The 132,828-nt window shown below is 36.8% G+C and overlaps 2 protein-coding genes across 5 annotated transcripts in view; one reads left to right on the forward strand and one right to left on the reverse strand.

Annotated features, from left to right (window-relative positions):
- The first annotated feature begins 52,400 nt into the window (after positions 1-52,400).
- Positions 52,401-121,649, forward strand: LOC149086593 (solute carrier organic anion transporter family member 74D-like). Of its 4 annotated transcripts, none has more exons than XM_089230967.1 (12): positions 52,401-52,644; positions 80,415-80,509; positions 101,520-102,487; positions 105,267-105,527; positions 106,184-106,270; positions 106,997-107,404; positions 107,662-107,826; positions 113,230-113,419; positions 115,689-115,845; positions 117,985-118,145; positions 118,421-118,485; positions 119,991-121,649. In XM_089230967.1, exons 3-12 carry the CDS (start codon positions 101,557-101,559, stop codon positions 120,311-120,313), a joined length of 2,748 nt encoding a protein of 915 aa, XP_089087093.1. In that variant the 5' UTR covers positions 52,401-52,644; positions 80,415-80,509; positions 101,520-101,556; the 3' UTR covers positions 120,314-121,649. The 4 variants fall into 4 exon arrangements, with proteins under 4 accessions (XP_089087093.1, XP_089087092.1, XP_089087095.1 ...); XM_089230966.1 differs by lacking the exon at positions 52,401-52,644 and adding an exon at positions 56,054-56,364; XM_089230968.1 differs by lacking the exon at positions 52,401-52,644 and adding an exon at positions 79,536-79,578 and having other exon boundaries at positions 119,991-120,435.
- Positions 121,650-124,745: 3,096 nt separating this feature from the next.
- The window catches only part of LOC149086594 (solute carrier organic anion transporter family member 74D-like), a 20,200-nt gene continuing 12,117 nt past the window's right edge, over positions 124,746-132,828 (reverse strand). The window contains exons 7-9 of the mRNA XM_089230971.1: positions 132,598-132,776; positions 130,101-130,165; positions 124,746-126,300 (exon numbers count right to left, since the gene is read on the reverse strand). Of these exons, the coding sequence (XP_089087097.1) occupies positions 126,023-126,300; positions 130,101-130,165; positions 132,598-132,776 (522 nt within the window). The 3' untranslated portion in view covers positions 124,746-126,022. The remainder of the gene's footprint in view (positions 126,301-130,100; positions 130,166-132,597; positions 132,777-132,828) is intronic.

The following is a 132,828-nucleotide window of genomic DNA, read 5'->3' on the forward strand; positions in this document are numbered from 1 at the left end:
TCAACAATGCTTTTGTCAGATTTAGTTTCAGAATCTAGAAGAGCTCGGTAACCTAGGTCGTAAAGTAGAATGTTTAGAGTTGTTGCGAGTTTTGGATACCCGGTTCGTCTTTGTCAGAGACTTTCCTGACACAGGGGTACAACAGAAACGGCGACATGACCGCAGGAAAATATTGCTACCGCAGGGAGTTTCACATCGAGGGGTTAGCGAACCAACCTCTCGGTGAGTATAAAAAAAGGCCGCCGTTTGGAATCAGCAATGAATTGCAGGTCCCGGTCTAATTATCCCTCGTGTGTAAAAAATGCCTGTGGTGCGACAAAAATGACCAATAGGATCTAGCCACAGATTTAATCTTTCATTGCTTTGTCTTTAAATATTCGAATCATCAATCGCAGTTCCCGTGTGTTATCGATATTCTAATAATTTTTTCCCCTATCAATTAAAAATAAAATCTGGATTTTCGACAGTAAAAAACACACACACAATTTTTACAATTTGTTAATTTGTAAATCTGGATACGGTAATGTGAGCATAAACTTGTTTAATATACCGTTTTCATCGCGCACGCTGGGCCTTCACTTCTTTCAGAAAGGTGGTATGGTGGTGTCAACAACTTCTGTTGAATTAGAGGAGAAAGGTGCAAGAAATCTCTTTCACGGAAACTTTGAGTTGTTAACCTACAAGAAATAGATTAAATCAGGAAAAAAAAGTATTTTTCTAGCACTGCATATTCAATTTTTTTTTTAAAATTCTTTCACAGTAAAAATCCAATCCTATTTATAACTATTCCCTTTATAAAAATAATTGCTATTATTTCATCTATAACTAACGATAACTCATTTTTTTTACGATACGTTCCTCCGGTCTTTTAAGTATCGTTATACTGTATAGATGTCACATGGTACTGCATTTACGTTCACCTTTAAGAGGGTAAGGTTGCTATAGGTGTGCTGCATTCCTTTCTTGCGTTCGCCACTGTCAGTTTTTTAATATTCTGGATTACTTAGGTGATCCGCGAGGTTTCTATTTAATCTGTGAAGAACATTTAGTTCATTCATTATAATAAGTGTACTGACATAAATACATTTTTTTATTGAAACATCATTTTGAGAACGAATATGTGAATTTACTTCATATATTTTCCCAGAAAAAGTTTTTTATGTTGTCGTTTTAAAAGTTTAAAAGTTGTAGTGTTTTTCGAAGTTTTCTGAAAGAGATTATACATCTGAAATAAACTTTGAATCGATTTCTTCTTTTCTCCAAAGGTTTCTTCGAATTCCCTTTCAGTTTTCATTTACTCTTCTGATTGCGAAAGACTTGAATAGCAAGTTAATTAGAACACTACGTATGGTCTGACGTGTTGATGTAACGCCTTTTTGTGTAAAAAGCGTACTTACTGTCTAGAAATATTCTAAAAGGATGAGCTCATTCAATTTTCACCTGTTTCCATATCTCGAAGCCTGACTTGGTTATCACGTACTTGCGCGAAGAAGAAACCTTCCATTAGGAAAAGACGTCTTATCGACTTGTGAGGTTTCATCTCGACTGTCTATAGCGGTGGTCTATATATATACGCATACGCAGCCGAACAAGACGTTTCTTCTTTCTTTTATCGGGATTCTCTTGTTTTACAACACGTGTATGACCCTTTCCTCCGAAGCACTTTAATTACAATAAATGGCAACGCTCTCGTGAAAATCAATCTGCAGAAAGCGGTGAAACTAAGTCCCCCCCCCCACCCTCCCCGATTACTTATCAATCACACGTGCGTTGGCTAACAATAGACATAATGTAAAATGTGCTTCTCTGCGCATTAGCCGGCATACCGGGAAGCAATGAGGGAAACCAACATACCGGGAAACCTCTATTTTCCGGCATGCCGGGAAGTTCGAGTCGCGGAGATTCCTTTTTGTATAACGGGCATTGTTCTTTTGAAAGGGGTAGAACCCGCGAGATTGATGCAGAGATCAATGGGTGTAAATCGTCAGAAAGTGCTCGTAAATTTCACCTATTTACGTGCATCAAGAGTCCTATTAAATTCCCCTCAAACCAGTTATCAGCAGTGTAGTTAGTATTATGTAATTCGGGACAATAGGGTATTCCGCATCAGTTTTTCCTGGCTTTTCACTTTAATAATAGTAGCACAGAAAAGTAGCAGTATGGATTACAATATAACCGATTCCATCCTTCTTTTCCGAACCTCAAATTTCGTACGAATATAATGCACGCAAATAATTATGATTGTTTATTTTCCAGAACCTTCGTCAACATTTTGTAAATGAAAATACAAGTAGCTGCAATGGTTTTTTTGTTTTTGTTTTTGTTTCTTTCTGCAAGTCATTCGATTTCTCTGAGGTTTTGCAATTGTTTTTCCTCCATTTTTTTTTCGCTATTACTCACCAATAAGCATGTTTTTAGCAACTACCGTGATATGAGTTTTTATTTAGCTCGATAAAACTCATATTTTTTCCTCCCAAGGTTGAATCATCATTTATCACTTCTAAGTCATCCTGTTGCATTCCATAAAAACCATTATTTCTCCCCTTATGATTTATAATATGCACATTTATAAGGAGGCGTGAATTCTGGAAGAATTAATTTTCTAGAATTCTCTGGTGAAAAAAATCGTTGAATTTTCTCAATGAATCGAATCGTATTCGGAAAAACCGTATAATTTTATCACGGCTGGATATGTCACTGAAAATAAAAAGCGATATTTTGCCGTCTTCTTACAGACCAAAAGAACAATAACAATTTTGGTGATTCAAACATTTGTATGATGAGAGGCTTTATTGTATGTACTACATGTATTTTTTACCTAATAATCGAGAACTAAACATTGTAATTGTACCGTTGAGTTTTTTTGAAGGGACCAGTGTTATGAATCATTTAAAAAAACACTTGTTTAGCAAAACTTAGTTGTTTTTCAATTAAATCTAATTTTCTTTTCATATGCTTGCTTTTAAAAACACCAATGACTATATTCCCGTGCGAAGGGAAGAAAAACGGAATTTTAATATTGATCACAAAAAAAAATTTTGGCTAGTTAAATCAATATTTTGGTCATTTTTTAAATGAAAAAATAGTTTCCAAATTCTAGTTGCTTAATTTTTCTACTGTTGACAACACTTTTTTCTGGTCTAGAATCTCTACCTCGTATATCCGATATTAGTTTTACTTCCACAAAAAAAAACAGCTTTTATTCGAGAGTTTTTTTTCGAAGAAAGGAGAGTGTTTCATTTTTCTCTTTCACTCGACTTCGAAGGATAGAAGAGAAGTGATTTCATGCAATATGGTTACTATAAAGGCCCGGATGTTATGGAGCTAAATATCCTAAAACTTGAACATAAAAAAATGCCCTAAAAACTTGGCCAAAAACTAAAAAACGAAAAGTTATTAAAATAACACAAATTTCTCTCTCTTTAAAATCCCATTATATTCCAAAGTGAAAGAAGATTTTTTTTATACAGTATTGGAAATAACATGTGAAATCATTCTCATTATTATATTCCACCAAAAACTGCTAAAGCAATTGTTCAAATAAAGAATTTATAAATTAATTTAGGAAATCTGAAAAAGACAAAACTATTGGGGGAAAAACTGATCTAAAATTTGTGCTCTAAAACTGTGCTACGTGTCACTCAAGGTATCTCTAAATGTGCCACGGATCGTTTAAATGTTCTCGAACAGTGTCGCGGGTTACTCAAGTGATCTTTGAATGTGAAAGTGATCTTTGAGGAGTACTTGAGTGATCTGAAAATGTGCCACGGGCCACTTAAATGCTCTGCACTTGCGCCACAGATCATTTAAGCGATTTGTAAATGTGCCGCTTAGTTCATTTTTACAAAATTAGGCTTGAGGGGGCAAGCCACGTCAGATAACCTTCAGGGCCACATTTGGTCTGCGGGTCAATGGTTTACCATACATGGATTAAAGGGTGGGGCGCAATGAATTTCTAAAGAGAAATTTTGAGTTCTTACCCTTCAAATAGCATTGAAATTAACAGAAGTTGATTATAAAAACATGTAAAAATATTTACTTTCGAAATTTTAATTTTTTTTTAAATTTTTGCACTAAGAAAATATTTTTTTTCGTCTGGCGGAGGGAGCCGCACGAGCCCCTATGCCCCCTCCCGCGTAAGTTTCTGATCCCACCAACATGCGTTAGGAGGTGGGGACAGTGCTGACGAAATTTTTCTGACAGGGGGGTCAGAGTTTTGCTGACTTTTGCTCACAAGGGTCAAAAATGACTAAACATTTGGTGACGTAATACTTTAACGGCCCGTAAGGACTGAATGGTAGAAACCAAAATGATGCACATTCCGTCTGCCCTTCAGTATTCTCCTGGCCAAACAAACCTTGCGAACGCAACATCATACTGATCAAAATCATTTAATATGAATTTCAAGAATTCAAAACTTTCCGCGTTGTACATGCAAGTGTTTTAAATGTTCCCAATCAACACTTTTAAATAGCGAAGAAAAGTTTTCTCGATCAATAGGAATTCCTTGAATTCCTTGCATTTAATGTGAAGTAGCCAACTCTTGAAACTTTTACTAGATTAACTTTGAATTATTACTAAACTTTTCTTGTTATCTATAGAGAAAAATACAAATGAAAAGTGGTGACAGCAATAAGAATCTTTAAAAAATTATAACATAAATAGCTTACTTTTCGTAATTATGTAATGCTTAATATTTATACCTTTCTATCTTTTTTTTATTCTGAAAAACATTTAAAAAGGGGAAAAATATTTCGAAATGCCCTGAAACTTCGAAAAAATGCCTTCAGAGTGATAAAGTGCAAAAAGAAATATATATATATATATATATGTCAGCAACACGGGCCCTGGTTATCACTTAATTTTAGATCTCCAAGGAGTCTCTATTGCTTTGCATCTGTGACATACAGTTGTTTCATGGGAGGTATTGGACATCCGGAAAAATTAATATCCATGCAATAGTTTGAAGGAAAAACAACAGTTGTAAATGACTTTCAAGTGAGTATAGATTAAGTAAAAAAAGAAACACTAAGAACTTTGAATTTCCACTCGTTCGTACAATCTTTTAAAATTTTCATTCGGTAATTTCGATCATATTCAATTAATGCGTTCCAATAGAGCTTGGGCCTTGTTCGGAGAAGGAAAAAGTCAATGCGTTTCAGTCTTTTACATTCATTTTAGCGCAAAGAAATATTTCAGTGATTACTTTTTCAACAGCAATAAGCGTAAAGATATAAAATATAAAAAAGAAAAAGATGGAAATAATTTTCTTCTGTACATTTGTGCCCTGAAATAAGTTGTTTTTTTTCAATGCACCTCTATTAAAGAGCCACCACTCTCTGAGGGGCCGGTTTTCTTCTGTCAGAGAATTTTCACTGTAGTTTATTGAACATGTTTTAGAAAAAAGAGAAAATGCTTGCGATCGATCAAGTACGCATGCAATGAGATAGTTTTCATTGTGTGATAACGACGCTGGCAATCGAGAGTTGAATCATCATCTACACATACAAAGAACAACAACAACTAAGAAACAAAGAAAGTAATAAAAGAAGAGAAGTTGGAGGTGAACAGAAAGAGACGATTGTGTAAGAAGAGTTTCAAGATCGTCGTCATTATTATTATAGTAGTACTACTTGCATACCAAAGAAGAAGGAGCGGTCCCTGAACAGCGGGGGTTCTTTGACCTCCTCTCTCTCGTAACGTCAGAAGAAAAAAAAAGTCCTTCCTCCACAAAGTGAAACGGTTAATGCCAGGTTATATAAGCATCGTGAGATGATGTCGGTATGCAAAGTGGACAATTACTCCACACATTTCACACGAACAATGACTGATGCGTTCGTTCACAGACAGGTTCCTCGTGTACTACCACCGCGTATATGTATACAACGTTGCTGAATTTATTTATGTCAGAAAAAGAGAGGTGATGCCTCTGATGAAAGTTTTCTTCTCCTTTATATTTTTCTTTCTTTATACCATAACGACTTCCTTTAGCGTCTTCGAAAATTGGTTATCCGTTTTGTCAACAAAGTCATTTAGCAACACTTTTTTATTTATTTATTGCAAATTACCATTTCGGAGGAGCCATTCATATTTTAAATGAATAGGCGCAATCAAATTTCGTGACAATCAAATCCAAAAGTTGATCGGATTTAGTTAATTACCTACAACTGATCAATGAATAATTGAGTTTGTTTTCATGATTCATCAAAGCTCTCTTTGCCGAGTCATCATCAACTGGCAGTTATAGGTATCCTGAAAGAGTATAAAGCAGGGCTCTCTCTCTCTCTCTGTACAACATTTTCAGTCTGCGGACCAGATACGTGGTATTTCGGACTATCGCGGTCCAGAAAAAACCCTGCATGTATATATATGTACTTCACCACACACCAACTTTCGTCATATCGCCTTACGGCAATTTACTAACGATGAACTTGGGTTGGAAATGAAAGCGCATCAATAAGTGGTAGCCTTAGGTTCGTTGCGGAAAAAGAACCTGTTATCTATGTGTTTTTCCACGGACCTTGACGACAAACTTCGTGGGAGAAGACGGACATCTTACTAGCCCGCCACTCTGGCCCGGTATACATAGGTGTGACCACAGGACCTGTATTTTGCAGGACATTCCCGTAGTTTTGTGCGATTCAAACCTTTTTATATAATGTTATATAATGTCCCGTTTCTTGCTTGAATTTTCGTTCTTTACTAAAGTCAAGAACTAAAACTATTCTAATGACTTATAGATTAAAGCCTGATAATACAGAGTGGGCACAAAATCCGTAGAATTTAAAAATTCATAAAAACCGGAAAAATAACCGAAATAAAAAGTGGTTTGCAGGGTTAGCATAGCTAAGTCACGGGCAATTTTTTTAAAACAGGGACCGTTCAAGTATTACGTCAGCAAATTTTTAGCTATTTTCGACCCCCCTCCCCCCTTGTCAGCAAAATTTCGTCAGCGCTGTCCCCCCCCCCTCCTAACGCATATTGGTGGGATCAGAAGCGTACGCGGGAGGGGGGGGGAAACGAATGGTGCTCGTGTGCCTCCCTCTCAGACGAACAAATTTTTTTTTAATGTAAAAAACATTTTTAAAAATATCAAAATTCCGAAAGAAAATACCTTTATATGTTATTGTAAATCGTGAGCCACCCTTGAAGCCATATATGGTAAACCCTTGATGCGCGGACCAAATGTGGCCCTCAAGGTTATCTGATATGGCTTTGCCCTCAAACCCAATTTTGTAAAAATGAACTAAGAGGCACATTTACAGATCGTTTAAATGACCCATGGCATGATTCCAGAGCATTTAAGTGGCCCGTGGCACATTTTCAGATCACTGAAGTATGCCCGTAGCACATTCAAAGATCGCTGAAGTAACCCGCGATACAGTTCCAGAACAATTAAACGATCCGTGGCACATTTAGAGATACCCTGAGTGACACGTAGCACAGTTTTAGAGCACTTTAGCGGCCCCCAGTGTGGTTCTACATCACTCAAGTTACCCGCGGAACATTCCCAGATAACTTAAGTGATCCGTGACATAATTACGGATCACTTGAGTGATGCGTTGCACGTTTCCATAGCACTTAAGCAGCCCGGGCACATTTCCTGAGCACTTGAAGGGTCCGTGAAACATCTAGAGATCGCTGAAGTGGCTCTGTAGGGGATTTATCATTAGGGAGAATGCTAGTTTAGGTGCCCACAAACTAGCGAAAGGTTTTTCCGTTAATGACGCCACGGGTAAAACAATAACTCAAAAACAGCCAATAGGTGACACTGACGTACACAATCAAAGAAAAGATACGCGAATAACGAACAGAATGCCTCCAAATCGTTTATTACAGCAGTATGTGTTGCACATGGATGGAACACCTTGGTGGGCCGGGCTCGCCGATCGTAGGTTGTGCACCCCCTTGTATGAAACATATACCTTCATGATGGAATACACAATTTGGATACGTTTCCACGGTGGTGGTTTCTTTTTTGTAAACGGAAACGTGTTACCAAAAAATGGAGTATTTGGCGAATTTTATGCCATTACAATTAAGAAGATGCTTCATGGAACGAAATCTGCACAAATTTTTTCATTGCTGGTACGACAAGACAAACTGAAGGTGCACAAGTTGGAAAAATGATAGCATCAGATCGATTTGCGTTTGTGCAATATTTCACGTTTTCTTCGTTTTGCATGAACGTTTTAAGGAATTCAAGTGAACCACCGCTATATATGGTGTTATAATGTTACTTTGAACTTATAGCTATAAATTATTTTATACGTGATTTTGTTTTATTCTTTTTGGATAAAAGAAAACCCTCAAACTGTTAGGTGCACGCACACTTCTGGTACAACCCAATCGGTAGTAAATTGCCCATGCGATGGACCGGAGTCGTGCTCAGTTTGAAAGAAAGTATACCTCGTTAGAGGGTCACCCGGATAACTTCGCTAACTGGGGTCACTTTTTGAAAAGCCCGATCGTCCGTCTGATTGAACGCCTGATAATGCGTCTTAAACTTCGCTTAAGGGGCTATAGTGAAAAAAAAATTTCAACTAAATCGAAAATTCTTCATACGATTAGTTCAACGGTCACTCATTGGTGAATTTCCCACCATTCTCCAGAACATTGCTCCAGTATGGGTAAAGCTGGTGGGCTTGTAAAGATCAGTTGGTGATGGAGTGCTCGGCCAAGAGGCATGGCTACACGGTTGAAGGGCTCGTGACAAAGATTTCCAATTTCTATCTAATCTTGATGAAAGGTTTGCTTCTTCAACTCAGCATGTTGTTGTTTTTTTTTCCTGCGAATAAAAAATGAAATTGTTAGAACTCTGGTAACGAGGGTTTAAAACTGGTTTTTGTTTCTGGTCTCAAAAAAACCTTAACTATCATACAAGACAAAGATTAAATAATTAAAATTAAATTAACAATAATTTTTTTTTACACAGAAACGTACAAAAAATTTTCCGAAGTAATGATATTTTTGTGTCATTGAAATGCGTATTTGCTCAAGGTTTAGAAAAAGAGTTCCGAAACGTCGAGAGGCCAAATAGAAAAATTTTGAATAATTACAACGAGATTTTCAATTCTCACATTTTTCATAATTTCGAAAATTCTACTTTAAGTTTCCGAAAATGGTGAATTGCGCATTCGCGAAAATGATTGAATAATGATGAAAATGTATGTGTTCACTGTAGTTCACTGTATATTTTTCACCATTTATCGACATTAGTCCGGTAGGTATTGGGGTTTTTACACGTGGTTATCGTTTGATAATTCTTGTCACACCACGGTCATTTTCTGCACACGAGGATACATTATACCGGGACTTTCAATTTGCTTTCAATTCCAAATGACACCGTTCGTCATTTTGCCTTTTGTTATTCTCACTGACAGGTTGGTACTCTAACCTCTTAGTGTGGAACTCCCTGCGGTAGCGGTCTTTTTGTGTGGGCATGTTGTTACCGTTTATGTTGTACCTCTGCGTCAAGAAATTTTCTAACAAGGGAAAAACGGGTATCGAACACGTGAGACGTCTAGACATCCTTTGGTGCATTAAGTGATTATCATACACCTGGGCTACTGGGCCGTAGATATATTGTTGTCTTTAACGCTTCCATCATTTAAAAACGAATAAAAAAAGTGCATTGATCCGAACTCTTTCAAAAATGAGCTCAAATAACTTTCATAAGCGCCCCCCCCCCCTCCCAGTTTTCATTATTTTGATTACTATAAGTTTAATTTTTTTTTTTTTCCCCCCCGTGTGTGATGTGTTGTTATTGTTTTTTTAAATTAAAGTTTGGGGTCAGATGAACTTATTTTTAGATTTTATCCCGTTTCTAGCTTCACGATTTCCGATGGCAGGGAAAAATTAAGATTGATAATGTAAATTATCTTGAATTAATCAATTATCAAGATTGCACTCATGTTAAAAGAGACGATTTTTTCTGTGATCGAATACATCAATAGAGGAATGGGGCAGTGCGGGAGTAGCGAGATGATGGCTTACTCCGTTTAGCGGGTCACTCCGCTTAAGTGGCCATATTTTTGTTCTTCCAAGAGTGATACGTTAACGACGTTTACCTATATATTGACACACGCTTATCTATTGCATAATTTATTGTCAATAATATTGAATTTGAAGACGTTCTATGGTACATTTATTGATGCTCGTTTAATTTATTACATAATAATAATAATAATAATACGAGAGGGGGTTGCCAGAGACGGTGTCGTAGAACATGTCCTCGGGACGGAGACTGACGGTAAATAATGGTTTATGGTAATCGAAGGACAGAAAACGTATAGATATAGTGCGAGTTGCGATAATTCAGTCGGGCAAAGGATGAGAGAGACAACATCTTAATTGGATTATGTTAGAGGTTGCAGCTCGAGGCGGTTGTGATATCGTTTCCGGATTTCGATGATATTGTCGTCGCTTATATTCATAACGAAGATGTGAGCGAATCATCGTCTTCTCCGAGGCATATTTTCTTATCAGGCTTAAAGAACAGGTATTCATTTTCTCCTCGTGCCATTGAACCATCGTTGTGAGCAGTGGTTTTTCAAGTAGCAAATGACTCCTCGCACACACTCAACTCTCGCTCAAGAGAGAGTTGAGAAGAGAAAGCTTTTGTAAGCGAAACCCATCTGCATCTCGCTCGCGTAGGATCATTGCACGTTGGTTCACTGACACCAAACACAAGAACCAGAAAATTTCCGCAACCAGATTTCTCTTCTTTTTGTTTCGCGGGGTCCATCACTAATACCGTAACCGCACAGCGCCCTTATGGCTCTCTTCAATGAATAACGAGTGTGTGTTTTGAGGGAGAAACAAAAATATCCTCATCACCATAATAATAATAAAAGAGAAGAACCAACAACGTGGTTATTGGAGAGCTATAACTTGACGACGAAGTGTTTTGGAATTCCGTTTTGTAGTCTTTCTTGTGACACCTGTTGGTCGACTAGGAAGTCTTTCTTCGCCGAGTCTTTTTCTCCAACGCCCTTGGACATATTTTGCGGTCTGCATCCCATAACAACAACAAGAAACAAACTTTGGTTTTTATTATCTCGAACCGTTGCTGCGTCGTCGTTTTCTTTTTAATGTCTTTTCGGTGATTCCCGTTGATAGATACCGGCAGCGAGTGCAATAACGTTTTCACGAGTAGGAAAAACAATTTACATCCGGAAAGGAATGATATTTCGCTCGTGGTATTCAATGTCATCCAGAGAAGTGATACAAAAGGGTAAGTGCTGGGTACATAATATCGCGTGCATAATAACGGTGCAAACAAATTCTTTTCAATTTTATATATTGCAGTCTACGCTCGAGTTTACGAACCTCCAATTTACGAATTGGCTCGTTTTAACGAATTAGTCCTTTGGACCCGAACCCAAACAAAATGTCATTTCTTTGAACGTCTAATTTTACGAACTAGTTGTTCAAGTCCGTACGAGTTTGCAAAAACGAGCGTCGACTGTATAACGGTCTCTATTTAATCAGATAAATGGTACTGTTGACTATAGAAAACAAAAATACCCAACTATTTTCTGTTCCCCCCATAATGCGTTTATAATGTTATATGTTAATTTTCTCCCTATAAAAATTTGATTAACAACTGAAACTAATGATAACAATGCTTTCAAAATGCCATTGATGACTACTCAAGAAGCGCATCTGTGATTGAGTAAAACAATATTATACCATAGCACTGAATATAATCCACCATCGATTTTTATATTATTTCAATATCTAAAAAGAGATGGTCAATTGTGTGAAAAATTAACGTAACAGGTTGTATATATAGTGCATGTATATAATATATCAAAAAAGTATACATATATTATGGTAAATGTAATAAATCCAGCTATTATGCATAATCTCCGGTGTCACGACAGTTCAGCACGAGACAATTCAGCACCTTCAGACTTAAGACTTCAGACGCAAGAATAATTCCTTTTCCACTTTTTCCAGACTTAAGACTGACAGGAGATGCACTGTTCTAAGTTCATTTCTGTTAGTTCCTCCTCTTTCTGTAAAGCCGTTATGAATTTCTAAATATTGGGATTGATGGACTTTGCTACTGAACGAACTATGCCAGTCTTCAATATTATTATTGGCTTTTGCAAAGCCTCCAATAGTGGCGTCGGACTGATTCCATAGTTCTATAGCAAATTTTGGACCTCTCCTACATTTCCTCATGTTGGTTTTCCAGTCCAGGTGTCTTCGAAATAATTTACAATATCATGCAAATCTTCTTCATTGTCTCTATAATAGGTACTCTATGGTATCCTTCGGGAACGCTCCAATATCTTCGATACATTTTTTATGACGACGACGACATATTTACATCAGAAAACTGTAACCACACCTTATTTTCTAAATCATTTCAAAGCATTTTGAAAGTACGTATACCAGTCCTAAGTCTGGAAGAAGTAGAAAGGGAATTTTTATTTACAAAACACAAATAACTTCGCTGAATCGTCGGCGCTGAATTGTCTTAGATTTATAATTCCCTATTATTATGCATAATCAACGACCATTTCGGTAACTTTGATCAATTTTGTTCATATATTACGAATTTATCTCATTTTCCGGTGATTATGATTAACATCCCAATATCCCAGCTCGTATTGGTAAATATTATAAACAGCCAATTAAAATCACTGGAATTTATCGGGCATTTTGCAATGCAAATGACTTGGCAATTTTTTTTTCCGAATTTAAAAAATGTTCGTGTGATCACATAAACATCTAAAGTTAAGACATTTTCTATTCAGAGTCTAAATGGGATCGGAAATTATGCGAAAAAAAAATAAAATTATGTATTTTTTTAATCACAAATATCCCATTTCAATATGTTGTCTGAGACATATGAACTTTTTTACTCTTTTTTTTCCCCATTAGATGTAAAACTTTATTTTCTGTCAGCCCTGGTACAAATGTTACGATAAATGTGACAAATACGGTTTTTTTCACAATCGCTCACCGTTATGGTAATTTTGATAAATTTCCTTAAATATATTACATTTTTGCCGGCGATTATACATAATATCCAAGCGTCGTTGGGAAATTCAATAAATACTAAAAAAAATCACTTACCGGTGATTACGCATAATACCCAATCGTCGTTGGTACTAATTATAAATCGTATTAAGTTAATCACATTTGTCTGTTATTATGCATAATCATTTTGTATAGGTAAATATGATAGAATGGTCCCATTGCCGTGATAAGATATGCTATTATATTAAACTGATCGTACTTGTGAACCAGAGTCTGAACCGGGTACAATTAAATCCGAAATTACTCCTATAATTAACTCCTATTTCACGAATTCTGGAATATGACTTCCATATAACGAAGTCCTAAATTTTACGATCGTTCCCCGATATTACGAACTCAAATTTAACAAATTTTAGGGTCACACCTCGATATAATCGATGTAATGGTCTCTTGTTTAACAAATTTTACTATCGCGCTCCACATATAACGAATTCTCATTTAACAAATTATTTCATTGAACGAATTCGCATCGAACGAATTTTGGTCGTATGCAATCACACCCCCAATGTAACAAACTTATATCTGACCAACTCCTAACATCGTACTCCTATTTATTAAACTTTACGATTGTATCGCAATATAATGTGCTCTCATTTAATAACCTTCACTATTTAATAACCTATAACTACAACCGACGACGCTCGGGTATTATGTATAATTACCGGTAAAATGATAATTTTTAGCATTAATCAAATTTACCTACGATACTTCGTTATTATGCGTAATCCACGGTAAATGTGATGATTTTTTTCGGTATTAATCAAATCCACAAACGACGCTTGGGTAATATGAGTAATCACTGGTAAAAGTGATAAATTTATCAAACTTACCGAGAACATTGAATATTATGTATAATAACCTATTTATTTATCGCATTTACCGTAAAGTATACGAAGAACCTTTTCATTAGTTTTGTTTTTACCGATTTCATTTCTCTTCGAACTATTCAATAGTTTTTCACTATTGTTATCAATGTTACTGGAAAAAATTTGATCGGAGGGTCGTAATTTTGCGATGCGGCGAACCCTTAAAAAATAAAAGAAACTTGCAAGAAAGGAAAAAAAAAACGTCCACACACAAAAAAAGGGGAAGCACAAATTGATCTCGCAAGGCCGTTTTAAAAAGAGGGTTTTTAGTTCAGTGGACTCATTGGAAATAAAAAAAATGTAAAATAGGAGGATGGAGGAAGTAAAAAAAGGGGAAAAACATCGTAAACCCTTTTTTTTTCTGAATACACGACGTTGGGGTCCAACGGGAATCAACCGAATAATAACATGTAGTATTATAGTACACTGGAAAGAGCCCGCCACCTGCCCGCGTCGGAGAAACAGAAACCTGTAGCACAATTTTTTTTCCCCATCGTTGTTCTCCCACTTACGTTTTACTTCCTCATCGGCAGATGGCGTTAAACGACGAGATAAACTCTTTTATGCGCGGTGAAGGTTTCTTTTCTTCGAAAGAAATGTTGGCGATCCATCATCGGGATCGAAATTATTTGCATCAAGTTGAACTGACCAAACAGGAATGAAAGAAAGTGAATTTAGTTCAATCTCATTCAACGTCTGTTTCATTGCTGAAAACGATCAAGATCAACGGAGAAGCGAAGAAATTTATTGTAAACAGAATCCATTCTCAAATTCCTCACCATGAAAAGTTAATTCTTCTGCCGCACGGTTACTGTAAAAGACAAAAATTCCAAATGTCTCTATGGCGATAGATCGGGGTAAAATAAGACGCACACAAAAATGACTCCGTATTAAGATAACTATGTTTCAAATGACGGGTCGCAAACTGGTGGATCAGATATTCAGCAGGGCAGCCTGCGACGGTATTTGATAGAAGAGAAAACAGCAAACACGGTTATAAATATGAAATTTAACAAGTACTTTTAAGTGTTTACTCGAAAGGTTCAGCAATAAAACGGTCTTTGATGATATTGCCATCTCTTATATTCATAACGAAGATTTGAGCGAATCATCGTCTTTTCCGAGGCGTATTTTCTTATCTGGCAGAAAACTTTTTTTTCCAGCTTATGTGCATCGGGTTCTCACGTTGCGGCCCGCGTGTGATATCGGGGAGACATACTTTGGCACATTAGTTATTTTCAAACTATTTCTCAGTTAATTTTTACCTTAAAAGTGTCACTAAATTCAGTTTCATTAGCTGTATACTGTATGACACATCACATAAATTTTTAAAACCTTTTTTTTTTCTTGCTGTAATCATGAAATATGGATTTTTGAAAAGGCAAAAATGTTCCATGGTACAACAAGTGTTTTTTTACCTTAAAACAGGGTAAAATTACAAAGACAAAAAAATACAAAAGTTACAGGAAAAATAATTTTAAATATAAGTCATATATTGGAATATAAAATACAAAATAATGACACAATAAGCTTATTAATATATATATAAACAAAAGTAACAATAATGAAGGTAGGAACGTATTTATATAGGGGTACAATGCATAATTATTCTTCATTATACGTGTAAAAAGGAAAATCTTTAGTTCTGTCAGTTTCTTTGATGCTTGGTAACTGCATTAGAGATACAACGTCCGTCATGTCAACATTTGCACTGATGAACAATAAAATATTTTCTCAACTATCCTAAGGAAATTTATTTTGTAAAAGTTTTTGTTGGACGCATCTCCCACTGTAAACTGTTTTTTTTTCAACAAATTTGCCTAGGAAATAAGCGAAAATAAGAAATCGATATAGCCGAAGTTGTTATAGGAAAAAATTATAGAACTAACATATTTAAAACATAAATTGCATTTATAAACAAAAAAAATTATTAAATAGAGTATAAATTGAGTATTCTCTAAGGTAAACTAGCAAAATTACATGTTTTATACTGTTTCAAGTTACACGATGCTCTTGTTTCTGAAAGATGTTGATAACTTTTTTCATGATGTTTGGTTTGGTATGATTGAACACTAGGTACGATGTATAACGGGAATGTATACAGTATAACTAAATTTATATTAATTACGTAATTAATTAATTTATATTAATTCACTAAACTTGAAACGTTGAGAGGAAACACAGGAAAAACAAGAATACAATTTGTTTTTTACTTTATGTGCCTACTTGCAGATTTTCTGTCAATGCCATTGACAAGGCGTTCTCGAACTGTGTGTCGCGGTGCCCTGGTGCGCCTCAAACCGAAATCTTTCGAAAATATTCTTTGTTAAACAGCTCTGGGGAGCCGGAGCAGCTCGCGGATAAGCATTGAATAGGGGAAAAGGAGCACCGCTGGGGTGGAGAAAGTCTGAGAGCCCCTTCCATAGACAAAGAGCTGAAATCACGTTCAGCTGTAAGGTTATACATATCTAATCTCTTGCGCTGAAAAAAAACATCATCTAGAAAGCAATAATGTCAAAACTATTTCTAGTGTTTCAAGGTTCACTATGGTCAAGATACAATAGCTTCACCGACATCTACTTACCTTGCTTTTTTGTTGCTTAAGAGGTTGAGGCTCCTGTTTTAAATCTTCAAATGAATAAATATGGTGAATTTAAAAGCATTCAAACTACATTAAAATAATATTTCCGTTTGTTTCGAGATTCATATTCGCATTTTCTGGTGTTCAAGAACTTCTTGATACAAAATGCATCTGGATACGAGAGTACAATCATAAGTATATGGTACAATGCATATATAATTAATGCCACATGGCGGATAGTGTGTGTGACAGGGTTTTTCAAAAGAATACTCTCGATTTTCAGGGTCAGAATACTCTCGATGCAGAGAAATTTCAAAGGAATGGTCAAGTTCTATTCGCTCCGCTAATTTGAAAAAACACAGAAATCAACTTCAGTTAACCAGCACTCACAGACATGAACTTGTATTGGGCCCATGGAGTTAAAGCCTCCACCCCTATACTCACAAAAATCTTCCTTATATTTATATTAAACCCATTTATGATTGATCTTGCAATTCGTAATCAAATTGCACGAGAATTGCACTTATTTAAATATTCCATTTGAATAAGTGCAATTGCTAAATATTAACTTAATAACAATAATTAATAAATGATTTTTGTAACATAATTCAGAAGTATAAAAAATTACACATTAATTGACAAGGTTTTCTTGGTAATTAAAGTAACTTTTCAATCAATTGGTTTTTAATTATTTGAATTAGTTAACTTTAAGTAAAATAATTAGTAATTATGATTTCGGAAAATCACCACGGGAAAAAAATTAGGGGGAATTTTTTTTTAATTATTTCTGTTCATGGTCATCATAAAATTTCTGAAAATTTCATTATTGAAAAAATCGTAAAAAAATCAAATTTCATTGTAAACTAATAACAAAAAAAACTACTCTGACACTCATTAGATTTGATTCCCAAAAAATGTTCAAATGCTCGTTTCATATGTCGTATTATATTTTTTAGAATAATTTCCATATTTCCATACAAATGACAATTACTTTAAAAAAATGAAAGCGTTGCGCAATATCGGACCCGAGCCATCTCGATATTTTCGGAAACCTAACGCTTATGCCACCACTGTACTGCCTGCGTGAATCTCTGTGAATATGTTTTATAATAAGTTACCTAAAGTGGGCCTGACACTTGTGTTATGAGCCGCAATATAAATTTCATTCGAAAATTATTTTCTCTTCGTTTTGATTTAAATTGTCTGTTCAATTGATTAATTAATTTTTTTCACGGCTCTAATCTCAGTTAAATGGTTATTTAAAAGGTTTTGTTTAATTATGTTTGATTAATCATTTAAATTATTTGATTGGCAAGTAATTGATTGATTAAAAAAATTTATATTTAAAAATAAAATTCACATTAATCCAACATCATTAAATACAGCATTTAAAACAGTCGTTCAACTGCTATTTGAGTCGTGATAAAATTATATCAATTAAGTAAGCAATTTAAATCAAGACGAACAGAAAATATATGAAACACTAAACTCAATTTCACTCAAAACATTGCCACATAATACCCACTTCTTGTCTAAGACCTCTGTGGTGGGATATATAGTGATCTCTATCTCTCACTTATACACCCCGGCACATACACGTTTCTCTCGGTTATAGGACAATTTTCTGTATTCCCGGTAAAAGATATAGCATAATAATGATAATAATGCTATTCACTTACACGCCTGTCTCGCTTGTGCGTCCTTTTTCCTTGTTCCCTTGCACCGACGCCGACGCCTAAGCGAGAGATCGCCGTATTTTTAGGTACTCTCAACCTTTTGCAGTTAATTTTCTAAATCAAAGAAAGACCGAACTTTAATAGGCTACTGCCTGACTGATAATAGCACATGAAAAGCACACCGCAGAGCGACATTTTCTAAGAACCCCATATAAAGATATTCTCTATTCGGAGATGCCTATTGACTAAAGGTAATCACAATGTGGTTCTTTTCGGAATTCGACCAGGCGTCAGAGAGAGAACAATTTGTTGTAGCTGCAGTGAAACACAAGAAAATAAAATACTTTGATGTAGAGCATTTCAAAAAAGGCTTTCGTCGAAGATAAAAGTCAAGACAAGCTGGGGATCGGCTAAAGACAGCAAAAACAGAAGAAGTGTTTAATTCTACGATTCATTAAAAGAAATTAATTCCTTAAAGATCACGAACGAGATATCTCGTTTTGGCGCAGATGGAAAAAATTCATCCCAGCTATCCTTGGGTTTTTTTACCTTTTTCTCAGCATCGTTTAACCGTATGAACGGAATTTGTTTTTTGTCTTCTTCCCCTTTCTTTCTATTCTTTTTTTTAGCGATTTCTTCACTCTCCATGTATAATGTATTTTTCTACCATATACATAGTATAATAATAATAATAATAATAATAATATTTATTTGCATATAGGCCATTGGCCCGTTACAAAGACCGGCAACATCATAATTACACACAAAAATACATTTACAAAAATACATCATAATTCAAAAAATAGTAATAAAATGAAACGAGGGTCGGGGGTTAATTAATTTTTACATATCAACTTCAGATAGAAGTAAACAGACATTGTTAAAAAAATTGTGTATATCTAATATAAAATTTCTATTCGATGAGTTAATATTTAATAATTGCAGAAATCCATTTTCATTATAATTAATAAATTCACAGTGCGGCAAAATATATCTGTTACGGTAAACATGAAAAAGGGAACAATGAAATAGGATATGTACGACACTACCATTGAGTCCAGAACTACAAAACGCACAGATGTCTTCGTAGTTATAACAAAATGTAATTTCACCATTGTCACTCAGAAAGGATAAACTAGATCTCAGTCGGAAAAAAGTACGAATGACTCTGAACGGTAAATTAAAATTAAAATATGGCTCGCGTAAAAATGAAAAAATTAAATGTTTATAATGTGGGAAATATGTTGAGTTTAAAATATGATTATAATCTTTATGATAATCGCAAGTTACAATATGATTTAAAATGAAAGGTATAGTACGTTTAATTTCGGGAATAGACAGTGACCATACATAAGCATAGCCATATTCGGATAAAATATGTTCAACTTGAGAAACCCAGTTAAAAGTTGTATTGTTATTTTTCCGATTTTTAAGGGCAATAAAACATTTTTTTGTTAGCCTGTTATTGCCAAGATTCAGAATGCGTACCCATAAATTCAGAATTAATTTTATTACCGATCGTTTTAGAGTTGCTCGTCCAGTTTCGTATCGTATTATATAGCCAGGTGTGTTGAATCTCAATCGGAAAACTCTTTTTAAAAAAGTTAAATGGATTTTTTCAATTTCGTCAAGGTACCCGTGACTCCAAACACCAGAACCGTACAATAACACCGAGGAAACAAGTGAGTTAAACAATTTCAAATGAGTACCAAGGTTATTGCATTTAGTTTTAATTAACAAAGGTATTAAAGAGTTAACAGCAACTTTTGCTTTATTAATAAAAAAAGAAGCAGCTATGGAGAAAGAACCAGAAGAAGAAAAAGGCACACCCAGATAAGTATATTGTTTGGACACTTCTATTTCTTGATTTTTCCAGAACCATTTATCTGATTTGGCAATTTTGCCCCCTTTTCTAAAAATAACAACATTTGTTTTATTCAAATTAACTTCCAATTCGATACTCTCAAAGAAATTAAAAACTAAATTGATTTTTCGCTGTAAATTTTGCTTCGTATCAGCAACCAGGACCATATCATCTGCATAAAGCAGGATATGTACTTCAGTATTAGAGTCAACACATATGCCAGGAATACCCGAATTTTCCAATAACGGAACTATATCATTGATATATAGGGAGAAAAGGTTAGGGCTTAAGATCTCTCCCTGCAATACACCAGATTTTATAGGGAAACTTGATGAAATCTCCTCGTTAAAACGTACATATGCTTTTGCTTTATCATAGAAATTTTTTATAGTTAAGATGAACCCGTGACTAATTCCATAACGAGATAACTTTTCCCATAAAATGCTATAATTTACAGAATCGAACATACATAGTATAGTATATGTATAAGAAACAGAACGACCCACTTACTCTTTCTTTCCCCTTCTATTTCTAACATGCGAACAAGGAAACATTTTTTTAGAACTATTTCCGATATTGCAAATAGAGATCATAAAAAATTTGTTGCCATAATCCTGTACGTGAAGGTGTTGGAAGTTCTTATGAGGGAAATGCTCTCACTACACGTACACAAGCCTCTATCCATAATCATCATTCTGTACGCTGCAACAAGTGTTTTATTCGCACAAATGAGTACAGATGCAGAAACCATTTGTACTCATTAAGTCTCCCAAATGCTGGAGAATACTAATTACAAGTTATGAATCAAGACGAATCTTTTCTGTACAGAAACGGACTAAATTGAGGAACTTATTTTAAAAAAGGAACTTTTGCGCACACACAGTTACTATAAGTCCACAGTAGAAGTTAAAAAAAAAAGTTTTTTCTTTGGAATGGGCTATTCTGCAAAAGTGGGAAATAGCCCAACAGGTAACATATGGGAATGGTGGTGAAAAGAGTTATCTATGCATACTTAAATTTCGGAGATGTTCCGTTTTGAAAGAAAATTATAATGAAAATGTTGCTTTTTGATTGAGATTGGAACTGGTCGAGTTGGAAAAATTGGAAATTTCTATGCCTCTCCTGTTGATTTCATAAGGTTTCACCTAGCCAAGGAAGGTACCCTTAATACTTACCCCTGATTAGCATAAGAAACACCGCCATTCTACCGTGGACACTCCCATAACGGAGACTTCCGGCAGCGGACACCTCCACTAACGGACACTTGTTTGAATTACTTCGACTGGATTCTATGTATTCTTCTATCAATTAACGGATACTCTCCGTTCGAAGACAAAATTTTCGGTCCCCATTGATATCTGTTATCGAGAGGTACTGTAGAATGCGAAATCAAAAGCGCTTCTAAAAAATGTTCTGTTTTGAAAAGAAATCTCCTTACCACCAATAAGACAGCCATTTTGTTACGTTCCTTTTTGAATGATAATTTTTTGTCGCACCACAGTCATTTTCTGCGCACGAGGGCTAATTAGACCGGGACCTAAAATTTATTGCCGATTCCAAACAGCATCTTTTTTATATATATGTATATATATAAAAAAAAAGCTGCTGTTTGGAATACGCATCGAGAGGTTGGTGCGCTAACCCCTCGGTGTGGGACTCCCTGCGGTAGCATACTTTTTCTCCTCTGGTCATGTCGTCGTTTCTGTTTTATCTGTGCGTCAGGAAAGTTTCTGACAAGGACGCGAACCGGGTATCAAACTCGCGACGCCTCTAAACATCCTTTGGTACTTCAGGCGAGTATCTTATCGACATGGGCTACCGCGCCCTCCTTTTTGAATGAAAAACACCGAAGTGAATGAACAAGATGAATATGTTCGATTTTAGTAAGAACGACTAACTTTGCATTGTAATTTCGACCAAAAATATTCCCGTTTGAATAAATCCCGTAGGGTAATCGACAGATCTCATCCTAAAGACTCAGAAACCGTTAATTAAAAAATGCAAATAAAGCGAAAGTTAGTGATAATAAAGATAAGTGAAAAAAATATGAAATAAATTAAAGAGATAAGAAGTGAAAATAGTCTTCAATTAAACAGTTGTGTTTGAAACAAAAAAAAAAAAAACCTGCTAGTGACTTGCAACATGTGTAACGATGGGAGAAAAACCCAAATATTTAATGATAGTATTATGCAGAGGAAATTTATGAATATGTACGCAGTTAATCGGTTCTGTTTCCACGTAGACAACTATTTTTGAAAATTTTCACAGCCCAGCCGAGTTGGCAATCGATATGAGGAGAAAGAGAAGCACAGAAAACGGCTGAATACGATTCGGGAGAAACTTGTGTCGGTAGAAACACTAATTGGCGTGCCCTTGACGATTCTCAAAGTATATTTAGGGTTACTTGGAAGCAAAAAAAATCTAGGGATCCCTTTCTTCGACAGAAAACCGTTACAGTTTTTTGTGTGTTGATGGCGCAATAGCGATTCATAGGAAAAACTCCTCCCGCGTTGTGTATGTGTATACTGTTTTGCCCATGATCACTTACTTGTCCCTTTCGCCAATCCGTTTCTATGTCTAGTTTCTTAAACCTCCCCCCCCCCCCCCCGCCCCGAACCTTTCAAAAGCAAGGTCACAATGTCAAGGTTTTCCTTTCTCGTTTTTATGTAACCATACGAAATTCGGCCCCGAAAAAATTTTAAATTATAACTTCCTGCCCATCGCAAAAAAATAAAATAAATAAATAAATAAGAAAAATAGGAGCTTCTCTCTCTTCGCCGCCGGAGGTTGCGGTTGCGGTGCCAAAAAGAACAAGAAAAGAACTTCTTTTCCTATAAAGACGAAAAATAAATTCACCATCCATTCAAAATGTTCTTTACGTTCGAGAAACAATGGAATGCGTTCGCGTGGGGGATGATAAATCTTATTTTTTTTAAACATGGTTCAGAATAAGGAAAAAATACGTTTCCGAGGTAGTCATAGAATCAAATCAAAATCTCTTCTCAATGTTACAGAATCAATGGGTCATCGTGAATATATCCCTTCCATCTGAAATTTCGACTCTCGTGATTATAAGATCCGACTGCGTTTGAAACGTCATTTTGGACTTTTACTTTTTATGAAAGAGCCCATTTCTCGTGATTCCGAAACGGGCCTTGTTTTGTTTACATGACGCTTCGAACAGAAGTTACTGTTGTGTTGCATTTTTAGATACAAGTAATCCGAGAAAAAAGAAGCTTTTAAATACTTTAAAATACTACTCAAAAACTTTAAATTAAAATGCGTTATACGAAGAATGCTATTTTTTACATTTTACTTGAGGTTGAAACGTCATTAAAAAACGAAATTAATTTAATTTAACTCAGCGTATAAGTTTGTCTCTGTTTGAATTTTTTGTATTTTCTCATTTCAACTCCGCGCGTGGGAAGTATGTAAGTGTCCCCTTATGTTTCCATTCGCGACGTTATTTTCTCCCTAATCGGAATTAGATACCACTAATGGTCAATTTTTCTCTCTTGAAAATTATCCGTTTTCTTCCCGTTAATGGAATCAGTCATAATAACTATTGATGAAACAGTTTTTATTAAAATACATGCGCAAAGATAACGTGCATTTACACTATGAGAAGTTCGAAATTTATCGTATGGGGTGTCCTGCAGTTCTTCCCTGGGTTGTCTAATACAGGGGCTCTTAACATTTTGTATTCCACTAACACTTCGTGCCAAAAAAGAGCAAGTCCGAGAACCCACCGTGCCAATAACATTAAGAACACTGACCCCTTTGCAAAGGTATATGCAGTGCAGCACAGGGTGTCCCATAAATTCGTAAACAGTAAATTTTCGTTGATAGAGGGCGTTGCTCGAAGTCAAATCACGAAATCAAATCAGGTTCCTATAATATGCAGGGTGTGCGATTAACAGCTCAATTTTAAATTTTTCTGTTACTGGCGCTCTTATAATTTTTTATTGTCATGTTGACATTTGCTTTCGTGCAGTGTCTTCTATCGACAAAATATTGAACTGAATTTTCTTTCTGAAAAAAAAGCAAAAATCCCCCTTCGTGAGAATAATTTTTTCGCAAAGCGCACACCAAAATTACTTCTTTTTTTTAATTTTTAAATGATTTACGACTTTATTATTCCCTGTTGCAGTCCGATAATAATAACTTTCAGAGAAAAAATAAGTTTGGATAAACCTTAACTTCAGAATGCATAAAAAGAAGTCCCGATAACAAAACGAGTTTTTTCCCATGTTATGATATTCATCCAGTTCGTTCTTCGCAAAAATGATAAGAATACCCAAATGATAACATTATACGAGATTTTAATAAGCAGTGTCGACTGTATAGAATTTCTTTGTCAGGGAGCCCCTCCCTTTTTTTTATTCATGAAATTCACTGATTTATCAGTAATGATTTCTGAAATTATGTACACATTCTGTACTTTGATATAATTACTATCATTTTTATTATTTTTTATTGTACTTGCGCATGTATTTGTGTCGAAAATTTTCAGTTCTCTTGAAAATATTTGCACTGACTTTGAAGTGCAATTATGTTCTTGCTATTTACTTATTAATTGATAGGCACGATGTGCAAATCAATCGTTTCAGTATTTACTGATATATTTTATTTTCCTCGAGCGGCCACAGAGCTTCTGGAAAGCGCATACGAAGCACCGGTTGCGGCGGTAAGACATCCCTGGTCGTAACTTCTGTGAATGTGATCAAGTGTCAGTCAAAACTGAAATTCGCCCTGTAGTGTTAAAATGTAAGATTACTCCTTATATAAACAGATTACACTAATATATAATTTCCCTTTCAAACAATTTTTTTCAGAGTTATTATTATTGTATAGGAGATAAAAATGTATAAATTCTTTTTAAATTTTCCCCGAAGCGACGATTTGCTTCATCTTCCGACGATGATGATGATGATGGTTCTTTCGCTTTCGAAAGATCATTTTCTTTATTTGTTTCGCTTCACTTTTCTTAATTTGATGAATATCACCAGTGTCAATGACACGTGATGTTGTTGACCTTACAATCCGATCAATTTCAGAAGGTCGCAATCTCTGCGGCCGCCGTCGATTGCATAAAAAGAAAGAGGAGGCGGTGTAACGTTCCCTTGCTGTTGGCTTCTTGGCAATAACATTGAGCTCGGTAATGAACAAACATTCAGGCGTTTCTCTTTCTCTCGCGACATCGGTATTCACTTTTGGCTTTTCTTCATTTCTTCTCGATTCTAATGCGATTTGGCTGGTTTAATTAATATGTTCACCTTTAAGAACTCTTGCAAAATAATCTAGTTTTTGAAATTCGGTGAAAATTTAAATGTTGACTTAACGAACGATGTAATTAATGAGTGACAATCAGAACCATTTATATCATTATTAACTCTCGATGGTTCACCTTCATAAAAACGTATTGATTTTTTTTTTTACGAAAATGGGTGTGACTTGGTGCGCTATTAGCATATTTTCAATTAATTGAAGTGATATCTCATCTCGGCAATTTAATTAAAGAGAGTGGAGTTTTTAATTAGCTAAAATGGTTAATTAAGGGTAAAATATACAGTTTAGCATAATTATAATGTTATCTATAAACAGATAAAATCTTGTTTAGCAAAGTTAAATAGTTTTTACCTTAAATAAAATTTGGAAATTCCTCAATTTGGTGTGATTTTATAAATCTTTGAACACAAAATTTTAGCAGCTTCAAAAATAAAATGTCATCGAATCTTTCTAGATAAAAAAGTATTGTACTTATGTAGCCGTATTTGTACGCACTAAAAATTTACTTTCTAAAATACCAGAAAAGGTTGGAAAAGAAATTGTTGTAATCGGTTTATTGACCATATATTTGCTATGTATGTTCAAATATACACAGGACCACATATAGCAATCCCTCCAGTCCCCACGTTCATTTTTGTGCACAGCAAAAACAAATATTTATAGAAAGTTGAAACAAAGATGTTTTTTGATAGTGAATTTATCAATGCGTCCTTCCCAAAAACTTAGGTAACAGATTTTAACCGCAATATTTAGAGGTTAATTTAGCTTTTAATTGAATCCACTTGCGGCAAAAAAAATCAGCGTTTCTAAAAGTGTCCGTCGCGGCATCTAGGGGCTTGTCCAACCTTTGTCGGGGGCTTCGGGGAAAGCTGGAGATATTAATTTGTGTGTCTATTCGTGCTTTGAAGTGGTTCTTTTATATGGAGAAAATATCAACTTAACTATTCAGGGGAACCGCTGACGAACCATGGATTGTGCAAGGGAGCCGTGTGTGAAGAAAGTTTATGAACCCCTGACCTAAGGGAAGAAATGCCATCTTTATTGTTTTGTCAAGAGGGGATTTCATTTTCAACTGCAACCTTCACTACCCTAGTCATCAAATTCAACCTATTAGGTTTGCTGGGTCCCACTAAGAGAAGAAAATCTGTTTTGAAACGCATTCACATTACATTGTAGATAACATTAAATATATTCTTGCCATTCTATGTAGAGGCTTAGCTCAATTTTCCAAATACTTCGACGGCAAGATATTTGAAATCTTGCTGAAATATTATTAAAATATTTATATTCATGCAAATGTAGAATGGTTTATTGAGTTCCAGTAATAAGGTATTTCTTTTTGTCACTGGGGAGGAGAGTTTGGAATGTTCGGTTTTAGAAATATTGCTACGCTATCGTCAAGGGGAAATACACTCTTCAAATATGCGTCAAACATATCGTTCACCGCATCAATAACATACAGATTACTTTCAATTAGCGTCAAATGCTGATGTGACGTGAGATTAGTGAGTGATGACGGCTCGTGATTTGCGACAAACTGTGACATTGATTTTGACCTACAGACGCTGACGTCCTAATTTACCGAGAAAACAACAAGGAGCGTCTTTATTTCATCATCCTTTTTCTTGCGGTAGGAAATAAGAAAAGAGGAAAAGTGCAGTTTTTTTTTGTTTACTGCAGACGTCCCCGTGTTTAGTTTTGCGGAATCTTCTTGTTGTTCTTCAAACGAAACCGCTTGTTTCAGTTTTCTTTTTGTGTATGTGTTATATTTAAGGGTTTCTTCTTGTTGTTCCGTCTCGCATATGAACCGCCTTTTTCGCATTACATTTTAGAGACATCGTCTACCACCTGGTTAGATATTCCGAGGACGCGACGGAAACATCTCAGACAACCTTGATCCATCAACCGACGACTGCTATTGCATTGCGAGAGACGTATAAAAAGACAACGAAGTGTAATTATAACAGATTGCTCGGCACCAAAACCTCTGCCCGACGCCTCGGAAATCACCCTCTATCTTTATAACGACGCTCTTCGGTTTGTCATGAAAACCATAAGGTCGCGCGTCTCTCTTTCGGGAGAGTATTGATACTTCCGCGAATTTTCTTCTTATCTCTAAAACATCCCTAATAGTTTGATCCATTGAACATCCCCGAGTGCTTTCTGTTTATTGCAGATGCAATCACAACGCCAGTTCGTATGACTGATTTTTCAGTTCTGGATGATGAGGTTCTCGGTGGTTTTCAAAGTGTGTGTCGCCAAATTTTGTCAAGGGCATCCTTTCAGCCGATGATATTCATGCGTCCCTGTACACTGTGGTTAGCAAATTGGACATTGCACCGAGTTTCTTTAACTTTTTGTACCATCAACCCCACCCTCCTCAAACCAAGGAACTAGATGGGGGGGGGGGGGGGGTTAGGTGCGAACAAAGAACACCGTTGTAAAATTATCGAAATTTAAAGTTGTGGGGGCGGCAAAACAATTTTTGCCCCGGGAGGCAAAAATCCTAGTTCCAGCCCTGCCTCAAACCAACCCACGGAATACCTACAGTCGCTCCCATCATCGTTCCCACTTAGGACTTATTTTCATGGTTCCCAACACTTATACTACCCATCGAAATTTCCCGTTTGAAGCGTTTTCCCGCTTACAACGTATTTTCATGAAAGTGTTTTGAAAAATTTTCTAAGCGGGATCCACTATATCTATAACTTCTACCAATCCCTTAGACCAGAGGTTTTCAAAGTATGAGTCGTGGTTGCTAGGGGCTTCGCCAACCTTTTTCAGGGGCATTGCAATTTGCGATGACGTTGTGTATTGGTGTGTGCTCGCTCAGGGCTTTGAAGGGATTCTTTTCTAGAATATTCTAAGAAGTCACAGATAAAACGATTTCAAGACCAAAGGGAGCCACGGGACGGGGGGGGGGGGTGAAGTTTGAGACCGGACCACTCCATTGCCCACTTGGCGAAACACTGTTTTACATGAAAGCTGGTAAGGATAACTCTCACTGCCATGAAAGCGCCGACCGATATATTACCGCAAGGGCAAGGAAGCTAGCTGCTGGTGTTTCATCACTATGACAGGTTTGCCGGGTATATGATCGCTACGCTAGGGGGAAACCAAATTTATGTGATCTCTAGGACAAGGTAATCGTGTTTGAAAAGTCAGTGCGAACCACTGATCTAATACGAGAATGCCTAGTCACATCAATTCTAGTAACTGGGCTACGATACTCCCTCTTCTTCTCAAGGTTCCATCCTCGTACAAGGTGGAAAAGTGAGCCCAGAAATTACTCGGAGTTAACGAGAATGTAAAATAACAACAACAACAACAATTATATTACGGCATTTCCGTTTTCGGAATTCGCCAAAATATTAACATGACGTGTCTAGTGTAATTTTTACGCCTGTTTCCGCGTTGGGTATTAAAGTAAAAAAAAAAAGTATTCGCTTTGCGGTTGGGGGAAAAAACAAAACGAAAGAGTCGAATGAATCGTGTTGTGTGACATGACCTTCACGTGGGTTCGGCCAAGTGAAGCCGAAATCCATCTTAACTGTGAGTGTTGTGTGTATGCATGTTTCCCGGAACATCTTAAGCGAACCGTAATTAGTGGTCGTTATGACACACAAAAGAACCCTCCTAGTCTACGAAAAGAAATTAATGCGTAGTTTTGGTGTGCATGTATGTACATGAGATCGCATGTAAAATTGTTTGTATATTTCCGTTATTGCTCCTGCTACGCCATATAAAGTCATATTTGGTGGTTGGCTTATTTATGCGATTCGAATATGATTAAAACCTGTTCTGACTACGACCCTTGGTCGTTATAATAGTGAGGGGTTTAGGGGCGGGAAAAGAAAATGGCCGGCCTAATTTTTTTAGCACCCGTGTCAAATGATCAGAATCGTATTTTTTTCCTCGAAACTGTTGCCTCAACTATGTCATCGGAAAGATGTAATATGATTCAGCGCCGGATCACATCATTCCCAATATACCATACAATAAACGTGGGGAGTCTATTTCGTCGAATTTCTTGCTTTGCGTGATTTAGATTATACCACAGTTGCTCGAATTTTCACCCTTAACTGGTAACTTTGGTAGCATTGATTGACATACCAATTACTTCAATTGGTATGCACTGAAATCCATAGGGGAAAATTTTTCAGGGAGGGTGGTTAAAGTGAATGAGGTTCCCTGAATGCTATTACATGGCAAAAAAAAAATTATTGTCAATATTTAAAAACTATGGGATAATGCACTTCAGGGAACACGCTGTATTTTTTCATGATTTACATAGATTTGAATGGTATAGAAATGTCATTTATTGTTTGCCAACTTACTTTTCTATCATGGTTGAAGAATACACAGCAATATCTCTCCTCCACACATGGTATTGCCGTCCAAAAATGATTCTTGTTTGGCTTGTCAAGAAATGGGAGACGTGTGTACCTTTGAGAAATTGCAATTATAAGAACTTCATGAACAGTTCACGAGTAAAAATCGAATGTATTGGAGTTGTGTAGAAGCATCAATGCCGAAACGAGCTCAAAATATACAATGCTTCTAAAACAATAGACGGGGTCGATCCTGCCTGCGGCCTCTGTCGTGGACTTAATCTTATGGGCCCAAAGGTATATGAAACGCAAATGGTTAAGAACCCCTTTGCTAACACATTATGCTTTAAACATTCCTTCGAAACGCGTGCTTTCCAGGTTGTTCAAGGATAGTTGTAGCCCAGCTTGTCCTTCACGAGAATCATTACTCTAGTATTATATAGCTCCCTTTTTATGTCATTATTTAGAACAGGGTTCTTAACTTTTCTTCAGCCTCTACCCAAAATCAACACCAATATCAGCTTCGCGACCCATGGGACTGTTTGTGTTTCGAGATCAGTGAAACCTGTGACGTAATGGACTGACATTTACAACAGGACTGAAAGTGAATTTCTACGACCCATCTAGCTAGTCCCTGCGAATCAAGTTAGGGTCATGACCCATATCTCAAGAATCCCTGGCTGTAAGCAGCCGGGGACCGCCACGTCCGTTTTAACGCATGGGCCCAGGGACCTCAAGAGAAGGGGAGTATCTCACAGAAATTAGAATCAGTTGAAATTTTGGAGAATTTACCACGTAATGACCTCAGAAAAATCACTTGGCCAGTGGGACTCATGATATTCGTAAGACGGCTCTGGCTGTAAATGAATTTGTACTTTGTACTATCCATCTCGCAAGCCCTTGAAAATCTGAAATAATCTTTGAAAAGTCTCACCACAGAGAGCAATAGGCCTACAATGGTACAAATATTCAATCATTACACTTCACTTCTCAAATGTAGATGGCAGCAATAAAAAATCAGACACATCACTATACACACTTCCGGCACAACTCACACAGTAGTAAATTGCCCATGGCGATAGACCGGAGTTGTGCTCGGTTTCAAAAAAGAAGGAAAAAACTCCCCTCCCCCTGCAAATCAAGTTAGGGTTGGAACCCATAACTCAAAGAACCCCGACTGTAAGTGGATTTACGAGTACGATACACCCCGGAAGCCCATATGAATCAAGTTTGGGTCGTGAGCCGTAGTTCAAAAGCCCTTGTAAGTGGATTTGTACGATCCATCTCGGAATGGGTAAAGAATACTATTATTAATGCATATATTGTATTGCATTTGTATTATTCTAATATTATGTTGCTCTATTTTGAATGCCATTACTTAGAACATTACGAATGCCGCTCAACTTCCTCACGAGCAAAGCATTCTACAGCGCTTACACAAAACTCTACGAACTCTGAAAAAACTCTAAATCATCTTAATGAGAAAAAAGAAAAATCAAACCCACACAAAAGAGAGCCACGATATAATATAAAGAAGATTCACTGCCAAGTTAACCTTAAACCATTTTTAATTCGTTCAATGTCAAGTGTTTATACATAAAAAAAAGTAAAACACTCTCGTCTGTTCCAAAGTGTGGTAGCCAAAGTAAACGGGAGCCCACTTATCTCGCGAGCTATACATAGACAGCACCAACACGCGCCGGCACTAAATAAAAATTAAACGAAATTAAAAAAAAAACAACCGTTAAAATAACTTTTATTTATTTTTTTTCGTCGGGGATTTTGTCTGGAAACAAACTCGTGATGTTCGTTAGACACAACGAGAAGGGTTTACACGTGCCACCTCATCTTGTCAAAGCAGGCACATCGCCAAAACTGCCATTTAAGAAAGGAAAAAAAAAACGCCATTGGTTCTCGCTCCACGCATTTTCATTCATTCATTACAAAAGCCACTCCTCTAGAAAGGAAATATAATTTACGCGAATAACGTATGTGTATTCTTTTTTTAAAGAAAGGATCGTTCTTTTTAAGAAATCCGTGCCCTTGAGTAAAATTTGCTCTTCTCCGAATGACAACGCGCTCCCTCCCCTCTTATTGCAACGACTACAAACTAATTACCTCCCGAACGATGAAATAACAACTCAATTATTCTTTAGAGATTTCGTCCAAAATTAAGTATTCGATCAGCATTTCCGTCAGCACAACTGCAACCTTCTATGTATGCTATGGGAGAAATTTTGTTGCCGGATGATTTCATCAGTTTAAGTAGGGTATCTCCGTTTATCCGTCATCCGATTAAGCGGGGCGAACAGTATTTCAACGCATTTTCTAAGTAAGGTGAGCTTACTTTTTTTTTAATTTATTGCAATGTAGGTGCCTCTTGATTTATAAAAAAGTATTTTTAGAATGAGTTTATTATGTATGAGTAAGTGTTAGTGTAGTGTTAGTAGTAAGTTAGTAGTGTGTTTCATGGGCGGAGATACGGTGGAGGGGGGATGGGCATTGGCTCCTCTCCAGCGTCAAAGGTGGAGTCGACTGATCTAATGTATATATGTATATATGAATTGACATCATCATCATCGTGCCCCCCAGCAATAATGACTGTGCCCGAGATTTCCAAGTCTACCTCCACCTATGAAGTGTTTATAAAAGTTTTTATGAGAGTAAGCCAATACACTGGTATTCGATTAACGGGAGTTCCCGATTATGAGCACCTTTACGGAACGAATTATGCTCGCAAACCAAAGTTTTACCATATCTATTTTTTGCGGCTTTAACCTAGTCTTCTATACCTTGTGCTCGAGAACACCACGGTGCTCATTCGGTAGTGCTCGATACTTGTACCAGACTTTGTGCTCGTCACCTCAGATATGTTTTTGCCTACGGACGTAAAACGTACTCTTAGTAATAAAGATATTGAGGCGAGTTTTGATGCAGTCTTTTAGAGAGGCAGGGATATAGTCGGAGAAAGCAAAACGATCAAACAGACGGAGGTCATCGCGCCGATGTATGTATAAGATGGCCACACGCTTGAATAAGCCGTTCTCATACGAAGAGATAACATGACGTGATCTCATGTAAATTGGCCGATTCCAAAGAAAAGAGAGACCTCGTTTCCTTCCTCCGTAGATACGAAATGTATATCTGTCATTCATAAATATATAATGATCGATGGCGATGCGTATCCAAGAAGTAAAAACGTAACATGGGAAATGAATCGCCTATTCATTTATTCATGACCAAGTTTCGAATGTTTAGAAAATGACTATTTGTACAGAAATAGTCTTATCCCTCCGTCGGTTTCGAATCGGCAGTTTGTTTGTGCCATCCATCTATAGTCTTGCATGTTTTTTTTCTTGTGTAGGCCGGTCAAAGAAATTCCAGGGTAAAAAGTCTGGAAAGTTCGATGGTATCCGCGGTTAAATAGAGCATATCGATCGAGTTTGTAAATTACAAAGAGCTATGGTATTATGTACGATAACCGTGCTGTAACGGAGACTGTGACCAAACTAACTTTTAGCATCTTCCCTCCAACCCGTATACGTACATCGCTATTGTTATCGTTATTATTATTGTTAACTTATCTGGTGTATAACACGATACGCTAAATAAGGGGAAAAAGTTATTTCGGGATCATAAAAAGAAAGGGAAATTCGTGCGAAATGTTAAACGAATCTTTCAGCCATGACAAAGCTATTCGCGGGTTGTCCTTCTTTGATGATGATGCCCGTAACCTCGTGCTCCATCAAATCACTCTCTTTACACCGCCAATCTACAACACATAACGGCGGTCCGACGGACGGTTTTGATTTACGGTCAGTTGGACACGACCGTGAAAATTTACAGACTCCTCGCCACATGTACATGCTTATTTTAAGTCGTTTTACGTAGTAAATATGTATAAAATCTCCCTCATTCGTCTCGCGATATCCAAAGAAATTGTTCGTGGCGCAATTATTGTCTGTTAAGACACACGCTTCGTTTGCATAATTGCTACAGAATAAATATGTTACGCGTACAAGTGAAAGTTGTATGATATTCTCTCTTGGGGGTTGAAGTATTAAAATATTTCTACTGGGAACCTATTCTATTTGCACGTTGCGTCATTGTCATGATCCGCAAATGTTTCAAATACACTAATGGAAATTCACCAGGATCTTTATCAGGCGCGAATTCGAGCCGTTCTCACATTTCCAAAAGTCTCTCTCCGCACAGAGCACACAGCTTTACCTTAACAGAACATAATGACATTAAAACTCTTGCATTTACCATCTTCACTTCAAAATACGGAAGGTAGATGGCAACAGAATACGAAACAAGAATAACTTCAACAACATAAATACGTTAGGGCTACACATACACTCAGAACACACATTCTGGCATACATCGATTGGTTAGATATTCCGTAGGGAAATTTATACTAGGTGCATGTACGGTTAAGTAGTAGTAGTAATTAGCTCCTTATCAGGTTCATCACCAGTTTTCTCGGTAAAGTAGTGAATAAGTTGCGTCAAGGTAGCTGAACCTTTGGGAGAGTGCAGGTCACTTCATTGGTTTGAAAATGGGTCGTGGGTGACTTTACTGAGTGACCTGGGACAGATTATAATAATCTGTCCCAGGCACTTAAATAATCTGTAAATGTGCTTGGGCATCTAAGTGCTCTAGAACTGTGTTGCGGGTCAGTGAAGCGATCTGTAAATATGCCGTGGGTCACTCAAATCTTCTGTAAATATAGTAAAATCCCTCTTAATAGACACCCCTCTTTTACGGACAAATTTTTTTTTGTCCCACCGATGTCCGCTAAAAAGAGGTTTTACTGCCTCGGGTCACTTAAGTGATTTGAAAATTTGCCGCGGACCGCTTGACGGATATGGAACAGAACCGCACAGGTCACTTAATCTAAAAATGTGCCACGGGCTCCTTAAATGATGTGGAACTGCACTGCGGTTCATTTGAGTGATGTGGAAATGCATGTGGGTCACTGAAGAGATCTGTTCATGTGCGGACTAGTTCACAAAATTAGGTAAACATTAGGCTAATTTTTTACAAAATTAAGTCACGGGCCATATTAGATGCCTTCGGGAGCCACATTTGGCCCACGAGTCATACGTTGAGCATATATATGTTGCGTGATTAGTTTTAAAAATTGTCAATTAATGTACGACTATTTCAAAAGTTGCTATTTGAAAGTGATAAATCGGGTGGTTATGCCGAATCTCAGCACTGGCAAGTGTTGAGCCAAGATTATAGTTCATTTTTTCTTTGTTCAGTAAAAAAACGAACTCACCCCCCCCCCCTGAAAGAAGAAAAAAGGTGATGAGCCCCCCCCCCCTTTCCCGGTAAAAAAATCCCTCGAACAACTAGTTGATCTCCTGTTATTATGTATAGCCACCGACTATTTTGTTAATTATAGTTCCAGTAAATGTATTATTTTTTCTACCAGCGATTATGCATGTTACATACTACGGAAGAGTATTCAAATACCATGCTATAAATGTGCCAGGTGGATTCTTCATGTAAACTATTGTTGCATTTGAAGGTCAAATTCGTCCCGTTCACGAAACACGGGCTGAGCGAGTGATTCAGAACTACTTATTCTATATGATTTTCAATCCGTGTTGGATTGACCGAAAACACAGAATGTTAAGACCCTTGGGGACACTTCATCTTTTACGTTGTTTGGTCAGTCTCGGCTCAGGTGGTTCTTTTTATTTATTGGTATTTTTTTTCCTACCAACGCTCAAATATTGCGTCTGGAAAATTTCTCTTCAAATTCTGGAATTCCGTGTGATGTCGAGTTTTATGTCGTGCAGCTGTCGCTCAATGGTACGAGGAATGTCGTAAATTCATGATTTTATTTTTAGCCAATTAAATCTTTCATCGGCGAATGAAAAATACTCAAAGAGTGCGATTCGAATCGCCTTACCCTCGAGAATTATAGGTGTTTTTTTCAAAAAAGGCCCGACAATTTTATACTCTCCCTTTAACGACGCACGTGGGATTTTCAGCTGCACAGAATTCATTTTTATGTGCATATTATATACCCCCCCCCCCCCCCCCAGTGTTTTTCGATTTTTTGAAACTTGCGGACGAGCGTCAATGGGAGAAATGATTTGTGAACTGTTGGGGAAAAATAGGAGGAAAATTTCCCAACTTCTGACTTCTTATTCATCGTATTTTATTATACATTCCAGAAACTGATTCAAGCTGGGATAGTTGCTGGCCAGGGCCGTCTTAACAGCATCATGGGCTCCCGGGCCAAATGGTTTTTCCGGAGTCTTTGCCTGGTAAATTCTAGAAAATATCAGCCCGATCTCACTTCTGTGAGGCCCTTCTTCACCCTCCCAGGGCCGTTCCCGGGTGGGTTTATGCGCTAACACTGGCACCTATGGAATAAAAATAAAAATTATGCATTATAATTCTAAGTAAAATCGGTTGTTGGTTTAAAACTGGTATGGAACATCAAAATTGACATTATATGCTACGATGGCATATACTTTTTATTTTTACCCTGCATATCGATGTAAATTTTGTACGCTGTAAATACCGGTTCACATGCTTTTTAGTTTATCGTAGAATTTCAGCTACATATTATTGTTATATACTGTTATAAAGGTTGCATAGGTAACATAGCGTGTCACATTTTAGTGACGAACAGTTGATCCTAGAGGCATACTTACAATTAGTGTCCAAATAACGAGCAGTACTCAGCAGATATGTCATTCAAGGGGGTTGTTAAATTATTAAAATGAGGAAAAAAATAACTTTTTATACAGTCCCCGTGTGCTCAAAAATTCAATTAAAAAAGTTGCTTTCCTGCCTCTGCTGATGCCCACTAAAAAAATTCCATTTTGCTAAGAACAATATTCACAGAGATATACAAATTCGAAAAACGAAATCTTTAAATGCGGAAAACCCGTTTTACCCGCGTTTAACGCTGTTCTTTCCTTAACTTTTTCCCCGTTTTTCGAATATCTCTCTGTGAATATTGTTCTTAGAAACATGAGTTTTTTTGTTGGCATCAGCAGAGGCAGGAAAGCAACCTTTTAATTGGATTTATGGGCACACGGGGACTGTATAAAAAGTTATTTTATTTTATTTTAATAACTATACAACCCCTTGCGACATGAACGACACATCTGAATACTACACGTTATTTAGACACTTTTTGTAGCTGGAAGTATGCCTCTAAGACCAACGGTTTACCAGTAAAATGTGATACGCTATGTTACCTATGCACCCTATATACGTATACATGTATTCTTGAACAAAAAATAGTTCTTGCATTCTTACTAAGTCGAAAAAAAATATTCATGAAACTATGGAACAAAATGATATTTACGATATATATTTTTTTATTCCTTGTAGATGGCAGTAGTGGTTCCATCGTAACAATAATATGATCTTTTCTTTCGCGATAGAAAAAACACCGGACCTCTGCTGCCTCCTGTCAAAAAACCAACTCTCTCTCTCAAAATTCTGGGAAGTAAAATTGGTTGTTCGTTTAAAGCCGGCGTGCATTACTGTAATGGTCTGCTGTGGTGGTCGAGTTGTCATAGTGACGGACTACCGTCGCGAGGTCCCGAGTGCGAACCCCACAGTGGTGGTCGGCTGAAGTTGGTTTTCTGTGATTCCCATTTTGAAGGCGCGAATGCGAGCCGGTCTCACCACAGAGAGCAACAGACCTACAAACAGTACAAATGTAGTTCAATCGTAATACACCACTCACTTCTGAAACATAGATGGCAGCACTGTGAAAATCAGACACAACATACGCACTCAGACTGTTAAGTACGCACACAGTTACACTTCCGGCACAACTCACTAGGTAGTAAAGAAAGAAAGAAAATATCATAATGAGATGCACTCATATTTAGAAAAATTGATGGTAGGTGGAAGCACTACACATAACAAGCGTAATACATATTTCCTATAAATTTTCAAACTCTACTATTACACTTACCAAAAACAGCGTTAGGCCGGAACCCTGTGCTGCCATCTTTCCAATTAAAAGAAAACTGTTTGTCATATTTTTCCAAGTAAAAGAGATTTTACTTTTAAACTAGTGTGCAGCATAAAAATGAAAACATATGGTTACATGTGCGATATAATGAATTTTTTTATTTTATTTTGAGCGCCACTGAGTATATTTTATGCATCATATAATAGCGGTTACTATGTTTTTATATTTCCTGCAGAATTTCACCAATTAATTTTAATGTGCTGAATTACAATTTTCCTTATACGCCGTAGCAAAAAATTAGGGATCGTATAAGAAAACACCCCCCACCACCAATTTATTAGTTATTAGTTTAATACAGGGCATGGTCTAACATGAAACGCCAACGCGATAGCACCTTTCGAAACGGTCGCGCCGCAAACGTTAAAACGGCATTCCTGTTGAAATTTATCGGGAGGAAAAGAACACCGTGCATGCAAATGTAACCTGCGGAAGAAGAAACCGTATGCAAATCTGCGTCACAGTGCATCAGACCGGGAAGCAAGAAAGGATCCCGTTTTACACAGGTTGCCGATGCGAGCGCGCAAATGTTTTCGGATTGGGCCACCACCTGTGGAGGAAAACACTCACCGTACATTCGCGCTGTCTCTTTGGTACTTCCGTTTGCATCTCCGTAAATGAAATGCATGTCTGCTTTTTCAGTATTACTAGAGTGCGCCGTACGTTTCAAATGTTAGAACGGTTGCACGCTGGAAGAACTTCGCCGGGCTGGCGTCCGCACCTTTTATTCACTGTGATCCAGATATGCATACGGTTTCTTCTTCCCCAGGTTACATTTGCATGCACGGTGTTCTTTTTCTCCCGATAAATTTCAACAGGAATGCCGTTTTAACGTTTGCGGCGCGACCGTTTCGAAAGGCGCTATCGCGTTGGCGTTTCATGTTAGACCATGCATTCTTTGATGACAATTGTTTGTATTGGTGTGTACTATCACCTCTTAAAGTTTTTTCCATGATTTCTGAATCATTCTGTATATTTCTCCTATATATATATGTGTGTGTGTGTGTGTGTGTGTGTGTGTGTGTGTGCGTGTCTATAATTATTCATGTGCCCCCTCCGAGCTCTGCTTGTGACGTGCGTATGCACCAGTCCATGTAACCTCTATTTTGTATCTTCTTGCCCGCTTGTGGTCTTTTGGTGCTTAGTGCTCCAGACGTGGCATCGCACTTCCACCATGGCCTAAAACCTCTGGGTGACCAGCTTATATCCCCTTAACATAAAAATGTCTCGCCTATCCCATTTAAAGTAGTTTCAACTTTCCTAAAAAAGCTTATATCCCCTATGAGGACAGAGCTGGGAAGGGGGGTCACGGTTGGTTTCGGGTCCTCGCGATGCGAGCCAGTCTCGACCACCACAGCGGCCGTTTCACTGATTGAAATTCAGCCAGCTAAGGCACGTATTGAATCACTATGGACTCCACAATGTAAAACCTAACGTTGTGGCGTCCACGCGCTTACTGACAGTCAGTGCTACTGATACGAAAAACGTTTCAAAACAGTTGTCGACAGTGCGCACGCGCAACTTCGATAGAACATTTGCGTAGTGATCCCTTACTCTGTCGGTGCTGCATATTTATAAATAAGCACATGTCTGGTTACACTCATTCTCTCAGTATAAGCCATTTTCCAACTTCGAGGCGGGAATGCGATCCCCGATCTTCCATTAGAAAAAATCACTCCGCAGAGACTAGGCAGACCTTCAACATGATACACAACACGGAAAATCATGCATTTACCATCTTCACTTCAAACATGAAAGACTGATATGGATGATGGCAGCACCAGCAAGAATACGAAACAAGTGCGGCACTGACAACTCAAATACGTTAAATGCCACACATATACTCATAACACATATTCTCTCCGGCATGTATTGAAAATTGAGTAGAAATTAAATGTTCAATATACGGTTAAGTGGTAGTGGTATAATCTATTAGTTTTGGTTGATTTTAGCCCAGACTTTCTGTATATGCGTATCGACATCAAAAAATTATACTGTTTGCATACGCATATGTGAACACGAAAACCGTAATCAATGCAAGAACATTAGCATTGACAAGGTCAAAAAAAAAAGGGAAGAAAGGCACTGTTTTTTCTCGAACATTTATCTCTGCAAAGATATTCATTGTCTTTCTACCCTAGATCCACGCAACGTACGAATAACCGCAGATATTCATAAGTGATGAGCAGATTCGCTGCTGGAAAAGAAAGAATGAAAGAGACCGAAATGAGACCGGCAAAATAAGACACGTGAACAAGGGATTGACAAAGAGATAAATAGTTATCGACGGATGATGATGATGATAATAAGAGAAAAATAGAGAAAGCTCTTCTGATCAGAAAGTGAAAGCAGGTCCGTAACTGAAACCTCAAGGTCATCAAGGTACGAACAAGGGTCGGTCTTTCTCCCTTGAAAGTTATATTCTAGGCATGAGAAGGTCGATTCTTCTTCTTTTGACCGTCGATCTCCTTCACGCACAAAAAAAGGCACCCGATTTTCCCCAACGTTCCCATCCATATAAACCAACATGCGTTCCTTTTTTCTCCCATTTCTTCTAATGCTAGGCAACGAGAAACCTGCCTGATGTTACCTGAGCGAATATGTTATGTTGTTTGTTGTCTTCCTCCTATGCCCGGGATGGGGATCTTATTTATCTCGAAGAAGAATCTGTTGTATAACGACCATAAAAGAAAGGGAGACAAAGTTATATATGTACGTACGACCGAGATTATGTTTGTGTGATTGTGTTGACGCAAAGACGAAAAAAAAAAAAAAAAGACGCAGTCTCAAGGTCGCTGTTGGTGGTGTTTTTCGTAAAAAAAAGCGCCTCAGTTTTTAATGTGCGGAAGTTTTTTCTTTTCGAGATTGTAAATTGCATTTTATGGTTTTTCTCGAATTTGTGCGGTTTTTCTATATTTTATTCATGCACGTGCTCTCTTTGAACGAGATTCTTTTTAGCTTGAGAATTTCCGGTGTTACAAATACGTATTTGTTTGTCCAGGTGTCGGTGAGATGTTGCGAAGTCACGCGCGATTCGAAAATCATCGCATTTTTACGTCCGATAACGTCTTTACACACAATGTAGAATACTATTGCGAGAGCTATAACGTCTTGTTTCAATATTTTTTTTTCGCGAAATATACCTTGATGCTTTGGACTTTGCCTACAGAAATTTCTCAAAATCATAGAATACTATTTTAGTACCTGCATATTTTCACTAACTAAAATGTTTGTTATTCGCTCTGATAGAATACTTTGAATTTCTCGAATCGCGATTGCAGAGACACACACTGTTGTCTAAGAATCTCATTATTTAAAATATTTTCCCCCATATTCTGAAAATGCAGAAGGAAGTTGAGCACATGGGTCCAATACAAGTGTACAGTGGCGTTGGAGCCGCGGGCACTGTGAGTGCTTGAATACCCACAGTATTTTGTAGAATAAGTGTGAGCACTCTAAGAATTCCTCAATAAGAATTTCCTGCATGAAGATCAAGCTGATCACCGCAAGTCTAAAACACTTCCGATGCTTATGCAAGTATACGTCTAGGAAACTTTGCGCATTCTTTTTGCAGTGCATGTATGAGATGATCTCGTTGATGTTGAAGGGGGGGGGGGGAATTTCAACCACCAATGCATCTCCGGAAAGTGCCCCAAATATTTTCCATGGGGTAAAAGTTACACCACTTCTGCTTATTCCTATGCGGAATTTCTAACGAATCGGTACATGCCCGAATGTGTGTGGCCTCTAACGTATTTGTGTTGTGAGAGTTGTGTTTGCTTCGTGTTCTTGTTGCTGATGCTATCTGTCTTCCTCATTTTGAAATGATCCTGGCGAATGCTTGAATTTTTCACGTTATATAAGTATCATGTTGATGGTCTTCTTGCTCTCTGTGGGTGAGACTTTTCCAATGGGAGACCGGTCTCGTAGTTTGAAAATCAGAGGAAACCGACTTCAGCTAACCACCAGCTTGTTTCCAACGGGGTTCGAACCTGGTCCCTTGCTCTGAGAGTCCAGCACGATGCTCACACGACCGCACAGCGATGGATCAGTTTCCAGAAAAGTGGTAGTCTGTTGAAGCGATGAATATTGGCACTGTCAAGAAGTTTTCGCAGAGCTTCGGTGTGGTGACACCGGATCGGCTCGCACCCTCGAGCACCCTTCGAATCACTTACGTTTCTTCTACGGGACACCAAATTGAAGGAAGCTAAAATTTGCCATCGTACCTTCATTCTACTGCAACCACGCGATCAAGTTCATTCACACTAGGCTCCCTGGTGTGATTTTGTTGTTTTAATTGTTCCAAATAACTTCCGTGCTATGGTTTTTTTGGAGGCCAGTGTGTTTCAACAAATTACCAAATCTGTTCAAATGGAATAGCTTGTCTTCTCGTGTGTAAGTACTTGCGTCACTTGGTTTTTTAAGCGGTCAACGAACTGCAGATTTTCGAATCGGAAACGTGTGGGTGGTTGTTGAAGTATAACATAATAATGAGTTGAAAAATGAATTCACTTTGTGAGAAACATTGAAGAAGAGCAATGAGTTTCGTAACACATTCTTTTTTTTCTCTGCTTCAAGTGCATCTTTGGTGGCAGGTTATTTTTTATCCGAAGAGGGAGAAATCGGGATATTCGAGCTCAAGTGCAAGAATTTGAGGCCCAGAGAAGGAGTTGAAAAATAACCCGCCGGCCAGGATTACCCAACTAGGTTGGTGGGTTCGCAACTACACACAGAAAGAAGGCTTTTACCGGGTTACTTCGTCACTGTGTAATTTGGAGGCTCTACCTTATGTTTGTACTTTACCTAGAGGGATACGATCAAGAGACTCGCTCTCTTTCTGTGGCGAAAGTGATGTTTCTCGTTATTATTTCCACACTCGGTATCGCAATGTCGAAACTCTGACCACAGTAGGTAAAGCCTACAAAGCCTCCCTTAAATTCCAGAGAGAGAAAAAAAATCGCACGATTGGATACCACTTACAAAATTTTATTATCCACATTCTTAAGGAATGGCTCTTGTGGTGTTTACGGAATGCATCTCAAACACACAACCAGAAAATTCGCGCGAATAATTTTCATAAACCTACTGCAGAAAAAGAGTGGATGGAACGTTTCATTTCATTCAGGAAGAAGGATAATTCTGATACTCTTACTTTAGGATCCAGATGCAGGGCATTGCTTAGTCATTTCACTACTCGGCGGAAATATCGATTTTGTGGCCTCCTTCACAACATCTATATGTGTGTGTTTGCCAATAAGATGTAATACATACTTTCCATAAGATATAATGAATTGATATAGCTAGAGTTTTGTCAAACAAATAAAGTACAGTTATGTATTCAATGAACTTTTCATCTCGATCTACGGTCCTGAAAATTTTACGGTACCGTCTTGTACCCTTTCTTGTGACACGTATTTTGATGAAATGTAGCGTATCATCCTCTCAAATCACGTGGCTTGAAAACACCTAGCACTTTCACTGCAAGATATTTTGGTTTCGATATCACCCTAAACTGCAATTTTAATCAAAAGTCCATAAGAAACGATTTCTCTGAATTTCAAGGAATAGGAGAGGAGGGAAGGACAATTATTTCGATTACATCGTAGGTCTTACGGTCTCATATGAAAGAAAACTATTTTTTTTTCATGAATTTTTAGCCTCTCATCGTAATCTTCAAATTGATTTTCAGTCTAAAGAGATGCATTATGTCGATGTGACCCTTTGGGAAAAAAAGTTATTTGTCTCATCCGGGACACTCTCCGCGAATATTGTTGTATGGAGATTCTTATTATTAAATTTTTGGATGTTCTCATCTTTCGCAAACGTTTCGATTTTATCCCTGAGATGCGAATTGAGTTTGTCCGGTCCTTTATGTTCATGTCTCCTCCGGGAATCGAGCCCGGGTCATCATGCTTACCGTCTCCTCCTCCTCCTAAGCAGAACTTGGCCAACCGCTCTGTCGCAAAGAAGAGATATAAGCAGGTGGTCAAAGACCTGGGCCTTGCTAGAAAAGCTCTATACCCGCAGAGACACAGTAGACCTTCTCTTTATAACACACATTAATAGCGACTGTATTGAGTCATAGCCCACTAAACAATTAGTCTTAGAATGTCTAGTCGGCCGTGATTGAGTAGAGATATTGCAGTCTCCCTTCACTACTGCAAAGGCCGACCCCAGATGGAGAAGAAAGACTTGCCCGATTTGCAAGTGGACCCTGGTTTGATTCCCAGAGGAGGCAGCTAACTTTTCGTTTCAAATCGTTTACCTTCATCACTCAGTGATTTTCAATCTATTTTTCAGAATATTTATCGCGCTTCATTCTACGGGCCGCTAGACAGACACGAATGTCTACGTGTATTAGCATACACTACGAATAATAATATAGGTTGTTGATGCTCCATAAGGGTAATGAAATGTTTGTGTTCGGTCAGTATTGATATAAAATATAACTTCACGAAAAAAAAGTTAGAATATCATAATCACTCGCACACTCGAATCACTCACCATTCTTTTCAACGAAGCTTGAAGAAAGCCTTTTATATTAACACCATTTTATTGAATGTACTCTTATAGATTATTTGACACAAGACTTTCAACGCGCGATTTTCGATCACGAAACTCGAATCATTGCTCACGTTCGTGTTCTTCATATTTCCAGTTGGTGCTTATGCATAGGCAAAAACCCCTTGTTAAGATGAAGAAGGGGGAGGTTGATGTACTCTGTTCAGGAGGTTAATTTTATCTCCTCCTCCTCCTCCCCCGTGTTTTTTTTTACCCTGTCGATCGGCAGATGCTGCGAGAAAAATCGGAGCACCTGAAGTGAAGCAAAGCAAGCAGTAAAAGTCCGACCCACATCTAAATCTCCCGACCCAGCCAGCAGCAAACTCCTCACGCAGGCAAGTCACACAAAAAAAGAAAGAAATTGCGGAGAAACAGACCAAAAGAAAAAAAACCGCGAAAATTTTGAAAGTTAAGAAAACATCAGAATAGTATCAAAAGTTGGGGGAGTGTTTAGAGATTACGGCTAATACAGAGGAGAAAAATGGCTCGCGCGGCGCACGTTCAAGGCAGCTTCGACGACGACGACGACGATGATATAATAAGGCCATGACCCGGAAATAACCTTTTCGAGTCGCGACACGCTTCCGGTGACCTGGAAAAGACCGACAGGGTGCATCATCATACGCACGAGCGCAAGAAAAAAAGATGGCTGATATAAAAGTGAATAAAGTACTCTTAGGTGTTTATCCCTCCACAAGCAGGGAGGTTAGAAAAAAAAATCGATTTTGATAAGGGTTAAATGCTTGAAAAAACATCAAAGTTCAAGGCTGACGAAGTCCTTGAAAGGATGCAGGAGCTCTAGCGGTGACTTCTGTGAATAGAAAGAGATATTTTTTCATTCAGATTCCGTTCGAATATGAAAAGAATCGCGATATCATTGCTCGTGTGTGATCAAAACATTATCGATATGCATAAAGGAAAGATGTCTTCTCTACTTGTTTATACAAGATATACTGGCTATGTGTGTAAAATGCTGATTTTTGGAAAGGAAAAATCGTCTCTGCCTCTACAGTATATGTAGGTATTACCCCATGGCCCGCGGGAAAACTGCGGTTGTCTGATGTGGTCCGCGACCTGAAACCCAATTTTGTAAAGATGAACTAATCGGCATATTTCCAGATCACTTTAGTGACCCGTGGTGCAGTTCCACATCGCGGCACATTTTTAGATCAATTAAATGACTCGCAGCATATTTCCTAGATCACTTACGTGAATCGAGGCACATTTCCATATCGCTTAAGGGAACCGCAGCACATTTACAGATCACTTAAGTGACCTGCGGCCCTTCCAGATCAATCAAGTGATACGCGGCAGTTTTAGTGACTCGCGACTGAGTTTCAGTTGGCTTAAGTGGTGCGTGACACGTTTCCAAACTAATGAATGGCCGGCACACTCCAAAAGGTGGAGAAAACTTGCCCTAAGGGAACTTGAACCGATATGAGAGGGTGTGGGTTCGAGTCCCCTGTAGAGGCAGAGATGAATTTTTCTGTCTAAAAATTCTGTATATCTACATATAGCCAATCTTCTGTATATCATGTTACCGATGTGCTCAAAATTGTGAAACTCGAACCTTCTCTGCCGAATGTTTCATCATTCATTAAGAAAACTTACATCAAAAGAAGGTAAAGTATCACGCGTTCCCGCTCGTTTCTGCTCTCAGCTAAGGATGAGATTATATTTTGTTCCGTTACTCCATGAGGGTATCTTTAAAATGAAGTTTGTTTTGCACTTCTTTTGCACTATAGCCTGTGCTTAGATGTGTGCCTCCCTTGAATGTTGTCTATTAGAACGGGGGAGCGTTAATAACAATATTGGTGGGCTTAGGTTAGCGTGGGTCGGGGCGCGGAACATTAGCGTTCAGTAACCTAAACCTCTGTTTGTTGGCCGTACAAGAAGAGGAGAGAGAGAGAGAGAGAACCACCTTCGAACGGCACATGTGGGACGCGTGTGCTTGATTGAAGTGGAGCGGATGAACGTCCCCGTTATTCTTATTAGGTGCATATGTTGTTGCTTAGGAGGAGGAACCGCGTTTTGCAACATGTAACACATGGCAGAAGAAGTACGCGAATAATAATGATGAACTGCGGTGGGAAAATAACAGCAGATTACAAATTGCTTCTATTGGTTCCTTCGATCTATCCCTGCTGTAGCATAAACAGTCCCGCAATTATGCATCTGAGACAAGAGAAGAGTCTGCTCTGTCTTTCTCTACTTCTTTTGCAAGTGGTAATTGATCACAACGTTATGTGATATAACTAGGGCTGATCGAATGAATAGCTGAAGAGAACCCCTAACGATGAACTATTTGTTCTCGTTAAAATTAACTGCTTTGGGAATGAAGGCAGGGATCCCATTGTTTGCTGGCCGCCATATGCCATTCTCGATCTTTAAGGCTCTCTAAACTTTAAGGCTGCGAGCGAAACTGCAGTAATCCTTGCAATTCACTAAACTTCATAGTCCGATACTAACCTCCGTTCTGGGAGGAGTAATCGAGAGAAAATCATACGGTGACGGGCCATCTAAGTGACACAGTGTTAAGATGCTCGTCTACCACCATGAAAGCTGTCATCAGGTCTGCAGGTTCCATCCTCGGAGAGGACATAGATAATAAGTTATTTCCCTTCCGAACCTGAGGCGACCACCGATAGCTGGCACCTTAATTTCCGACCCAGCTCGACCGGTAGTAAATTGCTGTATAGCGAAACAACCGGAATCGGTGGGCGGTAAAGTAGTAGTGCTTCTATAGCGAAAAGTTGCGCAGAGATTGGTTGTTTACAAGGATCAGAGTTCTCAGAGTTTGACGAAAAAAAAGTCTGTTCGTATTCAACCTGACGCTGTGAAAGATAGATGTGCACCCCTAAAATATTTGACCTCTTCCTGTCTATAAGGAAGAAAAGAAAAAGTGATTGTGTTTGTGGACACATGTGAGCAGGGAATTTTCAATACTTTCATGCATTTCGTTTGTTCTTTGCAGAGCTACGGTTGCGTTGTTCTTCAGTACGCTACACAGTTGGCGGTGGCTTCATGTTCAAGAAACTCAGCCAACATCGATCCCTGGTTCTACAATCTCAATCAGCAGCGGTCCTGCTGAATGAATTTCTGGATCATCGATGATGACCCTGCCGGAAACTTTGAGAATGAGCTGGACGGCTTGTCTACTTATTTAAGTTCTTTTACAATGAACTCCCTTTTTCTTTCATAGTCATAGCAGGCAGAAATCACTAAGCCCCCTTTAAAATGTCACATCTTCTTTAATGATGAAGATTCTATCTTCCCATTTTCAACAGCCGCAAAATAAAAGGGACGAGAAAATGTGCTCCATTGAAAAATCACATTTACAAAATATCTGGGCTTGTCATTGATAAAACAAAAAGGTTTTTCTTGATCGGATATATGCGGCTTTGTGTATTGAAGGGTTAACGCGTAACATCATGCCGATGTAGTGTGTGCGCAACATCATCCGCATTGCATTTTGCAAACACCAAATTCGGCTTCTGAGAGATGTGCTGTGAATTTTTTCCGTAATCCTGGTTACCTTTTCATCTGATCGCTCCATGTATCAAGAAACAAAGTTATACAGTTCATTAACAGTCATTATTCTTTTTTCTCGTGAATACGTCTTTTATATCATCTGACGGTACTGGGAGCATTCACAAAAAGTTGCGTGACCAAATTCTGTAAACGCTCATATCCCCGGAAGCACCGAACGCAAGTCAAAAGCAACGGCATCGTCAGATGCACATTGCAAAGGTGCATTCAATGACATCACTCCGGTTTCGATATCGCTTCCCGTCAGGGCTTCCCTGATTCGTAACAAATGGTCTTCCGCTATATCTCGAGCAGTTTGCAACAAAAATAAATGACGACGGTATCGTTTGTTAGCTATTCCAATGACAAACCCGATAATAATGTCATAATTTCATCATGTGAGACACTGCCTACCGCATTCTTTCCAACCGTGCACAGCTCCGGTCTATCGCCGTGGGTAATTAACTACTGAGTGAGTTGTGCCGGAAGTGCGCATGTGTACAGAATAGCCTGAGTGGGTATCCAATGTCCTAAAATATATAAATTCTTGTTTTCCAAAAATTATAGAAAAAAGAATGAACCAGTTCTGTGTAAAAGTTAAGAAAATCCAGCAGCTAATTGGAACGCATCTTTCATTATGGCCAAAATATCACGGGTTTTCATTGTAAAAAACTGTTTGAAGAATGAAATTTTATGAAAAGTTGAAAAAAAAACAACTTGTGTTCATGATTTAATGAATTACCCATCGAAGTAAATCTGGATCACATAATGCTGAAGTACGAACTACGGAAAAGAAAAGAGAAGAAAAAAATGCCATTTTTAGCCGGAAATTCAACCCAGAAATTGAGTGCCCTACCTATTTTCGTCTACCTTGAACCCAACCCGAGGTCGATTATTTGGCTATGAATGCGGAACTTGAGGTAAAAACTTCCTTTTTTTTCTTAAAGATTTTTTTAAGCTATTTTATATGTTCTTCAGATGCCACCATTTTTTTTTTGTGTTACTTTACGTTATCGGTTTTTTTTTTCGGAACTTCTTCCGGTGACGAGTCGAACTGTTCATTGTCATCATGTCCTGTGAGCAGCAGCAGCAGCAACAACAATCTCAAGACCGATAGCTATTCTTAGATAGCGCCAACACCGGCAGTTTTTAGGTCCTATTACGAAAATACTATTTTGAGCGCGGCAGATTTTTTTCTTTCTTTTGTTGCAAATATGGGAAATGGGAAAGAATGGGGGAGTATGTGCCCTCGAACCTAAATAGTGTTCTATGCTCAAAAGTATTTGGTATTATATTCCTTACTATGTTTGCTAAGATGCAGACTAAAGCTGAGGTCTCAATGTTTGAGTTCGCGTGAAATCCTTGGTACTTACGGAACCCAATACAGACATGAATACACGTACCCCCCTAATAAATATATTTTTATTGCAACAACAATTAAAAATTTTTGATGTCAATTGAAAATTATGCAAAGCCCTAGGAAGCTCTCTCAAAAACCTAAGGTGCCATTTTAACGTATGGGCCCGACCGGGCACGGTCCGGGGGCCCTAAAATTCAGAGGGGCACCATGCAAACGAGATCCGATAAAAGATTTCGAGAGTAGACATGCAAATCGGCAGATAGGCATTTCTAGTCGGGTGGGGGTGGGGGGGGGGCGTGCTAAGAAAAAACATTTCGTCTGGAGCCCCATGATGACGGCCTGCCTAAGGATCATTAGTTGGAGACCGAAGGTCTATAAACTACCGTTACCGTGAAAGAGATGATGATGATGTCACTTTCTGGTATTGATAGATTTTGATATGATGGGGGGGGGGGGGGTGTTGTTCGATTTCCCGCAGAGGCCAATTGTCTTTCCAAGATTTCATATGTAGTTTGTTTCGTAATTTTTTTGTACTTTTACTGCGACCGAACAATATTGTGCCAACTATACACTATTTCAAAGATGTGTGTATTATTTCATAACGAGGGTGATAAACTTTTTGGACAGTGCGTTCCATATCATTGGTTTGGAAACGTGTCGTGGACCACTCGAGTAATCTGGAAATGTGCCGCGGGCAGATTAAGTGATCCTTAGGATGGGTCGCGGGCCGCTTAAGTGATCTGTAAATATACCACGAGCCACTTAAGTGAACTGAAAAGTTATTTGAAAATGTACTTGGGGTCGCCGAAAAATTAAATTAATTAATTATTGTCGTTGTAAAATTAAATTATCTGAAAATGCGCCTCGAGCCACTGAAGTAATCCAGAAATGTGCCACGAGCCACTTGAGTGATATGAAAATGCTCCACGGGCCACATCAGATGAATCCAAGGGACACATTTGGCCCTCCAGTCATGGGTTTAGCACGTATGATGTAAAAAAATCAAAGGAAGTGAAATACAATTTTTCACGTGTTTCATTCTAATAAATTTAAATAAAAATACGTTTGGCACTTTTTCTCGAATTCACATACCATACATCCTAGTGTTAAAATTTTAGGGGAGTAATTTAACAGATAAAAAAAAGAAACGATAAGCATAATATAGCTACTCTGGTGGGTACGTACATATTAGTTCAAGAGCTCTCACAGGACGGAATCACTGGAATAGGTTCAGGGACAAAATAGTTTCTCTATGTTTACGACCCACTAACCTTGAGCAGCAGATGTGATCATCAATGAAAAGTTCTTCACCCCCGAAAAAAATTCTTTTTCTTCGCTCACTCCCAAGGCTGATGGCTTTTTTTTCCATATACATATTATATTCTTCCTGCACGGCCACCCTCGTTCTTTTTTTTTTTTTTTTTGGCCCGATGTTATCCAGGTAAGACGAATCCTCAGCAATTCCTCCTACCGACCGGAAGTTCATGGGTACGAGTACGTTAAACCTACGGGGAATTCGGTTCCCCGACCTTTTGCCGTGTCGTATCTCATACCGAGCAAGACTACTGCTTGAAATTTTTCTGAATACCGATATCGGCTCTCGATTCCGGCACGAAAATAGACACTCGCTCGTTTAATTATAGCAATAGAAAAATGTCGATTTCATGTCGGAAGAATAAAAATTAACGAAATGAAAATCGACGTTATTTTCCCACGTATCAACGATTTCCCACAAGAGATATGTTTATGTCCCGAGCCGTGTTTAATGATCTGCGAATTGGATCTTGTAAATGAGTTACAATGACTTCTCTATCTTTCTCGTACTTGTTCTCATCATTTTCGATTCATCGGTACGATGAATTTCGTGCTATCACTTTCTGTAACTTGTGGAACAGGGGTTCTTAACCTATGGAGGTCGCGCGACCCAAACATAGGTTGCAGGGGCTTCCGACACGGGTTGTTCAAATCCACTAACAGCCAAGAGATCTTTAGCTATGAAGCCAACCCCTTTTAACTCGCGGGGGCTTTTCAGGAGTGACGTACGAATCTACTTATACAGCCAGAGATTCTTGAACTATCGGCCGCCACCAAAGCGGGGTGTGTACAGTCCTTCAATGTTCAATGACTTTGGGTCACAAAGCTGATCTTTATATTGATTTTTTGTTACCAATATATTGGACACGTCGGATCGCGTCATTGAGAACAAAAGTTTTAAGATGTTTATTTTGGGTATTGTGGTCTTGCACGATAATGCCCCCCCCCCCCCACCACGAAATGTATCCCAGTAAACACGCTTGCAGTCCGAACCCCTGTCACCCTGTGACTTTCACTTGCGTGTTTGTGCTCCTTCCTCAAAAAGCATCTAAAAAAATCTGATTTGATGGGAGCGTTGCTCGCATATCCCAAGGCTGTCCTTGAAAAGAACATACACGGCTGGTTAAATAATGTGATGTTTATATTCATTTCCAAGGCGATTACTTCTGTCTTAACCTTTTGATTGATGCTAGCTAATGCAAATGAAAATTGTATCTGTTTTCTCTTGTATTTAAGAATCTAACAAGAAATAAATATTTGCAGCAAATTTTTATGTGGATCTGGAGTATGAAATAAAATGTCAGAGTAATTCATTTGTATTTTACTTGTAGTACAACGCTTTCTTATTGTTTCGCTCCTATTGAAACTGCAAGTGGATTTTAAAGAGAACTTGTTGAATTCATGTCCATCGATACCACAAAAAAGCGATTCAAACGGAAGTATCAAAATGCACACATAAATACCGTTTGCCCAATCTATATTGGTATGCTTTCATATATACTTATAGTACTATCATAGTTCAGTGATCCAAGAATGAATGGATGAAAGGTGTTCGTGTCGTGAATAAGTGTTTCTTTTGGTCGGTGTCGCTTCACTTAGTGCAAGATTCATGTATGTCGTGGGGGGGGGGGGGGGGAGTCAGGTCTAGGAGATCGCTATGGCTTTGAAATTATCAGATGCCCCGTGACCTCTTTCGATGTGATGATGATGGAGTTTCCACCATCTGGACACATCTGGGGTCCCTCACTACGTGCCTCAGTCTGGTCCTGCACGTAAAACTAACGGTTTCTGCACCTGCGTTTTTTCTCTCCTGCCATTCTCTTTTAATACAGTACTTATATTATTCTTTGGTACGCGCATGCTCCTTAGGTTCTGGTAGGTGGTGGAGGAGGAACAAGGCTCCTCCTCTTCCCTCTCCTCGTCTTTCTTTCCTCTGGAGGACGTGCGAGTTGGTGTTGCGTGCGTGGCTCCTACCATAGGAGGATGATCATCTGTCATTAGATGCTCCTGCAGCTTGAACGGGCACTTTTTCCTTCTTCCGAGCCGAACCATTGATTCCTCTCGAACGCTCTCAGGAATTAGTACATTACGTCGTGCTCTATACTCTAGGAGAAAGAAAGATAGAGTGAACTTGTCATCATCTAGTGTTTTGCAACTGTTTATTACTCCACTTTCCTCATTCGGAATCCAACAGTATCGTAAGTATAGTGGTCGTTGATAATCTCCGTCTATGTCACGAGGTATAAAAACTGCAGGCACGTAGCATGTGGTGTCTGCATTATTTAATAAGCCACTTGAATTTCATAACGGAACTTGATGAATTCTATAAAAATTCTAATCATTATAATTATCAATAAGTTATCAAAATCCTAGCCACTACATGGGAGAGACTGACAGCGTTCCATCGTGGCACCAGATTGAATCTTATTTACTTTCGTGTTCATTTTATTCTATAAATTTACAATAGAAGGGTCCACGAAAGGTCTCGTCTGAGATTCAATCAATGCTTCTTGCTTCAAAATGGAGAAGGCGGAACGGCGCTGACTTGAAATCAAGAAAAAATTTCGTTTTCTTTCTTTTGCGATGAAATATTTCACGAGTTTTCTTTTTAACGAATAGCGCGTTTCGATTAACGAACTTCCTTAAAAAGGTTGAACACATCAACAAGGTGGCTGGAAACAAAATTTGTTTATTGTCCAGAGATTTGTTTATCTAATTTTTTTTCCCAGTTAATTTTTGTTTAAAAATTTTCTTAAATCACAATAGCTGAATTTGCACTCCCATGTACTCAGGGCTCGACATCGAATCGAGGGGTTGTTGCGCAAAGCAGGACTGAATCGAAGGTGTTTGTCAGTTGACGAATATATATTGTTTAAATCCCACCCACAAAAAATTTACTAAAGATTCATAAAAGTTTCTTTTTTCTAAAATGTAGATATTCGGCAATTGTCATACAAATGTTACGGTAAATGTGATAAATCCGATGAATAATCACCAGTTATTTTCATAATCATTGACCATTCTGATAAGTTTGATAAATTTTGCGAATTTATCACATTTACCTGTGATTATCTCCAGCTCGTATTGGTAAATACGAGAAATCGTTAATGAATTACTTAAATTTACCGAAGATAATGCTCAAACTTCCATCTAGTACGGTAAATTTTATCGGTAATGTTGGATTTGTTTGCACATGCTTATACATGTGAAGAAAGCCAACTTTACAAGACCGACAAATTTTTTTATTTTTCTAACTTCTTTACACTTATTTGAATTTAATATAATTTTTATTTCAAACCACGTGTAGTTCCCCCATCACGCGTCGGGGAAACTGATAAATGGTTGAATTTAAAGAGATATTTCCGCATGCTTTTCGCATTTTTATCGAACTTAACAACTTCGTTTGAGAACTATTAATAATCGCCGGTAAAAGTGATAAATGTAGTGAAATTTATAAAACTATACCGAGACAATCGGGGATTATGATTATAACCGGCGATTACACAAAATCACCTATTTATCACATTTACCGTAACATTTACAAAGTACACACTCTGGTATTTTAAAACGTTAGACGAGTATTCGGACTATTTTATTATATACTTAAGGCATAGGCTCAAACAAAAATGTTCTGGTTCTAACTAGAATTTCTTTGTGAATTAAAAAATATTGTCCGTCAAACATTTATTGAAATTGTAATTTTCTGACCAGGAATGTCTAGAAAAATTATCGATGAAAGGATTATTTAATGCAGCGTTTCTCGGTCTTCTTTTAGACCAAGGACCAGTAAAACATCTGAAATAATTCGACGAGTCACTAAATTATGTGAGTCCAATCTTTCATTCAAACTTATGTGCGTATGAAATTTTATTTGTTGAATAATTTTAATTCAATAAGAATCAAATTTTTGTCAGTCTGTCGAGCACCTCTTCATCTTCGTGAGAAACGCTGGTTTTTTCTAGCGTTTGGAAAAAAAAAGCGACATGAGTTTTATTATTGGTTGAATCCGTTTTATATGTATTTACTGAAAGATAATTTTTTTTTAAGGAACTTATTTTTAAAAGGGAACAGTTCCATTTTTTTTTAAAATGCACTTTTCAACGGTTTCCCAATCTTTGGGATGAGCTCTGTCGGATTATGTAACAGGGTTTATTCAAACGGGAATATTATTTTATTTTATTTTTTGTGTTATGAGTGATCTTATCTTCAAAGTGTTGTCGACATGGGGTGGACTTTGACCTTCCATGCTTATAGGCTAGTCGTCATTAGCCTGCCCATATTAGACTTTTGGCCAAATTGTCACGAGTGCACCCCCCAACACTCACCCTCCCTCTCTCCTTCCTACAGAGAAACCACGAACCACACATCAATACATTGGAAGCAACACGTGTATTGATCTTTCATTCGCCAGGGAATTCTACGACGCACTTGAGTACTAATATGTACTTACACAACACAATCTTCTCTCGTCACCTGAGACAGCCATTGTGCTTCTGAGCTAATGAAAACCCCTTACAGATATCAGGCAATTGCTTTCGACCAATAGCAGGAGTCTTCACCAATTGTCGTTTCATCCGCGACAAAATCCTTCTGGGCACCGGGAATTGGACGGAATTGTGATTTTGGTCGAAATTGCAATGTAAAGTGCTTTGTTTCTACCAAAAGGAAATCCACCTTGTTCATTTACTTCGGTATTTTTCATTCAAAACAGAACATAACAAAGCGTTTATGGGATTTTTTTCAAAACGGCACATTTTTTAGATGCGCTCCCAAAGTCGCATTCTACAGTAGAACCTCTCAATAACGGACACCCATGGACCGAAAATTTTGTCCACTGACGAGGAGTGCCCGTTAAAGCATAGTAAAATAGATTGTAACCCGTCGACGTAATTCAAAAAGTGTCCGTTGGTGGAGGTTCCACTGTAGAATGATCGGGTATTTTTATGCGTTTCACGAGAGAGTAGAATGGGTACCTCTCTTAGCTAGGTGAAACCTTCTGGAATCAACGGGTGGCGTATAAATTTCTAATTTTTCAGACTAAGCCAGCTCCAACTTTTATAAAATGGTAATATTTCCAGTATAATTTTCTTTCAAAAAACGGAACATTTCCAAAATTTGAATGTAGGTAACTCCTTTTAATCTTGATCAAGAAACATGATATTTAAATATTCTTATTCCACTCCCTTATGCTGCTATTTGTTGGGCTATTTTCTACTTTTGTAAAGTAGTCCATTCCGGAAGAAAAAAAAAATTCTACTTCTACAGTAAATTTAGCAAAAGTAGAAATGTTCCCTTTTGAAGAATAAGCTCCTTATTTTGAAAGAAATACTCATTGCTTTAAAAAAGATCTTGAATTAAATACGCATGTGCCTGCCTTCGTTGATTATTTTCCGGGGAAGAAAACAATATCTCCCGCTACACACAGCGATACATACTGTTGCTTGTGTTCTGTTCTGCTATCAGCGCTTGCCGCACCTTTTTTCTATATGGGCCGCCGAACTTTGGCGTCGTGGGTGTTTTATCTCCCGCCATATTTGGCTTCTTTCCTCGAATCGAGCCAGTTTTGGCATTTGTAGAGGATATAGATGAGATCGTGTTGATGAAGCCATTCATAAAAAGAAAGTAGATGGTTTGGCGCTGAATTGAATTCTCGTTCGAATGAGAAAAGGAGAAAGTTTTTCTCGGTGTTCCTTTTTTGATGGTTTGATCCATCCTTGTTCCTTCATCATGGAACTTGTTCCGTAGTTGAGAAGAACATCTTACTACGATTAGTCTTGGGTTGGTTCGAGTGTAACCTCAGGGTCAACAAATGTACTTCCGGGGTGTCTTCTTGCACTTTGTCTCTTCACACTTCTGAAAAAATCAAAACAAAAGACGCTCTTCTTTCTACAAGATGTAAAGACATTATAATCAAAAAGGTAAATAAAACATTTGGCATTCCTTTAATATCTCGCGCATTTCTTAAATATATTTTCATTTCATCTTGGTTGAACTCTATAACTTGTTTCCATGACCGGGTTTCCACATTCATCTCTTTGTACTTTAAAATTACTTACAGCAAAACTGTCAAACTGATGCGTGATTGATATAATTAATTATAAATGATTTAATGAATAAGTCTGTCGTTTTTTACGTGTCTTTGCGATGAAATAATATTTATCAACGCAGATAATCATTGACTGAGATTAGACCAGGGGTGCACGAAAAGGAATTTCTTGCAGATGCGGGATGGATTTTTTTTATTACACAGTCGAATCCCGTTATAACGAACTCCAAGAGACCGGAGAAATCACTTCGTTATAACGAAATTTCGCTATAAATCAATTCCAGATTTTTACATTGTTGCTATGTGAACTTATCTGGGGGATTAGAAAAGTTTCGTTGAAACGGGATTTTCGCTATAACGCTATTCGTTGAAACGGGATTTTCGCTATAATGCTATTCGTTGAAACGGGATTTTCGCTATAACGCTATTCGTTGAAACGGGAATCGATTGTATGACTTATTGATTCCACGTACAATTATATCATTCATGTGGGGTAAGATAATGCAGTTCAAATATCTCTGAGAATGTAGGAATGCGAATCGAGATTTACAGTTGCGGGACCTAGTATAAAGACTTCATAACCTCTGGATTAGACAGTGCGGATATGTCGAGTTCATTTGATATTTATGTTCATGTGAGATCGTAAACATCGTTACAGGCAGAGTCAAATTCATGTAGGTACGACGGGTGCAGCTGCACCTGATCACAAAATATTAGGGGAAGTACAACTGGATCAACGATTGGGGGGGGGGGGGGTAGTGTGAGAGGGGGATCCTGCACAAATTTTATAGTAAATTTTTATAAGTGCAAAACTAAAAATTCGTATTTCGACAACCGGTCTCTAGGCTAAAGTCCTCCCTCAGCTGAGAGAGGGCAGAGCGAAATATTGTTGAGGGCTACTAAATGATTATGCCGGAACTGGTCACAAGTCGAATCCTTTAAATTAAAAAAAAAATTAATAATGACTACTTATATAGAAATTTAGGGAAAATATTTAAATATGGGTTTGTACATTACTAGTCCTTATTATACAGTAATCTTCAAAGTTCAAAGATTCTAAACATGATTATGAGCATAGATATACGGAAATTAGCTCATTTCTTGTAATTCTTACCCATGAAAAATTTCTTTTTTTTACCCTCTATGGTACCGGGTATATTTGAATACACATGGCAAATACATAGTTTTTCTTTTGACCGCGTATTTGCCATGTATTTGAATATGCATGGCCAATGCATAGTCGAAAGAAAAACTATTACATCAATTTCTTTTCTCTCAATTTTTTTGGTATTTTAGAAAGTACATTTTCTTTTATCATTTCAGTACAGAATACGGGTATTGAAATACAATACTTTTTTCACCTAGAAAGAGTTGATTCCCTGTTGGTGTAATTTTTTTGAGAGCTGGTGAAATTTTACTTGTTTAGAGATTTATAAAACTTCACGGATAAAAGAAATTGGAAATAACTTCGAGGCAAAAACTACTCACCTTTGCCCAGATAGGTTTTTATCTGTTTATAGATCCATTAAAATCAAGGTTAACTGTATAATTTTCCATAATTAACCATTTTAGTTAATGAAAAATACATTCTAGTTAATTAAGTTTCTGTTCTGATGTATTGTTTCAATTAAAAATATGCTACCAATATCAATTTCCCCTGTAATTGTATAAAAAATTGTCAATACGTTTTATGATGTGAACCATAGAGACAAATTTTTTCGCATACAATAATTATAATACGTTCAATACATTCCATACCTCCCCAAAAAAATTATATTGTATAATTGTAAAAAATCAAACAGCATGCATTCTAAGGTGGATAGAGGTGTTCTTGTTCATTAGATAAATACGGTACAGAGCATGGTCGGACAACGCAATCTTCTTCAATTGATTCAAAAACCATGAGATATGGTGTGTTGAGCTGGAAAGTCGAATGTATTTGTCCGCAAGTTGACGCATTTTCAGTGCAAAGATGAAAATAGGATGCGAAGAAATCGAAGCTCATCGATAAATTAAATAACCTAAAACATTGGGCAAAACATTTTCTGCTATTGAAAGTGATTAAACAAACAGTCTTCTCAGGAAACTTGATAATGAATAATCAACTTATTTCGTAGTTTCATCAAAACATATTCGAAATTGTGGGAGAAAAAGTGAATCAAACTCGTTCATTGAACTTAATTGATTTAACAAACGTCAAATTTAATTACACCGATGCGTATCCTTAAAGTTTTACTTAAAACAAGAAATTTTACAGCAGATAAAATAATTATTTGTTCTCCTGAAAGAAGTTATGGTTTTCTTCTTTATTGGCGGAAGATTGTCTCGAAGAAGGACAAACACTTTACCGATGTTGACAATTTGCGGAGGAGTTTTTTTTTTTTTTTTTTTTGTTTGCTTCTGCGTTTGAATAAACAGTATGTGTGTGAATAAGAAGTCATTAGAGGGAAGAGATGAAATAATTATAACATAACATGTTTTATAACAATGGTGACGCAATGTTTTTTCTTCAAATGATGGATTCGCATGTTGATGTATTGATTCAATATGAAAACACATTTACACGTATATATATATACATATATGTATGCATGTAAGATGAAGGTGTAAGAAAAAAGTGACATTGAGGAAAGGTCATTAAAAACTGGTGGTTATCAATCGATAACCTTTTACGCAGAGACAGGAAAAAAAAAAAAAATTATCTCAAATTAGGCACGTGTTGCGATTACTTCTTCTTAAATGACTCGAAATAAAAAAAAAAGTTTTTGAAGATCGGGTTCTGCACTTGAGCTGAAGTTTCAATTCTGACGTCATATTTCAGACCTTGGTATTTCAAGGTTCGGGCGAAACAAAAAAAAAAGAAATCAGAAAATAATTATGTTCCATTCTCGTTCGGGTGCTCGGGTAACTCTATAACAATATGATCATATATTGAATATGGATATCGCCCTCTCAGCAATTTTATAATATATTTTCATTGCCCAGAAAGAATGTAACGCTGAATAATCCGATAAAAGTATGAATTAGTAATGCATTGAAACTTGGATATAACGATACTCTGAGGACCAAGAAAAAATATCTTTGTAGAGAGGCTATCGTTATATCGAGAGATAGCATTAACATCGGACTTGGTCAAATTTATGCTATCGTTGGCATCTCTTCTGAATTAGCGTTGTTAGCATCACCATAAAATGCATTTGTGAGTGCGTATTCAGAGCAAAATAATTTTAATTGGTAAATTGATGAACAAAATTAGGTTTGTTGTTTCACCTCGTAAAGTAGTTTACCGCACAACCCTTTTGTGTACTATACAAAAAGCAGTTTCCTGGCACAACTTCGGTAATACTTTCAAAGGGTTAGATAGTGCAAAATATCGATGCCATGAGACTCTCGAAAAAACAAAAATTAGTGAGGAAATTAAAAAATATTGAAGGTAGGTGATTTTGAGGAAAGTACTGCATTCCATCGTATTATCTGGTATGCCGAGAAACAGCAAGGGAGACCAGCATGACGGGAAATTCGAATCACCGATTCTGGGAAATTCTTAAATATCTTTTTTAAAAATCCATTGAATTGATATATTGCATATTGTGACCTTAATTTGCAAACCTCGCTTTTACCGACATGCTAGGAACGGACCAGGCTCCAACATTTAAAAATACGTTTGGCGGAATGCTGGCTAATGCGAGGAATATGGTATAAATAATATCGTTGTAGCAGTTTCGAACCCTTCTCAAAAAAATATCGTTACAGAGGGGTTAATCGTAGTAAAGGATATTGTTGAATCGAGAGGACTTTAACATTAGACTATAGATAATTCCAAATACGATTTGAAAAATATATACATATCGTTGTAGAGGGATTTATTGTTATATCGAGTATCGTTGTAGCGAGGTTTATATGTTCAAGTATTTTCTCAATTTTAAACCAAATCATTTGACGTTTGAGAGAAAGAGAAAAAAAGACACGGCGACACGTGTGTATGCGTGTATACACAACTGCTATGAAATTAAAAGTAGTCATGTCTGTCGAGAAACAAAAAAAAAATACACGTATCCTCTTCAGATTCTTCTCTCTCTGTCTTTGAGGGAGAAATAACGTGGGTAGAAAGTTGTGAATATCGTATTTGTTTATCCGAAGGTGTTACGCGACCTTTTTCTTTATTTTCTGCTATTTGACTAAATTGAGGCCGAGAAACCTCAAGGCTAGAGAAAAAATAATAATAACAAGCAAGAGAGTTACGGCCATGGAGTAGCTGTTACGTCGCGTCGGAAATGAGGTTGGAGTCTATTAAGCAATGGAGCGAACTCTTCCGGAGAAAATGGGTCGCAAATTCAGATCTAAATCAACCGGTGTCGCAAAAGAAAAATGAAACCTCAAGAAGTGCAAGTGTTCTCTAATGTCTCTGGCATCTTCGTGGATTATTGCATTTTGTATCCTTCTCAAGTTCAATGAATCGGTCGTGTGCAGAAATTTGAGGTCCATATATCACCGTCACCCCTTCTTATGAAGTGCGGTGAATCAACGATAGACCCAATGAGAATTTTCATGCTTAAAAGTAGGCCTACTCTTCTGAAGCATACGTACATCTTCAAGACGAAAATTTAAATTTAGTTGAAAGACTATGTCTAAACTTAGATTACGAAATTATCTCATGATGAGAGATCGGTTCCATTACATGATGGCTGAATCAATTAGACGAAGAATGGGGTGCTCTTTCTTTAATCTCTTTTTGGATTTCACCATGATATGTGAAAGTCACAAATCAGAATAAAATATTGCAAACATTAACTTATCTAATTTACAAAACAGAAACGAATAGCAACAATAGCACATCTTATATATAAATGTGAAAGTATGTATGTATGTATGTATGTATGTATGCTCTTTATACAAATCTACAGTTTTAGACCGATCGTCGCCAGATTTTGCATATATACCAAACAGGACCGGGATTGAACCGTAGGCTACTTTAAAAGTTCGTCAGAGCTGGGCAAATGCCCGAAATGGGCGAAAAACTGTCGGGCAACAATGGTTTTGGGGCCTCAACAATTACTTTCGGAACGTTTACTTTGGTTACCGTGGTTTCCAACAATGCGTTTCAGACGTGTATATATGCCTTTACAATGGTTTGTCACACCTTTAATTCTGTCATTGTAACAGTTTATTCTTTTATAACGGTTTGTCACTTTTCCAATTTAATTGCAGAAAACTCGGGAAGCGCCGGATATTTCTGCTAGCCTATATACAGGTTGTCCTGTAGTCCTGTAAGTGATAATGCGGCCTTTATCTCATCAACCGCCCATCGTATAGGTATAGTTTCAATTTAAAAAATGCGTAAAAGGCGTTTGAATAATATTCGCTGCACAAGCTGGACGTATGATGTCGCTAACAACAGAGAACAACAACTACGACGACAAAACTCAGAATAAAAATGTTCAACGCCAGCTGATGAACTCAATTCTTGCCTCAAATCATCAACACTCTGGCACGAAGTTAAAAAATTATCATTATCCACTAACATGCGAGTTCAACTGCAAAATGACTCAGCACTGCTATCATTTTCACATCAGTTGACCAACCAGTAGACCCAAGCACTGGACCGATTACGTTCCCAAATGGATTCTGCCAGTTGTTAAACTCAGTTCAAGAACTTGCAGACAAAGTCTTCCCAAAAATTCAAAAAAATGACCAAAACCATGAGTGGCTTTCTGAGAGCGATTCTGGCACCGAAAAATGATAGTGTGAACAAGACCAACGAAAAAATCCTAAAAATTATTCTAGGAGACTCCACATCTTACAAATCGGTTGACACTGCCACAGACACAGCGCAGACATTTAGTTCTGTATCCTGCAGAATTTCTGAACTCCTTTGGATATTCCGGGTGTGCCACCACACAATTTGACCCTCAAAGTCGGAGCACCTGTAATGCTTTTAAGAAATTTGGACACACCGAGACTCTGCAATGGCACCAGACTCTGCGTGAAGAAATTGCACAATTGCATCATTGAAGCGACGATTCTAACTGGATGTGCCAAAGGAGAGAAGACGTCTTCATTCCACGTATCCCAATTATCACTGAAGAAATGCCATTCACTTTCAAGCGCTCACAGTTCCCGATTCATTTAGCTTTTGCCATGACAATCAACAAAGCGCAAGGCCAGTCGTTAGCAGTGGCAGGTATCAACTTACTTGAGCCCTCTTTTTCATACGGACACCTTTTCGTCACCTGTTCACGTGTTGGTAATAGCAAAAATTTATACATCTACACACCAGATGGACAAACAAAAATATTGTGTATCCACAAGCGATTGCCTGAAGATTTTAATTAGGTTTTTGAGTAAGAAATAATTAATAAGCTATACATATATAAATTTTTTACGGGGCGGGCAACGTCGCCGGGTATCAGCTAGTATTATATATGGATGGGACGCGATGAAATGATGTTCAAATTAACAAGGCATGCATGATTGTATGAGGGAAAATGCTGTGAAAATTACTACTCATTTCAGTATCAGAGTCATTTCGCATCAAATGTGTGAGGCACTCACTCATGTGCTGTTTCACGAACAGTGTTCTGAAGTTACAAAAATTCCACGATTGATAATAAAAATTAAAGTAAAATAATTTATCCCACGACAGTTTCACTTCCATAAAATTGTAACTTTGAGCAACGCGAAAATCAAAACTAGTATATGACTTCCAATGAAAAATGCCAATAAGTACGCCTTTCTCTATCAGAGGGACCATTCAAGTATTACGTAAGCAGATTTTCAGCCATTTATGACCCCCCTTCCCCCCCCCTGTCAGCAAAAGTCAGCAAAACACTGACTCCCCCCCCCCCGATGCAGACTTTAATACTTGAATGATCCCATACCAAAAGAATTTAAATAGAAATATAAATATAGAAACAAATTTATATGTATAAGAATATAAAAAATAAAAATTTATATTCAAATCATCCGGTAATACTTCAAGAAAAATTCGCCGAGATATTGATAATAATTTTATTTTTTTGACGATTGTCTCTGCATCATTTTTTGAGGCATGGGGACACATTTAAGTACAAGTGAAAAGTGCTAATAAATCGTATCATTTTACGTGAGTGAAACTCCCGTAGCTCAATGTTCCCCAATATTTTTTTCATTATTTTACTTTCGTTTTAAAATCAACCATAGATTCGTTTTCTTTACGATCTTTATTCGTAAACGTTGTCCTTTCCAGTTAAATGTTATGCTAACGTGTCACATGTCTCACGTATTACTAACAAGTAATGCAAACTGAAGGTGATACAGTAGAGCCTCTTAACGATCACCCCTCTTTTACGGCAAAATAATAATTTCCTTTGTATAATAAAAGTATGCGTTTCAAACCCCTGATTAACGGACTCCGTTTGCGGAACAATTTTTTCGTCCCGCCGATATCCGCAAGCGAGATGTTTTACTGTATAATAATACCTTAGCGGAATTGGCAGATAAAGTCATGCACAGCACGTGACCCGCACTGTGCCAGTCGTGTCACATAATTACATCAATCCATTACACTAGTTAAGAGTTGAGTTACATACTCTACTAGGCACCGTAATATTATATTTATATTCCGTTTAACTACTTGGAACTCTATTTAGAAACCCCTACTTCGTTCGTGTGTTTTCACATACTTAAATTAACTCGAGTTAATTAGAAGTTCCTTGAAGGAAAATGTGTGCTTTTCCATGTATGGCACCCTAAGTTAAGAGTAGAAACACGAAAAAACCTCGGAGACATTAGTTGGAGAGAGAATACTACTTTAAACAGAGAAAACATCGCGATTCGGGGAGGGGAAGTCGGTTACCAGAAGAAACAAAACAAATTCTTCGCATCATCCCTGCGATAGTATTTTTGACTTTTCCGCTTTCAAGGCCAAGGAGCTAGGCTCCATGGCGAGAAATCACGACAACTCACATAATACACATGCAACGTATGATGTAGGGAAGCTACGAAAAAGAAAAACATCCTCGGGTATATTTTGTCACCTAATTTATCATCGAGTAACGAGCGAGAGAAAACAAGAAATTAACAATAGCCGCCCAGTTACTGAGGGGGTAACGTTGGGTACGACACATGCACCAAGTTCAGTTTGAAAAATAACTATAAATGCATTGCGAGACTTCCTATGTAATAGGAGTTGGTATATTTATTCGCGAGGGATCACTAATCATATCCCCGAAGCTCCCTCCTAAAAAGTGCTCCTTGTTTTAGAAAAGAGAGAGATTAGAATGCGTGTTATTTCCAATCGTTTCCATTTTGTTTTTCCAGTTGTGACAAATACTTTCTGACAAAAGTAACGAATTTTACCAAAAAAACCCATTTTTTTTATCCTCTACTCTCATTATCTCCTCGTGAGTATGTTTCTAACTATTTATGGAACAAACTGATTTACGAGGTATGGAATTGCTATCTTGCTCAGCGGAGAGAGATTGCCTAGTTGTATAACAATGTATTCTTGTTCTAGCTCTTGTTAAATACGGTTGTGCCCGGGTAAAACGAAGTCGCACGAGAACGTGAACAACATTCGAAATATCCGATATTCGTTATAATCGATGCATGATAAATACTCGAGTTGAATGAGAGGAATCCACTTGACGCAGCGTTTGTCAACCTATGGTCCGTGAACTAGAGGTAGTCTTCAGATAGACTTGACAATTTAATTATAATTAAGATGAAAATCATTCATGGATGTTACTAATAATGACGGAATTCCCACAGCCTTGAATGAAATATTAGACCCGTACACTATAAATCCGAAGTTCTCAAAGTGGGCATCGCCAACCACAGGGAAGCTGTCTCCTGTTCAGTGAACTAATAAATTTGCGACGCATTTTCTCCGGAAGAGTTCGGAGAAAGCTAATATGCAAATTTTATCCTTAGAATTTCAAATATTAAAAGAAACGGAGTTTCATTGAGAAAGTGATTTTTTAATCTTTGCACGACGAAGAGATAAATTTACTTGTTCAATCTCCTGACGCTGAATTATAAAAACTTGGGATACAAATAAAATATTTTCGGAAGCATAAAGTGAATCGGCAGTGTTCTAACATTTTACTGCTGGGTTAAATACTTGCTTCCTTTCCCTCTGAATCATGTACATAAAGTGATGCAACTGGTTTTGAATAATAACATGGTAAAATTTTCGATCCGCGTCATTTGGATTTGGTGTGTTTTTTTCATGATATTAAAGGGATAGATATATATTACTCTCTCTGAATGTAAAGGAATCGACATGTTTTTGCTGATCAGTCTTTTTCTTGTCAATAAGGATCGATGACAAAGGCATTCGAACCGCTGGTAGAATAAGACTTTTGAAAAATATTAGGTAATTAGAAGTTATAAGTTGTTTTTAGAGAAAAAACAAAAGCTAAGAGAACACATAAGTGAAGGATGTGATCTTTAAAAAAATCATGGAATTTTAAGAGAGCGAAAGAATAGGGGAGGTGTTTTCGGTGTGTTGTTTTTCCGGCTGGAGACACGATGTACGTACAGTAAAATGAAACTTCTGCGTGCGTTCGATCAAAATGACAAGCTACAGGCGGTTCGACTTTTCCTCGCACTGCCTCTTACTTCTGATTATAATGCGAGTTGTTGGTATGTGTTGTTGTTATATTATTGTTCATTTATTTTTCTTTCTGTTTCTTTCGTTTTTGTTTTTTGAAACGAGCGGATGGGATGTTACGCGCGTTGCGTACGCTGTAATAAGCTCGTTTCGGATCTTTAGCGTGTCGGAGGAGCCTGGGTGGCGTTGAACTGGCTAAACACACGTCTAGAAGGAAAAAGTCTTTTTCTTAACGCCCGCAACATTTCTTAAATTAGACTCATTTTGTGAAGCTTCCACTGTTTTTTTTTTGCATAATTTCTTTTAGCGCACGCGCGTTACGGCTTTGTATTTTATAATCCCTTCGTATTCGAAATATCACCTTCATTTCGATTGCCAGTTCATCATTCGCGAGGAAACAAGTTTGAACATGAATTGCAACCTTCTCTAAGTATGTATATGCTACTTAAATACTGACGTTTGTTTTCCCCCCTTCAGTAAACATTTCTTTTATGCTACTCCTAGCTTCCGGGCCACTTTTTTTCTGATTCAGAATTCCTCCCCCCTTAGATTTAATGCAAGTTTCATTCACTTCATCGAAGGGCACTTCAATCCAACTCCCTCAGTTTATCGGGCCACTTTCTAGTGAGAGGTGATTCGTTATTTTCATGCTGAATTGATTGTGTAATTTAAAAAAGAGTTGATTCATTGCTTATAATGTAAAATGTAGTTGTTTCATCGCAGGTAAGGAGTACTCATAATATATCTATGTACAGTCAGCTCCACTTAATCGAATAACTGATAAACTGATACCCCGCTTATTCGGAAACGAAAATCTCTCCCGTAGAAACAGTGTTAATCTTCCCAGCTTAATCGAATAAATTGGGCAACTTTCCCCCGCTTAATGGAATATTATAATTCACACATCAACCACTTTATGTGTAATATTTTTCTTCGGTAAAATACCTTGGAATTAACGGCAAATATGTCATCAAGTTAAGACTTGGGAAGAAAAAACTTAGAACTAAATTGGTACTAGCCTCAAAGTATCTAAGTTGTCACATTAGTACGTACATTTAACTATTTCATCTCTGTTTTCTGTTGATCCCATAGATAGCGCTAACTATATGGAATAAAAGTAGTAATTGAAAGTAAAAGAGTCTTAGGTATTGTGATCGTTGTAATTCAATGGAATTTTATTTTGATGTCTGATTCATTCCAGAAGTTTAATTAATTTCATCCTACATCAGTTTTCAATACAAAACTATATTAACGGCGTCACACAGTGACTAATTTGTCCCCCCATAATCGAATACCCCCGCTTAATCGGATATTGTGTACCGGAACCGTTGATATTCGTAAGTGGCGCAGACTGTACTTGACGCCTACAATTAGTAAAATATGGATAGAATAGTTTGGAAACAAAACAGTTGTGAATGATTTTTTACATGAGCATAAATTAAACGGTAACAAAAATAAAGACTGAATATCAATACTTAAAACTTTCTAGCATTCTAGAATATTACAATATTATTTAACAACTTATGAAATTTTTATTTGATCTTCAGAGTTCACCAATAAAATGGCACCCATTTCTGAAATTTCTAAATTCATTTATTGCACCTCTACATGTTAAAAAGATGCTAACAAATATATGAGAGGTGGCAGCGGGTCTTACACAAGTTATGTCTATGTGGTCGTGATGGACTTCCTATTAACGAAATCTATGACACTTTGAAAATTCGTTTATCTCACTCCAAAGACACTAGCATCATGCTTATCATTCATCAGTATTTTCGAATACATAATTAATTAACGGAAATTACTTCACGTTAAAAAACACATGAGTAAAGGACGAAGTGACTAGAAATCGTACAATACGAATACAATAATTTCTAATATTTTTGAGGCCTGTTAAAAATTGCAATTTTCGTCTTCCATGAATATGGTCCGTCGTTATTTTATTTATTTATTTATTTTTGTTATCATCATGAAAAAAGTTATTCACTAGGTCACGTACCATATCGCGTCTCTTCCTTCCCCTATAATAACACTCATTCCACTAACACAGTTATTAGCGGAAGGGAAAGAAATGATAAATAATAATACGCGCTAATAAAAAAAAAAGAAGGCGCTGCTCACACACAAACAATACATTGAATAAAGAAGAAAAAGAAGGGCCTATAAAACCATCACATTCTCTGCTCTTCTCTCTCTCTCTCTCTGCTCCTGTTCTAGTTTTTTTTTTTTTTTTTCGCAGAGAAAGGAAAAGAAAAAAACCGATAAAACTGCTACTGAAATGTATATTTTATGTGATCCCCTATGCATATGTATATGATTACATTCATTGCTTTCCTGTTCCGTCTTGCATCGAATGTGACGTCAAAAGTCAGCTGTTTTGTGGTTTTATTCGGAATCCCGACCCAAGAAAATGAGCGGCAAACGCTTCTCATGAATAAGGTCACTCATTATTTGACGGTTTTTTTTTCTACGGAGAGTCTCATTTTTTTCTTCTTGGCGATCTATTGGTATTTGCTGTTGTAAAATCGATGAGGGGGGAAAAAAAAGATAAATTGGGAGATCAAAGAGCAATATTATTTTTCTTCACTCCCTCATAAGTTATTCCTACTCCGAACCTATTGTACACGCACCATTCTGGTGCACGCGAAAAATTAACAGCAACGGCAGAAGGTGAAATAAAACGCGCCAAAACCTTAATTGTGATGCAATCATGCATTTCTAAGTGCGCGTAGCACTCATTTCTACCGATACATGTCTCCTACGCATTTAACAAAGTAAGCAAACTTCCTACGCATTTCTAGAGATGCGTCAATCTGCTAATCATCAAAAGGAGGTATATGAAGCATAGAAGGTTGGGAACTATGGCACTAGTTCTTAGCCACTGTTTTGATCAAAGCTCTAATACGGGGTCTCCCATAAATTCGTAGGTAGTTTAAAAATTCATAAAAATTGAAGAAATTGGTGTATTTGAATGCTGTTTGTGAAAACATTATTCTTAAGAAGGTATTTTTTTTAGGAAAAGGTAAAAAGGTTAGTCCAATTTTTTATCGATTAAGGCTGCTGCACGAAAGCCAAATCACTGGAAATAAATATACAAATCAGAGTTCTACAAAATACAGGTTGTACGATTCACAGCTGTTACTGGCGCTTGCATAAGGTTTTCACTGTGGTGTTGACATTGGTGGATAAAGCACTATGTTGGTGACGTTGTTCCCCCCCCCCCCAGCCACGACTGAAGCTTTCCGAACGTTTTGGACACAATAGATTGTGAAGGTACTGAAAAAGAATTCTGTGATTTAATTTCGTGTGAGTGCTCTCTATCGCCAAAAAATTTGAACTAATTTTTTTTCCTGTTCTAAAAATAGCCCTTTCGTAAGAATGACTTTTTCACGAGAATCGCATTCAAACATAGGCTAATAATTTCTTCAAATTTTATGAATATTTAAATAATTTACGAATTTATGGGATGCCCTGTAAATTCTGCGTAAAAGATGAGTTTTTATTGGCAATTTCGCAAAATTGGTTAGTTGAGATGCCATAAATTTCAATCAAGAAGCTGGTTTAACTTCATCTCAACTTACTTGAGATCAGTATTAAGTTTTCTATACTTGAATTGTTCACTTAGAAAAAGAATAAATAACGCTTCTTGAAAAAATGAGACGGAAATTTCTTTTCCATTGCGTACCCGGGATGTGTAAGAGAGCAACGAGATTTTTGTTCGCGAATATATAATAAAACTGTTTACCGTAATTTACAATAATAACAACAATACATAAACAACAAAACTGCTGGAAAGATTTTTCTTCCCCAATTAACTGAGCTCATATTTCAAACAATTTATTTACGTATTGCAAGTTATTCTTTTCTGATCTCGTTACAGAAACAAACGCAAATTTCTCTGCCGATATTCCTCACGCAAGTTCTTACATGATTATCAAGCAGAGTCGTTTATTTTGCGTGGGCGAACTACGCTCCTATTAATCATCATTTATCGATCGCGAAACGAACCATATCTTATAACCATCACGATTATGCGCGGTAATCATGACTGCGTCGGAAATTTATGAACGTCTTTGGGAAAAATCAGATCGGTCGCTATGGAATAGTTATCAGGTCAAAACGATTTCTTTTTTAATTCCATTTAGTGAATGACGTCTCTTTTGCATTCACTGAAGTTTGTTGTGAAAAAATATTCATGAATCAATTCATCTTTCGGAATGCAAAAAAAACTGACATTCTAACCTTCATCTACCATATTATGAAAAGTAGAATAATAAAATGCGATAATGAATGAAAATATTAATAATAATGAGATAGTAATAAGTAGTTATCGTATAAATTAATTGGTAGGTTATTTTATACAAGTACGAAAGACTGGACATCAGACAGAGATGTAATTCGAAAAGAAAATTTATATGCCTCTGCGGGGATCGAACTACCCACCCCTCGCAGGTCCGGGCGAGTGCTATACCGTTAAACTGCAAAGGACTGAAAATTTTCTTTCTCGATATGTCGCTATCTGGGGGCTATTGTCATTAAAAACTATTATCTGAGTTAGGAGGCTGCTTATGCGTACACCTATTCAGCGCACATATACGCTCCAAAGAATGCAACATACTAGTAGCTTAATTGTACAGCACTCTCTGGGACTGCCAGGGATTGGTGGTTCAATTCCCCTTGCCGCTGTGGTGGTCGGCTGAAGTTGGTCTCACTACAGTGAACAACAGGCCTACAAAGATGCCATTGTTCAATCATTACACTTCACTCATGGTTGAAAAATCGATGGCAGATGGAAACACCACTCACAACAAGCATCACACAGAAACAAACTTCACGTCAGGTTCGTTCCAACATACACGCATATTCCAACATATTTATCAATTCGTTAGAAGTTCCGCAGAGGAATATGAACGAGGTGCTTGTGTGATTCAGTAGTGGTTCGATTCCGCACATAGCCATGTGGATTTTCTGACGAACTTCATTTCCACTTCGTGTCAAGTCTTTCGTACTTTTCATGAACAGCGGAGAGTGGCATTGTGTGTGTGTTTCTCTATAGGTAATTTTAGTTCTAATTAAAGGGAAAAAAATAACTTTTTTTCAAACAATTATAGTTGGTACACACCAAATTACTTGACTTGGCACTTCAAAGTTCCGTAGGTAGACAAAGGTTTATGAATATACCTGCATGAATGCACCTCCTATATGCAGTGTCGTCCTGAAATAGTGTGCCAAAGAGGCCAAGGGTTTCGAATCAAACATAAAGCTTTATATCATCCTTATATTATTGAAGAAGTTCAATCTTCTGAGAGAGACTTTTCATCGTTATATTTTTTGTGTGCACATATTTCTGTGTATTTTTTACATATTCTCTCTTTCAGTACATATCAAAAGAAATCGGATGAAGGCTTCCTCCCTCCGAAAAAAAAAATGCCTAATGAGACCCAAAAAAATAATCGGGACCCGGAGCGCCGAAATTCATTGAGCCTATGATATTTCTCCCCGTTTCTTCTCACTCCTTAAAATTTGCTATTTATACATTTTTTTTTATCGTGACTATACTTTTACGACTACTTCATCACAATGAAGAAAAATTCTTGAAAGAAGCACGTGCGAGCGTGTATTGGGAGAATCTCCGGAGACTTGATAGCGGAATCTGCTTCGGAATGTCGGGATCAAGCCCACATGCCGGTGAAGAAAATATAACGGGATCAAAGAAGAAAAAAAAAGCGGATGAGGGTTTTTAAGAAAAGAACGGGCACTCAACTATTGATGGATGTTCTATTAATAGATACAATATTTCCAAGCGAGGAACGAAATTCGCTCATGATTTTTTTCCACCTCTACGTACTTCCGAATTCGGATTTTTCCACGTAGTTCCTGTTTATTGGTAAAGAATATATGAACGCACCTTGTGACCTTGGGTCGATTATTCTTTGAATTCGAGGTTATTTTTAGATTTCATCAAGAGAGCGAGGAAAAAAAAGAATACAGTATTTGGGTCTATATATAAAGACCGATTCACAAGGAGAATAGTGCGAACGGTTCGACATATTATGATTGATTGGTCATAATAGTCTATATATTTGATTTGATTCGGCTCCTTTTGTAATTCAAGACCGAATCACATGACGCCCGGGTTTCTTATATCTGGTTTGGGAATGTGAAAAGTCTTATTTACATACTGAAAAAGTGTCACAAAATATCGTTACTTTCTGCGCATTTCGAAAAGAACTTCGAGCTTGTTTATTTGAGAATGATATTGTTGTTATTGGAACTCTCTTACTGGCATTGATGAGATACAGTCAGTCAGTCCCGCTAAAACGGATAAATTCCTCCGGCACCGAAATTTCTCCGAATAAAGTAAATGTTCCCCTCTTAATACAATAACTTCAACGACTTTTCCCTGCTTAATCGAATGTTACACTTCACACGTCAACTGTTAACACACATCAACCACTATTGAATGAAACATTGGGAATTAATGGAACATATGTTACTAGATTAAGATAAACACACTTGAGAGTAGGTACTGTCAGACCAGACACGACCCGGGCTCTGTTCCTTCCGGGATGTAAGCCCTTTACCCGTGTGGGTTGGGTCTTGCTGGGGAAGAGAGTATGTACTGGCCTCCAAGTATATATATTCGTCAATTGAATTTATTTGTCTTGAAAACGTGGCAATTTTTGTATAAATTAAAACCAGGCAAAGTTTCTCATTTTTGTGATAATATTCAAGTTGTCTTCGCAATATGTATATTAAATTATTTCGGTTTTCTCTCTCTCTCTCTCTCTCTCTCTGTTGAGCCAATAGAGGGAGCTAACTTTTCTGATGAAAAGTAAAAAATCTTTGGTATTGTGATCATTGTAATTAAATATAATTTTAATTTTTGTTGTCTGTGATTCTCTCATTCGAGAAGCTTTATTGCTATTGATCGTTCATCAGTTTTCAATATACAAATTGTACTAACGTTGTAAAATGGACATTGAATTGTTCCCCGTATAATCGGATATCCCGCTTAATCAGATATTGCGTGCTAGAATCTTTGATATCCGACTAAGCGGAGCCGACTGTAACAGGCCTTCGTAAAAGCTGTTTATTTGCGCAGTGACAAGCCCAGATATTTTGTAAAGTTGATTTTTCTCAATGGAACACATTTTTCTATCCTCCTTATTTTGTTCGTGCTGAAGAAAGCCTACTCCATAAAAAAGATATGGAATTTACGAGGGATTTAGTAATTTCTACTAGGATTAGTGAGTGGTTTCTTAACGTGCGCACCCTTTGATTATTGAAGACTTTTTTATTAGTGTATAAAAACCATAGATAAAATTGGTCTCAATGGGTCCTCCAAAAAATGAAACTGTTCGAAACGACCCTTGTTATTTGATTATGAATGATTAGTGGTTGTTAAGGCCGTTTTAACAGTACTATGGGGCTCCTGACCCAAGTGATGTTTTGGGGCCCTTTACCTGGCTATAAGTACCTTCCTACAAATTGACATTCTCATTGAAGAAAATGATAGCGCCGCATCATATTATCATTGGACCCCGGGCCGTGCGTGGGTGGGCTTATAGTTAAAACAGGCCTACCGGTGGTGGATCAAAATTTTTTAAGTTTAATGTCTTAAAGATTTTTTTTTCTCAGAGAACAGCTTCAGAAATTCCTTCATTAATTCAGTTTTGTTCGAGCTTACATAAGTTAATGAGATTTTTTTTTTTTTTTTTTTTTGCTCTTCCGTCCACTCGCACAGAATTACAGCCTGGGGGCCCGAAGATCAATTTTAATGGAAATTTTTTATCAATTTTTCACACTATGAATTTATTGAAAAATCAATATGAGGCTCCCTTGAGAGAGCTTCTAGTTTCGGGGCCCCGCTCCAAGATATGGGGCTCCATCTGATCTTAGCATCCACTTTTCCCCATTGAATCATTTTAGTACAGTGATTTTTCCCCTTCCAAAACAAATACAAATCGCAGGATCTTGGGTAGCTTTGTTTCGTGTTCTTCTTTCATCGGTCTCGTTCTATTTGCGTGTGTGTGTGCGTGCAGGTATGGCATCATAGTAACAATTATGACATGGGTAAGTTTATTTCGTTCAAGCAACGTATTGCGATCAATCTTCGGGCAGTTCATGTTCTTCGCAACCTTGTAGAAGGTCAGTTGGGCGCTTTTTTCTCCCCTCTTCCTTTCGTTGTGATATTTTTTTTTCTTATTGTTGTTGTTGCTTCTGCGTCTTTACCTTCCTAAAAAAAAGCTCACAGCCAGTTTTTCGCTTGTTCCCATCGTCTTCCTGTCTCGTCCACTTCCCGAAATAGTACCATTTCCCTCCTCGCATATCCACAAACAAAAGGCGAGAAGACCACAGAGCGATGGACCACCCGACCGGATGTCCGGCGATGGATGTGAGAAGCCCCTTTTAAAGTAGGGAGAAAGCCATCCACATTATGCGTACAAAATACTCCCATAATAAAAAAAAATATATAATATATAAGAATTCGTGAATGATGGTGTTTGTGGTGTATAGCTCTATTTTCGTCTCTTTAAATCACTTGAGCCTGAGTACCTCCCGCGCTCTTTCCCCCTATCCGAAACGATCTGTTACACCTGTTCCGGAAGAAAAGGTGTCTACTGGATTGAGGCCTCTACTTGTGTTTGATTCCCTTCTACTGGAAGAAACGCCTGCTGGCGTATTCAGACATCGAGAATTCTGAAACAAATATATCTTCTGAATGGTGACATCTCTCTCAAGGGAACAATTTATTTTTCCTTTTAATATTGCGCTTGTTTACTATAGTTGCGTGACTTTCAAACATTTTTCCGGTGCCAATTAAGACAAACGGAACGTTTGTGCTGTGATGACCATTGGCACAGTAGCTCATGGCCAAATACTGAGAAATTGAATGCCATTATTACCGAATTTGACTGTAGACCTACATAAGCTCTGAAGATGATGATTCTCTTTCATATCCTCCGCAGACTATAAAGTCTCTCCACAGAGAGCAGAGAGATAGATCTTCAACACGATACTTACATAACATGATAATTCTGAAATTTGCCATTTTAATTTCAAAAATGTGGAAGACAGATGGCAGCACCAGTACAACATGAGACAATCATAACTCTGACAACATAAATACGCTAGGACCATACATATGCGCACGCGCAACACGTTTTTGCACGCACCAATTCGTTAGAAATTCCCCGTCCAGAGGAATATTTACGAGGTGCGTATATGCTAAGTAGTTATAGAAGTATGCTGAACATAATTTACCCTATTGCAACATTTGCCAAATTCAGATAAATTCCAAAATAATTTAAGTTTTTCTGAAAAAGAAAAACTCTAAATCTCTTCCTAAACACAGAATTGAACTGAAAAATTCGCTGCCGAATCGCGTGGAAATTTCAAAGAGGTGCCATGCTTATGTTTTCTGAAAAAACGCGCATATGTTATTGAAAAAGGATTCTTTACCGACGAAAATAAATCACGGCGCATGAATAGGAAAACCTGCAGCCAAATATGAATTTCATTTTTGACTGAAAACCTCTTCTTTGAGCGTAGAGAGTGTCATTACTCTGGTTGAGGGGAAAGAAATACTAAAAGGGGATTTGGAAGGTCACTTTCACACAGAGTGACCTATCGAGGTCGTGAGGTTAGATTTTCCCGGTCAGCAGGTGGCAAAGGGCTCAGTTGACCAGAGAAAAATTCGAAGGCAGACGTAAACACTTTTCTCCTTCAACACCTGGAGCAGAAAGAAGGGGTAAGAAAGTCAACAGCTGGTCACTTTGGAGCGGGAGGATACGAAAATAAAGTGTGGCCGAGAGACCGTGGGAAAAGATCATAAATATCCATGACTTCGTGATCACTGTATTCGACAACGATGAAATCGGGCATTGGAATGTTACTTTCAGGCTGCAGTTTTTATGTTGATTACAATTATTAGAAAACGAAATACATCTATGAGGGAAAAAATATATAATTCAAATATTGACATAATCCGGCGATTGGCAAGAACTAGTATCAAAGTAGGAAATTTCTCTCTTTATATATATATATATTTTTTTTTTTCACTGTTTTTCTCAACCGTAATTCGTTCTATGTTCAAAATGAATGTTGCTTGTCTCTTGTTTGTTAATAAAATAATACTAAATTCCATTCATATTAGATTCTTTTTTTACATGTTAAATGAAATGAGTTGCACTTTTGTGTATTTTTATTATTCCATTCACACAAGACCAAAAAAGTCCATTTCCTGTTAGTTTCCCATTATAGCCTACTATGTGGTAACTCAAGGTAAGTTCTAAGTGAGTCGACAGTGCTCCAAAACATCGTAAAAAATAACCAATATACAGTATAAGGTGTGCGAAGTAGACTTATAGGGTTTTTTCTCACCAATTTTAAAAAAATTCGTAAATATTTTAAAAAAAGTTGCGATTTTTTTTTTTTGGCAAGAGACTTGTTCTTTTTATGTATCTTAGAATATATAAACGTAATTATAAAAAATGATTTTACATATTGGCTATGCCTAGCATGAATTTTTCCTAATGCACCGTAGCCAACTTTGCACGGAGCTACTTTGCACCGTCAAAGACGGTGCGAAGTAGCTCCGTGATAGAGTACCTATTTTTTCCTTAGCACATAACAGGGAATGGAAGATCCTTTGCGATATATCATATCCACACTTCACATTTTCATTCTGTTTATCAGCTCTAAATACATAATCATATCGTATCCTCATTTTTCAGCTTGTGCTATCGTTCGACGTAATTCCCGACACCTATCAGAATTGATACGGCTTTATCCGTAGAGTAGACGAAAATTTAACAAAAGTTTCTATCATATTTCATCCAAGTTCACAAACATTGAGAACACGAGTTGTGTTCGACAAAGACTGTAAGACTGTTCAATATGTATAAAGGATAATCAAAAAAGCTCAAATATGTAAAACTGAAGAGAATAATTTCCGTAAGATTCCTTCTTTTTGACAGTAAATTAGGAGGAGGGAAAAACAATTAACGTAAACTAACGTGCACGTCTTTATTCTCTGGAACACTTTAATAATTGTTGTTGCAAAGAAAGAGAAACTAAAAAGGTAAAGGGAGTCAAGGGAGAAAAAAATGTAGAAGAGAATTTTCAAGACGAACGTCAAAACAGATATTTGGACGTTGAATGTTACAAACTACTTTCTCTGGTAATAAGTGTATTTGTTATTGAAGATGTCCAGACGAAACAGTGAATCTCCTCCTCCTTGTTCGATTGAAGGTCAAGGCGTGAATTAAATACATCTCTTACATACATAACACACACACTAAGAGAAATCTAACATCATTTTGCTTACAGCAAGTCAGCTATGCGCGACCGATTGATTTTTATTATTTTCATTTTTCGAGGTCGACTTTTTTTTTTTTTCCTCCGCAACTTTCTCTTAACTCCTTTCATGGATTGACGCCATTTTCTTGGAACAGAAATGGATAGAAGTGCAACATCTTTCTAAACAATCCGAAGAGAGGAAAAAAAAGAAAATATTAAACAACAAAAAACAAAAAAATTTCTGGCTGGAAATTTCAACGCGTTACAATTTTTGTCAATTTAAAAACAATGAAACTCGTTTACATTTGCTGACTTGATTGTTTCGACATTAATGGCGTGTTGTTGGAATGGTTCGTTGTATAACAATAGTCTGCTAACAATATTTTAAAATCACTCTCCCCGATACATCTATGAACTGTTTCTCTTCTTCATTGGTTCCCAAACTGTGGTATGTATCTCTCGGGGTAGGTGACGGGTCATTCGGGGTAATGTGAAAATAATCGGCAACGACTAAAAATACCTTATATAGAGGATATCTATAATGTTTTCCCTTGTGAACCTCTTCTGAGAGAAATACTACAAAACGTAAAAAACGTTTACAGTCGGCCCGCTTGATAGGATGACGGATACCCAGCTTAAACGGTTCAAATCCTCTGGCACCAAAATGTTTTTCATTGAGAAAATGTTCAAGTTTCAATTCCCCATTCAATCGAATATTATGATTCACACGACAACCGTTAATATAGTACATCAACCACTATGCATATGATATTTTTCGTTGGCATTAATTGGAAATACGTTGTCAAGTCGAGACTTGAGAGAGGGTACGGTCCTCGAAGAGTATCATCTAAGTATCATAAGAGTATTACCAGTTCCTAATAAGTTGTCTTCAGCACGTGCATTTAACTATTTTATTTCAGTTCCTCGTTGAGCCCATAGACGACGCTAACTTTCGCAATTTAAACTAAAATTCTTAAGTATTGTGATCGTTGTAATTCAATATAATTTTCTTTTAATTTTCATGTCTGATTTATTTCTGAAGCTTTATTAATTTGATCGATCTTTCATCAGAGTTTTCAATATGCAAACTATACTGACGGTATCAAAGAGCAATTTATTTGTTTCCCCCCATAACAGAATACCCCCGCTTAATCGGATATTTTGTTTTGAGACCGTTGATACGTCAGCGGGACCGACTGTATTTGTATGTTGTTTTAATAATTTTTTTTTTCGCTCGTTTTAATAAGTTCATTTAAATGTTTTCTGAAGATTAGTCACTCGCAAATTCTCCAGGTGAGATTCCTTTTGCCTACTCAACTTTAATCTCTAATCCACATGTGTGCTTCCACCCCAAATTCAAATCCTGCATAAGCCCCTGATACCTTTATCAGTATAGATTTGAATTTTAATTATTTGAGGCTATACCAGGTTGTTGTTTTTTTTCACTATATTCTAACTGGAAATATTATCCAGGTTTCACGTAATGATCGCTCATTATTTTACGCATTTTTTCCACCAGCCGTTGTCACACTAAAATGAAACTGATCCTAGGAGGATCGATTGGAAAACAAAACCGAGGTTGTCATTCCATAAAAGTAGGCTACTCAGTTGAAGTTGAGGCCTTCGCTCTGTTCGGTGAATGCCGCGAAAGTGGCAAAAGAGCAATAATAAAATAAAATGAAATGAAAACGAGGTCGCCTCATGCTAATTGAAAGCGTATTACGCATGCACAAAACTTCCTTCTTCATATTTCGGTTTGAAAATATCCCTCTCTTCTCTGTACTTCGGACATAACAGGCAACTAGTACACACATGCTCTCGAGTGTTAACATTCAAGCTGATACAGCCTTTCGAGGATAAGAAGAAAAAAGTCAAGATTATTAGGTCGTCCTTCTACTTATAAAAGTGTTTGTTTGTGTGCTTGTGCGCGCATTTTTTCTTTTTTGCAACTAGCAGCAGGTTCAAAACTTTCACTCTTGTTTTATTTATTAACCTCGAATTCACATTGGGAAATAAATACAAAGGTCGCCATTTCCCAGGCTGCAAAGATTACGTACTCGGAGGACAAGGTCCTGGACACGTTTCGTATATCATTATTATTGATCTCGGTGCTGTTCAAGTTGGGTACGACAACATTTTCTGGGACGGAGAGAACGAATAAAAGTCAATGTGAGTGATGCGTGAATCCAGGTACGAAAAGTCATCAGCGAGATGACAACATTGTTAGTATGTAATTTCGCTACTTCAATACCCATTTTTTTTTAATTCTCCGTTATTTTGACGTTGAGAGAAAACGAGGAAGAAAATAATCCTCTCTCACACACAGAGGAGGAGAATTTCACAAAAGAAAGTCTCCCTCTCTCTGTTTGTTTATTTTTATTTATTTTTCCATAAACTAGATTCACCATACGCAGTTTGAGAGAGAGAGAACGAGGAAATGGTCACGATGGTGATTGTATTCTTCTTCCATATTTTGCCTTGCTTCACGCTTCATCGATCCTGAAATGCTCTTATTACCAATCTGTAACTTTGTTTTCGAGTGCATCGACCCTCTTCCTAAATGAGAAATTCTAATGCCGTCTCGATTATTCGCGACACCTGTTGCAACTACTATTTTCGACGCCTTTTGAGTGTGTTGTTGTTCTCATATCGAATAGTATTTAAGTTGTTCATACACATAAGAATAAAAAAGAATGTGAGTACAGTGTATTTAAGCAACTTTACTCACACATTCATAGCATACAGTCCACTCCGCTTATAATTTTTCCACTGAGAACTTTTTCTCGCTTAGCACCACTCATTTTCATGGTCCCAAATCTAACTAATTCTGATTAAGTGTCCCGTTTGAAACTTTTTTCCACTTACAACGTTTTTCCTATTAACAGTTTCTTCAAAAACATTGTAAGCGAAATCCACTGTATGTATGTTTTATAATCGAGGTCAAATGTTTCGATGTACTGTATTGACAATTATTGATGTTTTGTACGTGATAATTTATAGTTTTTTTATTTTTTCCATCTTTCCAGGAAATATATTTGTATATATGGAATCATTTTACGACGTCTGTGACTGCACGTGTTGAAATAGATTTGAATATTCTTGATCTCTATATATAGGGAATGTAAGTTCTCATTCACTTTTTTTTTTCTTTCTTTTAATTCCAATTTCCTACTCCTTCAGCTGGTGTTACGTGAATGTATTCAGAAGTGTCCTTTCAATCTGAACAATCAAAGACAGAAATAGACCTCTCAAGTGCTTCGCAAAAAAGTGTCTGAGGATACAGACAAGGAAAACTTATTTTAATTCTCATAGGTATGAATGGCGCTAAATCTGATGTGAAGCTGCAATTCAAACACTATAAACTAATTCACCCTTTTTTAAAATAAATTTTTCACACGTGGGACGAAATAAAATCCACTATAAAATAATAAAGCCGTACATGTATAATAAATAAATACTTCAATTAGAAGATATCGCTCTCAATGCACTCGTATCTCATTTCTATTGAATTTTTTTCTGTGTTTTTTCACATCAAAAATGCTGATTTAAATTTTTTGCAAGTGGGAAATTCCGGGTTTTTCCGGTTATATAATGCATCCGAGTGATGCGAAAGCATTTTGTGATTTCAGGATGTCCATTGTTTTCTCTCGGTTGATTCAAGAGAACACACGGTTTCATCAGAATTTTCTGGTATTATATAGTTTATAAAGGTATTTACTTACCGAGCCGAATACGAGCTGATCTCGAGCCCCATTTAACACAGAGAGTAATCAGGCCTACGACATTAAAAAAAAAAATCACGCATAAAACTATAGACGAAATATCTTGCCGAATTGCTTGCTCTCGAATTCAAAACACAGATGGCAGCTCTTCTTAAACACGTAACAAGCAATTCGCAGAAACAAATTTCACGTTAGGTGCGCAAGACGTACACGGCACATTTTGACACGTACCAGTTGATTGGAGGTTTCTAAGAGAAATATATGTATTTACGAGGTATATGTGCGGTGCAGACTCGCTATCAAGGAGCTGAACGGTTGAAGTTTGTGATGGGTTGTCTGAACCGAGAAAACGAAATTAATTTGTTTGTAGTCGGGAAAATTAATTCAAAATGTAAAATCCTAGAATGTAATTTCTAAATTAAGAAGAAGAAAAAAAGAGGCATTGAGTTTTTGCTGTGAAACATATTGATTAAAATTTCATTCGAGTGTATCCCTAGATTGATATCGCGTAAGCTCTTATAACAAATATTAAAAATAGAGATGCAGATAAAATAATCCATTGCGTGAACCTTTGCGCAATGCAAGAGCATTAAGTAGCGCCTAAAACGCGGAAGACCTTGAAACGCGGCGGCGGCCGATCTCTTGAGAAACTAATGGATAGAATTTCAATAGACGCGTCAAAAACCAAATTTCCAGACTGAGTTTCCAGACATAGTCTGGATAGAGTATTCGACGGGGCTTCACGGCTGAGACAAAAATCGATCTCTCCAGTTTCCTGCTTTTCTCTTAACCCTCTCTCTCTCTCACACACATACTAATGGGACCAGGATAAAAAACGGAAAACCGACATATTCCAACTGCAAAAGGAAAAAAAAAAAGAGAAGAGACACACAAGGTTAAAAGATGTCTGAGACCTGTCTCGTTGTCTTGAAGTCAGTCGTAGGAGGAAAGTAATCAATCAAGATATATATGGATTCTCCTCCTCCCCCACTTTTGTTTTCACTAATGAAAAAAATGAACCTTCAATGATCCGATACGCTGATAATGCTAAATTTAGCAAATTAGAATTCAATACAGTTTTATAATGCAATCAATATATATGTTATTCTGTTTTGGTTAGACATATTTCTCATAAGTACAGTCGGCTCCGCTTAAACAAAATCATCGGTTCTAGCACATAATATACGATTGAGCGGGGTATTCTGTTATGCAGAAAACAATTCAATTGTTGCCGTTTACATCGTTAGTATATGGATTGCAATGTCTTGAACATGAATTTGTTCCTTCGCTATCTGTGTAACCCTTCTTTTTCAGAAATATTTTGAGTTTGCAAAATCTTTGGTGATTTCCTCTGTATTTTGTCATATCTTGGTACCGGCGCTGTTGATTGAACGCATTTTCGGCTTTTTCATCATGGAACTATTGCTATACCAATGTAGTTAACACCGTAGAAATTATATTTTCCTCTTCTGATCACACAAGCTTCCGTTCTCGAATTTCCTCAGAATTTTTCTTAATGCTTGACACTTGAGCTTGAAAAATTCTACTCTTTGGCAATTTTTTTCATTTTTTCCAAATTTCAAGACACTGCATGAAACGACATGGCTTTTGAGTACATTTTTACTTTCAAGGAAAGGTTACCATTCTGTATTGGCAAAGAACATGAGTAATGCCGGCATCACAGTATAAAAGTTTGATAGATAATCTTTTGCAGAACTTGGAAAAAAAAAAACAACTACCAATAAGCGTATTAGTCACATTCGCTCTAATTGGTTGCTCATTGGTTGCATTTTTCAAGTTTTATAAAAGATCTTTTCTGGAACTTTTATAGTATATATTTTATTTAATTAAATATTCTGGACACAACTACAACACACTTCAAGCACCGAAGTCTTTAGGTTTTTCTTAAGTGGCAGTATATTTACCATAATTTTCAAATGCTTTATGTAAAAAAGAAATATTATGAATATATAGTGGTTAACATATAGGGTGCATACCTCTCGAAACGAAAATTATTGGTGAACCGTTGATACTAGAGGCATATGTATATCCGGTTAGAACGTTACCCAAATAACGTGTAGAACTCAGATACGTGATTCATCTTGCAAGAAGGTTATTTTTGTGTGGTTAACAAAATATAAAAATTAATTTTTCATACGGGCACACTGTTGTCCTCAAAACCCCGATTAGAAAGTTGTTATCCTGTCTCTCCTGAGGCTGATCAAAAAATTATACGTTTCTAATTGTAATATTTGCTGAAAAATTTGAATGCAAATATCTCAGTGAATTCCTAATAAATGGGAGGGGGTGTTTTAAGTTAGTTTTTGCTGGTTTTTTTTTTCAACTCTCCTCCGTTCTTTGAATTAAAATATCTTACGAATATTGCAATCAGAAAGTTGGAATTTATTTTGTTAGCATCATGAGAGACAGGGCAACAATTTTCTAATTGGGTTTCTGAGCATAGGGTGTTCGCATAAAAAATTAGTTTTGTTATTTTAATAACTATATAATGCCTTGTAATATTTACGACGTATATCTGAGTTCTACACTTTGTTTGGATAGTTTTTCTTATTGGAAGCATGCCTCTAGTATCAACAGTTCACCAGTAATTTGCGTTTCGGAGTTAGCTATGCATCCTGTATATTTACAGTTGTCGTGTGAATCGTAATTGATTAACCGGAGCAAAGTTCGTGACATTATCAAGGGCGATCTATGACAGGGATTTTATGGGAGAAATTTTGTTTCCAGGGGCTTTTATCCGGGGTATTCGTGTATCCGTTACCCGATTAAGCGGTGCCGACTGTATATGAATTTACAATCGTATAAAGTCATTTGATATTCGAAAGTTATTCTGTTCTTACTTCAGTTTGCTTTTTGAAAGAGCGTTAAGATTAAATCGTGAATTTTCAAATGCTTATCGCATCTTTTTCGGTGTTGAAATTCTTGCTTTTTTTTTTAAATTCAAATTTTATCTGCCAAAAAGAAAAAAAAAAGGTGGTGATGATGTATTTATGTGTTTACGGTATATCCGCTATCATACAAGTCAAGGTCATTCGTAATCGTTGCTTTCTGCATTCGACTGGAAAGCGTCTGTGACTCAAATTTTGGTTATTTACTCAGAATTTATTTTTATTTTTTTTAAAAAAAATGTGATTTCATCGACAAAGAAGAAGAAACGATTGAGTAAGCAGTGATAAAAGTGGGGAAGGAGAGGGGGAGGGGGTAAAGATAAGCAACCCTCTCTCTCCTTTTATGCTTTTTTTTCCCATCATAGGTTTTCCTTTCATATTGACGTGACCTCTATTAGATATCGGTTTTCATTTTCGTTTCTTTTTTCCATTGCACTCTACGACCACGACTGAGATGAGTGGACAGTTTCTTCACTTAAAGCTGTTTCTCCTCGCGAATATTAATCAGACGTATTCGCTTGCAAAAGTGACGAGATTGACGAAGCGATATTAAGAAATTTTTCGAGAATATTAATCTGTGATATTTTCATTATCATACGCTTCGTGAATTTTTTTTTCTTAGCTTATGACACATCTATTTTACTCCAATTTCCATTTTATATGTATCTGATAGTCTGCAAGTGTTTCATCGCTGTTTCTCAATCATTTTCCACAAAAAATACCGCAATGTCAGAAATAATTCCATGGAACACAGTGAAATATTCAATCCTGATTGGTCTGGTTGACATTTAATACCCTAGAGCCGTTGTGCGGTCTGTGGTCATAGTGACGGACTCGCATCACGAGAGCAATATGTATACAAAGGTACAAATCTTCAATCATTATACTTCACTCATAGTTCGAAGAATAGGTGGCAAATGACAGCACTATAACAAGCATTACACAGAATGGAGATTTGCGTTAGGCTCACAACACGTACACACACATTCCAACATGTACAATGTACCAATTCGTTAGAAGTTTCGCAAACGAATGTGGCCAAGGTGCATGTTTTAGCAGAGGCAGTAGAAGTGCATTTTGTTATATAGATGTAATATAGTTTCCTAATTTTAAGACTCAAATTTAGACGCCTCTTCTCTTTATAAATGTCTCGCCACAGTGAGCAGCTCATTCCCCACATTTAATTACGTGCAGAAGAATATTCAGTCAAGTTATCAGTTTTCACTTCCGGTTTCGGAGGTAGATTCCTGAACACATACATACAGGACTTTGACTTTCTTTCTTTCTTTTAAATGGAGCACAACTCTGGTTTACTGCCCTAGGCAATTGACTAACGAATGAGTTATACCGGAAAAAAAATGCATGTGTATGGTGGAGCTAGTGTTGTGCGGGAATGTTCAGTGCTGCCATCTAGTTTTCAAACTACGAGTAAAGTGTAATGATTGAATATTTGTACCGTTGTAGTTTTGCTCTTCTTGGTGGATAGGCTTTTTAACGATTCACGCCTCGAAGTTGAGAGCAACAGAAAACCAACTTCAGTCGACCATCAGTGTGGTCACGGTGTGGTTCGAATCTGAGTACTTGCGATGCGAGTCCGTCACTATGACCACACGATAACACAGCGGCGAACATTTAGGGCTCGTAAGTTGCACGAATACTACACAAACCCGATACAACCGCATCTTCGGAAAAAATACCGATTCGCTCTTGAATATTGTATTCATTGAGGGGCCCATGTATAGCTTTTCCTCCTTGGAAAGATTCTGGGGAGTAAGTGAGCTTGTACGAGAAAACATTCAACTCATAATTTTTATGTTATTGTTCTGATTCATATAATTGATATAAGGAGCCTGGGAGCACAAAGGGTTGAGATCCTTATTGGTTTCTTCCAGTGTTTCCCAAAGTGCGCAATACCACCCCCTGGGAGTTGGAGGGCGTAGGAGGGGTGACAGAAGCTATAAGTATAATGGGGATCCTATGGGTTGGTGATTCGTTCATGACGAAACCGAAGAGAACAAAACTCATTCAGTGAGGTTAGAGAATTAATCTTTCAGGGAAGAGTTTACTATGCCATTTTCATATTGTGCAGGTCTTCTACAATGTACTAAGGAGCAACGTAAGTTTTTTGCTTTCTTAAGAACTGTTCCCCTGTAAACAGTCAATCTCGACGGGATTCGCTCGGATCAACAAAAAAAAAGTTATTTCATTATTTAATGGCGAGTCTTTTAACTAACGTATTCGGTCGGTTTGGAGGTTGCCATAGCGGCAGACAGTGGAGTAGTTCGTCGTCATCGTTGTCGTGCTCTCGGCGTCACTTGACTAAATAATAATAATAAATAAATAAAACAAACGGGGCTCCTGAAATGGCGGCAGCTCTGCTACTGATCCGTCTTCGATCAACTGGAGTGTTATTAATGCTCGATTGACAGACAGTTATTTTAGCGAGTGAACGTTTACTTCTCTATTTATTCTCCCACTGCGCGCACACAATTGCAATCGATGTTTCAGATATTCGAGCCTAAACAGTTCGATTTCCGTCGAATGTCACGGATTTGCGCTGTTTTTCATTTGATGCAAGTAAATTAGTTGATATTGCCCATTTAATAAAGATTATGACAAAATTATACTCGAAAAATAATTCTTTTCATGCGAGTAGCAAAGAAAAGGTAAATACGCGTATGTCTTGCAAATACGTGAGGACCACGCAAAAAAAATATATAAATAAATATGTATATATTTTATATTTTTAATATATATATATATATATATATATATATCTCCCCCCCCCCCACCTTTCATTCCCTATGCGTTGACAATAGTGCCAGTTTATTTTTGAGATTTATCTCCGCTAATTCATCTGCACATCGTCTAAATTTGTTGCCAAAAGCCGGTACATCAATGGGTTGAATCAAAAATAAAGCTACGAGAAATGAAAGCGGTAACCTTATGAAAAAATGAGTAACAAGTTTTCTAAAAAAATTTCGAATTCGTATTCTTTGCTGCCTTGTCGAGTAATCCTTACGCAGGACGGGCGGCAAAGAGTACGCACCCAAAGATTTAACCCTTGAATTCGAAGTTCCGCATACGGTGCAAAGGGTTCTTTAAACGTTCATTACTGCACCCGGAGTTTGAAGATAAAAATTCAGAATCGCCTTCGCACACATAAGGTTAGATTGTTTTCATTCATTTTCATTTTATATTTTGAATTTTTTGGTAGATGTCTCTATTAACGACAAATCGTTATTTGTTCCAGAGCAGCTATGGCTGTAATTTCGCTAATTTGTTAAAATGATTTGTTTGCATTTATTTTATTTTTCACTTTGAATTCGCATTCCGAATTTTTTTTCTTACTATAGTTTGAATCATAAAGAAGTAAGTTATATATACAATATATTTGGAAAGTAATATTACTTCAATACATTTATTTTATTTGAGATATTTGAGACTTTTGCTTGTCTCCAATAAGGCCCTCTGATAAACAGTGCTATTCAAAATAGATTTTTTAAATGTTTTTTTTTTTGGTTTTCAATACGTTTCATCATCTATGGAAAAAAACTATCAGCTCGAAAAATAAAAATAAATTGAGCATTTCAGGGTAGTCGCAAACGAATGTCCTCCTAAATTCGCAATTAGAGCCATCACTCCTTACATATTCCACAATTGTGACGACATTGTGTCGAATCTTCATCGTTGCATGGTTAAACTTCGTGAGAAAATCACTTTTTCGATTAAGTTTCGAATTATTTTTTCTTTATTTTCAGCTTTTTCTCTCAACGCAATCTTCCTTTTTACGATCTGGACCTGTTTTTCTTCACTTCACGATTTCGCTTCATTTTAATACAGAAACTCGCGTCACAGTTATGTACGTACTCTTGGCCGCCTGTATATATATTGCTTTTCTAAATTGCTCACAGATAACACCACCATGCGATACAGTTAAATTTCAAAAATATGGATAATATTGTTTGCAGATGTGCAGTTATGTATTTGCCGCCTGTGGGCTACACGAACTTGCCGGTTTTCTCCCATTCTCTCTCAAGTCTAATTTTCTTCACTTCTCTTTCTTCCGATTCGCTATAACCCGCTTGGCATCCTCACTCCTGCAAGTACACTTGTATCTCTAAGTTACGCTTTTGCTTACTCCCATGCTCATTCACTCTCTAAGTCACTCTTATTCATTCACACGATTGCACACTGTTTCGATCACTCACATCCTTGCACACTGTTTCGGTCACTCACATCCTTGCACACTGTTTCGGTCACTCACATCCTTGCACATTTTTTCGGTCACTCATATGCGTGCACACTGTTTTGTTTCCTTGCTTTACAGGTCACTTTTTGATCGTTTGTACATGCTCTATGTCATTCTTTTCGTCATTCACAAGCTTGAACATGCTCTAGATCACTATTTTGGTTATTATTGCACAAGATCCAGGTCACTCACTGACCTGGTTCCTTTTAATTTTTTTGGTCATTCACACACTTCCTCACAATATCAGTCGATCTTTTGCTCACCCATGCGCTAGCAAACGCACTGGGTCACTCTTTTGGTCACTCGCTGACCCACCCCCTTGCTGTCTGGACAAAGGCGGCCTTATTGAAGTTTATGTTCATTCTCCCGCTCTATACTACATTTCTTGGCCACTCATTCCTCAAATTTGCCGCCCCTCTGAACTTGCCAATCTGGGCTAGGGCCCCCCTTCCCCGCTAAGCCAGCCTGTAAATATGCTACTGATTGTTTGGTAAAGAATGTTCTTCCAAATAATTTGAAATTCAAAAGCTTTCATCATTATCCTATCTACAGAAAAATTAAGTTTCCTTCCACAGAAAAATAAATTTGCATAGCAACATACCATAATTGCAGTTTCTTGAAACACTTCAATACACACGTTATCTTGGTTATAGTAGTTTTTATTTGACCTGCTGCCGAGAGCAAAAAAATTGCATTGCACATTCATACTTTTACTTACCTTTCTCATATAAATGATTACGATCGAACTTGAAAGGAGGCATTTTAAGTTGCATTCAATGATTTCTCTTCCGAATATATTTTAAATAATTTGTTTGCTTTTTCCCCCCGCACTGCCTTATCTCCTTTATCCCTTGGCGTTATAGGAACCGGTTCGAAAAAAGAAAACAAAAATGTTTCGCACGTAAAATAAATTGAAAGTGGTTGCTCAATATGCAAAACGATGTTGCACTTTTTTTTCCATGTGTACATGTGTATTTTATGCACTTCATTTGTTTCCGAAATGATTCGGTGAAAATGTTATCAAAGAGAGAGAGAGAGAGAGAGAGTCACAGATGCTTTTTAAATGCACATGTTCGATAAGGTAGCCTTGGATTTTTTTTTTTTTTTTTTGTGATGTTGTCGGGAAGGGATTACCTTCGACTTTCCAGAAGTCGGTCACGTGGTCAAGGTGACTTATTGAGAAATTCCATTTGCGGGAAATATTCATTAAAAAAAGTATGATAATGTACCGTTAACGACGATTGGGGAGTAATTGTACATCTCTTGAATCCAGAATGAGATGTATATTTTCATCACTTTGGTGACGACATTGAACCAAATTTGAGGCTACACCGATAGATAGATAGATTGCATACATACAAGAAAGCACCTATTTCTCAGCCGTATTGAGTCTATCGTAGGAGAAAAATAATTTATGGGACAGAATTTTACCGGAATCCGGAAAATTCCCCATTTCTTCATCAGGACGTTTTGCACCTGACACTTTTAACCCTAGGGCGTTTCACCCCGACCGAATGAGTAAGCGATTGAGTGAGTGACTCAATAAATGTTATGACCAAAATGAGTGGGTGAGTGACAGCGTGAGTTACTTGCGCCCGTGTAGTGCAGCGGCAAGGTTCTCGTCTACCACAATGAGACAATCGTCAGATTTGCGGGTTTAATCCCAGGAAAAAACATACATAACAAGTTTAACTAACTAGCTTTGTTAAACTAAGTTAAGTTTAATAAACTATAGATAACAAGTTTTTTTTACAACGAACGTGAGGGGACCAACGATAGACGAATCCTTCATATCCGACCCAACTCGATCAGCAGTCAATTGATGCAAAGTAAAATGATCTGAGTGGGTTGTACGGCAAAATTTATCATTTTTATTTTTATTTCTTTAACATGGGCATTTAATACAGTCGAACACCATTATAACGAACTTCCATAGAGAGAAGAAATCACTTCGTTATAACGAAATTTTCTTATAAAGGTATTTTCGATTTTACGAATTTTCACATTTACTAAAAAAATTTCGTTGCAGCGGAATTTTATTGTAAGGAAAAAAATTACTTATTTACGATAAAAAATTATTCATTACGATCTAGATGACGAAAACAAATGAAGTTAAATTTAAAAAATAACACAAAAGTAACTGAAATTCAATTAGGCATTACTATTTTTTTTGTTGCAAAAGCTTTACTAAACATTTTTGAGGCAAATCATCCGTAATTATTGTTACTATTTTGAACAAGAGAATTTGTTTAAAGCAGTGGTTTCGGAAGTCTGCTTTTTTTCGAGTGGATGGACTGGTCATGCACACTACTAATTAGAAATGAATGAAGAAAAATGAAACGGTGAATCACTCACGGCCCGGCGGTTAAGAAATACTGCTCTAAAATATACGCGTGCTGAAACCAGGGGCGAACGCAGGATCAACTTCTGGAGGGGGTACAAAAATTTTCTTCCCGAGGAACTTTTGGTTAACCCCCCCCCCCCCCCAAAAGCATCTAAATTACCCGAAATTCGATAATACATGGTGATTCAGAAAAGATGGGAAAACTTTAAAAAGCGGATAGTACACACCAATACAAACAATTGTCATCGAAGAATGGATGGTTTAACATGAAACACAAACGCACTAGCGCGTTTCGAAACGGCCGCTCTGCAAACGTTCAAACGGCATTCCTGTTGAAATTTATCGGGACCATGCATGCAAATGTTACCTGAGGAAATACGCTAACTATTTTCATACTGAAATGCATATCAGCTTTTCCAGTATTACTAAAGTGTACCATTATCCCGTACGTTACAACTGTTGGAGCGGTTGCACGCTGGAATAACTTCACAGGGTTGACAGGGCTTTTGTTCACTGTGACGCAGATTTGCATACAGTTAGACCATGTGTTTTTCATGCAAATTGTTTGTATTGGTGTGTACTATCACCTCTTAAAGATTTTCCCATCTTTTCTGAATCACTCTGTATAGCATATAAAGGGTATTTTATTTTTTCCCCGCACTCCCCACAAGCCATAGAGGAACAACCAACAGTTTTGATCGAATGATGTTTATAGGTGTTCCAATGAGATTCAGTGATTTTTCCTGAACCTGTTTAAATTTATTAAATTCCGAAATACTGGATCATTCTAGTAAATTGCAAGTAGACTTTACATGACCTTGAAATCGTCAGTCACGCACAATCAACGCATTCGTTAATTAGAGCTGATACTAATGGAAAGAGGGAGAGAGAGTTTCTATTCTTAAGTTTTGATTTTCGTCGTCTTCAATAATCTATCCCGATCCCGCAATGCTCCGAAAAGTCACGAAACGAAATTTTCTTACCCAGGTAGCAGCTTCCTGTAGCTGCTAATCAATTGCAGGGAACCGGCGTCGATTGAAAATTCGAGACACACCCAGAAAACTTTTTTGTTCAAGCGGAAGAAAGAAGAATTGGAAGCACGGTGGAAAGACAAGGAAGATAAAAGACCCCTCTGATCAATAACCTGTGCATCCTGCTACTGTCACACCTGTTCTCTGTGTTGACATGCGATCAGTAACCACCCACGGCGAATGAAGGAAAAAGAACTCGTACACAGAGACTTTTCTTCTAGGTTATTTTCTCACACACACAAAAAAGCAGCGAACAACAGGATAAAAAGTTGAAAAATTAACGTGCATATTTCCATTTTGACAGGCTATAATAATTACATATTACTATAATTATAACGCATGGTTTTTTCATTCACGTACGTAGATATGCTGCAGCATCTGCCGCGTCACAATGACCTCCACCAATAAGTGAGAGAGAATTCGTGAATTGTTTTACTGAGAAAACAAATGGAGGGCACATAAGGAAAATTTTTTTTTAATTTTCTCGTCACGCCCCAGCAACGTTATCCAAAGACAGTGCGCGTGTGATTGTTGGTAAACAAGTTTCACGATTCACACAACTACTGTTTCTTGTTAAGAAAATGCAAATTACGATCATTTGAAATTTTTCTAAAAAAATGTTCTTTCCTTTGCTGAATGAATCTCCGCACTTTTTACATCTCATATATATCTTTGAAGACATTTGCAAATTTTTCAACACAAAATTTCCCAAGGTTTGAGGGACGTTATAATTGGAGACAATTTGATATCTTTTTATGTCAGTGTAATTGTGGATTACAATATCAGTATTATAAATAACCTCTTCACGTACAGGCTCTTTGGCAATGAATTTGGATAATCTGTATTTGAAGAATCGGCATTGGAATTCTTGCCGAACTCAGATGTAAGATTGCTGTGCTATTCAATTGGCTGACTGGTGAACACTCCATAACTTCAGTCAACCTAAAAAACGTGGAATAGAATCAAGTGCTATTTTGACTTATGAAGTGACTCTACATCAAGAGAGACGCCTTGGCGATTAAACATTCTGAATTTGGAATGTGGTATCGTACGTATTTTGAGCTCTTCAAAAAAAATTGTTCAGTTCTGAAGCCCGTATTTGTAGAGATATCGTGTTCGGAAAAGATGTATAAGAAGAGCGTTAAATGGATTTAGAGGGAATTGAAATGAAACAAAAGACTTATTTTAAAACCCATCCTCCGCAGAAATAAAGATAAATGGGGAGGGGGTGATACTGCTGAAGTCTTCAAGATGTTTCACCGCTCGAATCATGACGTTTTGAAGCGCAAAACATTGAATTTTTGAAAAAAAAGGACACTTATAACGATTTATCATGATTAAAATGCCGAATGAAATTTTTTTCAAATAGCATAAATATGGGCATCACATGTTCTGCATCAATCGTTAACTCAAGCTTCATTGTCACACTGTATAAACACTTACTGTTTAAATTGAAAACAGTAAGATCTCACTACAACGATACTCGATAAAACGAAGAAGCCTTCTACAACGGTTTTAATACTCAACTAATGAACTAGAATTTTTTGTTGCGAATAAGTACTTATAAATACATTTTATGATATAACAACAATGCCTATTCAGAAGAGATGTCGATAACAGTATAAATTTTCTGGCGACTGATGATAAAGCTGTAAAAAACTAATACTGCCTCTCGATAAAACGATACTGTATACCCTCTACAACGATATTATAGTTAGAGTATCGTTATATCGAGGTTTTACTGACTGTACACTTTGTAGGTTTTCTACAGTGTATTGGTGGTGGTGGGGGGGAAGAGGGGGAGGGTGTTTCCATTTGTGACATTATAGCTAGGCTCTTCCCTCTTGTCGACCACATCTACATACATATTATTATTTTATAAATGCAAACATATAATACACAAATGTAATATAAGACAAATACTAATTTATAATGGACAAATACATGCGCACATAATAAAAACAAACAGTTTGTAGCCTCAAGGAACCGAAAGGTCCTTGAAGGCCTAAAAGAATTAAGTTAGTTATTAATGTATTATTGTATTGTTTTATTAGTCTGTGGCTATTTTTTTCAAGTGGAGTGAAACTATTAAAAAAATAAATATAAATTGAATTTTCAAGAACCAGAGAGAGAGGAAAAAGATAGAAGTGAAGCCGCACAATATATCGAATATATATCGAAGTTTCATGGTTTTATGGATTCGGGAGCTTTGTTTTTCCGCTTAGGTACTCACGACAATCGTAATACCTCTGGAAATTTCTAAGAGAACGAGTCTTCAAACAAGGATAACTCTCGTGACCTTGGCCCACTTATCAAATGATCGGTCTGAATGTCATATTTTTATCTATCAAAATAAACAATGATGGTTGAGGAATCATTCGGTTCTTGAGAAAAAAACATGATAAAAGCACCGATGCTTGTAATTTTTTATTTACTTATAATCATAAGAAGCAATACCAGCGAGGTCTCTCAAATTTCTGGGGAAAAGCTCATCTGACCGTTTCGAAATGGAATGGATCACGTGATTGATCACGACGAATATTTTTTCGCCGGGTCCTGGAAAAAAAGACCATAGTAACACAAATATTCCATTTGTAGATATAATTAGGGAAATTCTAGCCGTGAGGTGTCACTCCTTACCCAAAGCAGATGATTTTTAAGACGGTTCTTCTCAGCCCAATTTGCCAATGAAACAGACTTTTTCCGGAATATCAAGCCGAGGTATACCTGAAAAGAAAAGTCGTCTAGTGTTTGCCGGGAATCGAACACAGGTCTTCATGCAAACGGGGAAAGTGCGATACAATGTTACTCTATACACCACCGGAGACACGACTCTGCTTTTCTTATTTTACTCACTACGACGTAAGGCGGTGAAGTAGAGAGGCCTCCCTTGACTTCAGCGAATGGTGTGCCATGATTTTTTTCTCAGCCCAATACGTTGTATATGATGGCGCACTTGCCTGGTTTGAAAGAGGATCTCGGTTCAATTCCCAGTGGAGACCAGATAACTTTTATTTCCGAGTTTACCTCGGCATAATTTCTAAAAAAAAAAAGTCTATTTCCTAGATGATTTTTACTTGAAAATCTCTTTTCATATGTCATCTAACTAGCTATAACTCAATAATTATCCAATACCTTTAAAGACAGTAATTCCGTTCAGCAAAATTTCCGGGGAGAATATGTACTTCGCTATTTTTAACATTAGACTCGATCCAAATACGATCCTCACATCGGTGAAAATAATATGATTTATTTTCATAAAATAACCCGCAGCCCCCGATTATTTCTATGATTATCTCGTACAAGGCAAGGTCTATATCGTGAGCCAAATAAACACGTAGAAGAAAAAAAAATCCTATAATAATAATAAACTGCTTATAAGAGTATGATATTATTTTTGACAGTAATATGCAATTGCAAGAACTTGCACATAATATCGTCGGGATTAGTTTGATTGAGGGCGATTCGACTTATTCTATCGGAGGAAGGGAACGAATAATACAGTAATTTACGTTTCTGTTTTCCTAATAACAACGATGAACAAAATTGTAGTATTATTTCGATGATGCGAGACGACAACGACGACGACGATGATTATAGTGCCAGTCCTTTATTATGGCGCTTTCTTCTCTTTTCATTTAGTCGGTCTGCATCAGCTTCCGACTTGCTTCACTCAATCGCTGGCTATTTCTTATTTCCGAACGTCCGCTCACCAAGTTATAAGGTTGAAATCGCAGTCGGGGAGGCAGTAGGTAGGAAAATCAGGCAACCCGCCATTAGTCACATAAATAAAGACGGGGAGGGGGGCATAAAGAAACATTGTATCTAAAAGAATCTCTATTCAAATTGATGAGGAAATTACTTGAGCATTTCCGTCACGTAAGACCATAAAACCGAAATCGGAAAAAGAAAGATACTGAGCTAAAAGGAAAAAAAAATCTAAATCATTTGGTTATTGAATAGAAACAAGTTATACTCAAGAGTATATCTAGTGAAATAATAAATAAATTGATAAATATATAAAAAGGTGGAAGAAAACCCACGTTTTTTCGCCTCCCTCTTTTTATTTGTTATCGAGTGCCGTAAATTGAGAATTTTTATGACTGGGAAACCGTCTGAAACGAAAGAGTAGCGAGTTGATAGACATTGTAGCGGTTTTTTCAAGCCTTGTTTAAAAAGATCCCCCACCGTTTTTATGTAAATGTAGTGAGTGAGTGGATTTTTGTTGTTTCCTTCCTGAGTGAGCGGTAAAATGTATGTCAAACTGCGGGGTTCCTCTTCTTTTTTTTCTGCATCTTTTATTTCATTTCTTTTTTTCAATGAAGTACATGCTTCTACATTAAGAGCTTTTACCTGCTCAATATACGGAAAGGCGATATAAACTTCTGTCATTTAATTTCTTCCTCTTCTTTTTATTTCTCCCGTTCAACAATATAATTTCATTGTTTGGTTTTAACGTTACTGGAGAATTTTTTTGTTTTTTTTAGTGACTTGACGTTAACAAACGCTGTTGCAACATGCGCGTTTTAAAAGTGTCGCGTATATCGAAGGGCATTCCAATGAAAATTTCTCTTAACTTTCAACTCAAATTTTGCGTCGTGCTGAATGAACTACTAAACCTCGTCCATATTCCTCTGCGGAACTTCTAACGAATTGGTACATGTTGGAATGCGCGTGTCCATGTTGTGAACCTAATGTGAAGCTTGTTTCTGTGTAATGCTTATTATAGTGCTGCCATCTGTCTGCTATTTTCCAAACTATGAGTGAAGTGTAATGATTGAAGATTTTACTGTTGTAGGCCTGCTGTGCTCTCTGTGGCGAGACTTTTTAACGGAGAGATCGGCTTGCATTCGCACCTCGAAGTTGGGAACCACAGAAAATGCTCAACGAACTGGTCTTTAGTATTTTATGGAGGGGCAAAACTAAACCAATGTCAGTTTTAATAGTTACACAAAAATAACAACAAAAATGTATTTAGCTGTGAAATTTTTTTTTCGAATACGCCGGGGCCCCTCGTAATGCGCATAAAACACTTCCCGGCATGAGTCAGTTCCTTAGGAATTACTTAGCGGAATGTTTATGCGGCATATGTACAGTTTAGTTGTGCATGTCGTGAGCGGTGAATATCTCTTAGCTTGTGATACGCGCGGCAACATAAATATATCTCTCCTCGATAGAATTATTTTGATTCTCTTCTCTTAATTTTCTCTTGATTGCAATTGGGGCCGTAACTAGAATTTTTATGAGAGAGAGGCAAATATGATTTTGCCCCCTCCACCTCTGTAAAATTCAATTACAATCAAATCTCGATAAATCGAATGTGCAGCAGCCGACAAAAAAATTCGAATTATCATTAGTTCGACTTATCGGAAATTGAGATTTCAGAGTGGGAAGAAGAAAAATTTATTAAAATAACAGTGCTATTTACGGATATATCGTATTAGTAAAACATGTCAAACTACTGCAGATGAAGAAATTCGAAAAGATAAGTTATTCTAATTTAATCATATTTAATTATTGAATAAAAATATTTAGAAATAAACTAGACGTACATATTGTATTATGAAAACGGACGCATAAACGATACTCGTATAAATGAAACGAATCATATTCATGTCAAAAAAGGAAGTGTTTTTTAAATGTTAATCTTTGCTTTTGTGAGAAATTCAGTCCCATTTTGCAAGCAGACAAATGAATCTGCTAAATTCTATTGCTATATATATATATATATATATAAATGCTATTTTTTTTTCATTCCCAAAAACTTCAATTTAAAGGAAGAAAACTTCGAGTTAAGGGGGAAACTTTAACATTAAAATACGGCAAGCTTAATGAATCTGAGTGAAAACTTTGACTTAAAAGGTAGTCGATGTATCGGAGTTTGAGTTATCGTGAATTGACTATACTTTAAAGTAGTAGTTTTGTTCCCTCCTAAAATTTGCTGCCCCCAATGTTTGCCCACTGGGGCAGTTGCCATCTTTGCCCCCCCCCCCTCTAGTTCTGGCCCTGATCGTGATGAATGGCGATCTAATATATTTGCATCATTTGATCTTTTCATGCCACCGCTGTGGTGGTCGAGTGGTCATAGTGACGGGCTCGCGTCGTGAGGTACCGGGTTCGAACGCCACAGTGGTGGTTGGCTGAAGTTGGTTTTCTTTGGGTTCCCAACTTCAAGGCGTGAATGTAAGCCGATCTCCCCTTTAAAAAGTCTCGCCACAGAGAGCAACAGACCTACAAACAATACAAATATCTTCACTTCTGAAATATGGATAGCGACACTGAAAAATCGAACCCAACACTACGTACGCACTCAGACTGTTAGGTACACACACAGTTACACTTCCGGTACAACTCACTAGGTAGTAAATTGCCCATAGATGGTGATAGACCTGAGTTGTGCTCGGTTTGAAAGAAAGAAAGATCTTTTCATACCGAGTCGATAATAGCTAAAATACTCTCAGAAATACATCAAAAATTTTTTTTGGCTTGAATACGTCTGTTAAAACCTCACCAAACCGGCTGAATTTCTGAAAAGTTAGCGTAACGTAAATAAGCGAAAATATTTTCAATGCTTACTCTGTATCTTAAGAATATTGAACGTTTAAAAGTTTTTTTGTCAGCGAATTGATCTTGTTTAGACAAATCCAACGAAAACTCATCATATTGTAATTGGTATGCTAGAGTCAAAAAAATCAAATACTGTATGTCAAAAAGTCATATTATGCTAATTAAAAACCAACACCGAGCCTGAAGTTTCTTAAATGGAAATTGATCTTTGGTTAGGATTTCAGTTATAACATTATTATACAATCAAGAATGAAAATTCGTGTGTACAGTTCCTATATGACAATCTTTTATGTGCGGCGACAAAGTAATATCTCTTCTTTTATTAGCGCATTTGTACGTGCTAACCTCAGGGAGAGGTCGCGTATAAAAGGGTGGTATGAGGAAGTACTCTTCTCACTTCCAGGAAATAGAAAAAAAAACTAATAATATTGAGAGAGAGGGAAAAAATATTCTAATTCTTTTTTATTATGGAGAAGAGGAGAAGAAAAAGATGTGTCTTGTGATCAGCAAAGATTCAGACGAGCAACCACGAACGGCTGAAGGTACTCGTAAATTTCGAGCATCTACCCATGCAAATAAATGCTTGCGGAAGACGCTGCTTCTCTTCCCCGAATGCAAATGTTACCAGTTCATTTATAATATGGGTCAGAGAAGTGATGGCCTTGGCTCTCGTAAAAGTCCTCCGCAACATTTATTTATTTCATTCTTTCTCTCTAGAAAAGGTTTTTTTTCTTTTCTTCTCTTTTTTCCCAAATTTAGTTTCGCGTTTCTCTTCCACATCCAAATATTGCTAAACTACTTGATTTACCGCTAGTTAAATCTGCCTCGGTAATCTGATGTATATGCATATTCTGTGATATAGTTTAATGTACTGCGCGATCTAAAAAAGGTATAATAAATACTCTCCGAAATGTGCACGTTAACGTCGAACGATCGTTCGGCAATCGTTCCCCCGTATCCCAGGGTCCGGGTTCGAAGATTTTTCCGAACAAGAAATTTTCCGTGTATTCTATTTTTAGTCGAGTTAACCGACTCGTTTTTCTATTTTATGGTCTCGTCGTGCGCTCTCCTGTAGTAGTTTTTTGGGTTATTTTAGAAACGAACTTTTCGCGCTAATTATGAACTGTCTGTCCGTCAGTTCTGATTTTTGCTTTAGTACTTTATCGCATGAACCTGGTGCGTTCGATCGAATAAATAAAAATTCGACCCGCATATTTAGTTATTTGTGGTCAAGCTTTACCGATCGTAAAACTTAGAATATTTCTCTTACTATGTGGCAACCACTATTTCGAACAGAAGTTTGAAGTAATTTTTTATCCTACTCTCATTTATATGTATGGGGTGTTTCAAATAAGATGGTCTAAACTTTAGGAGATTATAGAATCAACTTATACAACAATAATTATTTTTGTCGTGGAATGCAATGTTCGGAAATAAGATATAAAGTCGCTTGAGGGCGCAACAAGCATCCGTATTTCTAACCATGCATCTCACGACAAACTAGTATTTTTTGTTATAATTTTTCTTGAATAAAAATACGCTCTGATTGTCTTGAGCATAGGATCTTCGCGACCTTTTTTGCCCAACTTTCCAAAAATGTCTGAATAAGAATTTTTTTTCTCAAAACAATTATATATATAATTAACGTTATTTTTTCTCTTTTCCACTCCGAGAATGCGGTTCAAAATCTTTTTGCGTGTTTATTTAATGAACTGCATGCAAGTGAATTTTGCTGCGTCATTAAAACAACCATATGATTGAGTTTCTTCTAAATACGAGGCCCTAATTAACCGCAGTTATCCATTTGCAACGTGCTATAAGTATCGCGCTCAATTATATTTTGTGAATTACAAAAAAAATTCCAAAATTTAAAACAATTGAACATATATTTCGCTAGTTGGACACCTGTGCAGAAATTGCACTATTTGTGATGCAACATAGTTTTATGCCATACAAAAATATTGGACGGTAACGATCAAAGAAATTGTGTTTACGGTATAAACGAGGATGCTTTATATTTTTTACATTGGACACGAAATCTTTTCGCTGATGTCTCATTATTTGCGCTTGAATACACGTTGTGGTTTGTAAATGCACTCGTTAAGATGTGCAGTAGTGATCTTGAATCCTCTCATCAAAAACAAAGCTTATTATGCTATATTTGGTTATAACTATATATAATAACTATTTCGTTACGTTTGAAGTACCAAGCAATTAAGCTCTAGTCTTCTCCAAATGGTTTTCCCTTTCAATAATTTAATCCAGTCAATGCAGGGAGCTTAGACCTGTGGCTGCTCCGTCTTAACCTTCATGTAAGAAATTTTCAACTTCATGAACCAATTCTAGTTATGCTCGGACGAGTGCCAAGTATGAAATAAAAATTTAATATTTTATGCCAGAATCTCTTATAGAATTTCTCTTAATTTTAACAGTAACTTAGAACCGAAATTCATTCTCCATGCAGGTTAAATATATCGTCGATAGATAAACGCTTTTTATAGAATTGACCCTCACTGCGCTTTTCTTTTCCTCACCGAAAAAAAAAATGTGAATTGGCATTCGAATGCCGGAAATGATGAGAGAAGTAGAAGAGACTCAAAAAATAAAATAAAAGACTACTACAACAATATCTAGGTGTACACACACACACACACACACACAAATAATATTCTCGCGCTACTTTTGGTCCGGTTTTAAACGCTGCTTTGTTTGTTCGAGCTCAGAAACAAACAGGTTTATGCTGCGAAATGTCAAACTCGCAATTTGTGGACATCTAAATGTTGGTTATATCTTCTAACTGCACAATTTTGTTCCATCCTTTTCTCTTATAAGTTGTGAATTCGTGTTACTGGAATAAAAGTAGGCTAGTACCACGGCATTTTATGTCGCAACCGTTACAAACCTGACCCGATATGCTTTGCTTCTCTCTCTTTTTTTGCCGGTTGGATGAGGTCAAAGTCAGTGGGCCACTTTCGTAAACGGCCTCGAACTGCCGCGATTTCCCTTCTCAAACTCGGTGGCTAGCGCTTTTGTCCGTTATTTCTCTGTATGCAACGCGTGAATGTGCCGATCTTATGTAAGAGAGGGGAAAATGCATCACCTTACCGGCTGCTGCTGCTCGTTTGCTCACTATCACTTAACAATCGTTGGCGAAGCAGCCAGTGAAAGCCTCGTCGTGTCGATAGATAAAATATGAATGTGTCGAGAGGAAATTTCGTGACGGATGACATGAGTCCGCCCAGTGCTCGATCGATTACAGAAATGATTAAACGCCTGAGAGCTAAATATTTTTTTGTTCTTTCGCAGGGGAGCCGAACAATCAACTTTGTGATTCTAGTCGCCAATGAACGGTTGGAAACCACCTGGGCCGACTAGCCCTAATGGTCTGAAGCCCAACGGCACCATCTTGCCACCTTCCAAGATGATCACTCCGAACTTCCACGGCAGTCCGCTTAAAAATCCACCCGGTCTCAACGGTTGTAATGGACATATCAAAGTGAATCACTACAAGAACCTCGAAGTCATCGGCAAACAAGCCAACGGTCATCATCACCCTCAAAAGAATGGACTCGGTATCAACGCTCACCTGCAACTCATGAAAGATCATTGCTGTTGTCTGAGGCCGACGCTGTCGTCCAAGTCCGTGAATTCCGATCAGGATGATAGCCAAGCAGAACGGGCGGCGGAGAGAGGAGACGACGACGACGAAGAGGAGACTGAGGAATCCTGCGGCCTCTGGTCGTTCAGACCACGGTGGCTGCAGCAGTTCGCCAACAAGAAGGCCTTCTTGGCCATCTTTTGTCTGACAAGTGTGCTCCAAGGAATGTACTATACGTACTTCGTGAGCGTCTTGACGACGATAGAAAAACTATTTCAGATCCAAAGCAAGTGGACGGGAATCATAATGTCTTCCACGGAGATGGGACAAATATTCGGTGCTCTATTATTAACTTATTACGGTGGGCAGGGCCACAGACCGAAGTGGATCGCCTACGGCATGTTAGTGTTCGCTTTCGCAGCTATTTTGTGTGCCACACCACATTTTTTGTTCCGGGAAGTCACGGCTCCGAGAATAGTAGAAGAGAACTCTACTACCATCATCCTGAAGGAACTTCGAACTAAACTGTGTTCTGCACGTCAACCGCTGAGTCCAGTAGCGAGTCGGCAACAAATTCCCTCAACTACCTCTGCCTATTCATCCTATAACAGTTCTACATCTCCTCCATCTCATCAGATGTTAGTCATCAACGACGTAGACTACATTTCTAGTGATGGTGAGCACATTTTTTCTAACCCTTTATCTATCACATTATGAAAAGTAGAATAAGAAGAAAATTACAATAAATAAAAATATAATGGTGATAACAAATAAGGAGACAATGCCAATCATTTATTAGCTCATTTTAGTTCTAATTAATGGCAAAAAAATTACAAAAATATACTGTTTCTCTAACAATTAATTAGTACATAAATTACACTCAACTTAGGGCAATATGGCGGCCTTGCGGTCCTGGGATATTCCAAGGGGGCAACGAGTGAAAGGGGAACCACGAAAGGTAGTTTATGGAAGTTTAGGGAAAGCTAAAGAGAGCTGTGAAAAAGTAAGTTTTCATGTGAAGTATGGTGGAAGAAAATGTCACTATTTTCAAAATCCAGCGGAACTGCCCATAGAACCTACACCATCTCAACTCATGGGGCCCATCCGTGCATGACCCGGCACATCATACCCAAAAAAAGCCTACATGATGGCGTTTGGTACTATGATCCAGGACCGTCTTAAGAGCATCATTGGCGCCCGGGCCAAGTGATGTTTTTAGAAAATTCTTGAAAATTTCAACCACTTCTCATTTTTGTGAGGCCCCTCCCCTTTCGAGGTCCCCGGGTCGTGCCCGGGTGGGCCCATGCGTTGAGACGGCACTGCTATGATCTTCGCGAGTAAGTACGCAAGTATATTAACTGTTAAACTGTTACTTCGTACTACACTCATGTCCATAAATTAAGGATAATTCAGAATCACTCGGAAATCGAAATCTATAGTAAAAATTTCACCTGTAGAATTATCACACACATCTGCAAGAATGATATGCAAATTTCAGGAAGCCACCAGATGATGCCGATAGTACGTCACAATGACGAGAGTGTAAGAGGGGGGTTATATAAGGAATGGTGGCAAATAATTAAAATTGTTCACAAGAGTTCTGTAAGGCGCTCAGTGCCATACGCGAATAGTTATGACATAGAGGACGCATGTGGATGATTTTTTACGTGGTAGAATTATCGGCCGCCTGGAATGAGGGCGTACTAAGATGGAAGTATCCGAGGAACTTGGAATCGCCCAAAGTGTCATCTCTAGGCTTTGGCAACGATTCCAAGATAACGGAAATGTCAGTAGACGTTATAGTACAGGTCGCCCTCAGGTTACAATGCCGAATGACGACCGGTATTTGGCAGTAACTGCCAAAAGAAGCAGACGGAACACAGCATCCGACCTGTCTCGTCAGCTATCTGCAGCCACGGGTACCGCAGTTTCAAGGCAAACCGTGTACAGACGTTTGGGAGATATTAGTCTATATGCTCGCAGGCCTGTCAGATGTGTTCCGCTCACGGCAACTCACTGTCGGCAGCGATTAGCCTGGAGTAGAGAACATGCAATGTGGACATCGTCACAGTGGGCTTGTGTGATGTTTTCCGACGAGTCCAAGTTTAGCTTGCAGTCTGATTCACATTTCATATGGAGAACGCCAGGTACCCGTTACCACCAAGACAACATCATTGAACGACACCGTTACGGTGGTGCAGCATTGCTCGTTTGGGGTGGAATTATACTGGGTTCCAGAACAGATCTGCATGTTCAAACCGGAACCATGAAAGCCCAAATTTATCGGGACATCATTCTGGAACAACATGTACGTTTGTTTAGGGGTGCCATCGGCGCAGAATTTGTGTTTATGGATGACAACGCCCGTCCTCACCGAGCAAACATCGTAAACGAATGCCTTGAATCTGAGGATATAACCCGTATGGAATGGCCAGCATTCTCACCTGACTTGAATCTGATAGAGTATGTGTGGGACATGCTTTTCGGGCGAGTTGCAGCCCGTCAACCACCTCCTACATGTGTACCGGAACTTCGGAGAGCATTGCTTGCTGAGTGGAGTGATCTTCCCCAAGATCAGATCGATAATTTGATACTCAGCATGCCTAGACGTTGTACGGACTGTATTTCATCGCATGGGAGACATATAATGTATTAACCATCATACCAACCATGTAATAGTAAGTTTTTGTAAAGGAGATATATTTTACAATTGCTCCAGGGAGCAAAAATCGTAGTTTTTATGAATGGTATCATACATACACCATCGTTTTTGTTCTTTATCTTTTGTTTAATAAATGGGCTTTATGAATAAGTAACGGTTGTTTTGTTTCTGAACCTTTATTTGCCGGAGCTGGCATTATCCTTAATTCATGGACATGAGTGTAAGTATTAGGGCCCCAAACACCACTTTGCCCGGGACCTTTGATGTTGAGACTGGGCTGTTTAGAATCACCACAAGGAAGCTCACTGAACTGAAGCTGGGGGGTAGGTGTGAATTCAGGTCGGGAGGGCGATTTATTGAGTAGGGTTGGATCATCCCGTATTTTGCTGGGCAGACCAGTTTTTTTCATATAAATGTAATTCGGCTCTTGAGAAGGATGATCGACCCCCCCCCCTCCCCTTCTAGGATTCGTTTCTGACAAAAAGGTCATAATCGACTTCAGTTATAAAAGTTTCTGTTCATTACAAATTTAGTTTCGACAAAGTTCAGTAGTAAAAAATATCGCAGTCCTGGAGTCAGTGGACCTGGATGACACAAAAGGGCCACGAGTAGAAAATACATAAAGGGTTATTCAAAATAATAAATACTGCTAAAAAGTTCCATATATCAATGAAGAAAGAATATCCAAATAAAACATGTGCAAATTATTTTCTGCAACCGGTTTAAACAGGTTCCTTAGATGTAATTGGATATGCCAAATATATTATAGCCTGTATATGTCCCTGATTTTTAGATTTTTTCCTGCGGTCCGAGAACGGTACCTTGAGCGATTTGGGTCTGGCAGTGAGAAGTGACGCTTATCGAGCTGAACAAGCGAAATGTGATAAAGGTCGCGAAGCCGGTAATAGCCACCACGACAAAGTGACCAACTGGGTGCTGATAATCTTCTTCGTGAGCTTGTTGCTGATAGGAATCGGTGCTACGGCTGTCTATACACTGGGCATCCCTTACATCGACGACAATGTGGCCACCAGGGAGTCACCTCTGTATTTTGGTGAGTTTATTTCAACTGCATATTTAAAATTACTCGATAATCATTTCCTCATTTTTCTCGCTCCTTAAAACGTCATTTCCATTCGCTACACAATTGTGCAGGACTTTCTCCAATTTTTTTTATGGACCAATAAACAAATATAATTTGGAATTAAATCATTTGTTTGATTTTTTCACGATATTTTTTTGTAATCACCGTTTTTCTAGGTAAGCGCTACCGTAAAAAAAAAAAAAAGCGTACTGTTATATGCTGGGTGAAATTACTTGATTCCTCTCGCCACATTTTACTGGCGAACCGTTGATCCTACAGGTGTTCCTCCAATTAAAAAGATTATTCAAATTACGTGTAGAACTCATATAGCCTACGCCATTTATGTTGCAAGGGTTTGTAGAGTTATTGAAATTAAAAAAAAATAACTTTTTATACGGATACTCTGTCCTCAAAATCCTAGTAAGAAAGTTGTTTGTCTCTCCTGAGACCAACAAAGAAAATTACAGTTTTTTAGTGCAATATTCGCTGAGATATTTGAATTCAAAAACTGGGAGAAAAGTTGGAAAAGAACAGTAAAAAACTAACGGACAACGCTTCCCCCCCCCCCTTGATTTATGCTGTTCTTTCCCAATCTCAATCAAATTAATTTTAACTTTTATTTTAAGGTATAACGATTGGTGTTCGTATATTCGGTCCAGTATTTGGATTCCTTCTCGGGTCGTACTGCACCAGCGTGTATGTGCATCCTTTCCGTAAGTAGAACCTTTTCATTTATGTATTTTTTGTCATCTATCCGAGACCCAATATCGAATAAACTGACGATATATATATATTTTACCTCGCGAATACATTTTTTAAACCCATTTTCCGAGAAAAGCTATAAGCACGGAGCTAGCTTTAACTCTCATAAAAATGAACTCATTATCAACTCGATCAGTAGTTTTCTATACCAATTTCCTTACAGCCTATAGCAGTGTTTTTCATCCTGTGGTCATTGAAACCCCTGAGTCCGCGGTATAATTTCCATCTACTTTCATCACATAAATGACACATTATTGCTGTAAAATTTTAACTTATTATTTCAATTTTTATGATATGAAAAATTACAAAACATTTAGATTACTATAACATTTTGAATTTTTTTTTTTGGGAGTGGGCAATAGATTGACCGTCTCTGCAGAGGGTACGCGACATCAGGTTGGGAAACATCTACAGCAGGGATTCTCAAGTTTTTTTTGCGTTTGCGGCACTCTCAGAAATATAAAATATTTCACAGTCCTTATGCCTGATATTGTGGCGCTTTAACGAAACTCCCATAAAATGTCAGTCGTATTCTTTCGTTCTGTTAATTTTACCCCCGAATTATTCAGTGGTACTTTTCACTAGTCTCGTGCCGCGGAGCATCCTTTGTGTTATACTGTGCTTACGATCTTACTGTACGTCAAAATTAACATTAATTTTGCATCGTCTTTTTTCAGAGGACACAGACTTAACCCCTGACGACCCACAGTGGATCGGAGCTTGGTGGCTTGGAGTTTTCATCGTCGGAGCGGCACTCATATTGACCACTTTTCCGATGATGGCTTTTCCCAAGAAGCTCCCGCAGTCTCCAAGCCATCAAAATCGAAACAATCGTCATCACCACAATCGACATAATCATCTTCATTCTTCTTCTCCTGCACCTCCCGCTCCAGTTTCTGTGCCTCCGTTGCTGACGACGTCATCTAAGCACGAGAACAGTTTCTCCAAGTCGGCTCTCATTCATCCATCGAATGGCAACAATGGCAACGGAGTCACGATCTGCAACAGTCGACAGTGCCATCACAATTCTTACTACAAGTGTAGCTCAACTTTGAAGCCCAATGTCACGAAGCACAGCCTTAGAGGTACGAATCTATAAAATCGCGACAATTGAAAGGTTCAGTATCGTGTAACCTTATTGTGACTGGTATTGGTTTATTTTAAAATGTAACTCGTCGTGATTCATCTAGGATTCTCATGATTCCAAAATATTTCTAAGAACAGGATAACCGAAAGCACTAAGACAAAACAAAATGTAAACAATTTTTTGGTGACATGTTATAAGTATATATAGGGGGGGCTACATGTATAATTCTAATTTCAGGCTAATTTCTTTTTCTAGATTTCTTGTCTGCATTGAAACGGCTGGTGACGAACGTTACGCTGATGTTGAGAACGGCGAGCAGCGTACTTCATATCCTACCAATTGCGGGTCTCTATACTTTCCTTCCAAAATATCTGGAGAGTCAGTTTCAATTGACTGCTACCAAAGCCAATATGATAGCAGGTAAAATAAACACTCTTCTGTTTGGTTAAAAAATGTCTGAATGCATATTTATGGAATGTTATTTCATTCTTCATGCAAGCAGCTCTTTCTTCCCTAGGGGGGGGGGGGGGAAAGCTGACAGGGCTCTAGCCCGAAAACCCAAGATGAATCACACTTTTCGAAATTTTTAATTTACTACAGAGGTGGTCCATGAAAACTCATAGCCTATGGTCCGCAGTTCCAGGATGTGGAGTCGATGTAAATAGTGATATTCGGCCATTGGCAAACGATCATGCGTAAACGTTGGCTAACGTTGTTCCGATATTTAAGAAGGGTAGTAGAGAAGTGGTGTCTAATTATCGTCCAGTGAGTTTGACGAGCTCCCTCTCGAAAATTTTGGAAATTATCATCAAAAGGCAGTTTGTGAAGTGGATAGACGAGAATAATGTATTGTCGGATAATCAGCATGGGTTCAGGAAGGGGAAGTCATGTGTAACTAACCTCCTTTGCTTCTATGATTACGTGACTAAGGCTTTGGGTAAGAGCAAAAATGTCGACGTTGTTTACCTTGATTTCCAGAAGGCATTCGATCGGGTCCAACATGGCAAACTCTTGAAGCGTTTACACGAGATTGGAATAGGGGGCAACTTGCTGAAGTGGATAGAATCGTGGTTAAGAGATAGGTCGCAACGAGTTATGGTGAACGGGGTATTCTCTGGTTGGACAGACGTCACAAGTGGAGTTCCTCAAGGAAGTGTCCTTGGCCCCATACTTTTTTCACTTTTTATCGACAAACTCGATCAGGGTATCGATGGAATTACTAGCAAATTCGCAGATGATGTGAAGCTAATGGGGATAATCGGGAATGAAAGCGATAGGGAGTTGCTCCAGACCAACTTAAACAAGATTGCAGCATGGGCAAATGAATGGAGCATGACGTTTAGCGTAGATAAGTGCATGGTCGCTCATTTTGGTTCGAACAACCCACGGTTCTCTTACGAGTTGAATGGTGTCACTATCCCGGATGCAACTAGAGTCACCGATTTTGGAATTCTCATTGACGAGCGACTTAAGTTTTCTGAACATTGTTCAGCGGTTGTCAAAAAATCGAATAGAATGCTTGGTCTCATTTTCAAAAAGGTCTCTTCGCGTTCTCCTAAAGTCATTCTACCGCTTTTTCGAGGCTTAGTTCGTCCTGGACTGGAGTATGCGGTAAGGTTTTGGAGACCATACCTACAGAGGGACATAGACTTGATTGAAGGGGTGCAGAGAAGAGCTACGCGTGTCCTTATTGGCACACAGGGCTTGAGTTATGAAGAGAGACTTCATTTTTTGAATATGTTTACATTGGATGAACGCAGGTGTCGAGGAGATATGATCGAAGTGTTCAAAATTTTCAATGGGATGGATAGGATGGACCATGAACTTTTAGTACACCGCCAATCGACTGCTTTTACAAGGGGACACCAGTATCGATTGGTGAGGGACAATGCAAGGTTATGGTGTCGCAGGGAATTTTTCTCTAATAGGGTTGTTAATAAATGGAATAGCTTACCCCCGGAGGTAGTAAATTGTAACACAATTGACACGTTTAAAAAGAAATACGATAAACATGTTGGGGTAAATCGAGAAGCTATCCATTCTTAGAATAAGACAACCATAAGTATTCTTTATGGGCATTGTATAATATTTTATCATGTGTATATATTGTTTATAATTTGTGTTAATTGCATTTTTAATGGGGTTGCTGTATTTTTGAAACATATGACATCCATATTTTTATGGGCATCTTTTTTATCAGCCACCTCGTTGGGCATTTTGCCTGTTGTGGCGTTGTATTTGTATTTGTATTTGTATAAAGAAAATGTGGCCATTATTCAACGATATTTCCATATGTGTAATTGTGGCGTTAATATCAGTAAATTATTACAATATTCAAAATAATATTTTTCACAAAACTAATTCGTAAATGGAGTTCTAACATCCTTAAGAAACACCTCTAGACACAGTGCCCGAAATCGAACCTGAATTCCTCACTGAAGACAACCGTTCTAGCCCTTTGTCATTTGATGCAACATGAACGACGCCGCTGCAAACCCAAGTGATGATGGTTAGCTGTCGATGGCACGCACATGTAATGAGGCTTCGAAAGACCAAATTGTCCTTCGTTCTGGCACTTTGTAAAGGTGCGAACGGGGAAGTGGACTTTGTAACGATGGTCTACTGCAGGGATTCTCAGACTTTTATGTTTGCGGCACCTTCAGGAATACGTAATATCTCACGGTCCTTATGCCTGATATGAAGGCGCTTCAACGAAACTCCCATAAAATGTCAGTCGTATTATTTCGTGCCGGTTTTATAAAAGACAGCTTCCTCTGATGTTCTGTTGAAATGAGAACATGATCGTCATATACTTTCGCTCATCCAGTAGTCTCTGCACTTCCTGAAAGCGTAGTCAGCCGACATACAGGGCGATTCGTAAACACGATCATCCGTATTCCAGTAATCAAATGTTCTTTGAAATTTGTTTTACTGCAGGGCTTTTCCAGCGTATTGTAGACGCATGTGTAATGAAAAAAGAGGCTGTTAACAGCGCAACAAAGGATGCACTAAGTTGCCAAGCCCCGTTCATTCAATCATGGCCCACATACAAATAAATGATTAATTCGTATATTTATTTGAGAAATATCTGCATTCCGACAGTCGGGCAGTCTGAATACCTTCCTGACTATCGGAATCAGTCGGGCAGGATTCCAACATTCCGGCTTTCGCAGCAGAGCAGAGTGCGGAATCCTTCTTGGAACGGGAGTCTTTTACGCAAATACAATGTCAAAGGGTCGTAAGAGGCATAATGCACAACGCGGTGGATATTAAAAAAATGTCCGTAAAAATATAGATGTAAATGGATCCTACCATCTATAGGTTCATTCCCTGAACTTTATTGGATTAATTTGAAGAGAAAATTCTGAGTTCGAAACCTGTGGGGCAGGTTTCTAAAAATTTTTTTTAACTATTTTGTCGAACAATTTTTATTTCTTGGGGGGAAAGCCCCTCTAACAGATTACTCTTTTAGACACTATTACTCTTGTATTCGTTGAAATTTCTCCCAAACGCATCAATCTTCGTGATGGATTTTTTTGGTAGAATTCATAACGTCCGGCAAGACATAATTGACCTTTTCACTTATTTCTCTCAGTATTTCCATCGTGGATTCACTCAAAATTGCTTCCGGAGAGAAGTGTTTTTTATATCTTTCCCCCGTATATGAGGTTTCTTCCAAAAATAAATTTTTCTTCATCTGTTTCGGAATATCTCTCTATGACAGAGAAGTTCATTTGCCCTTTAGGGCATGATGAGCAAGCAACTCAGTTACCAAAACAGCAGAGACGAATATCTATCTATTCGCATCCTACGTAGATGTTCTATTTTTAGCGAAATATCCAATATCAAGGACGGTTTTCGATAGATCTCCGATCACGAAACTAGCATCACTTTTTCGTGTGTCACCGATAAGAAAAATATATGAAGGATTCCCATCTTTGTTGTTGTTTCTTGAGAGGGTTATTCTTTTATATATATATATATAATATAAGGCTTGAGTCGAAGCTTTCCCTTCTTTTTTTTTTTTTTTTTTTGGTATCTCTTCTACTTTATCAGTTCATTACTACATTTGTATTAGAAAAAGTAGGGCTGATCCGATTAATCGATTAATTGGGCCGCTTAATCTATTGTTATGTAATTGTTATTCACTGTAAGAAATTTTAGTTGAGTTAATCGACTCCATCGACACGATTAAAAATTTGCGTAAAACATTTGTAATTCAACTTTATTTGCTCAATTAAACCGATTAGATGCCTTAAATTATAAACTTATACAGGGTGATTTTATAATTCCAATTAAAAAAAAAAAACCCCCAAATAACGTGTGGAAATACGTTATTGATGTTGCAAGGGGTTGTATTGATATAAAAAGAAAAATTGAAACTAACTTTTTATACGGACACCCTGTTCTAAAAACCCAATTATAAAGTTGTTGCCCTGTCTCGCCTGAGTCGAGCAGAAAAAAAAAATTAACATTGATAAGTGCAATATTTGCTGAGATATTCGAATTCAAAAACCTGAGAAAATTTGGGAAATAAATGGCAAAAACTAACGGAGAACGCTTCTCAACATCATTTGATTCAATGCCATTCTCCCCCTCCCTTTGCCGGTTTTTGAATTCATATATATTTCAGTGAATCCTAATTGCGCTTAGGAACGTGAATTTTTTTTGGTCTCATGGGGAGACAGGGCAACAACTTCATAATCTGGTTTTTTAGAAATGGGTGTCCGTGTTTAAAAAGTTATTTTTCATATTTTGATAACTATACAACCTCTCGCGATATGAATGACGTATATTTGAGTTTTACACGTCACTTGGATACTTTTCTAATTGAAGGTTTGCCTAGCAGATCAACCGCTCCCCAGTAAAATGCGGCAAGGAGAATTAAGTAATCCCACTATTATATGACATTTTGGATAAGTGACCATATTTAAAAATATTTGAATCGATATTTTGATCAAATTTTTTCGGCATGAAGAAATAAAAGTAGATTCAACGAAAACTGTTGATGATTTCAGTTTCAAGTTGAGTTTGATGGAAGTCAGAAGACAATTCACTATGAACAGTAGATTTTCGTATTTTTGAAGGAAAAAAAAAAAAGGCATCAGCTCCTGCCCTTACAAGTACTATTCTGGAGGAGTTTATAGATAGAACCGCTCACAACCCCGGACTGGTGCAAAGCACATTACTTCCGTTACTTCATAAGAGAGGAGTTTATAGGAAAGCAAGCATCAGTATGATCAAAAGTAGTTTAGAAATGAGAACTAACCTAAAATAACTGATTAGGAAAAAAACGACAAGATTTAAAAGAAGAAATTCTAGGTCTTGTGACGAAATATATGTTCAGTATATAAAATTGCCTCCACCGCGTCAGCCTTAATTTCTTAATCTATTCCGATATTCGTTTACATCTGTAGAGTAAATAGATGCTTGAATGAATAAAATATATTTTTATACCATCAATTACAATTATATGGTTACGAAAAATATTCGGTTTAAATTAGATAAATCAGTCGATTAAAAAATTTTGATTGGCCAAATAATAATCTCTATCGATTTCCAGCCCTAAAAAAAGGATTCAAAGAGATTTGAAAACTTTGCCTTTGCGGGAATATATACATTGCAATGCACACCGTTTAGGGTTCATTATTTGTCTTATGAATTCAATACGTATATAAAGGTGTTTTTTTTTGGTTGATTAGTGCTTTGAACTTTGCTTTGCCATGTTCACAAACTTCTTCAGAAAGAGATGTTATTGCACAGTTCCTTTATACAAGAGAATAATTATATTTCGTATGCACACTTTTTTTTTCTCAATTGCAGGAATGGCAGGTATTCTCGTGATGGGTTTCGGTATTTTTGCAAGCGGCAGTTTCATGAGGAAATTCAAACCCAGCGCACGATTTGTCGCCGGATGGATTGCCATAGCGGCCCTGGCTTACTCGATCGGTATGGTGATTCTTATGTGGTTGGGATGTCCTCTCAACAGCTATGTCGGCCTTAACGCTGGAAGGTAAGATGAGCGAACCATTACCTAAAAAAAAATTCTGTAACCGCAGAATTTCTCTATCCGTTTTGATTGAAAAGTTCCTCTTTGTCCTGAATTTGAAATATATATAATATCTAACTTCCTTTTTTAATTCCCTTATTTTAAGCTCAAATGTTAATTAAATGAAAAAATTTACAACTGACAAATCCGTTAAGAGTGAGACCTAAAATTAATATTATTTTCAGAAATTCAATTACATACTGCATATAGTTACTTCATTGACATATATAGTATACGGCGTACTATGTAGCCAGTCTTTTGTTCTGGGAGAATTCTTTTGCACCGTTCCTGAATGGCCCGCCAAGCACTTGCGAAAGATGCTTTGAGACAATCGAAATCTTTGCGTTCAATACATTTTCATCATGTCCAAAACACGACCATTTTTGTCAGGAGGGGCAGTCGGAGGCTTGGTTTTGCCACCACTTCCCGTCATTGTAAAAATATTTTTGGCATTATGTTTTGAAGTAAAAATCATGTTTATCAAATTTTTTCCCTTAAAATTGGTAGCTGCCCCTCTCTAGTCCCTTTCGTTAATTTTTTCTGGCTCTGTCTAAAGTTCAGTGTCCCAAGTAACAGAACAGTAAGTTAACGAAATTTTTTCTACGATTTTGGAATAACATTTTCAACACTGATTGTAGCCATGTGCGGTCACGTAGGCATCATGAGGACCTGGGTTCCAATCCTGCCGGTGGTGTATGGCTGAAGTTGGTTTTCGGCTGTTTTCCAGCTTCAGGGGCAAATGTCAGTCGATCTCCCAGTTTAAAAATCTCCCAACAAAACCTACAGCCAAGGTCGCACCAAAAACAAAACTGGACACTGTCAACCGGGGCAAGTACCCATTTTCGTACCCCATCCTCGTAATTGTGAACGAACAAAAAGAAGACTTAGAACCCTTCCAGCGCACGGGGCACCAGATTCTTCCCTTTGCTCTGTCCGAGTTTCGGTCCTGTCTACAACGGTACAAATATCCAAGCATTATACTTCACTAACAATTCAAAATACAGATGACAGCACTAACTAGATTTCTTCTAACACTAGATACGCACCTAGACAGTTAGGTGTATCACACATACAGGGTGGGCAAAAAGTCCGTGGAAACTTTAAAAATGAATAAAAAGCTGAAAAGCAATCGAAATAAAAATGGTTTGCAGGGTCACGGGGATTTTTTTGACTGAAAAAAAAACTAAAAAACAGCCGATAGGTGGCGCTGGTACTAGCGACTTCGATGGAAACATGCAAATGAGACGGTTGCGCGCTCCTAATCCACAATCAGTTCACCGTTGTAAACCGTGTATGTGGACCTACTCCACTCTGCCGTTGCTGGATTTGTGACTCGCCTGCAATGTGTTATCCCCTGTGGTGACGGTCATGTGGAACAAAATACTGCTGTAATAAACGATTTTTCTTCCCCTCTCTTAAAAAAATTCTCGTCACATAGCGATGCTAACCCTGCAAACCGTTTTTTATTTCGGTTATTTTTCCGCTTTTTATTCATTTTTAAAGTTTCTATGGACTTTTTGCCCACCCTGTATATCAGTTTCGTATACAACATACGCACACTTTTGGCACCAATCACATCGGAAAGCAAATAAAATGGTAGTTAATTGTCCAATGATGGTAATCCGGAGTTGTACTCGGTTTAAACTTTAAACGAAGAAGGACCGATGGTACCACATGTATCTCGTATTTCGTTAAATATTTCAAAAGTGTCAGCACAAAACCGATTTAATGTGCAGCAACATTGCAATTTCAGCTTGAAAAACAATCAACGAGATTGCAGAAACGAGAGTGTACTCTTTTCCAAACATACCTCCATCTGCAAATTTTCATCGAATTAAAAAAAAAAAAACTTTTGTGCAAAGTATAGCGTCCTTAAATATTTCCTAGATGAAACTACACAATAACAGTTTTTTTTTAAACATTGAAACCTCATCTCATAACATTCAGTGCAATTCTAGAACGTACGGTTATTGTGCAAATGGGTAGGCGTAGTTTTCATTTGAATCTGGTGATAGAATTTTAATTAAAAAGATAAATTGGCGAATTTTTTCTGTTCATATTTTAACTCAATGAAATAAGAAGCAATATAACTGAAAAAAGAAGAAATTGAATAATGGGAAAGTTATCAGGTCATACCTTCGAATTTTAAGGTCATATTTTCCCGTTTTTTATGTCCTAAAAATCCGACCCCTACTAATAATAACTAATCTTTGTTTTTCTTTCCTTGTTGAAGTTGGGCCGATGCATCGTCGATCAGTCAGAAAAGCTGTAACGGAACGTGCGACTGCCGACCAGGTGAATTCGCACCGATTTGCACGAAAAGCAACATAACTTATCTGGCTCCTTGCCTTGCTGGTTGCACCAAAGTTGAAGCTTCGGCTAAAGACCAGGTAATGACAACTACGGGATTTTCATTTTTCCCGATACAAAATGCCGTATTTTTTATTCTCAAAATATCGAATGTCTGTTTCTGAACCCCTTCACATACAGGCTTTTGACGACAAATGTTGATTATCTCTATTTGACGTATCGTCGATGAAATTGGTGCTCTTGTTCGCACTTTTCAGAAAAAATGAAGAAGGAGAGAAAAAAAAACTGAAAGATTAAAGAAAGAAAAAATGAATTGAAGAGGAAAAACAGTATAGAGTAGATAAGAGAGAGGCATTACAGTAGATTTCTTCTTTCATCCTCACCTTACGTGTTCTCTTAGACCTATATGGTAGAAAAATAAATTATACGGGGGAATCATCAACAGGGGTATTGAAAGAACGGAGGGGAAAAAACAACTTTAGTTCTTAGGGTTGCAATAAAGCTTCACGTTGGTACAGGAAAGAAAACTCGATTGAATTTCTTCCAATGGCGTTTGGACGAAATATTTCGTTCGTGATCGTAAAGGTGTTAATGACGCATTATTAAAGAAATCTACAGTATTTCGAGAAAATTTTAGCAGTTGTTGTATTCGTTACGGTAAAAATAATAATATCATGCGTAATCGTTAATCATCTCGGAAAGTTTGATAAATTTCAATACATAAATCTCTTATCAGTGATTATGTGTGTAGTACATAAGTATAGTTGGTGAACTTGATGAGCGTTTAAAAAATAAAAAAAAGTGAACATGAAAGAATTTTCTTTAAAACCTGTGCTTAAACGTAACTCCCAAATGAGTTAATATGTTTGATAAATATCACTGAATTATTTCTTTTGGAGCAGTTTATGATTAATTTCCGAAATTTATAACAAGAATATCCTAGAAATATAGAAATGGAGTACAGGAATGTACACGATAAACGTGCGTCCCACATTTTTCGAATCCTATTGAAAAAAAAATAATACCGTAATTTGTGTATTTGAATAAATTTCAATGGAGTGAACCGAAAATAAATTTTCTGGTTATTTTACTTAATATTATATTCGAATTTCAATGTTTACATAATAATTTCTGACAGAATGCGGTAATAAAAAAAAAAACTTGATGTAAGGATCATGTATATAGAAAAAAAAATAGAACACTAACGCGCATTTCCTACTCCTAATTTTCATGGTAAACTTTTTCGTGAGATTTTCAATTACATAATCTTTCATTTTCTTCTTTGGATGAGCATTTTTAGTACTCCTAACTTCCTGAGAGTAATATTTGCTGTGAAGTTGACTGAGCTCACAGGACATCATCAAAGGAAGATTGAATAAAATAAATCCATTATAAAATGAAGTTCCTCCACACGCATTATTTATCAAATTTCGCAATTGCAGACTGACAATTATGTATAACCTCTTTGTTACAGAGGTCCACATATGTGGATCCGCAAGTTTATGGCTTTGAATGGTTTCAAATGGTTTTTAATCATTATTTTTTCAAGTTAAGACTGGAGATATGTACCTATCTTCAATGGTGCTAGTAAAGAATATATATATCGACCCAAATCAATTTTTTTTCCTCCCAAAAAAATGGCATTCTATTTAAAGGGGCACATTTTGGACATCAATCAAAAGAATTTTTAATAGTCAGTTTTGGTTCAGGGGTGAAGAGGTTAAATCTTTTGGTTAAATCTTTACGTTAATTTACGTCCAGTAAATCTGATATACTTACGATTTGTCATAATATTTACTGGTGGGAACTGATGGTTATTTGTGATAAAAAAAAATGGGATAAAATTGTAACGAATCCCTCTCATATTTACCAATATACGAACGGCAATTATGCATAATTCCCAGTAAATGTGATAAATTTGTGATGTACACACGAAATTGATCAAACTTATCATGGTTCGGTGGTATTATGGTCGGTGGTTATATATATACGCGTAATAGCCCCGTCACCTGATTTATCACTTTTACCGATTTCTTCCGTTGAAATTCGGCACTACTTTTTCGTAATGTCGATTACTTTCGTATGAGGCACTGACTCCAAGTACCAAAAAAAGAATATATGCGCGCACACACATACATGCGATTTATCAAGTTTTACTATACATTAAATCTTGCAATAAACTTCTTTGTATACAATAGTTTTCTCCCCTTTTCAAACAGTTTGTGTACAAGGATTGTCATTGTCTGGAACCAAACGAAACGGCTACGAATGGTTTTTGTGCTCTCCAATGCGACAACCTCACTTGGTATATACTGGTCTTCTCCGTTTTTGTATTAATACACTCAACATCCGAAGTAGGATCTATGCTGTTAACGCTCAGGTATAAATTTTGTTTGCTTTCCAGTATTTCAATGAATAATCGATTGGCTGATAAAAATTCTTGTACGTATCGCTAGTCTTGACTAGCGATACGTACCTGTGTGTCGTTCCTCACAAACATAATTATTAGGACAACTTATACTTTGATATCGATTCTTAATAACACGATATTGACATGGGAACGTTAAGACATAGTTGACATAGTAAACGTTATCGCAGAGTGAAAAATAGCATTTCTCAACATTTTATAAATTACGCTTATTTCATCTTTCCCAGGTGTGTAGATCCAAAAGATAAAGCACTCGCTCTGGGTCTCATATCATTTGCCATTGGACTTTTTGGTAAGAAACTTCGATTATTCGCGTGCTTTTCTTAAATTTTTAATGATGTTATGCGCCTTTATTTAAATTACCGTATTTCTTGACTTAAGCTCTACAATCGGGGCAATAATGTTGAACACAAGTGCCGCATCAGCGTATCCGCATATACAATTCTAAAAACGGAAATAAAGTTCCATATAACCATGTAATTATTGCTTTCTTGTATTCTACAAACAAATACGCGTTAGGAAATGCTCAGAACCGAACCTATTCTGAATAGTTTAAAAGCAATTTAATTTGTTGGTATTGGTGGAAATGTGCAAAACATTTTTTTTAAACAAAAATTAACGTAGGTGACGCAAACACCAAAATTATGTTCTCTAAAACTTAAGCACCGCAAAGAAAAATACGGAAAGTAAAAAAATACGTTATATTTGTAGAAAACTAAATGTAATTACTCTTGTAACCAGAGAAAAAAACAAGAGTTGAAAAAAAAATGCAAGTACGTTCTTTTTCAGACGTCCAAAAATGTAGTCAAGCTAGGCTTAACTGCGTTCGTGAATCGATCGTATTGCTTCACTATGAACATAAGGTCCTCATTTTTCAGTTTAAAAAATATGTATAGAATTATCTTGATATGTTGACCTCATTGGCGTACGAAAAGGGGGAGGGGGTGTTTAGGGTTATAAACCCCCCCCCCCCCCTCGAGAAAATCCTGCGTACGCTTATGGGTGGCCTACTACATTATTTTTTTTTGTACAGTAAGCTCAAAGTTGCATTATATACGAAAGAATACACGGTATACTCTCACGATATGCTTATAGAGAATCCTGCTCATTACGTCGTTGTTTTGGGACCATATAATATAAAAATATTAACCCCGAGATGCTCAGTATTTATTTTCGAGCTAATAAGTTTTTTCATAGTTGATGACACATATAGAAAGCCTGAAAAATCATAAAAAAAATCTATCTCGAATTTTACTGCTTATACAGGGTCTTAAAGAGGCCGTACAGAGACTCAAAAATCAACCATAAAATAGATGTATCGGAGTAGTACTGCAAATATATAGCTAGTACTTTCTTTGTGATTCACACTATAGTAAGAAAAAAAATTCGAGTTGTGAACTTCAAGGTAAAAAAAGAAATGCAAACAAAACATTTCAACAAATTAGCGAAATCACAGCCGCACAGGGTCTGCAACAAGCAAAAAGTTGTCGTTATTTGGGACATCCATCAGCAAATGCACCACATAAAATGAATTTTTATCTTCAAACTAGCTGCAGTAATGACCTTTTATAGGACCCATTGCACATGTGCATAGCTATTTAGGCGTTAAGCGGAAAAATTTCTCAAACGGGATATGTTTGGATTTGGGGGAGGGAACAGGCGTCTGGAAATTTGATTTCTCTCTAACGGGATAGGCCGTATATATGTTTTCGATATGTAATTATGTGTAATTTAAATTAAAATGACGAAGTTTATTCTCGTGTTTAAGCATTTTGATTTTTATGGTATCTATTTCAGGTAACGTGCCTTGTCCTATAATATATGGTGCTGTTGTAGACTCGGCTTGTCTGTTCTGGGAAGACAATTGCGGTGAGCCTGGTGCATGTCGCGTGTACGACCCTTCGAAATTTCGCATCGCATTCCACGGAGTTACGGCGGGAATCATGTTCGTAGCTTTTCTCGTCGACGTGATGGTGTGGTTCAAAGCTCACGACATCCAGTTCTCAGCCGAAGAGGAAGACGAGGAAGAGGAAGAAACCGAGAGCCTGGCCAGTGGTGGCGAAGAAGAAAGGCCCCTTAACTGCCCCGTCAATAACTCGAATTTCGAAAGCAGCGTCTGAACACTTAATCGAAAAATAAAATCCAAATGCAAACATGATATAAACTCTTCGAGTACCAGCCGCGTGCTGGTAGGAGCTTAATGAAACCCTGAAAGAAACGAATTTCTTTCCTATGCGGTTGTTCGAGGTGATGATGTGATATATAAAAGAGTGTTATTGTCTTGTGATGAAGTACGATCATTTAAACTGCATGCCAACAGTGGGCTTCGTTCAAATCCTAGTAGAACAAGGACCGTCAGTGGAGTTTGTTATTATTTGTGTGGGTCTTCTTATCAATTAATGTAATGCTCATGTTACTATCCAGGTGTTAAACGCACAACTCGGTGAGATTTGTCACAGATTTTTCCCGATTATAAATTTGAACAATGTTGTTGGAAATACCCACGGCACCACTTGTCATATCTACGGATAGCACAAACGTTATATATAGATATAACCTTCATTCACATATATCTGATAAGAAGGCGGTTGAGCTTGTCTTATGCGTCTAGTTTAGAATTGGAAATGTTTAAAGCAGGGAGGAGACTTAAAATATGTAATTGGTTGTTCGCTGCATATTCATGACTTGGCTGTGCAACTCCAGTTAATTTAAATTATAATTATATTTTTTATTCTATCAGAGAAAACTAATATTCTGTGTATATACAAACATTCAATTATAAAAAGTGTTTTCACGGAAGCTAATTTTCCTTTTACTGCATTGGCTCTATGCGGCAATTGCGATGGAAAATATAAGCGTAGAGATACAAGTCGCTTCTAAATTTTAATGAATCCAATCGAGTTATAACCATAGGAAAAAAAATATATTAAGTTAGTTTTAATAATAAATTTTTAAAAAAAAGTCCTATTTCATTTTATGGATGCGTATTTCATAACAAAACATACGAAAATAAAAATAACAGGGTCATAAAGTTGACTCATTCATTGTTTACATAGCATATGCTTTTGAAATTAACATAACAAACAACAAATGTGAAAAATAATATAATAAACTTGAAGGAAAAAATAAAGCTCGTTTTATGAGCTGCTAAAAACAAATTAAAGTTTCTCAAGTATTTTAAGTTACGATGTTCTTTTCCAAAAAACAAAACATTTTCCTTTTCTTTTAAATAAAAAGACATAGGTTATTTAGGTACAATTGATATTAAGCGTAGATGAATCAAAATTGTGGTTCATGCAAAGAAGTTTAACATTCCATGAAATCGGAGAATTCAGCTAAATGAACAACTGAAATGTTATATCATAATTCATGAACATTCTGTAGAATAGCTATACCAACTAACTATGTATCATCGTTGAATTTGTCCTTGAAACTGATGTAATATGAGCACAGCACAAAAAAAAAAAAAATCAGGTCTTATTTCCGGCAGTCTTGCGAAGTGATCATAACATATCCATCTTCACAGTTTTATTGTTCTAAAAAAATGCTTTTGTACTTTCATGTTACAATGATTATGTTTTGCTATCTACCCATTCTGTAAAATATCTGTACATAGCTCTGTTCATATTATATGTATGTAAGTGTGCGTGCGTATATGCCTACATGTGAGTGTAAGATAACAAATTTATTATATACATATTATATTATATATATGATGTGCGCGTGCATGTGTGTGTGTGTGTGTGTGTGTGTGTGATGCATACACATCTTAATCATTTGTTGTTGTTGTCTTGTTCTAATCGTGTTCATTGAACCTAATTGCCAGTAACTTGTATGGTTCCTATTTGGGTCTGATCTGCTGGCCCTGGATATTCAATTATACTCTTGAGCTTGTTGCAAAACAGTCTCCTAAAAACAGTACATCTCATCACATTTTGACTCGATAAAAATAATTACTAGGACAAAAAAAAATCAAGGGATCCTTCCAGAAACTTATGAAATAAAAATCCAGTAATTTGGTGCTGACTGTGAAAGTAACTTAAACATAAATGCACATAGACAACCAACAATTAGTTATTAAAATTATTTATTGACTATCATAAATTGTTACTGAATAATTATTAGTCATATGGTATGTATTTATTAATATTTTATACATAAAAAATGATGTGCCTACGTTCACTGTGCCTTTAATTCGATTGTTATAGATATTGCAGGCCTCAGGGCCAACAATATTGTATAAATAAATAAATAGATAAAATCTTAGAAACTTTTTCTGGTTGAGAATCTTTCATTGACAAATCAGAGTTAAGAATCAACAGAACATTTCCTTATTGGTTTAATTAATTTAGTTCTAATACAAACACCAATCATCTGAATTAATGTGTTAACTAAATTTAATTAATGAGTATTGTACAATAAAAAGAAAAATCTAACTATCTCATCACATATGTAACAGTTGCAGAATATATTTATGGGGGGGGGGGGAATTTTCTCATTCTAAAAGTTGGTAACTTAGAAAAAAAAAATTATGAAATCGGTGACTGTTTTGCAATGAAAAAAAATCTAGCTAGTACTTTGTGTCTATAGCCTCTTATAAATTGTGATGTAGTTTATTAGGCACTCGTGAAATAAAAATGCAGCTCAAATTACCAAAGGTGCCAATAAGCCTGAAAAAAGAAAGGAATAATGATGATTCACTTGCAATTGGTTGTGTTTTTAAAAGTGGAAAAGCATTCAACTTTCTCTCATTGTGAGCAAAATTAGTCTAGGAATAAACTGACTACAGAAAAGGGAAAATATACAGTATATGTAAAATAATATATTTATGTGAAAAAAGAAATTGGTATGACCAATTTAAAGCACATTAAGTTATGATTTTTTCCCTTTCCTTTTGTTTAGAGCACTGTGATGATACAATCTGTTACTAGGACAATTGGTATTAATTATTTAATAGAAAAAGACATGAAGCTGAAGGAATATCATACTTGTGCAGGTTCAAAGAGACATTATTTGAGTATTGAAAGTATGTGAAACAGTAAAAACCAATATCTGAAAAGGAAAAACCCTATCAAAATGATACATCTATTAACACTTTTCAAAATCAAGCATATTCATCTTCTTTTTAGATAATACTATATTTATCGCTCATAATCATATATAATTATTTAATTAGAAACCAGCTCTCATTAACGACTATTGGCCAAAAAATAATCTGCAAAATGTCCACTACGAGCTTTGATACACTTTATGCTTTGTGTTAGTAATGCAGTATATGATGAAGTTTTACATGTGGCTTTCTCAGTGACTTTATTCTTGAATCATACAAGGTAACAACCAAATCCCCTTCAGATATTAAAATAAGAAAAAAAAAAGAAAAAAAAAAAAGAAAACTGGGAAAAAAACGTAAAACACAATCAAGTTATTCTACTAGTTTGATGTCCGGTCGAAATATTTTGATCTTTAATTTATTAGAACATTTATAGCCGTTTTTGCCTTAAAGAATTTGATTTGTTGATGCAACCTCATTATATGAAATTTTTGTTTGTTACAGTTGCTTGTGTGACTAGCATTGTAAAAAGAATGTATGTCTGCTTATGTCGAATGATGTAATGCTCATTGAATACTGTGTGTGATCCATGTTTGAAATGCATTCCAGACTCTGGTGCATGTAGATTCTGGTGTAACGATTGGCAATCAGTTTTGATTATCTAAGTTTAATATTTGGCGCTTTTTTGTGTTCATTGTTTCAATCTTTGCTTCCTGTATTTGTTACAGTACAGTTCTAAAACTTGTATGCCTGTATCTGCATACTGATATCATTTCATCACTTTCATGATTTGTCATCTTCAAGCCTACACTTAAAGCTTGATTGAATCCATTCATAAAAGTTTCGTAGCCTCATCCAAGGCTGTAAATTTCTTTGGCATTGCTCCCTCAAAATACATAAAAATTACTTTCTTAATAATATTTAGTTTATAGAATGAAAATTTTAAAAATGATTGACCACATAAATATTTTACTTTAGATATGACCTCAATTATTTATTATATTACAATCAAATTACACATGTATACTTCCTTGAAATAGTCTGTGTCTTATGTAGATAGATTCGTAGTAGAAACTACTGTAGAAATTTTACAGATGCATAAATTGAACAAATATAGCCAAAAAAGGTTAAGCGAAAACTTTTATGAATGGAAGCATAAAATTTCCAGTAGCAATCTCAGATACGTACATATGAGCTTCATATCTTTCTTACAAAAGTTTTTAATTAAACTTACAGATGTTATTTTGCTATGTTGGTATATGAATGTTATGTAAATACCCTTATTTAAATTTTTAGTGAAATGCTTCTGGAATCCATGCTACATTGATGTGTTAAGGAAATATCACTAACAGTTTAATGAAAGTTGAATATATTTGCCACTTGCACGTTTGGAGATGTTACAGTTTTTATATGTATGTGTGTGTGTGTGGGTGTGTGTGCGTGTGTATGCATGTATGAAAAATAATTTGCATTTAAGTTCAAAAAATTGGAAGCAAAGTTTATGTTGATGTGATTTATTTACTACAATCCATATAGTTTATAAAATAAACTGTTCTTTCAGATTTAAAGTGCATTTCTGTTTTTACTGTTTCCTTATTATCAGCTAAAAAAAGTTATATTCAAAAACATACTTGAAAGAAGTAATGAGGGCAAATGAACAATGGTTTCATTTTATCGATGAGAGCTTCTGGAAATGAAAAATTGCAAATGATGCAATGATACTTCTTCGGTATTCTCCAAAGAGGCAATTAAAGTTGAAGTGCTTTTAGCTTTGAGTTTCACATCTTTTTTCCCCACTTAGAAATTTGAACTTGAAAGGAATAAAAAGCATCTATGCGGTGCTCAAAGTCTACTAGAGATAAAATCCCATAATTAAGTCACACATATATAAGAGCGAAATAGAATCATATTATACCACTCGAATAACTTTAGAACCTTAATGTGACATTGCAAACTACTTTATGGCTTTTATATCAGAAGATATTTCTTTTTTTATATTTTAGATTTACACCCACTTCAAAAGCACTTCAGGTTAAAAAAAATGAATGGCTCCTAAGTCATTTATTTTTAAATCTTTCACACATTGGTAATTAAATAACATATGTTTATAACGTATGCACAATAGGGCCTCATTTATCCAAACTATTGTGAACTGGATCTACCCAAGATAACAAAAACTCAGATTATTAGATTTTAAGGTGAAATAAAATAACTGAAGACATAAATGGTGGAATTATATTTGCATAAAGATTATTTTAAATTGCTCTACCATACGATAAATATTAAATGGATACAGTATAAAGCTGCGTTTAGTAAATAAATTGATGTACAGTATTTGTGCAAGTTAAAGCATTATGATTACTGTACATACTTTCATAATTTGACAATCAGAATCGTTAGTTTGTTCTGGTCATTTGTATGGATTAAAAACTTTTCATCATAAGCTACAACAAATTTTTTAGGGAAAAGTATAAGACGACAAAAGATATACAAATCAAAGAGTAAAAATTTAGTTTTAGAAATGCATAAGCTGCAAAGCTACTGTGTTATCTGATGAGAAAGGCAGAATCAAAACACAATTTACCAGATGATGCAGACTTTGAGTTTAAAAAAAATCATTGATCTATATTAAGTCCAGACCAGATGTGAATAACAATACAAAATATGTTTACAAAACATAAAATCGGTGGAATTTTCAAGTTCACTATTATATGCCAAAAACTGGCTGAGAGATTCTGTAACAAAATATTTTCACATAAATGGCACTGTCACTTTTATGCTACTGAAGTACATTCAGAGGCAATGTTGCTTCATTTTGAAGAATATCTTGTGGTTTGCTGGTTTCATAGATGTGTTTCATGTCTTTGCTAAAGTAAAATACAAAGAGCTCACATACTATACCACACACAAAGAATGAAATTGACAACATATGCAGATGGTTCTTGAACTGTTCAGTATCATAACGTAGGCAGTTTCCTTTTCCTTCACAATTTTCTTCCCAAATCAAACACGTACCATCAATAACATAGCCATAAATTATAGGATATGGTATGGTTGCTGCAATTTTGGAAAATTCTGTTAGTGATCAAACTAATCTATATAGTATGTACATCAATAAATAAGAATTAATAACGATTTACAACTGAATCATCATTTTTTGACTTTCTGACAAATTATTTGATAACATATGATCATATGAGGATGGCCATAGTGTAAATTGGAAACAGATGAAAATTGATGAAAGCCACACATGCTGAAAGTGCTACTGCGCACAAAAAAACTCCTAAAATTTACCATATTGGTAAATTTAAAAAAATAAAATTCTAAAACATAAATTACCACAAGGTATTTACAGTATAACAAATTACCTTGCCATGCACAGGGAAAACTGTTCAGGTAAAAAAATAAATAAATTAGCAGGAATGTTGGAAACAAATATTAGTTTAAAGTATGCAATAAATAAGTATTATAAGTATTAATTAAAATATAAATATACACTTTCAAAATCAAAATGTAATCCTATATAGGAGAGGGATTTTACACAAATAATTATGATAAAAATATGTGCATAAATATGCATGCACAGATTTTATATAGGCTTACAGTGTAGGATGATTGAAAAAATTGGTTCATTGCAAAGAGCCTGGATGAAACCAGGCTATTTGAGCAAACAACTGCAAATTTTTCAATTAGCCTAAAGGTGTATGGGCTCATCACAATAAGCTTAAAATATGCTGGGCTGATTGGAAAGTGCTAGATAGCTGGGTGCATTGAAAATTCACAAGGTTATTTGCGTTAAGCTGGATTTTTCAATTAGCCTACAACATATACACAAATCCCAGGTCACCACGGTAACTAAAACATTTACATTTATTTATTCAAACATAGCAAAAACTCTGGTCTATCGTCATGGGCTTTTTGCTACTGAGTGAGTATTGCCAGAAGTGCGAGTGTATGTACCTAACAGTCTGAGCGTGTATCTAGTACCATGTCTGATTTTTCAGTGCAGCCATCTACATTTTAAATTGTAAGTGAAGTGTAATGGTTGAATATGTGTAACCATTGAAAGCCTGTTGCTCTCTGTGGTGAGACCTTTTAACAGGGAAATTGTCTCACTTTCACTCCTCGAAGCAACTTAAGTTGGGAACCACATAAAGCCAACTTCAGCTGACCATTATTACTGCAGTGCCAGTGAGGTTCAAACCTGGGCTCCTGTGACACAAGTCCATCACTAAGACCACACAACCACCACAGAGGGAAAACATTGGCATTGGTGCCTATAACTTTATAATTATTATTATATCAAACTGGAGCAAGGAAAATACAATTTTTTCATCACACAGAAATTATGTCATAAATTCTTAAACGTTTAAATGTAATTTTTAATTGGATTTCAAATGAAAAATTATTAGTGCAAACGCTGATAACTTCCTTATGAAAAATTATGATAAAAATTTATAGGTATATTTCATGTCTATCAAAACTACTTTATTGGCAGCATCATAAAACAACACATATGTACTGTATGCTGTAGCTATCGTAGCAAGTGTAATGTGGATAATATTTAATGATAAGCATACAGGGTGTTCCATAAATTTGTAGGTAGTTAAAAAATTCATAAAAATTGTAGGCGTTTGTATATTTGAATGTGGTTTGCAAACTACAGTTATTATGAAAAAGTTATTCTCATGAAAGTGATTTTTTTTTTTTGGTACAGAAGCAAGAAAAAGTATTAGTTTGATAGAGGGCGCTGGACGAAAGTAAATCAATGGAAATAGGCAAATCAGAGTTCTATGAAATGCAGGATGTGCAATTAGCAGCTCATTTCTGAATTTTTCTGTTACTGGCATTCAGGCATATGCAGGGGAGGGGGACACAGGAGGCCCATGCACCCCCCCCCCTCCCTCCAGCTGACCAAAAATTAGGAAAAAAAACTAATATTTCAGTGAAAAAAATTAAAATATCAAAAGAAAATACCCTTTATATGCTATGCTATATTACAATTATTTACTGCATTTTTAATTGGGTTGCTGTATTTTAAAAATATATGACATCAATATTTGTTATGGGCATTTTTTTCTCAGCCACCTCGTTAGGCATTTTGCCTGTTGTGGCTTTGTATTTGTAATCAATTTCTGTTAATTTAAATACTTTTTGAAGGGTAGTAACTCAAAATCTCTCGGGAAGAAAATTTTTCTTCCCCCTCCCAAAAGCCTTTTGTGCCTTCTTCAAATGTTGGTCCTGCATACTCCCCTGCTGGCATTTACATAAGTTTCTCATTGTGATGTTGACATTGATGGATAAAACATTATTTGTGAAGTTTTTATACCTCAGCCATGATTATCAGCTGCAACTTTATACATGCAGAAGAGATTGAAGTAAGGCTCAGGTCAAATCTAATCACCTAGGATTTGTTTTTGTACAGCATCCGCTATCTACAAAAACTTGAACAAATTTTTTTTCCTGTCCAAAAAAATCCCTCGTGAGAATAACTTTTTTGCAAACCACATTCAATTTCCAATTCCTTAAACTTTTATGAATTTTTAAAGAATTTACAAATTTATGGGATTGGATTGGATTGGATTTTGAATTTTTTGGCGCAAGGACCAATTTGGTCAAACTGCGCCAACACAAATTTATGGGACACCTTGTATTTCAAGTCAATAGTGATTACTAGGGCTCGGATTATTATGACATAAAAATCTTGAAAATATGCAAGAATTTATGACCTAATAAAATGAAAATATGACTTTAAAATTTAAATAATAATTATAATTATTATGATTTCCCCATCATTTCAGCTCTACTTTTTCAGTTATTGCTTTTTATCTTAACTAAAAAAATTCATAAATTTGCCATTTTAATTAAAATTATCACACAATTCAAATGAAAACCCATGCCTTCCTTGTGCACAATAGCTGTTCCTTAGGATGTTCTAGAATCATGCTGAATTTTATAGATGCAAATAATAGATCCAAAAGTTTTTGTTTTGTTACTTCTAAGAAATATTTGATAAAACTACTTAGCAAAGGTCTATTTAAAACTTTTGCCTAAATACTGGAATCTCGTGAGTTGTTTCTGAAGCTGAATTGTGCTGTTGCTTCATATTGGTTTTGTGCTGGAACTTTAAACACACACATTTAACAAAATAAAATAGTGCCACCATTGGTCTTTCTCTTTAAACCAAGCACAACTCTGGTCTACCGTCATTGGGCAATTTACTACCATTAAGTAACGGTTGTGATAGCAAAACCAAGTCTGCTTTTCCTGACGAAAACCCTCTGTTTACGCATGATGAAAATGCATTGAGTGCAAAGATTTGCCATGTCTGAGCAAATAACATATTTTGCAAGTGCTTGGCATGCCATTCAGGAACATAGCAAAAGGATCCTCCAAAAACAAAAAAGTGGCTACTGGGAATGCAAAAGTTTTTTTCTTTTCCAAAAAAAAGACAAGAGTTCATTATGTGTGTGTGTGTGGTGTGTGAGTAACATTTTCTATATCTCTGAAAAAAAAGTGACAAAAAAAAGACCAAAAAAATTATCTATTACTTGGAAATTCTTAAAATATGACTGATTGCTCAAGACTGTCCCTAACATGACTTTTCATAAAAAAATATATGACATGTCATAAAAATCCGAGTCCTAGTGATCACATATAATTGCCAAATATATTATGTTTTTTTTTCCATGTCTCTGTGTTGCTTCAATTAGTCTACTGTGCAATGTCAAATACATCATGCATGTATTTGAGTTTTAACATAATTCTCACAATTTATATTCTATGATGAATTAATTCACTTGAATCATTATCTCTTCAAATCAATATCATTTCATATAGAAATTATTCAAATTTACCGAAAATGGAAATAAGTGACTCAACGGCTCCCAAAGCTAAGGCTTTTTCTTCATCAGGAGCTGACCTGTGGAGAAAAATAAGTTGCTTTCTTCAACATTTTCCTCTTCACAATAAAATACGAAAAAAAAAAACAACAACAAACATATTGTAATGAAATTGATATTGTAAAAAAAGCATGCAATAGGAAAAAAAACCATAACTATTTTTCCCTTTCAGAACAAGTAGAAAATGAAGCAGAGCCTATCAATGAAATAAAAAATAATTGAAAAAAATTTGCCAAGTTTTTTTTGTTATACCCATAATGTATGCTTTAAATGGGGTATTTAATAACAGAGGTAAAAATTTATATACAAGGTGATTTCAAATTCATGGGAAAACTTTAAGGGGTGATATAAGACACCTAACCTAAACAAACATTTTTGATCATAGAATGAGCGGTCAAATTACAATAGCAAAGGCGGAAGAGAGTGTTTATGGAGAGTGATAAACAGCACTTCATCAAAACAAATATAATATTTTTCAACGGATTCATTGCGATACATGATATCAGCTGTTCTAGGGTCTATTTGCACTTTCAGATTGGATCGGAATTTGTTTTTTACTGGTGTAAGGACTATCAAGGTTATGCTGTGCCAAACAATGATCAAGTGGTATAATGACTTGTGGTAGAATTTGCGTTATCCAGGTTGCACCTTGAGAAGGCTTACCAAAATACAATACCCTGCCCCTTCAAATGGTTGATTGCACTTATTGCGGCAAATCTGTGAGAAAAATATGATATTTGAATTTGGTGAAGTGCAGTTATGCATGCTCTAAAAACACCCTTTATACTGCCTCTGCTATTGCAATTCAACCGCACATTCTATGACCAAAAATGCTTGTTTAGGAGTCTTATATCACCTCTTTTTGTTTGTTTGTCCCATGAATTTAGAATCACTCTGTGAATGGATAAAAAATCAGGGATAACAAAACTATATTTCATATCAAGGGTATATTAAGTATAAGTGTGCTCAACTATATTTTTGGATGATGTTGAATAGTTTTTTTCTGCTAAATACATACAACTCATTAAGTTGCTTGATTTCTGCATAGACAAGTGAGGCATTTGCCCAAGCAAAACATAGTAGTATACTCAATATTCTATGGTAAACTAAACATTTTCGGCCCTCATAATGAAGCTTGCATTGCTCAGAGCACCCCCTCTCAAGTCTAGGCCAGACTGAATTGTTGCCTAATCATTGTTGGAACCTGCATATAGCCAGGTGACCAGCAAGGCTGAAATTCAAATTTCTGCAAAGTAAACACAGTAAAACCTTGTTTGAATCTTTTGAAAATACATATATTATACAATGAAATTATTTTTAATGACTTGATGAAGAATGTAAATGCTGCTCTTCAAAACACTGTAATAATAAGTGAAGGAAAAGTTCATTGCTCTGTATCTTATATTCTTATACCATGTTTAAGAGCTGTATGCAAACACATAGGTGGGCCCTGAGATAAAAAAAAGGATTTAACACTGCTCAATTTCAAAACTATCCTGACACTTCACAAGACAAAACAAAAAATCATACTCTGCAATTCATCATCACTGGACAAATCACTGTAGAGCGATCTCTCACCACTGTTACGGAAATGGATGATCTAAAAAGTACTGATGATCCACAAAGCCAGTTCTTCCCCAGAGTCAACTTTGTGGTCTTGTCAAAAGTTACTGGCTAATCGAGACATTTTTTTAAGCTTGAAACTCAATTCAAAGTCGAAGAGGGGAAAACGAAGAAACTTTCCAGTCTCACCAGCTTCATGAAACCAGAAACAGTACACAAAGACTTATCTCAACAAGATGTCTCATCTGACAAAATGCCTGCACCTGATTACAGATGGATCTCTAAATTTATAGTATCTCTGCTAACCAACCAAAGCCTTAACCTTAAGAGGAAGAAGTGGAGGATGCTCCAAGCTCTTCAGGAATCAGACGATGATCAACCTCCCAGGTGATCTACAAAGATGGCAACCCCATTCACCAGAAACACCAGCTGCTTCTCAAAACTGAACAGAAAGTTACACATTTCATTCCACCAGATTAATGAAAGAACCAATTTACTTGAAAAACTCTGCAAAATAAATAAACCTCAGTTTAAAACAGAACACAATTTGAACCCTGTTCCTATAGTGCTGACGAAGGTTATTTGGTTGACCGACTTTGTTTCCCTACTATGTTAGCAATATGGTCATAATAATTTTCATACAACAATGACTATGAAATAGAAGAGGCAATCTTAATACATGGGCTTACCTGACCAGTTTATAATGTAGTAATTGAATTATTAATAATTTAAATCTCTTTTTAAATATAGTTTCACATTACACATATTATCCCCTTATCAATATGTCATATAAATACATACTAAAACGATGTTTAAACATTAGAATGTGAGAATTTTGAATACAATAGAAAGCTTAAAACTAATAATATGAAAGTCGATTATCACAAACCTTAGAGTTATTAAAATGTTCCCAACTTTTGTAGTACCTATAAGAATTTTGCTTGTGCTTAAAATACTGAAGTAAGTCAAAAAGTTGTCACAGTTTTGTGTGCAAGAGCCTTGCTTTACAGAGTAGTAGTTTAATTCATATTCAGAAAATTCCTGAGAGCATGAACAGTTATGGAAGAACTGAAAATAAAATAAAAAATATTTGTTATCATGCTATGGTAAAACATCTCAT

The sequence above is a fragment of the Pholcus phalangioides genome, unplaced genomic scaffold, assembly GCF_987345545.1.
Source record: "Pholcus phalangioides strain wild (caught in Gottingen) unplaced genomic scaffold, Ppha-v1.0 ptg000004l_1, whole genome shotgun sequence".
In the NCBI taxonomy this organism is placed as follows: domain Eukaryota; kingdom Metazoa; phylum Arthropoda; class Arachnida; order Araneae; family Pholcidae; genus Pholcus; species Pholcus phalangioides.

Excerpts from the sequence above, each read along its gene's own strand:
- LOC149086593 (XM_089230967.1), top strand. The coding sequence starts at position 101,557 with ATGAACGGTTGGAAACCACCTGGGCCGACTAGCCCTAATGGTCTGAAG. Across the intron at positions 113,420-115,688 it reads GTCGGCCTTAACGCTGGAAG|TTGGGCCGATGCATCGTCGA; the intron begins GTAAGATGAGCG and ends TCCTTGTTGAAG. Across the intron at positions 115,846-117,984 it reads AAGCTTCGGCTAAAGACCAG|TTTGTGTACAAGGATTGTCA; the intron begins GTAATGACAACT and ends CTTTTCAAACAG.